At 39.2% G+C, this 116,468-nt stretch overlaps 9 protein-coding genes and 1 long non-coding RNA gene across 17 annotated transcripts; 3 read left to right on the top strand and 7 right to left on the bottom strand.

Moving 5' to 3' along the window:
- The first annotated feature begins 11,994 nt into the window (after positions 1-11,994).
- LOC104434296 (anaphase-promoting complex subunit 8-like) lies at positions 11,995-15,311 on the top strand. Of its 2 annotated transcripts, XM_039305959.1 has the most exons (5): positions 12,099-12,200; positions 12,463-12,525; positions 12,626-12,932; positions 13,540-14,790; positions 14,891-15,311. In XM_039305959.1, the coding sequence occupies exons 3-5, from the start codon at positions 12,741-12,743 to the stop codon at positions 14,978-14,980; spliced, it is 1,533 nt and encodes a 510-aa protein (XP_039161893.1). In that variant the 5' UTR covers positions 12,099-12,200; positions 12,463-12,525; positions 12,626-12,740; the 3' UTR covers positions 14,981-15,311. The 2 variants fall into 2 exon arrangements, with proteins under 2 accessions (XP_010027805.2, XP_039161893.1); XM_010029503.3 differs by lacking the exon at positions 12,463-12,525 and having other exon boundaries at positions 11,995-12,200.
- Positions 15,312-16,335: 1,024 nt separating this feature from the next.
- LOC104418219 lies at positions 16,336-18,280 on the bottom strand. Its single transcript, XM_010029492.3, has 3 exons — positions 18,125-18,280; positions 17,873-17,961; positions 16,336-16,771 (listed from the first exon to the last, which is right to left on the bottom strand). The coding sequence occupies exons 1-3, from the start codon at positions 18,152-18,154 to the stop codon at positions 16,618-16,620; spliced, it is 273 nt and encodes a 90-aa protein (XP_010027794.1). The 5' UTR covers positions 18,155-18,280; the 3' UTR covers positions 16,336-16,617.
- An 8,703-nt stretch (positions 18,281-26,983) lies between these two features.
- On the bottom strand, positions 26,984-27,534 carry LOC120290348. The gene is made up of 3 exons (XR_005548264.1): positions 27,407-27,534; positions 27,210-27,305; positions 26,984-27,049 (listed from the first exon to the last, which is right to left on the bottom strand). It is a non-coding gene; the product is annotated as an uncharacterized LOC120290348 (long non-coding RNA).
- A 9,889-nt stretch (positions 27,535-37,423) lies between these two features.
- On the bottom strand, positions 37,424-45,320 carry LOC104418208 (beta-amyrin synthase). 4 transcript variants are annotated; one of them, XM_039306275.1, is made up of 17 exons: positions 44,711-44,911; positions 41,982-42,257; positions 41,676-41,873; positions 41,460-41,544; positions 41,002-41,168; positions 40,718-40,906; positions 40,501-40,614; positions 40,203-40,322; positions 39,975-40,097; positions 39,781-39,879; positions 39,540-39,596; positions 39,235-39,425; positions 38,976-39,153; positions 38,782-38,862; positions 38,584-38,667; positions 38,172-38,303; positions 37,424-37,680 (listed from the first exon to the last, which is right to left on the bottom strand). In XM_039306275.1, exons 1-16 carry the CDS (start codon positions 44,909-44,911, stop codon positions 38,181-38,183), a joined length of 2,286 nt encoding a protein of 761 aa, XP_039162209.1. In that variant the 3' UTR covers positions 37,424-37,680; positions 38,172-38,180. The 4 variants fall into 4 exon arrangements, with proteins under 4 accessions (XP_039162209.1, XP_039162207.1, XP_010027785.1 ...); XM_010029483.3 differs by lacking the exon at positions 37,424-37,680 and adding an exon at positions 45,231-45,320 and having other exon boundaries at positions 38,181-38,303; positions 44,711-45,007; XM_018866820.2 differs by lacking the exon at positions 37,424-37,680 and adding an exon at positions 45,111-45,286 and having other exon boundaries at positions 38,181-38,303; positions 44,711-45,007.
- Positions 45,321-54,664: 9,344 nt separating this feature from the next.
- LOC104418162 (peroxisomal membrane protein PEX14) lies at positions 54,665-60,505 on the top strand. 4 transcript variants are annotated; one of them, XM_010029457.3, is made up of 13 exons: positions 54,665-54,824; positions 54,965-55,019; positions 56,419-56,663; positions 56,928-56,967; positions 57,072-57,265; positions 57,479-57,668; positions 57,791-57,880; positions 58,632-58,705; positions 58,821-58,860; positions 58,969-59,036; positions 59,397-59,441; positions 59,516-59,584; positions 59,798-60,505. In XM_010029457.3, exons 2-13 carry the CDS (start codon positions 54,983-54,985, stop codon positions 60,242-60,244), a joined length of 1,539 nt encoding a protein of 512 aa, XP_010027759.2. In that variant the 5' UTR covers positions 54,665-54,824; positions 54,965-54,982; the 3' UTR covers positions 60,245-60,505. The 4 variants fall into 4 exon arrangements, with proteins under 4 accessions (XP_010027759.2, XP_010027726.2, XP_010027717.2 ...); XM_010029424.3 differs by having other exon boundaries at positions 58,821-58,878; XM_010029415.3 differs by having other exon boundaries at positions 58,818-58,878.
- Positions 60,506-62,816: 2,311 nt separating this feature from the next.
- On the top strand, positions 62,817-68,405 carry LOC104418154 (1-deoxy-D-xylulose 5-phosphate reductoisomerase, chloroplastic). The gene is made up of 12 exons (XM_010029406.3): positions 62,817-63,289; positions 63,810-63,979; positions 64,140-64,226; positions 64,530-64,655; positions 64,915-64,977; positions 65,176-65,325; positions 65,440-65,507; positions 65,923-66,034; positions 66,146-66,250; positions 66,421-66,542; positions 67,414-67,560; positions 67,971-68,405. Exons 1-12 carry the CDS (start codon positions 63,190-63,192, stop codon positions 68,137-68,139), a joined length of 1,419 nt encoding a protein of 472 aa, XP_010027708.2. The 5' UTR covers positions 62,817-63,189; the 3' UTR covers positions 68,140-68,405.
- Positions 68,406-73,187: 4,782 nt separating this feature from the next.
- On the bottom strand, positions 73,188-74,476 carry LOC104418144. The gene has a single exon (XM_010029394.3). The coding sequence runs from the start codon at positions 74,385-74,387 to the stop codon at positions 73,449-73,451; it is 939 nt and encodes a 312-aa protein (XP_010027696.2). The 5' UTR covers positions 74,388-74,476; the 3' UTR covers positions 73,188-73,448.
- Positions 74,477-82,105: 7,629 nt separating this feature from the next.
- LOC104418136 (probable inactive poly [ADP-ribose] polymerase SRO5) lies at positions 82,106-84,698 on the bottom strand. Its single transcript, XM_010029382.3, has 5 exons — positions 84,076-84,698; positions 83,425-83,666; positions 83,175-83,311; positions 82,968-83,063; positions 82,106-82,452 (listed from the first exon to the last, which is right to left on the bottom strand). Exons 1-5 carry the CDS (start codon positions 84,645-84,647, stop codon positions 82,438-82,440), a joined length of 1,062 nt encoding a protein of 353 aa, XP_010027684.2. The 5' UTR covers positions 84,648-84,698; the 3' UTR covers positions 82,106-82,437.
- A 12,008-nt stretch (positions 84,699-96,706) lies between these two features.
- On the bottom strand, positions 96,707-99,528 carry LOC104434292 (probable inactive poly [ADP-ribose] polymerase SRO5). The gene is made up of 5 exons (XM_018866791.2): positions 98,546-99,528; positions 97,892-98,133; positions 97,642-97,778; positions 97,439-97,534; positions 96,707-97,052 (listed from the first exon to the last, which is right to left on the bottom strand). Exons 1-5 carry the CDS (start codon positions 99,115-99,117, stop codon positions 97,038-97,040), a joined length of 1,062 nt encoding a protein of 353 aa, XP_018722336.2. The 5' UTR covers positions 99,118-99,528; the 3' UTR covers positions 96,707-97,037.
- Positions 99,529-109,540: 10,012 nt separating this feature from the next.
- LOC104434291 (probable inactive poly [ADP-ribose] polymerase SRO5) lies at positions 109,541-111,350 on the bottom strand. Its single transcript, XM_039306080.1, has 4 exons — positions 110,788-111,350; positions 110,006-110,247; positions 109,757-109,821; positions 109,541-109,657 (listed from the first exon to the last, which is right to left on the bottom strand). Exons 1-4 carry the CDS (start codon positions 111,348-111,350, stop codon positions 109,541-109,543), a joined length of 987 nt encoding a protein of 328 aa, XP_039162014.1.
- Between the last annotated feature and the right edge of the window lie 5,118 nt (positions 111,351-116,468).

Below are 116,468 nucleotides of genomic sequence, written 5' to 3'. Positions count from 1 at the left end.
TTTTGCTCAGAAGCAAAAAAAGAAAAAAAAAGAAACGACTTTTACAGACTCAATACCAGAGGCCCAAAGTAATGGCCCCACAACAGTAAAATGATACAAGCTGGCAAAGGTAAGTAAATGTAAATAGTACAAGACACAACTCCCAACTCAGGGGCTAAATTATTGCGCATGCGGACAAACAACTCTTTTAAAAAGTTGGACTATGGAAATAAAGCATTGCTCTCTATATATATAAAATTACAAACTCTTTCACAAAATTCTCCATTGAATATGGTATATCTATCGTGCAAGATATCACTAATCCTTGCGTCCAAGGAATTTTAGGATAATGTTAATAATACACGTTAAAAATTTTAAATATATTGACTCTTTGTTGATTAGATAACCATTCATAGTTTATTACAAAACAGATTTTTCCTAGCACTGTCAGGTAATTTTGGTAATGGAGATTAATTTAAGGAGAAAATAAAATTTTTCATTGGGCAATAATTTTGCAATATTTTGAATTGGCAACTTTAATAAGTAAAATTAATGCCCATGTACTGGAAAATTGTAACCTCGAAAGAATTTAGCATTATATTTACTTTATTTTTTTGCGAGTAATTTTACTTGATGCACTCGTCTAGTGACATGGGAATAGGCTATAGTCGTAAGGTCAAGCAATAAATAGGCGGAGCATTAACTTTTGATAAATCAAAGACTGGACATTAAAAGTCATATGCATCATGCATTTAATTATCCAAACATGCAAGATGTCGGTCTTAGGAAGTAAAACAACTAGCAAAGTAAAGCATTGCATAGGCAAAGTTTAGCTCAATTTAAAAAAAAATAGATGAATAGTAGCATATACAGTTCTAGGGGTTGCTTGCGCAACAGTTAAAATAACTTAATAAAGTTTAATTACTATAATCGGTTCAAATAAGAAAATTTTAATACCTAAAAGCGCAATTGAATAGTTAGACAAGAGCTGAGATCTTGTCGACATGGCACGATGAAGCTTAAGATAGCCAAGTGTTATATACCAATCATACACTGCTAGGAGATTAGAAGAAGTTATACCCATGGTGCTGAAACTTTAAATTTCCACCATACTTCCATTTTTTCTTTAGTCTGTTGTACTCTGAAATTGTTTGTAAGATGAATGGCTTAATATGGTGTATGAAATGACATATCTTGATTTTGAGGTATGATGAACTCTGTCGTTCTATTTTACTTGATAGAACTGTTAAGAGGACAACATGCAAATAGATTAGTATATCGAAGATCCCATTACTATGCTGTCCCACATTTCTACTTCCAAAATAATGGACCAGTTTATCTTATAATCGAAAGATTTTTTTCTTCGGTGTTTGGTTGATGGGATAAGTGGCCAAATGAACAAATATCTCAATTTTTGTAGTTCGCAAAACCGTTTGCTGGTCCTGGCTTGCATGTATTTAGTTACTGGGGAATTGTATATTTTTCTTGTATAGTGGTTACTCATTGCAAACAAGGAAGAAATAAAATAGTGTAAAGAGATTACACTTCCGATGCCTATACTTCTATTATGATTGGCCCCTTTACTTTGATGTGTCATTAATTTTAATTACTGTACTCTTCTCTAAACACAATATAAGTAATTTCATTAAAATTTCTTTCAAAATCCGGCGAAATATTTTTAGTCAACACTTGCCATCGAGACGTGGTATCTATATGCAAAAGTCTTTGTAACATTTTAAATTTAAAAATTAAAGCCGGGAAACTAAAGCCGAAGTCTAGGTCTTGCTTTGATGGACAGCATATTCATTATATTCATTTCTTTTGTGTTTTAAAGTTACTTTTTCAGCAAAGAAGATGAATCTCAAAACAACTTTTGTTTGCCATTATGAAGATTAAGATGTGATCCGATAAGATAAAATAAGAAGTCTCATCATTTGTTTGATGGAACTATCTATCATGTACTATGATGGATATAACCAAAAAAAAAACATGAACACCCACCTGAGACCATTTTAACAATGTCGCATAATTCAATGTTAATACCTCAAACAGGGGAATTCAACATATTAGTCGTTGTCCTCTCGTGCACAATCTACTGCATCCATATCCTCTTTATCTTACTTTAGGTTACCTTGCAAGTATTCCCGACGAGATAAACTTACCCAATATGTCAATTAATATTAATTCAAAGTCCATAAAATTCAAGCAACCTCACTCTCCAGCTAAAGTAAAAAAGACACCTAAAAATCCAGACAAAAAGCCCACGATCCTCCAACATAGACAAAAATGCCATTGATTAGCTGGGTTATGCCTTTTAATTTGCCTCTTACAAAAATCCCTTCAATTCAAAGATAAAGATACCCGCTACTAATATTGATCAAGGAGGTGCCGAAAGATCGCATTTTTTTTTTCTAAAAGAGGAGAAATTATATATCTTATTAGAACTTCTTATCACCCCTAATCTTGAATTCTCAACTCGAACCACTTAATTGACGTCCCCACATAATACCGACTTTTGAGCGTGATGGGAATTGCTAAAGAGAAAAACAAATGACATGATGATACTAACAACTCGCGACATTTCCCTTTGTGCGATTGATTCCGAAATGATCACATCAAAAAAATATCAATTTATCATTTCAAATATTATCTTTGTTCAAGCAAAAGTGTTGTCCAATGCATTTTTAAAATTTCTTAACTAGAAAGTATACATGGTAATAACTTTCGGTTTCCACGAAAGATAGGATCTGTTAGCATGTATAACTAGTCATTTCTACTCTCCATCGTAGTCGGAAAATGGTTTTCACTATTCAATGCCCAAAATCTGTGGGTTAAACCTCCACTTTCTCGTAGATCGACGCGAATTATAGTGGGAACGCACTCAAATTCTAAATATCTTTATTAATATTTGGGTTTACGCATTAATTGGAGAGTGAGGTTTTCACTTTCCAACTTTGAATAATTGGAAAAGTTAAAGCCGGGAAACTAAAGCCGAAGACTGGGCCTTGCTTTGATGGACAGCATATTCATCCCCCCTTTCCTGCATTCATTTCTTTTTTGTTTTAAATTTACTTTTTCAGCAAAGAAGAGGAATCTCAAAACAACTTTTGTTCACCATTACAAAGATTAAGATGTGATCGAATAAGATAAAATAAGAGGTCTCATCATTTGTCTGATGGAACTATATGTCATGTACTATGATACCAAAAACAAAACATGAGCACCCACCCTGGACCATGTTAATGATGTCGCATAATTCAATGTTAATACCTCAAATAGGGGCAATGTCGTCCTCTCGCGCACAATCTACTGCGTCCATATCCTCTATTCTCTTACTTTAGATTACCTCGCAAGTATTCCCGACGAGATAAACTTACCCAAGATGTCAAATTCAAAGTCCATGAAATTCAAGTAACCTCACTCCCCAGCTAAAGTAAAAAAGACACCTAAAAATCCAGATAAAAAGCCCACGATCCTCCAACATAGACAAAAATGCCACTTACAAAAATCCCTTCAATTCAAAGATAAAGATAACCGCTACTAATATTGATCAAGGAGGTGTCAAAAGATCGCATTTTTTTTTTTCTAAAAGAGGAGAAATTATATATCTTATTAGAACTTCTTATCACCCCTAATCTTGAATTCTCGACTTGAACCACTTAATTGACGTCCCCACATAATACCGACTTTTGAGCGTGATGGGAATTGCTAAAGAGAAAAACAAATGACATGATGTCACTAACAACTCGAAACATTTCCCTGTGTGTGATTGATTCCGAAATGACCACATCAAAAAAAAAAAAATATCAATTTTTCATTTCAAATATTGTCTTTGTTCGAGCAAAAGTGTTGTCCAATGCATTTTTAAAATTTCTTAACTAGAAAGTATACATGGTAATAACTTTCAAATTCCACGAAAGATAGGGATCTGTTAGCACGTATAACTGGTCATTTCTATTCTCCATCATAGTCGGAAAATGGTTTTCACTATTCAATGCCCAAAATCTGTGGGGTTAAACCTCCACTTTCTCGTAGATTGACGCGAATTATAGCGGGAACGCACTCAGGTTCTAAATATCTTTATTAATAATTGAGTTTACGCATCAACCGGAGAGTGAGGTTTTCACTTTCCAGCTTTGAATGGATTGGAAAAGTTAAAGCCGGGAAACTAAAGCTGAAGACTGGGCCTTGCTTTGATGGACAACATATTCATCCCCCCTTCTTATATTCATTTCTTTTTTGTTTTAAAGTTTACTTTTTCAGCAAAGAAGAGGAATCTTAAAACAACTTTTGTTCGCCATTACAAAGATTAATATGTGATCTGATAAGATAAAATAAGAAGTCTCATCATTTGTTTGATGGAACTATCTATAATGTACTATGGTGGATATACCAAAAACAAAACATGAACACCCACCTTAGGACCATGTTAATGATGTCACATAGTGCAATGTTAATACCTCAATCAGGGGCAATCAACAAATCAGTCGTCGTCCTCTTGCGCACAATCTACTGTGTCCATATCCTCATTCTCTTACTTTAGGTTACCTCACAAGTATTTCTGACGAGATCAATTTCCCAAGATGTCAATAAAGTCCATAAAATTCAAGCGACCTCACTCCTGAGCTAAAGCAAAAAAGACACCTAAAAATCCAGACAAAAAGCCCGCAATCCTCCAACATAGACAAAAATGCCACTGATTAGCTGGGTTATGCCTTTTAATTTGCCTCTTACAAAAATCCCTTCAATTCAAAGATAAAGATACCCGCTACTAATATTGATCAAGGAGGTGTCAAAAGATCACATTTTTTTTTCTAAAAGAGGAGAAATTATATATCTTATTAGAACTTCTTATCACCCTAATCTTGAATTCTCGACTCGAACCACTTAATTGACGTCCCCACATAATACCGACTTTTGAGCGTGATGGGAATTGCTAAAGAGAAAAACAAATGACATGATGACACTAACAACTCGAAACATTTCCCCGTGTGTGATTGATTCCGAAATGATCACATCAAAAAAATATCAATTTATCATTTCAAATATTGTCTTTGTTCGAGCAAAAGTGTTGTCCAATGCATTTTTAAAATTTCTTAACTAGAAAGTATACATGGTAATAACTTTCGGTTTCCACGAAAGATAGGGATTTGTTAGTATGTATAACTGGTCATTTCTATTCTCCATTGTAGTCGGAAAATGGTGTTCACTATTCAATGCCCAAAATCTATGGGGTTAAACCTCCACTTTCTCATAGATCGATGCGAATTATAGTGGGAACGCACTCATATTCTAAATATCTTTATTAATATTTGAGTTTACATATCAACTGGAGAGTGAGGTTTTCACTTTCCAGCTTTGAATAATTGGAAAAGTTAAAGCCAGGAAACTAAAGCCGAAGACCGGGCCTTGCTTTAGTGGACAACATATTCATCCCCCCCTTCTTATATTCATTTCTTTTTTATTTTAAAGTTACTTTTTCAGCAGAGAAGAGGAATCTCAAAACAACTTTTGTTTGCCATTACAATGATTAAGATGTGATCAGATAAGATAAAATAAGAAGTCTCATCATTTATTTGATGGAACTATCTATCATGTACTATGATGGATATAACCAAAAACAAAACATGAACACCCATCTTGGACCATGTTAATGATGTCGCATAGTGCAATGTTAACACCCCAATCAGGGGCAATCAACAGAGCAGTCATCGTCCTCTCGCACAATCTACTGCATCCATATCCTCATTCTCTTACTTTAGGTTACCTCGCAAGTATTCCCGATGAGATCAACTTACCCAAGATGTCAATTAATATCAATTCAAAGTCCATAAAATTCAAGCAACCTCACTCCCCAACTAAAGTAAAAAAGACACCTAAAAATCCAGACAAAAAGCCCACGATCCTCCAACATAGACAAAAATGCCACTGATTAGCTAGGTTATTGCCTTCTAATTTGCCTCTTACAAAAATCCCTTCAATTCAAAAATAAAGATACTTGCTACTAATATTGATCAAGGAGGTGCCAAAAGATCACATTTTTTTTTCCTAAAAGAGGAGAAATTATATTTGGCCATTTTAGTGGAAAAATTCCATTACCGAAGGATTAGCCACTGCCAGTGCTGCCCAGCCCTCTACCACCAAAGGAAGGACCCCCTCCACAAAAACTGAGTCCAGGCTTCCACCTTCCAGGAAGGGTCAAGGGAAGTTGTTCCACCAAGAACAACTGATAAAAGCAATCGTCAAAAACCCTAACACCCTCTCTGTTTGCCCCACGCAAAGCCCTTGCCGCCACTATCTCCACGGTACCGCCATTACTGGCCTTAATAATGATGGTCTCTCTCTAAGCTGCATCTTCTCAACGTTGACAAGCTAGTCATTGAAAGCGAAAAAGCCTTTGAATCTAGAAGCACGACTGTTGTGCCTCCACATCAAGGGGGCAACTGCATCAAGAGCTCAATCACATCGGAAGAGACGCCAAGCTTGCAAGAAAGGAAGCCAACCGCGAACACAATTAAAAGGAGAAATTTGCAAATCGAAATATATGAGTGAACAAATGGTAAGACTTATGTTCAGTTAAGTAAAAGAAAATGATCCCTATCCAGATTGTTTGAGAGTTTTACTTAATTGGCCATTGCAGTAAAATATACAAATGAAATGCAATCAGAAGCTATCTGCTGCATTCGGGAATCCCGATAGAAAACACATAACTCCAAGAAGACAGATACTTTGCTAGGGAGAAATGGTACTTTTTCAAACGACATTCCACTTGCAAATCTCACTCACTCGGCCCAGTCAGGTCGGAATTCCATCGTGGTCCACCAACTACCACTCTCTGGCACTTGTCGGGCTGCATCTTGAAAATTCATTTCTTGGGCATACCCAGCCCACTCGAAAGTGACCCAAGTGTCAGGGTCGTCCCACTCAAAACTGGCCCACCAGTCATCATCTCCCGAGATCGGGAGAAGAATCCCCTTGCACTGTTCGTGTTCAACGGCGAATTTTTGAGACGAGGGAACCGGGATATTTCGGAGGTTGCCCCTTGAGGAAAGGAATAAAGTGTGATCGCAAATGCACATTAGTTGTGGAAGTCTTTGCGGGAGTATATATTCGAGATGTGAGAATACTCTTGAAGCAATTAACTCCTCCACTGCTGCAAATTCATGGCCAATGACTTTCTCCATCAAATTGCTGTCTAAAACATACAACTACCGGAGTTTCGGAGCGTGCACGAGCCATGACAAGTTTGAAAGCCTGCAGCAGGAGACCCTAATGGTGACAAGGCTGGAGAAGCAAGAGCAATTGGGCGCTCGTCATATTCCTTAAGTAATCTCTATCTTTTTACCGATCTTGCAATTAAAAATAGGGAAGTTCTTTGTTTTTTCCTTTACTTTGACTTGTCAAAAAACGTTGCGCTAAGTGCATGAAATTTGATGGGACCGGTTCCATGGACCCAATAGATAATTTCCAATTTCAATTTTTGGGAATCGATCTTTAGTAGGCACTTTTCGATTCTAGAGTAAAAATTGCTTATTTGGATCATGCTTATCCCTACTTGATATCAAAAGATCATATTACTCACATTTTTCTAATTAGATTCACTTAAGAATTAACACATGATAAATATATTACAATTTTACAAAACAATTTGAAAATTTGACCTAAAAATCAAATGCCTGTTCAAACTCTCTATTTGCCCATCTTTTGCTTGTTTGAATAGATAAATTTTGTCATTTTTGATGGACTTTGTAAAAAAAAAAAAAAGCTTTCCTTCCATTTTCCCCAAAAAGCGACATGAGTCCAAAAATGAAAACATATTGAGCTTATCTCCGAGCGAGTTTAAAATAGCTAATATTGAGTCGAGTAAATTTTTTATGATTATATATTGGTATCATTTCCTCGGAGAAAATTAGTTAAATTTTGATCCTTTGTTTCCTCTTTATATGAAAGTTTGTTTACCTCTTCACGTAGCGGGATGATTAAAATCCGTTGTTTCCCATGTTGACAAATAATTTATAGCCCTCATCTAAATTGGCTTTTACAATTACATTTTGCTTAGAAGAAAAAAAGAAAATATAAAAGAAGAGAATATAAAATTCAATTCAAATTAAGAGCAGGGACCGGGAAATTACCCACGCTTTCTAGCATTTGAACTTCGCTACAGTGTCTCTCTCTCTCTCTAGCCTTCTTCGCGAAAAACGCTTTGAGAAGGGGGACGACGACGGAAAAGGACACTCGCTTTTCCTCGTCGCCGCCGACGACCGCCATCGCCACTCCTATTGCCGCCGCTCCATAGAAGCTTCGGCACCGCAAGAACCGGGACCTCAACTGCTTTCCCCACTGAATGCAGTCGCGCAGGTCGTAGATTCTGCGATTCGAGAGAGCTTTGATGGGTTCGAAGGAAATCTGCCGGAACGAGCTCCGGATTGCAGTCCGCCAGCTCAGCGAACTCCTGCAGCCCTGTTCTCCTTGGTCACCTTGTGTTCATGATATATGCCTACCCTGGAAGCAAAACAAGAATAACTAGGGCTCACCAAAACTATTGCTTAACTTTCAGCGAATCCTCAATCCGCTGGATCAGTTGATCAGCTGTCAGAGCACCCTCCCGATAATTGAAAACAGCTCAATCAAGATAAGGGTAAGTGACTAAAACAACTTAAAACTGTATAAGTTGGAAGCAATCGAAAATCAGAAATATTTCACAAGGCTATATTGCAATTAAATTATGAATGAGAATCAACTAATTTCATATTAAATAACATTCAGAGACCACAGAATAATGCATGAGTCTTAGGCAATGCCCATCAGTTGTTACCATTTCTGCATTGAGCCAGCAACCATGTCCTTCACAGAAAATTTATGGAGATACCCTCTGCCTATTGCTAAAAAAGTATCACTCACTATGCATGGATTGCAGCAACCTAATGGCTAGGGAAGCTGTGATTTCCAGGATTGTCAAGCTCTACAAAGGGAAGACCTTTTATTGACTGCTGTAGAAGACTTATGGGGTTTGTGCATATTTATCATCAGTTATTATGTAGAAACATGTTGGTGTGGTTCCATGTTCTGCGAGAGAATAATGATGAAGTGGGATGGAATTCCCTAATCAAAAACAGTTTAGGAGGAGAAGGGTGTCCACTGATTATCGATCATTATAGATTATTCATGTCACAAGAGAGGCATTAGTGCCTATATATATTAAAAGGGGTGTCCGTGCTTTTTCGCCAAAATGCAAGTACTCTTTCCAGAGTTCACCCTGTATCTTTCACATCATAAAAGATTGAAATTGCACCCAAAATAAAAAAAAAAAAAACTTGTGACTCTAGGTTTTTGTTCAAATAAGGATATCTAAGGCATCTCATAACAGTATAAAAACATTTATGAGCCTTTACTAACATAATAATTATGAAAACTTAGCAGATTAAATTTCCAAATGATAGCAAACGTGAAAATGATAAAACTTACAAAACGGTCAAAAGGCTTCCCATCTTTAAATATGATAAAGGTAGCTAATGCTTATATCTTGTATTTATCAGCAATGCTAGGGAACTTCTCAGTATCAGTCTTCACAACCTAAATTGTATCTTTAAGTCTAATGCTGACCTCATTGAGGATGGGAACCATAAATTGACAAGGACCACACCTGGCACAAAAGCCCAAATTATAAGTATTATGCTAATCAAGTTGCTCAAAGATTTATTAGAATAGGTATCATTGCTTCAAATCTATGGAGGATGTAAATTGCCTAGTAGCTAAAAGTCAACTAATAGAGGTTCTTAGATTTCGCCAGCAGATCATCAAAAGAGTTTTATGTCTTCTTCTTAGCTTCAACTTGTAAAAAACAAGGGATACAAGTAAGTGGATGTTTCTAATCTACAAAACAAAGATCAAAGTAAAAATATCATCAAATGGTCCAACAGAGACAAGAGGAAGCACATATATTTCCTTTAACCTTATTTTCCAAGTCCAAAGGAGGCTACTTGTTAAAGAGGATCGTAAAGTTCACTCCATCAAATCAGAGGAAGAAGCCAACTAAATAAAGAACATATGCTATTACTAGTGTAAAGGAGTACAAGGAAAGCCAAACACATTTTATCATTAACAACAGTAAACAGAACGCTGACAAATAACAAGAGGAAAAATTGCATGACATATGACAAGGGATAACTGCACTTGCTGATTAGGAAGAAATATATATAGATGGTGCAAAGTAGGTCTCTTTCACTCCTACACTCTTCAGTTACATCAAGATAGACTTGGATATTAACACACGTGAATCATCCAGGAGACCAACATATATATAACTCCCATCTAGTAGGGTAAAGTCTACAGTTGTCGTTTGTGATGAAAGGTACAAAATCAACTCCTGCTAAGAGTTCGTGTCGTATAGGTTAAACCTAGGCTGCCCTAAAGAAGCTTTACAAAGATGCCATTGTAGGCCTTACTCCTAACGTTTATAAACTATAGTTCATTACAACTCTATATCACTTTCATCAATATCCTTTTAAATTCAGATGAGATGCTAACACGAGAATGAAAAGTTCCTCACACATTAAATGAGCAAACAGGTTGATTTCACTAGTTTGTTTTCTTCTAGACAGATCATTTATAGGTTGCATCATCCATTGCAAAATGATGAAACTGTCACAATCTGTCTTCTTTGCTTGAGGAGGAAGATATGCATTTGTATGAATTATATGAAACAGGTCAATCCAAAGATATGCTCCGAGCAATGACAGAATTTATCTAGTAAAGAAAAAGACATAAGACTAGTGGACAAAAGAAGGATGGCCCTGCATGACATGGCATTTTTTTAATAGATGAAGATCAGCCAAGCATGACATGACATTGTCCATGGTCACCTCCTAAAGCACGTTCATTGCATTTAGGAAACAATCACTATGGGTTTAGTAGGGAAAACCATGGCAAGTGCAATGCCATGTAGCATGTAAATAGCAACACGAGCTGTTTAGATTGTCACATCATTCTATTCTTTATTGAAAAAGATAGCTAACTGAATGATAAAATAGGATGAAGATGTAACACATAATAATCACCCTGTTAAAATTGAAGTTAAGCAGCGAATATGAAAATTTGCCCAACGTTGAATGATCGGTCATATGATTTTCTCACCATAAAACCCCATGTCGACGCCGGCGAAACATACCCAACCGAGCATAACAAACCCACTAGCAGCGAATGCTTTTAACAAGAAAAGCAAGGCACGGCCAAGCTAAATTAGAGAAAGAGCCGTCCAATTCCAGTCGTATATTTCAACCATCAAGTAAGCACCAGACAAGAAGGAGCCCACGCTCCGGCAAGCACGCCTTCAGCCACGACTCAGAGCAATACTGCAAAACAACGGATCCCGGAGAGAGAGGCGTCACCACCGGAGAGGAACTCCGAGGCTTCGAATTCACCAGTATTATCCGGCCTCCCCAGCCGAACCCGTGAGATCTCGCCGGGAGCCGGAGCGGAGACAGGAAGGGAGCAGCGACGACCGAGCTGGCCGGATTCTCGCCATTCAAGAAAGGAATCGAAGGAAATCTGCCGACGAGGTCGGGCGTCCATAGGATGGTGGGATCTAGGAAGGCGACACGTGTCCTCGTGGGACCCACAATTTCGGGCGCCATTTTTGAAAATTTCTCTGTACTGTAGCTTCTGGAGGGAGAGAGGGTTTTTCTTTGCGCCTCTTTCTCTCTCTACCCGACGAACTCCCTCCCTCTCTCTCTGCCCTCCCTCTTTCCGACCGGCGAACCACCGCGCCGCCCTCCGGCTCCGGATCCGGCCCCGAATCGTCCGTCCCTTTGCTCTTTCTCTCCCCTCGCGTCTCTGTCTGCCCTCCCTCTCTTCGACGGCGAACCAGCGCGTGACCGGCGAACCACTGCCCCCCCTCTCCTCGCCGCCAACGACCGGGAAATTACCCATGCTTTCTAGCATTCGATCTTCTTGTCTCTCCTCCTTCTTCGCGAACAACGTCTTGAGAAGGCGAAGACGAAGGAGAGGAATCCGCCGCCGCTCCTATTGCCACCGCTCCGTAGAAGCTTCGGCACCGCAAGAACCGGGACCTCAACTGCTTTCCCACACTGAATGCGGTCGCGCAGGTCGTAGATTCCGCGACTCGAGAGAGCTTCGATGGGTTCGAAGGAAATCTGCCGGAACGAGCTCCGGATTGCAGTCCGCCAGCTCAGCGATCGCTGCCTCTACTCTGCTTCCAAATGGTATTGCGTCCCAAAAACCCTAGCCCCGATTTCAAGCACTTCCTTGTTGGGTAGGACGTAGGAGACGGTAGTGTTGAAAGCAAAAAAAAAAAAAAATGCTTTGTTGGGTTATACGTTGCTGCCTTTGGTGGGTGCTGTCCACTTTCTTGATTCTTAAATTTGTTTTGGGTAATGGGGTTTCTGAATTAATCGAATGAATTGCCGAAAGTGTGAGATTTACACTCCTGTTGCGAAAATTTGAGCCTCGCATTCCAATTTCTAGTGTTAGAAGCTTGGGCTGGGTAAAACCCCGTGCCTGTTGCTGCCCAGAGAAATGATCAAGGAGGTACAGCATTATGGAGGAGAAATGGGATTCGTTCTCTGTTCATTATGTTTCACCTTAGTTCCAGCTCAAAAGAATTCATGAAGAGTATAATTATGTGCAGGGCAGCGGAACAACTAGTGGGAATCGAGCTAGACCCTGTAAAGTTCACACCTTCAAACACCAGATTCCAGCGTGGGAGCTCCAGTATCCGCAGGAGATTCCGCACCAATGAGATCATGTCGACGCCAATTGCTGGGGTGTCGTATGTGAGTACTCCGGTCATGGAGGAAGATGACATAGTTGATGGTGACTTTTATCTTCTGGCCAAGTCTTACTTTGACTGCCGTGAGTATCGGAGGGCTGCTCATGTGCTTCGGGATCAGTATGGGAAGAAAGCTGTCTTCCTACGATGTTATGCTCTTTATCTGGTTTGTCACTTGAGGCTTCTGTAGAGAGCTTTCTCACAACATGTTTTATCCTTTCATTTCTCTTTTCCTTTTACTGAATATCATCCACGACAACCTGATAGACATGTTCTAGGTCTTAGGTATGCTTGGATGAGTATGTTTGTCAAGGCAAGAATCAACTTACACAACCCCACAAAAGAGTTGATTGGTTTAGACTTATGCACTTATGATAAGCATGTTGGCTGTGGCTACATCACAATGAGGAGTTCATGTCGTTACAATCTTCATTGATATTATGGAGATTTTAAAGTTTCTTGTGATAAATTTTTTTTACATATGTAGCTTAAGGTTTGTATGGTATGAATTCACCACTGCTGGACAAGTCACTGGATGACTTTCACTTTTCTCTGGATGACTTGCTTATACTTTGGTACCTAGAGAATGACGGCATTACCTGCTTGCTCTATGAAGCTGCCTCTCCAAGTTTCTGCACAGATTTTCATTAGCCATTTTGATCTTGTGCAAACATACATCGCATTGGAGGCTGCATAATTTGAAGAAACTCCTGACTGTCCATAGTCCCACTTAAGCATTCTTATAAGTTGTATCTATCATTTGTTTTATGTAGGCTGGAGAAAACCGGAAAGAGGAAGAGAATATAGAACTTGAAGGGCCCTTAGGTAAGAGTGATGCTGTTAACAAGGAATTGGTTTCTCTGGAGAGGGAGTTGTCAATGCTACGTAAGAATGGGTCCATTGATCCCTTTGGGTTGTACTTGTATGGTCTTGTTCTTAAAGAGAAAGGCAGTGAACACCTTGCACGTAACCTTCTTGTGGAATCTGTGAATAGCTATCCTTGGAACTGGAGTGCATGGTCAGAGTTACAATCCTTGTGCACTACAATCGACATATTACATAGTCTACCTCTCAATAATCATTGGATGAAGGATTTCTTTCTTGCTGGTGCATATCAAGAACTCAGAATGCACAACGAGTCCTTAGCAAAATATGAGTATCTGCAAGGCACCTTCAGCTTCAGTAATTACATACAGGCACAAATTGCAAAAGCGCAGTACAGTCTAAGGGAATTTGAACAAGTAGAAGTGATATTTGAAGAACTCCTGAGAAATGATCCTTACCGAGTGGAGGACATGGATATGTATTCCAATGTACTCTATGCTAAGGAATGCTTTTCTGCCTTGAGTTATCTTGCCCACAGGGTATTCATGACTGATAAGTACAGGCCAGAATCTTGTTGTATAATTGGAAATTATTATAGCTTGAAAGGCCAACATGAGAAGTCAGTTATGTATTTTAGGAGGGCCCTTAAATTGAATAAGAATTGTTTATCTGCTTGGACTCTTATGGGTCATGAATATGTTGAGATGAAAAACACTCCAGCAGCTGTTGATGCCTATCGGCGAGCTGTAGATATAAATCCATGTGATTACCGAGCCTGGTATGGTTTAGGACAGGCCTATGAGATGATGGGGATGCCTTTCTACGCTCTTCATTATTTCAGAAAATCTGTATTCTTGCAGCCAAGTGATTCTCGCTTATGGATTGCTATGGCTCAGTGTTATGAAACTGAACAGCTTCACATGCTAGAAGAGTCAATCAAGTGTTACAGGAGGGCAGCGAATTGTAATGACAGGGAAGCAATTGCTCTTCACAAGCTAGCAAAGTTGCATTGTGAACTTGGGCGTTTAGAAGAAGCTGCTTTTTACTACAAAAAGGATCTGGAGCGGATGGAAGCTGAAGAGAGGGACGGACCTAATATGGTTGAAGCTTTGCTTTTTCTTGCCACACATGGCAAAGACCAAAAGAGATTTGAGGAGGCGGAGGTGTATTGCACACGTCTTCTTGATTATACTGGCCCGGTAAGTTATTTACTTTGCTCTGGCTGTATATTGGAAGACCATATTGCTTGCTAGAATTATTGATTGATCTTTTCCATTTATTTTGTTTTTACAAATACAGGAGAAAGAGACTGCAAAGAGTCTACTACGAGGAATGAGAATGGCACAATCTGGTTTTCCTTCAATGAGTGCTGAGCATTTTCCTCCATAACATTACTGATAAATGGAGCTGTGAAATTTTCGAAGCAGGTGTGGCATTGTGTTGAGGATATAAAAAAAATACGGATCTCCTCCCAAAAGATGACAAATCCTTAAGGCTGCGCAAGCTGCTTGCTGTAACTCTCTCTGCCAATTGACTGCATACTTTTGGAATAGAGAAAGTGGCCATTGGTTTCTTAGGTATATGGGAGATTGGTCAATTTTTGACAGTTTGTGTCATAATGTTTCATTTATGAGAAATCATCTAGAAAACTGGAGATTTCATAGTTGATCATTCTACTTGAATGCATGTCAGTCTCATAAGAAGCTTCTGGTTGCACCTCTGTCTGGCCAGCTCATGTCCCTATTTCTACCCTTTTGCCTCTACTTTCTACCTTAAGTTCCAGATGGGGTAAAAATCTGGTGGATATATGCTTTCCACTAGGAACTCTTATGTGAGAACCAAGAAGAAGTCGTTTTTGTTGCAAATGAGGCTTCAAGTGGAATCAGATCGTTCGGTTTGGATGATACGGAGAATTCTCTCAGCATAGCAGCTTTGTAATCTTAGGCAACTCAGTTTCCTTCAAATTGTTTCTTAGTAGATTGTTGTAACCTTAGAAACATCAAAGGGGGTTTTGGGGGAGAATTCCTGTGTTATTGCTGGGCAGTCGATATAGATAACTTTTAGATGGAACAATTTGACCATTGAAATTATCTGAATGTTGTTTTGAAGGTAATAGTTATCGCCAGAGCTAAACATGGGACTAAGAATTCTTCAAGATTCCTTCTGGTATCTCATGTGGTACAAGTGAGAAGCCTATCATGCTGACAATATGCTAATGATAATACCATGCTTAGAGAGAAACTAAAAAGATCGGCATACTTCAACTTCTCACCATGACTTATCATGACAGCAGTAACCAAATTGGATCAGCTCGGTTGTTTCTAGCTAAAGGGTAAATGATGAGGTGCAAACCCTGGCTGCTGGCAAACGACTTGACGATGGGAGAGTTTTTACCTGGATGTGAATTCAGCTAAACAGGTGCTAAGAACGATCTGATATCGCCAGGCTCTCTGGCTTAATTTCTTTTCCTTTTAATCGCTTAGCAAGTGAAATGGGGGAAAAAGGAGAATGTGCAGGTTTACAAAAAGCTCCTAAGAACACTTGGGAGGTCAGCCTACTGTGTCGTTACATCCAAATGGAAGTTCCACAGGATTAAACGGTTAAACCCCAAATCAAATCATTCCAACGAGCATCCTGAAATTTCTCATAGAATAATCAGTTGGAAATCCGGGTAAAAACTAAGGTTTCTGGCTGATAAGATTGATGGAAGACTAGGAATATGAATAACAAAACAGCAAAGCAACTGAGTAAAGCATATGCCGAATCACTGCGGACATACAGAAGCCGAAGAGCTAAAAATATGCACCAATCCATGTCGAGAAGAATATAAAAGCCATGTTCCGTAGACAATAGTTGACCCATTGATGGTATCACATAAAATCAAACAAAAAGTTCCGCTGAGCTTATTTTTTTGAGCAGTCATATCCATCGTATGAGAAGGTTACAATCACACCACCGCAGTCATGATGAAGTCAATTGAGTTTTACTCCATCCAATAGAAGAATTCAGATTTTCCTTATGTGGATTTAATTCCGATCAGGGCTTGTGAAGAAGCTGTTGAGGGATGGCATGATTTCTGGAGACCTGTTTCGAACGAACTTCCTTAGAGAATGCTCAGTATACTTTTCACCCTCTTTAAAGTTATCCAGAACTCCTGCAGCCCTGTTCTCCTTGGTCACCCTGAGTCAGCCATCATAAGGTTAAATGGTTAGCAAACCAAAGACGAAACAAAATCTTCTGTGGCCATGACTGTTCTTTCGTTTATCAGTTACATAAGCATTTGAACTATTTCAAACTCGATAGAGAAAATAACAGCTATACAGTAGAAACTAAACTCTTCATTAAACTGCTAGAGTTCAGAAAATTTCCTCCACAAACAGGGGAAAATACGATTTCAGTGTGTCCTGAGAAGAAAATCAACACTCTACGTGAGTAGCAAAGCAGGCAAACTTCTTGTCGGATGAAAATGGACTGAGTGAAGTTAGTCATGCTTAGTGCTGATCACTGAATTCGAACTAAACACGTCACAAAATCTTCAAAGAACTTCTTCCAAATGAGACCGCCAATCAGGTTATCCCTTCAATGCACTATTCAGGAACAAGAAGGAACTTTTTACCATTCCATCTAAATCTCTCCTAACCTCTTCCTCGAGCGATGCAACAAGCGAGTCACTGGGTAATGCACAGAAAATGAAAAGAAGAGGTAAATTTTACTTAACTAATGCAATGGATAAGGTCCCAAATCATGGATCATTAGATAGATTACTAATTGCCTTGTCAAGTAAAATTGGGTCTTTGCCTAGTTGGTGAGTGGCAGATGCTCAACAGGAGTTACTAGTCTGCCGGATCTGCCATCACTTTAAACCGTGAAAAGAAAGACCCAGAATTCGCCACAGAGTTCAATTTCAGGAATTAGATTTGATATCTGCGTGCTTAAAATTGGAAAAATCTCTCCCTCAACCCTCAACCCTCAACCCTCAACCTTATGTCGAACTCGTCTCGGTATTCTCTCATACTTCACTTTGGTAAAATTCCTGAGATAAACACCCATCAACCCCCCTCGTGGCGAAACGATTCGAACCATTCGACCCTTTCCCCACAAAAATCGGTGCTTTGTCCGAGCAGACTCGTCAACTCGCGGTCTTAATCAAAGCCCAGGCCCTACCCGATCGCCACAGTCAACAGGAAGTCAAATTCAATCGGACCACCTTTCCAAGCATCGACTTAAAACCACCACACGAACGAACTCCACATAGAGAGAGAAAGAGAGAGAGAAACAGACCTGACTTCAGGATTGATGCAGATGTGGCGGACCAACGAGAACCCGCAGATCCCGACGGCGACGCCGACGGCCGCAAAGAGCGGATACACCTGCACGTCCACACGCACAACCACCCACCCAAAAATCCCACCTTTAGATCTTTCAAGAACCGTTGCCGCACCGAATTCGGAGGAGAAAAAACCCCGGAAAATCCGACGAATCGCAACCGCGAATACCCAAAAGATCGCGAGAAGAGAGAGGGAGGGAGCATACCTCGGGCCTGATCCACCGGTTGCCGGCCATCGGAGGAGCAGCAGGAGATCGCGCGTCGCACGGGATTGGAGGACTTTCCGAGGAGAGAGACGACGGAGGAAGGGAGGATCTTTTAGGTTTATGCGGTTTTTATTTACTGGAGATGGAAATAAAATAAATTATTAAAAGATAAAAGATGGGAGTCGACAGCTGATTGGCTGGCGGGCTGCCTGCCCAACGAAGCTGATTGGTCCTTTTTCGCGACGCGCAGACGCAACTTGGACACGTTTATTTCATTTTAAAACATAGACTTTGGCCTAAATCCTTAAATTTTTATTTTTATTTTTTTGGTGTTGGAAGAATTGTCTCAACTAGTAGCCGAAGTTGAACCCTTAAATTTTTTTAATTTTAATTTATCCAATGATTAGTTTGAACATTTTTATACAATTCAGAAACTATATTGAAATTGTATCAAAAGTTTGAAAATTATATTAAATAAATTAAAATTCAGATATTACGTTATACATTGGGCTAATTGTGAATTATTACAGATCCAGTGGCTCTTTCTTTAAATTCATCATTGGGCAGCAGATTGACATGGGTTTCTTGTTCCATGCTGAAGTGAGGAAAATGGAACACATACTCTACCCACATAGAAGCTTGGGAGTCCTTTATAAATTTAGAGCTGCTCTCCATTAGCTAACTCAGGTATTGTCATCTTGAACCATGTTTTATACTTACCCGTTGGGCAAATTATCAATCCCATTTGCAACACATCTTATAATGCATGTTATCTATACGCTTTTGGCCTTTTTTAGATTGTGTCCTATCGTAATTATTCTCAAGGGGGAAAACCTGGGCAGGGTAGAGGATTTTTTGTTTTCTGGGAACTTTTAGGCATACATATCATGCTTATGTTTTGGTTGTTATAATGATGAGTCAGATATATGCTTTTGACATAAATGTCTTTAAGAATATTGTTTTGCAGAGTAACGTACCAATCGATTGCCCTTATATTATTAGTTCTTTTACATGCGTCTGTCTATATCTCCTGAGATTTTAGGGTATACCCCTTTGGAATTTTGTTTCCTTCGAATTATCTACTCAAAGGCATAGACTACGTTTGGAAACTACTTTGGAAATGGTTTTGAACACCTAAAGTCCTTTGGGCCAAGTATAGGGGTGTTTGGCAAAAAAATTTTAACCCCATTTGGAGAATGCCTAGCTTGTGAAGGTTGAAAGCCCAAGACAGGTGAGGAGGCGAAATTGTCCTTACGAGTTTTTCTGGCAATGTAAAACTAGAGGGACACTGGCGTGGTCGCGACAACCTAGGCGATCGTTGTCGGAGAGTCGGGCGACCTCCGTGAGTCGCGACGTTGTTGGTGACCGTCGCCGCCACATCGCGACCTTCGCACGGAGCTCACCGGGGCCGCATGACCCATGCTTGCGTGCAGTGCGGTCGCGACCGGTTTGGTGTCGGAGGCTTGAGCGGCGACTAGATCCGGTCACACGACCTCGCCGCCCCTAGATGCGGGTCGCGGCGGCATTGCGCGACCTCCCGTGACCTCAACACCCCTGATCCGGGCGACGAGGTTGCGCGACCCCGCCGCGACCCGGATTTGAGGCGGCGAGGTCGCGTGACCCGCCGCGACCCGATTCGGGGCGGCGAGGTCCTCCCGCAACCTCGACGCCCCGGATCTAGGTCGCCAGAGGTCGAGGCGGCGTCGCGCGATGGGTGCAACCTCACCGCCTAGATTTGGGGTCGCCGGAGGTTGTGACGGCGTCATGCGACCTCGCCGCCCCAAATCTCGAGGTCGCCGGAGGTCGCCAGCGGTCACCGACAGTGCCGCCCGCCCTTGTCGATCAAAATTTTTTTTTTTTATTTGATAATTTTTTATCACAAAAATCCTTTGTCTTCCAAACACCATTTTGTTCAAAGATACTTCACAAAGGGCTTTCAAACTACAATTTTCCAAACACAGTTTGTATTTTGAAAAATATCTTTAACTCAAAGGTCTTTGCATTTTCTTAAAAACTTTCCCTAAAAGTCTTCTCAAATACACCCATAGTTTGGCCATTTCGAACTGACCTGAAGGTATAAGATGACGTTTCTCTTGTACTCTTAAGTTTTGGCAGTCACAATCTGCGCATTCTTCAAATTTCTTCAGGCACAAACAAGTATCCAAGGGAGAGTCCCTTCTGCCCTCTTGCAAGCCCTGACGTGCAAAGATGTCCCTTAACAACAACTTGGCAGAGATTAACAAAAGGAGATGAGATCGTTTTGATGAGGGTAGGGTATTAGTGCAAGGTATCGGTGGATAAATGCATTTTTTGCCATCTTAGGAAGAGGCACATTCTAGAGACATATTTACATAAGGTTGTCATCTAGATTGTCCTTATGTTATCCACTATCCATATTAGTCATAAAAATAAAAATAAAGATGTGAAAGAACAATTTGTTAGATTCTTCATGTTGTTTAGGTGAGCGATGAATAATTTAATATTCTTAATGAAAGTGTTCAGGGATTTTATGTTTGTGAAGACACCCTCTGACATCGTAGGAAATGTAGCAAGAAAGCACTACAAGATTGGCTTAAAATGGAGTAGAATTGATACTGGAAAAGCAAGAATGGATACTTGATAATTTAGGTTTTATAGAAACCAAAACCATACATAAAAAATTAAGACTGCTGATTTCAAAGTGTCTTAGAAATATTTATACTTGTTTTATAGATTTAGGCTCTGTTCATTTTGTGGAAAATGTGACGTTTCTAGAAAATGTTTTCAAAAAAGTAATTTTTAGAATGATAATATTTTCTGATGTTTGATTGGAACCTGAAAATAAATTAGAAGATATTTTCCCCCATTTGGTATGGAAAATTAGATTTTCCTCCATGCACTTTATTTTTATTTATTTTTTTTTTTAAATTGATTTTAAATTATTTTCTTTTTTCCTTTTTCTTTTTCTTTGTCCTTCTTCTTTGCCCAATAGCAGGCCATGACGAGCTTGCCAAGTTTCTTGTCCCGCGAGCTTGTAAGAAGAAAAAAAGAAAAAAACGGAAAAGAGAAAAAGAATGAAAAAGAGTAAAAATAAAAGAAAGAAAAAGAAAAAAAATGGAAGAACGTGTTTGGTCTAAAAAGAAAAAAATAAAAAAAAAAACACCTTAAAAGTGAGTGATTTTCGATTCCCCACTTTTGGAGAAAGAGAATATTTTCGTGTTTGGTCTTTTTCTTGGAGGTTGTTTAAGACAAAACCCTTAATAGACATAAAGCCCTGTTGCATTTGGAAAGTCATTGGGTCTATTGCATGGCAAATTTGAAGGAATTGAGAAGACAAACTAAGACCATGTTCATTTCACTGAAAATAACTTTCCAAAAATTTTTAGCGTTTTCCAACGTTCGGTTAATGAAAAATAAATTAGTCAGGAAGAATATTCTTCAATGGAAAAAATACCTTCAAAAGTGAGAAAACTATTCTCTTTGTTTTACCTAAACCATGCGTGTTCTCTTTTGTGTACTTCTTTTAATTATTTTTTCTTTTTCTTGTTCTTTCTTTATTTAAAAATCAAATTTAAATTTTTTCTTTTTCTTCTTTTTTCTTTCGACAACCAATAATAGGCAAGGCTTGAGCTCACTGAAATTAGGCGAGCTTGTTTTAGTCAGAGGATGACTTGGGAGCTCGACCTCACTTAGCCAATTAAGAAGGAAAAGAAAAAAAAATGAAAAGGAAGGGAAAAAAAAGAAAAACTAATTAAAAGTTCGATGACTTCTTGTAAAATATTTTCTAAAAACATCACATTTTTAGCGAAATGAACGGAGCTAAGTAAAAAGAAAATAGACATGAGAAACCTATAAGGAAAATGATTCTCCTGTGTCACCCTTTGTCTTTCTTGAGTAGTTCGTTCTCAAGATATCAATAAATACCTCCACTAATCACACAGCTCCAACTGCTGCAGCAACGGTGGATGTAGAATATCTCCCAAGGACATTAAAGCCTCGGTATCCCATCATGTGCCCTGCCATAATGTGAAGCCAAGGGAGATCATTTGGTATTGTGTGGCCAAATTAAAATTATTCTCAGATGCTTTTGTGCATATTTGAAATATTTTCTCTGATGGTAGCATTCACCTTTCCATGATTATTACGTTTGACATAAAATAATTGACAAGCTCAACAGCATCAAACCATTTAGATAAACAGTGGCAGGGATTGAACTTATTCGTACCAACTTTTCAAAACAAAAACTGCTTAAAGTAACTACAAAGAGAACTGAAGCTGGAACATGATTACAGAATGCACGACCTACTCTTGCCAATCACCTCGAAGTGTTCCCTCCAAGTATTTTAGCCGCGCTGCATTTGATACAGCTTGTATCCCATCTCCAACAATCTTTCCACTTGGAGGAACAAAAAAAAAAAAAAGAAAAAGTACTCCAACTTTTCCTGCTTGCATATATTGGTAGCAAAACATCCTCCATGGAAATCTCAGACCTAGAAATTGCCTTTTGCAGTATGGTATCAGCCGATGTCTCCTTCAGAGAACTTCAATTCTATTCTAATCTTTGAATTTTCATTCATGAATTCCTCCAGATAGTCACATGTCGAGCATGACCTTGATTCAGTCATTAGCTGTAAATTATATCCTATTGTGGAAAGTTGACAAAGATTGTGCAAGGCGCGTATTAATAACACTTGCAATCTACAAATTAGGGAGACATCTGAGACGACATGCCAACTAACCCCAGTCCTCTTTTGAGCGTCAGAGGGCACAAGATTGAAGAAACACACTTTTTCAAGACCTCGCAAGATAGAGACAGATCCTCATGGTTCTAAGACATCAAAATGAATGAAAAAATCACATGGAAGAGGATTACGTAAATTTGACTAATGAAAGGAGTGATAACCTCAAGATCATGAAGAGGAGTTCAGCACAATTGGAGATCTTGGTACAGGATTATGTAAATTTGACTAATGAAAGGGGTGATAACCTCAAGATCATGAAGAGGAGTTCAGCACAATTGGAGATCTTGGTACTTCTCCCACACAGCATTAATCGTCTTTGTCATATTGTATTCCACCTCCTCTTTTGTTAGCAAACAGGTAGTAGTAAACAACTCAAAAACTCGGTGATGAATTTAAATATGTAAATCAAGAGCTTGATGCCCTTTCAACGCTTGAGCTCTACATGACATTCGAATGAACATATCTAATAAGTAACACCTTTCAACAAGTTGCTGAAATACTTCATGCACTGCAATTTCTGATCAAGAGATTATAACAATTTTTCCCTCAATGAATTTTTCAAGTCCCTCAAAGCATGTAGTAGAAGTTCTTGTATTTCATCTAAAAAACCTACAAATGATTGTTGCAAAAGTCAAAAGCCAGTTCACAGAGAAGCAAAGCTATCTGATCAATATGTAAATCTGAGGTTAGAGTCTTGCAAACACTTGCGTTCTGCAGTAATAAATTACTGTCTGATACACTACACTAAAATATACCACTACTAAAATGAATTCTGCCCTGTTCAAAGTCAGGTAGCAGTCCTTGGAGCTTCTTTCCTAAGCAGGTGACCCTCATCTCAAAATACTGAATGATTTGTATTAAGATAACGGTGAAAAAACTGGAGTAACTGACGACAAGCAGTTCTCAGCTTGCTAAGTTTCAAAATCAAATTGGCCACCCAAGGTCGAAAGAATGGTCACCTCACATGTAGACAGTCTTTGATCCTCATAGATGCCTTGTTGTTGGCCTCCTGAACAATCTCCCTGTTAACCAGGCCAATTAGAACATGCTTGCAGAATTGAACTCAGATAGATGAAACTAGATTGTAACGACAGACGTTGGAACAAAGAAAATAAGATATCACTCAAATAAGGACCTATTCGGGATGAGTATTCCTACAAAGCTGTGCAGAACCCACAACTGAGTGAACCTAGCAGATAAGATGTGACCAGCAAAGCAGGAATGAACAAATACATAATAAGATTAACTCATGAAGAAAAATGAAACCCTATACTGCATGATCAGACCATATCTGAAATCTCTTCCTTGCCCAGATCATCTGAGCCACTAAAGGCAGTTCACATGCATAAGTGGCCAATTCTGCCTACCTATCAAGAAAAGAACTACATGACAACCCCAAAGTGGCATAGAATTAATGCTATCCACTAGGTTTAAATCGAGTACCATTTAATAGTGAATTTCATCGTGCCAAAAAAACCATCGTCTAAACTAGCTCATAATTTGACCCAAAAAAAGAAAAGAAACAGCTCATAGCACCTCTATTTGCATTATAGCATCAAAGGAGGAACATCACAGAACATCAAAAACACCCCCATTTTCTCAGAAACGAACTTAGCATGTATAACGACAGAAAATCGTTTCAACTAGCTTCACAATGCTTAAATTTCAGCATAGCACGATCACCAGGTGCAGCATGAATTTGTGGGTCTAATCATCCATGTCAGAGAACTAAGACTGTAAAACACAAACAACCTTTCAAAACTCTCCAAGGACAATGTTCACAAATTTCTGTACACATATAAGCTTTAGTCGAACGGTAGATTTAGGCATTTTTGTTTCACCTCTACAGTCTAAAAAATTTTCGCATGCTGATGGAGATAAGTGATGCCTCATTTTTGCAACTTTTTCAAACGTCTCTCTTTGTAATGGCCTTAAAAGAACTAAAACTAACTACAGACTATAACTTAAAAGATTCCTGATGCTCAAATTTCCAGTACAGCATTCACACTTAGGGCAACAAAATTCTGAGCACGATCATTAATATCGGTAAGCTGCAATTCGAATCACGCTAAACAACTCTTCAACTATCTCAATTGATGAACTTCCACAACACTAGGAGACGGAAATTTTTTAATACAGTTAGGTTCAACCATCTTCATGATGGTTCAAAAGCATGAGCACTCGCCTACAAATTTCTGCGCGCAATCATCTGCATCACGGAGTTCAGTCAAGCTAGTAGTACTTCACCTTGAGAAGAAGACGAGAGAGAAAATGAGAGAGAGATCATTTTGAAAGTCTTGGGGAGGGCGCGGGCCAAATGGCGTCTTAAGGACAATTTAGTAATTTGAGAGCTGGCATCTACCTATAAATTAATGATAAGATGTATTTTAATAATCGCACCTTGTCTAATAGCAAATTCTAATTAAAAGCTTAAATTTTAATTATTGACCCGTGCTTGACTTGCTAGAACGAGAATAATATTATCTTTGTTATTACTGATGTGAATTATTCTAAGAAATCATATTAAAATTGATTAATGTGAAGTTATGCCTACCATTCAACTTTTGAATGATTGGTCCAATAGTGTCCTAGCACTGAAAACTCCTAAACTGATATATTCATGTCACATTTATCATGTATTAATCTTTGCGTCGTAATAAAATCCCAAATCGATACAATTATATCACATTTATCCAAAATCACCATTACCAACACCTAGAGGTGTTAAATGGGTTGCATAACCCATTTATAGAACCATTTATGATTAAATGGGTCATTAATGGGTCAAGCTTTCTTTCATAAAGCATTCATAATGAATTTTAATGGGTCAAGACTAAGATATATAGGTTTTAAATGGGTTTGAGAGTTGACCCATTTATGACTCATTTATCAATCCATTAAAAATGAACCTATTTATTTTCACTCAAAATCCCACCATCTCTCTCCTCTCTTTAGCTTTACAATTTTTTTTTTTATAAAAACCGAAATTATAATTATTTTTTATTTTTTTATTTCTTATTTTTTCTTCTTATTTTTTTCTTTCTTCTTCCTCCGGTCGCCGGCACGGCGATGGCCGGCGACCGGCCAGGCGAGCCTCGCCTCGCCGGCGGCGAGCGGCGTCGGGCGAGCTCGAGCTCGCCGGATCTGGCGAGGCGGAGGCCTCGCCGACGCCCGGCGAGGCTCGAGCCTCGCCGATCTGGCGAGACTCGAACTCGCCGGCGTCGGGCGAGGCTCGAGCCTCGCCGATCTGGCGAGACACGAACTCGCCGGCGTCGGGCGAGGGGCGAGCTCGAGCTCGCCCGACGCCGGCGAGCCTCGAGCTCGCCAGATCTGGCGAGGCGGAGGCCTCGCCGACGTCCGGCGAGGCTCGAGCTTCGCCAGATCCGGCGAGGGGCGAGCTCGAGCTCGCCCGACGCTGGCGAGCCTCGAGCTCGCCGGATCTGGAGCCTCGCCGATCTGGCGAGACTCCAGCTCGCCGGCGTCGGGCGAGCTCGAGCTCGCCGGATCTGGCGAGACTCGAGCTCGCCGGCGTCGGCGAGCCGGGCGAGCTTGAGGCTCGCCTGTGGCCGGCCGCCGGCTGTCGTCGTGGCCGGCGGCTGACCGAAGAAGAAGAAGAAAAAAGAAAAAGAAAAAGAAAATTAAATATTATATTCTTAAAAATAAAAATAATTAAAAAAATAATTTTTAAAAAATAAAAAAATTAAAAATTAATTTTTAAAAAAAATAATTAAAATTCGATTTTTTTAAAATAATTATTTTAAAAATTATAAAAATTATCCATTAAATTTGTGTTGTATAAAACCATTTTAAGAATATCATTTTAAAAATATATATATAAACTTTTTTTGGTTTCGTTAAATGGATCGGATATGGGTCGGTTACGAATCGGGTTGGGTATGGGTTAAAAATTTTGCACCGTAATAAATGGGTCATAAACGGGTTAAATGGGTCGATTTGGGTCGGACCATTTATGACCCGACCCAAATCCGACCCGACCCACCCGTTTAACGGGTCTATATAATAAGAGTCAGCAGCTGCGTCAGCGTCCAATCCGGATGGGCCTCCTCCTTGTACCATTTGCTCGTGCCGCTGTGTGCTCTGAACTCATCAAAATGGAAAAACTATCTTGTTCATACGCCCCGCATCCAAATCTTATTCAAGTCCGTCCCTGGTCCCACGATCACCCGCTTCACGCCCGATAATACTGTAGGACAGAATAAATTATTCACCGTCAACTAAACGCAACAGAAACAGTCATCAACTTTGTATTCCGATGCAACCCGAGCTCTCTCTACCCATGACTAGACATCTAGGCATTGAAGTGCTTTCGAATTGCTATCTATAAAAGGGATCATAATCCACACCTTAGCTCGGAAACTGTTGATGATTCCAATTAGCCACCTATCACCAGTGATTTTCCTGACTATTCGTACTAGCAGCTGCTTTGACATCCTTCTCTCCTGGAAAATGATGATCATGAAATAATTCAACATTGGTAAGCAAAAAGAAAAATGCTTGAAAGACAAGAATTACGTGATAACAATGTTAATATGGCACTTACTTTGTAAGCTTTATAATACTTTGAGACCAAATCAATGTCAGATGGAGGGAAGGTTTTCGAGAATTCCTTCATGAAAAACCGAAACGGGATGTAAGGGGAGTTTGGATTCCATTTCTTCGGAGTTCTCAGTGACCCTATTACATATAAATTCCACAAATTATCAAGCCAGTTGATAAAACAGACAAAGTCAAACACACAAATATGATCAATGCAAAAAGCAGGATCGGGAAAGAAAATTGGATTACCTCTTGAGAAACAAGGGGCTCTAAAGCTGACAACAATCTCCGACAACACATGAGTGTTCATGTGGGTGCTCCAAATTATATATCTTCTTGGAGATGATAAGTCATCGACGCCCGAATCGTACTGTTCTGAACTAGGGAGAGATTGTTCTGAGCCATGACTAACAAGCTCTGATTTCCCCAGTATGACACGGCAAATCAACATATGTCGTAGGCCATCATTATCAATGGGAGCAGTCACAATGCTGCCAAAGCAATATAAAGAAAATATTTGAGGCATTTAACTACTCATCATACTTGGTCTACCGGATTTAACCAATCATAACATGAAAGGAAAATACAACTCGCTAAATACGACTTTCCAAACAGTATCTCTCCGATTATTTGTGCAATTACTAGTGGCGGACCTAACGCCGCTAAGGCATCACCAAGAAACCGTTTGAGGCCAATATTATCTTATGCACAACATTCTAACACGAGTCCAAAAACAACATGATCGTGAAATATACTAGTTCTATTAGATATAGCTGATCATATGTGACAAAGGAAATATAGTAACACGCTATGTTAACATATCTTCATTATCGTACCACTTTACAAACAGTATCTTAAAAGGGAACTCGCGTACCTTTCAAGAGGATGATTAAGTGGAGCAAAATAAACTCCACAACCAAAGAAGCCATTGTTCTCATGCTTCTCACTAAAGTTGAACCCACTGGAGAAGATCTTTGGGACTTCCTCCTTTGAGGTCGCACACCATGCGTAGCTCACGTTGGCGGTGTTGCTGCCGCCTTTCTTCTGCACTGCCTCTGAGTAAAGTTGAAAAGCCACGGCCCGTGCTTTCGCCGAGGAGCTGGAGTAGTCATTCTGGTGGATCGCCACCACAGTAACTTGCGCTCCAAGCTCACCTAGTTTTGAGACGAATGTCTGCTTGATAAAGCGGTGGACGGTGTCTCCCTCGCTGAGTTCCATCAGCTTGCTGCCATCGAACAGCAAAGAAGCAGATCCAGATTGATCAGCAGAGACAATGCTCAGGCAATTGGAGATGGGCGAATCCAGAACCTGATCGTCCGCATCCTTCTCGTTCAGATCTGGACGTTTGACATCGATTGCCAGATGGTTGAACTCTTCAGCAACAACGTCAGAAGTGACGGTGGGGACAGTCAGTGACGAACATTGATCGATGTAGTCCGACATTTTCTACCGAACCTGGAACGTCCAAATGATGCACGTTAAGAAAAACAACGAGAGATTGGCACGGATGGAATAAAAAATAAAAAACCGAGTTGCGGAACGAATGGAGATCAAAAGCTTTTAGTACATGAAATGACAATCGCAAAGCAAAGCCTCGCGGATCACCAACCCAAAACACTAACGAGAGGTTCTCCTGGTTTAATCGTCGAAAGAAGCAAAGGAGGCCTTAAAAGCAAAGACAGCAGCGGACACGAAATGAGAAAGCTGACAACCTGTTTCTCAGCAACAAAAGTGTGCATCGTTGGAAGCACAGAGGCTTCCGGGAAAGCGATTGTGGTTGGCTTCGAAGAAACACTGCGATGAAAGCGAAGGCAGAAGGGCTCTTACCCGAGATTTCTCCAGATACAGAACAGAGAAGGACGCGGACAAGGAACGAGAGGAGCAGGAGGTAGGTCTGCTGTGTGCGTAACGGGGATGGCGAGGTTGAATGAGAGGAGCAGGGTTTGTGCTCGAAGAAGATGAAGAGAGGATGTGGGGTTTGAGCTACGAGAGAAGGGTTTTTATAGGAGAACACCAGCGGAATTGCTCTCGCGTTTCTCTCGCACGCGGATTTTCGAACCTTTCATTTGACGGTGTCGTCTGTGAAGTGCATGTAGTTCTTACCGGCCGTTATTAAAAATAATAAAATAAAAAATACACACCCAAAAAAAAGAAAATGTTCTAATGCGAGGAATCATGTGCTAGTGTCTCTCATCTAAAGTAAATTAATTGGAATTTTGTCAACATTGAACATTATAATATAGAAATTTATCATTTTCAAATACCGTCTTCCGTGCATTTTTTGCATGATTAGGGCATTGAAAATGGAATAATTCTTTACTAGGTACGGTTAACGGAACACCCTAAAAGTGTTAGTTAACAAGATCGTCTAATCATCAGTTTAGAATCTATCGGTGAAACGTAAAAGGTATAATATTTATTCATGAAACCGGTATGATTCTCTCGCTCGTTCGGGAGATTGATTGAGATTAATTGAACTGTCCGAATTCTTGATATCCAATCATAAATAGAAATCTTGTGGTTAGGTGCTAGAGTGGTCAACGAGCAACATGAAGAAATATATATGTTATAGATACGAAAATTGAAAATCTACATGTTAAGTATGCTTTAAGCACAAGAACGCAATAATGGTTCGTTAGCAAAATTAAATGAGCTTTTGCGTGGAATTAATCAAATGTCTTGAAATTTGAATATTCTATCATAAAATGATATTCCATTATTAGGTGCCGGAGTGACGACGAGCAACAATGAGAGAATACATTGCTTCGTGTTATGCATAATTAGTGCACTAAAATTGAAAAATTTACAAATTAAGTAAGCTCTTATAAGATTATCGTCCGACCAAAAAAAAAAAAAAAGATTATCGAAAAAAATAAAATGGAAAAGTGAAAACATAGAGGCGGTGGCCACCACAGGAATGAGATGTGTTGAGCCGTGTGAGAAGACAAGATTGCCCTTGGAGCTGTCCTTGACCTTAACCTCCGAAACGGGCAACCTGGCCTGTCTTCTCTTCACCCACCGTTTTGCATGTAAATTGGTAAAGTCATTAATTACTTACCAAATGGAGAGGATACGACAGATTTTCACAATCTCTTTTTCTGGCTTATTTATTTATTTATTGGTAAAATTATTAATTACAGACCAAGTGGAGAGGATAGGGCCGAGATTTTATACCGTTTTTGGCTCTTTTCTTATTTTTATGGTAAAAATATTAATTACAAGCCAAATGGGGAGGATATGACTGAGATGTTCATGACACCTTTTTTTTTATTCTTTTCTTATTTACTTGGTAGAATCATAAATTACAGGCCAAATGGAGAGGATAGGACTTTTTTTGGGGTGTTCATATTAATATGGTTAAATCATTAATTACAGGCCAAATGGAGAGGATAGGGAAGAGATTTTCACAATGGCTTTTTTGGCCATTTTCTTATTTATTTGGTAAAATAATTAATTACAGACCAAATGGAGAGGGTAGGGTAGATAATTCCTTTTTGGCTTTTTCATTATTTGGTAACATGGTTGATTACAGATCAAATGGAGTTGATAAGATAGAGATTTTCATAACATCTTTTTTTGGCATTTTCTTTATTGTCGTACTTAATTTGTTTCACTAGTATTGATATTCGGGTTTAATGGTGAGTGGTCGGTGAGGGGAACCTCTTCTTTCTTGGCTGGAACCAGATCGCAAGAGGGAGAGAGAGTGACGCGAGAGAGCTTGAGTGAGCGAGAGGGAACGACCCAGAGAGAGCGAGAGCGAGAGCGAGAACGAGCGTTTCGTCGTCGCCTGAGGTCCGCCCGTTGCTTGCCATTTGGACCCAGGTAGGCCTCCCTTTCGCCTGCGGGCCTTCCTTTTTCGGGGCGCGTCGGGCTGGAGCTCGTGGCTGACTAGTTCGCACGAGCTTCGGTCCCTCCGGCCCCCATGGATCTCTAGCCAAGTCTCTGTGTGTTTTTGGTCGTGTGCCAAGGATCTTAGTACCATTTCGGGTCCCGGTTGAGTCGGAAATCTTAAGATTTGGCAATGCATGTGAACTGTTTGTATAAATACCTGAGTGAAGCCCACATGACTATCCTTGAACTTCTGTCCATTATAGGCATCCATCGTTGCTAGACGTGTTTTTTTGCCGCTTTACACACTTCCGTTTCGTCCATTTCGAGTTTATATTGTCGCGATTTGAGCGTATGGCCATATGTTGTGCAAGTTGTGTCCCGTTCTCCTCCTTGTCCCTATGGGTGAGAGAGTGGGTGTCGGCTCGGCGGTGGCCTGAGCACGGGCAATGTGGGTGCCGGCGACAAAGTGTGGTGAGGCTCGTTTAAAATGGAGTCGGTTTGGTTGATGAGTTTGAAAGAGAGTGTAGGAAGTATGTGGCTTCGGGCGTGCTAAGTAGGGGTGAGCATTGGTCCTGGTCAACCCTGGACCGACCCTGGACCGGTCCAACCCTGCTGGTCCTGGTCCCGGTCCCGTTCCCAAGGAGACTAGGTCGGTCCTTGGTCATCGAATTCCTGAACTAGCATTGTGCGGGTCGGTCTTCGGTCCTAAGAGTTCCGAGTCGGTCCAACCCGGATCAACCCTAACTATATATATATTATTTATAATTTTTTTTATATAAAGAAAACTTTAAATAAATAGCGTCAATAACATTAAATAGCTCTTTGATGAGGAATTCAAGTAATTTTACATTATTATTTAATAACTTAAAATCTTTAATGTCTTTTACAATGTCAATAGTCATAATTTTCGAATGAGGAAAATGTTTTTGTGAAAAATTCTCACGGCGTCCAAAAATGCATAAACAGCTTCTTATAGCATCCTCCTCTTGTATTCATTCTCTTCTGTCTTATTTGTCCTCTTAGTCTTCAATTTGCCAAAATTGAAAGAAATAACTTCTCCGCTCGTCACTCGACATTCGCCTCGCTGACTTTGGGTCATCCGTGACACTCGCCGCTCAATATTCACTTGGCTTATTACTCCCTGCTTGACATTCGATGCTTATTTTGTTCAACACTCACCCCACTTGAACCTCACCGCTTGCCTTTCTTAGCTGACCTTGCTCATCATCGAACTCATTTGGTTAATACGGTTCTCGGTTGCCCTTTCAAGGAGTACAAAAAATGAAATAAAAAATTATTGGTTGGTCCTGGGTTGACTTGGAAATCGGACTAAATCTAATGGGCTAGTCCAGTCCTCAATCGCTTTTTTAAGGAGTACAAAAAATGAAATAAAAAATTATTGATTGGTTCTGAGTTGACCCTGGAACCGGACCGAGCCCATTGGGTTGGTCCGGTCCTCGGTCCCAAGCTCAATAGGGTCGGTTCTCGGTCCCAAAAATTGAGGACCAGCACTGTACAAGTTGGTTCTAGGGTTGGGGGTGGACCGGCCCAACCCGGACCATGCTCACCCCTAGTGGTAAGAAAACCACCAAAGAAAGGGTGAAAGAAAAAGAAATAAAACAAGGATAATGAAAAGAAATGGCGAAAAAGGGACAAAGTAAGAAAATTTTTCCAAAAAATTGAAAAAAATAAAAATTTAAACAATTTTCCAAAATGCAAAAAAATTAAGAAAACATTAAAAAATTCAAAAAATTTCAGAAAATATTAAAAATTTGATTTTTTTCAAAAAATATTAAAAATAAGACAGATTCAAAAATTTTCAGAAAATTCCTAAATTTGGAAAATGTCTAAGCATTTCAGTAGTAATTATAAAAATAAAAAATTCAAAAAGATAAAAAAAAATCCCGAATTTTTTGGAAAATTCGAAAATTCAATTTTCTGAAAAATGTGAAAATTCTTTAAAAAAATTAAAAATTAAAAATCCTCAAAAAGGTTAAAACTTTGGGTTATTTTCTCCTGAAAAGTGGAAGCCTTTCAATTTAGAATTATACTCAAGGTTGATCAAGCCCTTAGGGCTTTACCTTAGTGTTTTAATCATTCTTAGAGACAAATGTCCTTGATTGCATAACATTAATATGTTATTTTGGCTTCCCTTTAGTCTATTTATTTTTTCCTTAGTGTTAAGTCTAAGCTATCCCATGAAATGTATTTAATACTTTCTTTGGTTGCTGATTGTCACGCTAATAAATTGTACACCCATATGATCGCCTCACATATTAGTATATAGATAGAAAGAGTACTAACTGACTAATTAGTATAATCAAGTCCCTAACCCTAGATTTTCTGGTTAGTAGAAAATGAGGTACACTCTCATGCCTCACTTGGTTTCAAGCCAATCCTAATAAGTTGGTTAGGGTCTCTTTCTTTAGAAAATTTTCATACCCTCAATTTGAACATCCAATGTCGAGTGAGGTATGGACCTGAAAGGGCCCATGCCTAATTATGGGCTTGAAAGGGCCTTTGCCTTATTATGGGCTGTAAGCCCATCCTTTAAGCAATACTCTTAAATCTATTTCCTCCCTCGAGAGATAAGTCGCGACAATGTGGCGTGGGTGCATCAGTTTGGAGTAAATGTGACACCGGTAAACCAATTTGAAATTTTTTGTGACATAAAAGTTAGTTTGGAGTGAGTTTGTCACGGATGTATCAATTCTTGCATGCGCTCATTCATAGCACGTCCAAATTAAAGGGATGCCAATGCCATTTGCTTAAAGTAAACTAAGAATAATCGACTTGTTACTCGTCAAATCTTGATGAATACTTCAATAGGTGCATCACATTTTATTTTACTTTTTTTATAATTTTTCCTACTAAGTCGCTTTATAACTAGTAGTTACTTGCTAATTACGTGTTCAATTCTTTAGGATTATTTGGCCCTTTCGGTGCGCGCGGAACGTTCGTTCCATGTGTGACAAAATAAAAAAGGGAGAAGCGAAATGGGTGGTTGAGAGAGAGAGAGAGAGAGAGAGAGAGAGAGAGAGAGAGAGAGAGAGAGAGAGAGAGAGAGAGACTTTGTGCATTTTAGATTAGCAAGGGGCTTTTCACATGGATTTCTCCTTTCTCACATAATTCCTGTAAATTATTTCTCTTTCTTTTAGATATTGACTCTGAGTATGATCCGTTCTTGCAAGTACCGTAGTATTCTATTCACTAGTACTCTTTCGATGCAATAATAATAACAATGAATATATCGGTTCCCTGAACTCACTTTATTCATCAATAATTTTACAAATATATTACGTGTATATACTTTTCATTTTCGACTTGGCAAAGCAAAACAATATTTATAGCATCTTCTTCATGTTTTTTTTTTTTCTTTTTGGAAGATGTCGAAAAGAGGGGAAAAAAAAATTCTGTCCACAAAAAGAAAAGGAATTTGTTCACTTCTTGGCGAGGAGGAAAACCAAACTACTTAAAACCGAAAGACATAGTGCTAAAACCTAAGGACCTGGGCTTGGGTATCATGATCTGGGGCACATTCACCAAGAACCTAGTCATGGGTGCCGGGTTCTCAAACTTGACCTCGAAGAACCACGGCTTGAAAGCTAAGGTACCAAGCTTGTACTCAAGAGACTCAAGTGTAGTCGCTGCCAACTTGAGCACTATCGATGTGGTACCAAGTATGGGGCCTAAGGTCCTGGGCTTAGTATTAGGTCCCACGAGGACGAGCTAGGAGCCTTGGCACCCACTTCCGTGGTGGCATGTTTGGGACCCTAGCACCTTATGCTCAAGTCCCTAGTACTTTTACCCAAATTCTTGAACTGGATTGGGACCTCAATGGCCAAGCCTGAGTCCCTAGAAACATAGTGCAAGATTTTGGCTCCCACGCTCAAGACCCTGGGAAGGAGTCTCTTGAGAACAAGCTTGAGTCCCTCAAAGCTAAGGTTGAGATCCCAACCTCGCCTATCTTCACCTACTGTTTAGTTTAATGATTTTTTAATTTCAAGTTTTTATTTAAAAAACCAAAAATAACATATGCATGTCATAATCGGATTAATTGCATTGTGCCTGCATCACTATCTGCCATGTCAAGCTCTGTCATATGCCATGCCATTTATATGTGCCATATCATCAATACCACGTCATTAACTACATTAGCTTTTGCTTGTCATTAACATCGGGTCATGTCACATGTCATTAGAATAGTAAATCATGCATTTTTAATCTAGATTAGAACTTCAAGTAGTTAGTTTTCATACATAAAGAAAACCCCACAAAGAGAATTAATTAGGATGGTTAATTAGTAGTAGAATCATGATTAGGCTAGGTTTAGTACACTTAGTGCATAAGATTAATTTTTAGTATTTGAGCTTTTGCTTTCTTGCAATTTATTTATTACTTTTGATTATTGTTTGTTATTTTCATTGATTGTGCACCTGCATAAACACTTCCCCAATGTTAGTAATTAGAGTTTAAAATAAACTTAAGTTGCCTACAATATATCTTTTCAAAAATAAAAGAGAGAATGTACCAGAAAAGCATTAGAGAAATCTAGGCCCAAGAATATATAAGCCAACTCCTAAATGGTTTCTCCCCTTGAAAGGCTAGGTTGCAAAATTAAGAAAATTCTCTTAGAGCCCAGCATGTCTTTAAAACTTTTGTAAAGGAAATATGTCCAAATTCGAAAGGGAAAATTTTATAAAAATTCGAGAAAGCAACCCGATCACCATTTTTACTACATGGAATAAGTTTTAGGTAGTAAATGATTGGGCTTTTGTCCCAAGCATTTCATCTTAGAAAAATCTAAAATTAAAGTAAGCTGTAGATCGAGATGTTTTAAACAAATTTCAAGACGAATTTTTGCAAGATTCGAACCATAAGAAGCTCTATAAAATTGGAAAATAAAGGTTAAGTAGTTTTGAAAAATTGGAAATCAAGTAAAGGTGGCAAGTTTAATTGGGGAGAGGTGACACATTACTTGGCCTTGAGTCAAGCAACATTAATAGTTGGATAACCTTATCCTCCAAGTCTCCAAATAAGGAATTGACGACCCTAATCTAATAGGGACACATATGCCTCCATAAGCATGCTCCTCGTTTAATGCTTTTGACTCTTGTTTTTCAAGAAGGTTGGCCAATCTAGCTTGGCCTCCAAGTCTTCTTAATAGCCTCATAACTTATCCTCTCTTAATGTGCAAAAATCTAAAGCTTCATGATTACTTTAAAGGGTAAGACAATTTGTGCGATGTGTCCCTCTTAGTAAAAAATGCATTAATTAGCTACATGCCAAAGACATTAAATGTACCAAGCAAAATATTTAAGTTTTGAAGGCCATCTCATTAGGCGGAGATTAATCGATTTTGATCGCAATCGACCACCTTAATTGGCCTGAGGTTTGCACCTAAGCTATGATCAGACGAAGTCAGATGCAATTGAGCTTGACTAGCGAAACCGAGTTTGGACTTCTCCCTTATCGTGTAAAGGGGCTTACGTCTGGCCAAGGGCAAGCCTTGGGCTAGTCAGGCGATCCTCTGGCCAGTTAGTAGGCCAGTCTAGGTTCTTACGCCACAACTTTTGGCTAGTACAAAACTGAACTACATTGAATTTATTCAATCTATCATCGGCTCTCGATTCTCTTGTAATTTTGTGGGATCGATCGATCCACCTCGACTCAAGGTCACATTGGATGATTCATGGTCGTCCACGACCAGTACAAACGACTGGGTGGAATCACCCACAACTAGTACAATGACCGCGTGGAATCGAGTCATGACCATCTACCAGTCCGTCACGGTGTGTGATCATCCCACAACCAATCCTTATGGTTGAATAATTTTTCCATCATCGAACATTCTATAACCAATCATTCGGTTGCCGATTCCCGAAAGGGCTAATTAGCTCACGATTGACCCTCGGGTCAACTCATGGTTTAGTCTCGACACGAGCGTACCAATCCTTCGTCTACTAATAAGAACCAAAATAAGGGTTGAAATCGATGATGTTACAAAATTCTCACGAGACGTACCCTTTGCATACTCCTCTGTGCAACCACAGAGTTCTCTCTTTCTCTCGGCTACGAAGGACTTTGGTGTTCTCGCGGCCACCAAGGGACCGTGGCACGCTCCTCCGTTGGACATCTCTCTTTTATAATACAAAAGAGAGTCTCCATCATTTATTGCAGCACAAGGAAGTCTTCACAAGGAAGCCCACCATAATTTATGGGCGTGCATTTATTAAAAGATGGATGAACGTAGGACCTTCTTTCCTCTTCTATTTCTTTCTCTCTCAAAGTCAACAACGATGGTTTTGGCAAAAGACAAGAAAGGGAACGCATTAATTTAGGGAAGACCGAAACCGCTCCACACCCATCCTTGCGTGCTTCAACATTTAACGCAAATGGGCCACCGTCCACTTTCCTCCGTTTATTTCCCAAGTCCAAAAGTCCAACCTACAGAGGTGAGTAGAAGACACCTACAGAGATGAGTAGAAGACGACAAAAGAAACCTTTTCACGCTTGCGGCTCATAAATGAAATCCACATGCAATCTTTTTCTTCCCCCAATTTCGGCTATTCAATTCACATATACCAATATTTGACACGCATGTCGTTAAGTTCACGTATTCTCATTAGTCTAGTGAATTATAAAGCTCTAATATTGTAAGCATATGAATATTTTATCAAATATATAGATATATATTTCGATAATAGGTTGATGATAGTTATGTTTGAGATAATAGCTTTAGGGTGGAAGGATGATCACGTCACTGTCCTTGTACTTGTAGAGTTGGGGTTATAACAATCTTAGCTTGATCCTCTATTCTAAGACTGCAAGTCCTTCGGATCTACATCTATCATACTAGAAAAAACCAGATGCATGAATTTTGATTTCTGTTCTTATGAAATCTATGTTTTCTCAATATGCAAGCTGTGATGGTATGCCTTGTTTCTTCAGAGGGCTGTTGACGGTAAAGGAACCCGCGTCCGATACTCTGCGAGAGCCCACAATGGGTATGTGTTCCTGTAATTGGGATAGTGTAACATGCAGTTCTTGTTGAAAACCCCTGTGAGTTCCTGCAATGCAAAGTCCACGCTTAGATCATGTTGTCTCGTTCTTACCGAGCCAGTTCTCTCTCAGTCAGTTTTCTTTTATTTGCAATAGTTCCTGATGATGTTTCGAGGAGTTGAACAGATTGTCTGTAAGATAATATGCGTGGACGATAATCATCTCTAGATTTTCCTAGTTGTGTGGATTAGCTCACAGGAAATTCTTTCCAACGATATTGGTGGCGTGCACTCTTTATTTCCTGAGATTTTAACCTTGTGTGAAATCAACCTACTGAAAGGTACAAACCTGTTGAGGGTAATCACCGTCTTCCATTTGTGAATTGATAAGCAGCTTTGCAGCCCGGTGCAGGGGAGTCGGATCCCTCTCCGCCTGATAGTAGATGAAATACCAAACTCAGAAACTTCACATTGTATATTGATTTTTTATTATCACCAAAGCATGGTTAATGCGATCGAGACCCAAACGACAATATCATCCACTGACCTGCCCCGCTTGAATCAGACCCATCATAGCCCAAGCAGTTTGCACCAGATTTGATCTGTTTCCTTCAAGCGGCACGTATTCCTACATCGGTCGATTTGGCAATTAGAAAATTCAAGATTCCCGTGTTGTCAGAAAAGTGCGCAACTAAAATAGCTAAAGCCAAACATGCTGTGGAAGGTCCCTCCAGAAATTACCTTCTTTGGGCAAGAAAGATAGCTTTCTCCCCACCCACCATCCTGCAACTGTGTTCTTAGAAGAAAAGCAACTCCTTTGCGCATAGCTGCACAATTGCTATATGTCTTGCCTGCAGCTGCTAGTCCTCCGAGCGCAAACCATGAGCCGTATGTAAAACAAACTCCCCAGCACCCATACCTGCAAGAATCGCTCAGTTAGTCAGCTGTTTCTTTAATTTATCTGAATTCTTCAGAAATACCCAATGGAAGAGGAGCATACCACGAGCCATCTGGCAATTGTACATTCTCCAGATACTCTACGGAATTCGATATAAAATCTTCAATCTCCTTCTCCCTGTGCTCGGGATACAACTTCCTGAACAAAACTAAAGCTTGGATAGCTGAGGACGTGCATTCGACGTATTCATGCTCAATGACGATGTCCTCAAAGAACTCTGTTGGATTTAGGAGCTGCAAGTGACAATGATGAGGAAGAAGTCGCGCTATAGTAATTTATGAACAAACAAGCATGTCTTAGTCTGTGAGGACCATCAAGGAATTCCAAAGTATTTATTAAGTACTTACTTCTAGCCAAGCTGGAGCTCCTGCAGGCTCCCATGCTGGCAATCCACCATTTTTACTCTGGAACAAGTGGCATTCATGGACTATGTGATGATATTACAATCTATAATCAAACTCAACAAAAGAATTAAGTGGCAACGTGATTTTGGGATGCATAGAGCAAACAAAGCTTAGCCAATATTTCTTGTTTGATCAAAGATTTTCTCAAGTCTTTCTCAAGAAAGAAAAACAATGGTATACTCACTTGTAGAGAAAGTAAAATGTTGACAGCGTCATACAGTCTCTCTGGCTTCATCTTCTCACCAACAATTTCAGGTGGCATCATTGAGAAAAGCAAGCAACACTGAATAAACATGGAAGGAAATTTAGTGAGAAACTGAGCAATTTAGGATTGGATTGAACCTGCGGATCCAGCGAAGGGATTCATTGGGGTATTACCTTCAGACCTTCTGCAGTGCAATCGGAGACTTGCCAACCATGATCTTGATCCGAAAATGTCCAAGATCCTTTAGTAATATGACGGTGCATGCTTTTGAAATCACCAGAAGGATTGTCCTTGACCTGGAATATTATAAACAGATCGATGCACTTCAGCTTATGCGAGGAAGCAAAAGATACTAGGAAGATGTCTGGAGATAAGATGCTTGCAACAATCAAAGATCAAACCTGAGATTTTTTAATGAAGTCGTGTCCTCTAGCTAATACCGGTCCTATCTCCTCAGTCATATTACTGGCAAGCAAAGCTTGGATGGCGAAGCCGGTGTCCCACTCTTGGCTACCAAAACTCTGCATATGAATGAGCCAACCACCAAACTAAGCTTCGTTTCGTCTAGATGGTCTCACTTTACTAAATTAATCTTCTCCTTATTATAAGAATGCTTCCACCTTTCAAATATGCAGCATAAGTACTTATCATTTCCAATTAAGCCCAATTCTGTCATTGTTCGATGACACTACTACTAACCTGCATCTTCATTCCATCTTCGGCAACCCAAAGGTAATCCGGTATCCTAGCGAGATGCTTCTTGAAATAGTCACTTTCTGGGTCTTCTACCCAGCAAGCAAGCATGCATAACACCTGTCCAAGTCCAACGCGCAAGACATATTCTAAGTGGTGTTTTCCCACAATGTGAGAATTTCACACTTAATGTGTCTTTCTCCTCAAATTTATGTATCATTACCTTTTCTACACATCCAATCGTGATATATCGACTGTTCTCATCTTCGTAGTGAATGTGCTTCATTGTCACCTGAAGAGCCTTTTCTCTAAGTCTATTAAACGGCCAATGGTTGAGAAGCGGCTCTATAAATATGTAAAGACTATCCCAGATCAGATCCTGTACTAAGGGATGGGGATAGTAGAGATCCTCCTGCAACAACAATTTGATTCATTTCGTTAAAAATTTTCTGACTTGTGAACTATCTGATTCTAGAACGATATCTTGGACCTGTTAGGGATTCTTGCCTTGGCACAAAGATGTCGGACTTTTCTCCAGCAAATCATATCGTAGGGTTGAGTATGAAGTTCTTCTCTCAACTGTTGAACAAAAGGTGTGATCGGGCCAACGAATCTTTTCCCACACAAGTACGACATGGGCATGTAAACCATCCGACAGTAGCACCACATCTTAGCTACATCATTCAAAACAGGACATTCAGACAACATATCCATATAACTAAGGACAAAGGCAGTCAAACGAAACAGAAGTCGAGACTTTCTATCTTTCAAGGGGAATTCTGGAAGGGTAGCCATTTCAATAACAAGCCAATGCCATGTTCTTGTTCGTTCAGCGAAAACGCCACGTGATTCAAATTTGAAAATGAGTCAAACACCTTCGTGTCAATACCTTTGTGAAATCAAATATACAAGACTACTATAGAATACCATCAAGGACAAGATCAAGAAAATCTGCAAAAACAAACCTGGGTGCATGGGGAGGAATGAAGGCAAGATCCAGAACTCAGGGGGCATTGGATTGCTTCCAGACCAATCGAAAAGGCCGAAAATCTACAGAGCATGTGACAAGACCACACACAAGCACAGGCACAATGTCACATATCCAATTCACCCGAACACCTCAACAGAACAATCTAGCGCACAAATTTTTGTCAATTATAGAAGGAAGAGTGAGAGAGTACCGAAAGCCAAGTCTTGCCCCAGGAGGGTATGTAGGTGACCCCACCACGGTCAAGAATCCACTTCCTGGCCCGAGTACAAGCATTGTACTGGCCACCATCAGGCCCTTCCCCAAGAATGCGCATGCATATGTAGCTCAGGGCCGTGCAGAACATGGTGCTGTGACCTTCAATGTGGAAGCCCCACCCACCATCTTCATTCTGCAACAAATTAAGTGCAAAACACACTGTTTCAAGTCTAAGTCTTTCAAAGTTCCTCTGCTATTTCTCCATCCGGGTGTCTTTCTTTTTGCTAGAAAGAAGAGTAACCTGATGGTTGTAGAGGTAGCGGAGAATCTCTTTGCGGTGCTCAGCAGGGAAGACGGTGTTGAGGTGGCCGGTGATGTAGACACACATGACTAGGGGAGGGAGGAAGTAAAGAGGCCCGGCAATCTCGGCAGGCCAGTGGCCGTCACTGGCCTGCAGTGCGGAGAAGAAGTGGACAGTCCTCCTCAGGGCGGTGGACGCCTTGTCATAGGTGATCTCCTCGCCATCCTCCACCCTCACCGGCGGGATCGTCTGCTTGAACTGCTGCTCCCTCAAAAACTGCCCAGAAATCAGGCAACATGCGTCAGCTGTAGATTGCCTGCTACTTCGTGTTACCACACACTAATAAATTTTTTAAACTTGATGACAAGCAACAACAGTAAAATTCCAATTGGTGTTTGAGAGTGACTGTCTTTCTCATTTTCAGAACACAACTAAAATTTTGAGTTATGACGGGGATTCAAACAACTCTCATATTAGTTGACAAGTGATATACCAAGGTTCTAAAGCGATTTTTGTATGTGTAATTCCATCCCTCCATAGGCGTCTTTATGATATGATTTATCATTTTGTAAACAGCTTTCGTTAAAAACTCTGTCCCTCGTCGTTAGTAGTGGAAACAGAGGATATAGACTAGTTATCTACAAACCCCAAGTCTCGAGATCGATACGATTGCTCAGCTCGACTAATGCATAACATCTAAAATTCCTTCTTAGAATATGGTGACAAGCTTATATTCAGAACACAACTAAGAATTTTCACGTTTTGGTGGACTTCGGGGATTGAGCTAGAGCGAAATTTTTGAAAAATGGATCTTCTCCTTCGAAGGTAGAGGCCCGACAGCAACTGGATAACACGCTATCTCCATCACTGAGACTAAATACACAATTGGTTAACGTAATTGGGAATTGATTCTACCTCTCCATGTCAAGTTTGATACCTATGCGCGTGTGCAATGTACGGTTGCCTCTTAGCGCCGTTCGTTTCACAAAAACCAATTTCTAGGAAGTCATTTTCCGGATTTTCCAATGTTTATTTCATGGAAAATGAATTGCTTGGGGAAAACATTTTCTATGAAGGGAAAAAAGTCTTCTAAACTAGGAGAAAATGCTTTTCACTTCCGTTCATTTCACGGAAAATAAAGCTTTTCTGGAAAATGTATCCCAAGAAAAAGAACCATATTTTCCACTGCTCGACTGAAACCTGAAAATACATTAGAAAATATCTTTTGCTATTTTGTAAGGAAAATCTTTCTGTCCATGCACCCCTTTCAAATTTTTTTTTTTTTTAATTATCATATTTTAAAAAATCAAAATTTTAATTTTTTTCCTTTTTCTTTTATTCTTCATTGGCCGGTCGCTAGCCACAGCTGCAGCCAGCAATTGGCCACAAGCAAGTTAGAGCCTTACCACAAGTCGGCGAGGTCGAGCTCACCAAATTTCGGCAAGGTCGAGCCTCGCTTGATTAGGGAGGCCAAGCTTGCCCGATGTTGGCGAGCTCGAGCCCACCAAATCCAGCCACCTAGGCGGGGTTAAGCCTCGTTGGAGGCCATCAAAGCCTCAACAACATTTGGTGACCTCAAGTGAGGCTCAACCCCCACCCAGGTGGCTAGATTTGGCGAGGCTCCAGCACGCTTGTAGCCAGTCGCAATGAAGAAGAAGAAAAAGAATGAAAAGAAAGAAAAAAAAGACTAAGAAAAAAAAAGTAAAAAATAATTTAAGTTTTTAAAAATAATTTAATTTTAAAAAAATCATTTAATTTTAAAAAATAAAAAATAAAAATGAAAATGTATTTGATGAAGGAAAGTGAGGTGAAAGTAGATATGGAAAATATTTTCCTCTTTCTCAAAAGTGGAAAAAAATTTCCTTAATCTTAGAGGATTTTTTTTTCCATCATGGAAAATGTTTTCTCCAACTAATTCATTTTCCATCATGTAAATGTTGGAAAATTTGGAATTCGCTTTCTGAAAGTTATTTTCCATGAAACGAACGGAGCGAAAAAAAGTGGAAAACATTTTCTTTAATTGGTCTCTCTTATCTCACACGCTTACAAGCCCCCACTTCTTTCTTTTTATTTTCTTTTGTTTTTTTTTTTAATTCGAGTTATTTTTTTTTTTTCTTTTTCTTTTGTTTTTCTCTTCTTCTTCATCTGATCGCCAGCCATGACGATCAGCCATAGGTGAGCCTCTTGCTCGCCAGCCTCGAGCCTCGCCAAATTTGCGAATTTGAGCTTGCTAGCATCGAGCCTCGCTAGATTTATGAGCCTCGAGCTCGACGCTTACGCTCATTGATTTGACGAGCAACGAGCCTCATGCTTGCCATGGAGCTCGAGAGGCTTGCCTGTGGCTGATCGCTAGCTATTGCCATGGCCGGTGATCGGCTAAAGAAGAAGAAGAAAACAAAGACAGTAAAAAGGAAAAAATTAAAAATAATTTAATAATCAATTTTTGAAAAAATAAAAATAATTAAATTTTGATTTTAAAAATTAAAATAATTGAAAAGAGTGTATAGAGAAAAATATTTCCTTAACGAATCATGTAAAATATTTTCCACTTCATTTTTTAGATTTCATTCGAATATTGAAAAATAATTACATTTTTTTGAAAAATGATTTCTTAGAAAATATTTTTCAGAAACGTCATATTTTTCATAAAACCAATGGAGCAGTGTGCCTGTTGCTACATGAGAATGAGTTGTTTGTATGTGTGTTCAGGGGTGGTGTGTTTTATGTACCTGCATGCGCCAGAGCAGGTCCCCGCAGGGCTTGACTTGGTGGCGGTGATCGTAGAAGTGCTGGCGGGCAGCCTCAACCTCGGCATGCTCCTCGGTGGTGCCGGCCTCAGGGTCGAACTCCCAAGTCTGCCTTCCCACGTAGTTGTTTGTGCTGTACAAGTAGGGCCCATCCTCTCCTTCTGCTATCTTCAGCCTCCACATGCCGAGGTCTTCTCTCTCTCTTCCTTCAACTGATTATATCGTGACTCTCTCGTACTGTCCTTCCTGCTGATCATGCAAATAAACAAGGAAAACAACCTGCACAGGAAAATCATGAATGAGTTGCCACAAACCAAAACTCCTCAATGAACAAGGTCACTATGTATCCATGAACTATGCTTGTTTTCTGAGGTTATGTCACCATGTATCCCGCAGCGATCTTGGTTTAGCGTAGCGAAAGCATGAACCTATCACGGAGAGAGAGACAGCGAAATTTTTTTTGATTGTGAGGGGTATGTGAGTTGATGAGAAAAGAATCAACCTCTCTCTCCAGAACCAGGCGGTGTTGTGGTCTTCAGGAGAAGAAAGGGGACCTCTATTTGTACCCGCGTTTTGGGTCGCGAGCTTGTTCCTACTTTCTTGATCTCATTTAAAATAGTACTTGGGGTCTGCCAAAAGAAAGTACAATAATGGTAGATTTTTTTAATCGCTTTCATCAGCTCAATCCCGCGGAGCTCCCGAGTCAAGTTGTAACATCATTGCTCAACGTCAAGAGTCTGCTTGATATAAATGAAGTTTTTGTCTCATGCCGCGTAGTCCTGCTCAGGTCCAAAGAGTCTGCTTGATATAAATGAAGTTTGCTTGATATAAATGAAGTTTTTGTCTCATGCCGCGTAGTCCTGCTCAGGTCCAAAGAGTCTGCTTGATATAAATGAAGTTTTTGTCTCATGCCGCGTAGTCTTTGGTAATGTTGAGTTTTCACTTTCAAATTATAAATAAGGGTATTTTAAGTCATACACTTTTGTTTTAAGATTTTTTGAAGGGAGACTATAAAAGGAATGTGTTTAATAACCTCTATATTATCTCCCGTTTTGTTTTTCCTTATTTTCTTATTAGATATTTAGATCTTATGGCTCACCAAGTGGTTTTTTGAGAGCTTTTGGATTATACTCTCATTCTCTTTGTTGAAGATAGTGAAACCCTTCTCTCTTCGTGATTTTTTCATGTTTTTGGTTTTCTACGTAAATCTTGCATCTCTTGCGATTTCGATTTTCCTTTAATCCTTTGCTACTTGTGTTTCAATTGGTGCATCTTTTGGCGTTTTTCCACAACAAATTGATATCAAAGCGAAGGAATTTCGGTCTTCTTGTTTGAGATGGCATCTATTAAGTTCAAAGTGGCACCCTTTGATGGCCAAAATAATTTTGGGCTATAAAGGATTAAGATGAAGGCGTTATCGCATGGGGAAGGTTCAATTGAGCCTCGGATGGGAATTATCCTAACGAGGTGTCTACGGCTGAGATCAAGAAGATGGAAGAGAGGGGGCATAGTAGCACCATCCAATTGTCATTGTCCGAAAAGCTTTGCAAAGTCGCAGATGAAGAAAGGGCTTCAAGATTGTGGAATAAGCTTGAGAGCCTCTACATGAAGAAATTTCTTACAATAAGATTATTTTTAAAGGACCGTCTTTACACGCTAAAGATACAAGAAAGTACTCTTATCCAATAACATCTAAATGAATTTAATAAAATTGTTGTGGTTATGAAAAAACTAGATTTGAAGTTAGATGATGAAGATCAGACCCTAATTGTATTATGATCACTACTGAACTCGTATGAAAATTTTGTGAATTCTATGTTGTATGGAAGAGAACTCATAACTCTTGAAGATGTGAAAGCCTCGTTAAATTCCATGGAGATGCGTACAAAATTGAATGTGAGTAGCAGGGGTAATAAAGCTGATAGCTTAATTGTTGGGGGAAGGTCGAATCATCGTAATTAATAGTAAAGGGCAGTCGAAGTCTAGATCTTGTAGAGATAGATGTAAGGTGGAGTGTTATTATCGTCACAAATTCAAATACTACACAAGTGACTGTCTAGTGCTCAAAGGTAAGGGGAAGAAGTCGATAAAGAGTTTCGATTCGGTTAGTCTGGTGAAAAATAACGAGTCAGCCAATGTAGACAATGTTCTTACTATTTTGTTTTTAGGCTATCATGTCAATGACGAATGGATTTTGAATTCAGCATGTTCATATCACATGTGTCCACATAGAGATTGGTTCCACACATATGAAAAAGTTAGTGGTGGTTCAGTTTTGATGGACAACAATGCAGTTTATAGGATTGTAGATATTAGTACGATGCAAATCAAATGTCATGACAATGTAGTAAGAACTTTGACAAACATTAGACGCATCCCAAATTTGAAGAAAATTCCTATTTCATTGAACAATTTAGATTCCATTGGGTGTATGTACACAGGTGGAAGTAGAGTTTTAAAATTTTCAAAAGACTTCTTGATTGTAATGAGAGGTAACATAAAGAAAAATCTTTACGTTCTACAGAGAAATATCATTATGGGTTCTTTAAATATATCATTCTCTTTAGATTCTGAAAAAAAAAAAAAAAAAAAATCAATGTTGTGGCATATGCAGTTAGGCCATATGAGGGAAAGAAAAATAAACATGGTTTACCTTGTGCTAACATGGTTTACCTTGTGTAGATCATACGGTCTCACTTGACTTTTGCAAACATTGTGCTTTTGAAAAGTAGCGCAGAGTTCATTTTAGTATTTGGGTGCACTTGATTAAGGGCACAATTGACTATATTCACTCCGATTTGTGAGGACTGACATAGGTAACATCTAGAGGTAGTGTAGTTTATCTTCTGACGTTTATTGATGATTTTTCTAGGAAATTTTGGGTTTATTTCTTGAAGTGTAAAAGTGACATTTTTGATATGTCAATAAGTGGAAGACGTTGATAGAAAATCAAACTAGGAAGAAGGCCTTGAGTTTTGCGGAGGTGATCTCAACAAGTACTGTGAAAATTCGGGGATTGTTTGACATTGAATAGTCAGGTATACACTGCAACAGAATGGGATGGCAGAACGCATGAATCAGACACTTTTAGAGAAAGTTAGGTATATGCTCTCTTATGCTGAACTTGGGAAAGACTTTCGGGCTGAAGCTATAAATACAACGTATTATTTAGTGAATCATTCTCTTTCAAGCGCAATTGAATGTAAGACTCCTAATGAGGTATGGTTAGATTAACCTTTTGATTATTCTGGTTTAAAAATATTTGGATGTCTTGCTTATTATCATGTAAAAGAGGATAAACTTGACCCTAAGGCCAAAAAAATGTATTTTTCATTGATTATGCAGACGAGGTTAAAGAATACAAGTTTTGTTTTGACTCTCAATCATTAAAGTTTATAATTAGTAGGGATGTTACTTTTGCTGGAAATTCTATGCTTGAATAGAGAAAGTTTGTTACTAAGTCTACAAGTATTCATGAAGAGAATGTTTGGAAAGAGGTAGAGTTTCATGGAGAGCATCCATGAAAAATAGTTGAAGATGTTCCTGTTCAGCTAGAAAGTAACCATGAGTAACAAGATTCAAATTCTATCAAAGAAGAAGTAGAAGACATTAAGCAATCTCAAAGTTTAGTTGCAAGGACAGCCAAACAACAAATTGAGCCCCCCCAAATGTATGGATTCACTGATTTGGTAGCATATGCTCTTACAATTGCTAAAGAGCTTGGTATTAAAGAACTTTCTATATTCCGTAAAGCTATTATTTGTTTTAAATTTGAGAAGTGGCTTGTTACGATAAATGAAGAGATGGAGTCACTTCACAAGAACCAGACTTAGGATCTTGTGAAATTGCCTGAGGGAAGAGCCATCGGATGCAAGTGAATTTTCAAAAGAAAAGAGGAAATTCTAAGGGTTGAAGATGAAAGATTCAATGCATGTTTGATAGCAAAGAATTTTGGTTAGAAGGAGGGGATCAACTTCAATGAAGTGTTCTCTCTAGTTGTGAAACGTAATTCCATTCATGTGTTACTCACATTAGTAGCCCTTTATGATCTAGAACTTAAGTAACTTGATGTCAAGATTGCTTTTCTATATGGTGAGCTTGAGGAGACAATTTATATGTCTCAACACGAGAGATTCGTTGTTGAAGGTAAAAAAGATCATACTTGCAAGCTAAAATGCTTTTTTGTGGTCTTAAGCAATCTTCGTGACAATGGTACAGGAAGTTCGATAGCTTTATGTTGAGTCATGGCTATTCACGAAGTGCACATGATGATTATTTATCTATTTACTATTATATGTGGATGACATGTTTATTGTAGCAAAGAACATGTTAGAGATACAAAATATGAAGAGGTAACTTAGTAGGGAATTCGAGATGAAAGATCTTCGAGTTGCTAGGTATGAAGATTTAGCGAGACAAACAGATTAGGAAGTTATACCTCTCATAGAATAAGTATATTGAGAAAGTGTTTGAGTGCTTTGGCATAAAGAATGCCAAACCGGTAAGTACTCCTTTGGCGTCCCATTTTAAGTTTTTGGCTTCTTTGTCGCCTAAAACTAAAGAAAAGGAAGATGAGATGCCTTAAGTTCTATATTCTAGTTTTGTGGGTAGTTTCATGTATCTTATGGTTTGCACTCATTCGAATATTTAACAGGCTGTTAGTGTTGTGAGTAGGTATATGACACATTCGGATAAAGCTCACTGGCAAGCTATGAAATGGATTCTTTGGTACATCTATGGTACCTCAAATGTGGGTTTGGTCTTTGATAGAGGTTGTGATATAAGACATTCAGTTGTTAACTTAGTTAATTCTAACTATGCAGACAATCTCAACAAAAGGAGATCTTTGATAAGTTATGTTTTTATGCTTGGTGGTTCCACAGTTAGTTGGAGGGAAATTTTGTAGGACATAGTTGCTTTGTGTACCACTAAAGCAAAATACATGGCAGTAGTGGAAACAATAAAGGAAACTCTTTGGTTGAAGTGTTTAATTACAGAACTTGTTGTCAAGCAGGAGGAAGCCTTCATTATCTTTTGCGATAACCGAAGTGCAATCCAGTTAACCAAGAATGCGATGTATCACAAGATGACAAAACATATTGATATATGGTACCACTTTGTGCATGATGAGGTTGCAAAGGATACGGTTATGATGAAGAATATACCTACGGCGGATAATTTGGCAGATATGTTAGCCAAACAAGTTCCTTTGACAAGTTAAAACATTACTTGGACTTCATTGACATTTTCGCCATTTGAGTTGCTTAAGCGGAGTTGGTGGCGTTTCATCCATTATTTCCTACACCGAGTATGCTCATATAAGCTTAAGGGCATGCATTGTCAACTCCACCATTTTGGTGATGGCCTTGTGTGGTCTTTTTTTTTTTTTTTTTTTTTTTTGGTGAGAGATAGGTTTTGTAGTGTTTGGCACAATATTCTTTTGGAGATTTGAAGTCAAGGTGGAGATTTGTTGAGTTTTGACTTTCAAGTTAGAGATAATGGTATTTTAGACCATGCACTTTTGTTTTATGGTTTTTGAAGGGAGACTATAAAAGGAATATGTTTAATAACATATCTCCAACCATAGCCTCCATATTATTTCTTGTTTTGTTTTATCTTATCTTCTTGTTAGATCTTTAGATTTTGTGGCTCACTAAGTAGATTTTTGAGATTTTCAATTGTACTCTCGTACTCTTTGTTGAAGATAGTGAAACCCCTCTCTCCCTATGATTTTTTCCCACTTTAAGTTTTCAACGTAAATCTTGTGTCTCATGTAATTTCGATTTACGTTTCATCCTTTGCTACATGTGCTTCGTTTGGTGCATCTTTTGGCCTTTTTCCGCAACGGATGAGTTCATTTTTATTTATTCCAAACACACTAACCCGCTCCAACATACCAGAGTTCAATCCCTATCTCTATCACCTCAAAGCACCTTTCATAATTTAATGAAGAATTCTATCACCTCTTCCAATACTAGACAACTAAGCCATATTATGCACAGTTAAACAAGTCTTTCAAGTCTACATCAACATTTGAATGGCCTCCCAATTTTGGTGGAGAACATTTATATATATATATATATATATATATATATATATATATATATATATATATTCTCCAACGTAGATCCATCATCATCCCTTGAAATCTCATTTGGCCCTTCCACCACAATTTTCATCAATACCCACACATTCTCATTTGCTAATTATTCGCTCCTAGAATATCATTCACAAACCTAAATAGATATATTCAACTACCAAACATCCTTTACCTCCCTCACTTGAACAATGTTTGTTTCCTAGGCCTTTGAAGATCCAAAGTGGTCGCTGCAGTGTCTAGAAATATTTAACGCAATTCTTTGAAATGGTACCAATTTATATGACCTAAGCCTTATCATAATATCATTAGTTAAAAGTGGTATGACATCTCAGATTTTTAATCCTGTTTTTCATTGAATAAATCGGACATTCCATCGACGCACTGATAGGGCTATTCTCAGAGCTGATCAGTCTCGAGATAACTAGACTATCTGAGGAAACAATTAAGGGATTTTAATACAATAGACTTGAGAATTCGACCATGAATTGGCTTCTCGACCGTGCTTATCTTTAGAGGCCATTACGGCACAGTTAAAAATCGATTAAGGATCATAAATAGGTCAGTTCGACTAAGATGTATGGCTAAACGTGGGTGACTCCACTAAATAAGAAAATTCTTGTCGACCGGCACTAGACTGATTTTTCTATCATTTTGGTACCCTGTGTCCATAATGGAATTCTTGAAATTTTCATGACAACTGAAAGTCACTAATGTGTCGAGTGGGTTCATTGTGGCTCAAAGAAAATCGACCATGGGTCATTTGCGCCAAAAAAAAATTCTGAAAGTTATCCGATAACCTAGGTCACGCTAAAATTATGCCGAATTGAAATTAGCCACGAATTTGAATCCGATTTCAGAAATTGAAAGTTTTATCATGTCACAGATTATTTTAGAAACGTCGACTTAGTCTCAGAAGATTTTTCTACAAACCAAGACTTTTTTAGAAAAGTCGTCCTAAGACTGTTTTTGTCCTTAAAAAGTCAGGGACTAATTTTTATCGCAAAATTGGGAAGCAAGTGGGATCAATTAGTGAGAAAAAATATCAATTGGATCAATGAGGTGTCGGTTAATTTTATTGAGGCCGAATTGTGTTGAATTAAGCAAAAATAAGTGTCCAATTGGAGGAAAAACCTTGCAAATTCATAGCTTCCCATTGCCTATAGCTTTTGGACCATTTCAAGAGTTGTAATTGAAGCATTGGTGGCTGATTCTCAGCCTAGGAAGACAGCTGAGGAGGAGGAATGGTCAAGGGGACCATTGGATGAGGATTGAAGGCTTGGTGGCCCCCTCTTGCCCCCTCTCTCCCTCTAAGCTGCCGATTAGCCCTTCCTCCCCCTTGTTTGTGCCATTTTCGAAACCAATAGCCAAGGAGAAGCCACCAGAGAGCCGTTCGAAGCCCCGTCCATGCCGCACGCCGTCGAGACCATCAGACTAATCAAGCAATGCCGTCCTCGCCCCGCGTCGCTTCGCCGCCGTGCGCACGTGCCTCCGCCCCATCTCATCTATCCCTGCGTCCCAGTTTCTGTCTCGTGCCATGTGGAGCTCAGCTGGAGCTATCCCACCTCTGTTCAACCACCCCAAGAACAGAGAGCAAAACCAGTGGGTTTCCAGTAGCCCATTTGGCCCGTTTTGAGATCGTTCCGAGCCCCAAAAGTTAGGCCCGCTTTGGAGAGAATTGAGCCTCGTCGCGTCCCCATCGATTTGCACCGATCGGATCGCCGAACATGTGAGTTTAACTCACTAACCTCGCTTAATAGGTTAATCACGCTTAAGGATTGATTAATTTAAATTAAGCTGGATTAGGTGGTTAGTTAGATTAGATTAGAGAATTTAATTAATTGCCAATGCACGTTAGGTGGATAGTTAGTGTAATTAGCGAGTGAATAGACTCTAGTATTTATTTAACGAGTCTTGAAAATTTTTCAGGTCCGTTTCGGCGTCTAATTAGGCATTACGGGCTTAAGTTAGATTTATTGATATTTATTTAATATTTTCGTAATAATTTAATTAATTAATTAATTAATTTCCGAAAATTAGATCGGGATAGTCGGCGACCAGAATTTTATACTGGTTATTGTGGTGCAATCTGTTTATTTGTTTGAGCTTTAATTTGTGCTAATTTTGCCTGATTGTGATTTTAGGATTTTATTCCTAAATTGCTTTAATTTTGGTAATTAATTGGAAAATTACCAGGCGTCGGTTTATAGTACCAAAAATCTATTTTGAGATTGCTGAAATTACTGGGATATTCAAAAGTGAAATTATTATATTTTGGCTAAGGCTGACCATGTACCCACACACGGCTATTTTTATCAGATATGATAAAAATGATGAATCGATTAAATGGTTGTGGTGGTATACTATATCAACCTACATGTGATATGTCAGCTTAGACTGCGAGCAGTATATCAGTATACTATATCAATCTACGGGCTTTGATATGTCAGCTTAGCGAGAGCATTATACCTAATTAACTTAGAGAGAGCAATATGATCAGCTTAGAGAGAGTATTATTAGTGTGCTATATCAGCCTGCAAGCGCAATGTCAACTTAGCGAGAGCAGTACACTATTTATCAGCTTAAAGCAAGCAGTCCTATTATGGGTGGACTTATAGATAGTATTAAACGGGCCGACCATGAGATGGTCGTGATGACATGTAATCGACTAAGTCGATTGATCAATGATTTGATATGATATTATGAATTGATTGGTTAATGTGATTTGAGGCATCTGTAAATGATATTGATTTGCATAATGGAACTAAGGCTAAGGTAAGTCCTCTGATCCATGGTGTACTTAGGTAGCCCTTAGGGCGTATTTTCTTCCTAATAGAGTCTTAGGGGGTAGAATTCGCTGAGACATAGTCTCACCCTATTGTGGGACAACATTTCAGGTTTATAGATGGCAGCACTTCCAGCTCTTCTCGAGCATTTTGGTATACCGGAGGAAATCACAGAAATAGGTTATCACATTTCGATACACCACCACCCCGAAGGATTGGAATATGTACTAGTGAAATCCATCGTCTGGGTTGATGTGGGTGAAACCCCAAAAGGTGCCCCATAAATACCGGTCGTGGTATCGCCATTACAATGATGGACGAAGGGTGGGCCCTATAACGGAATCTGATGTGCCTCTGTATGTTTTGGAGGTTGCGTTCAGGAATGGGACACCACATTTGCTCCTAAATTTTGGCAAATTTGGGATTTTTGAATAAATATGGTATAGGTTCACCAATTTGAGATAAATGCAACATGGGGTACCGATTTTAAATGTGACACAATTGTACCCCTTCGAGAGTTTTTGTGACGCAAAAATTAATTTGGAGTAAATATAATGCATGTATATTAGTTTTAAGTTTTTTGTGGTATTAACTCTACATATTAAGATTAGTTGCTCAAAGCGGCCGATTATGCAATTTTATCTTCACCTTAGTCAATCTAGGAAGACAATCTCACAACGGCTAAATAACACGTCATGAAATCTTTGGAATGCTTCAAAATAACTCAACTTACTCCTAGACATCACGATAGATTCATTCTTGCAAAAATTAGTTGAAACGATGTTAATATTGTTATATGTAGCATATTACTATTTACTTTACTGTGAATTACACGAGTCGCGGTAGACTTACACATATTCTGAGTCATTGTTTTGTCTCCCGCGTGCATTAAATCTAGTAAAGTCTCCATTACTATCCATAAAGCTTTTACACTTTTCATTAGAAAAAGCAAAGCCCTTTCTCATTAAATCAAGCGCACTAAATTTCCCCGAAGTTTAATTTAGCCCAAACATACCAGACGAGGCATACATCCAAATCCGCCTAGAGAAGAAAAGAAAAAACGACGAGAGATAGGAGAAAAATCGTACATTATCCCCGTCGTTTTGGCGTGTACCGCCTCTGACACTCTGCCCAAAAGAGCACGCGCTTCGAGACGAGCAAGCAAAATCCACCTCCTCACCCTCTCCGGCTCACACCACCTTCCGTCTTCTCTGTAAGTGTCTGCTGATTTTCGCGTTTCTACAGACGTGATTTGCATCTGGGTTGTGAAGATTTATCGCCCCTTTTGTGCTTCGTTTGATTTTCTCTTTCGTTTTCTTTGCTGGGTTTCGTCTTCTTGATCCCGTGTTTCAGTCGGAGGAGGAGGTGGACATGGCTACTGGCCCGGACGATAAGCCGCAAGAATCAGGTTCTTGTTCTCTCTCTCTCTCTCTCTGACTTCCGATCGGGGTCTTTTTCCTTTTGGGTCAACTGGGTGTCTTTTTGGGCGACGACCCAGTTGGTGTTCTCGCGGCTTTTCGAGCCGGGCGCGACGTTTTCGTCGCGTTGGATTGGTGGGGGCGCGCCGCAACTTGATTGCTGCCGAATTGATTGTTTCTTGTGCAAATTGGGTTGGTTTCAGTTTGGAGATTCGAGATGAATTGAATCGATTCTTGGGTAGTGGCATGTGGGTTTTACTGTTGTTGTCGTCCTCTGGAGCTTAATTTAGGCCGTAACTCAGCGAAGCTCGCAATGGCCTCTAGTGGGGCAAATGAGTTTGCTTCTTGTTGTTCTTCGATTGTGTGGAAAGACGAACATTGTTAGCAATTAGAGTAGACTAGCGCTACACCTGGTTTAGACCCCGAAGCCAGAGCGTTTACTGCAAATTCTGATAAATCGGACTGTAGGAATCTTGAATTTTGGATGGTGGTGCTATGAACAATTCAAAAATCTCCAGTCAGTGCATCCGATGTCTCATGGCATCCAAGGCCATGCGCCGATTCTTTAACCTGCAAAAGTGGTCCGTCTTCTTCTCCTGAGTACTCCTTCGGAGAAGGTTGTCATTTGTTTGGAATTCAAAGAAGGGCATCCTTGCTGTCTTGGTCTAGTCAGTTTTAAAAATTTCGTAGTTATGATTGTAGTGAAGTTGGACCATTGCTGCCCTTTTGTTCTTTTCTTTTTTTTCTAGTGTTCTTTAATCCTATCGATGCGTTTTGTTATATTATTCACGGCTTTGTATTTTTTTCCTTTGGAGCAAGCATTAGATAGGGATGTAAAATGTGTAGTAATGTCAGAAACGTAGACTTTCTTGATCAATGTGTAATAGAGCCTTGGGACAAGAGAAGTTTTATGTAGGATCAAAAGAACAAATTAAGTTGCAACTATGGAAATGTATCTGAGTTTCTCAAATTTGGGTGCCTTGAAGAGATGGTGTAGCTTTATCAGGTCTCATGTGTAATCAGAAAGAAGCCTGAAAATGGAGGTATACGAAACTTCCAAATCCAAAGTTCCATGAATGCATCATAACCAGGATGATCATTTGTTTTGTCCTGCAGTGTGATTGAGAATTATTTATAGCATAATTAACCTGTGGAGTGTAGGCCAAGTTTTGTTGTTTAGCGTATAGTATGAAAAGATTCACATGGCTAACCTTAATTAGTGGGATTAGAGTCAGCTGTTGCTTTTGTTGTTATAGTGGTGTGGGAGATAATGAAAGCCTGTAAATGTCTTATATGTTAGACAAACCTGAAGTTAAGTGTGCGTAGAATTTATGCATGTTGATTTTTAGAGAATTCATGCATTGTTGTCATGGCAATTTTGTAATTTAGGTACAGAATTGGCTAAACCAACAAATGAGGCTCCACAAAATGCAGCAGCAGATAATGTTAAATCAACTTCTACGCCTTCTGTGTTCGTGAATTCAGAACCAATACGAGAGGAACAGGTGCAAAATGCTGTCAAATTTCTCTCACACCCAAAAGTTCAAGGTTCTCCGGTCATCTATCGACGATCTTTCCTTGAAAGGAAGGGCCTTACCAAGGAGGAAATAGACGAAGCATTTCGGCGGGTTCCGGTAAGCCAATATCATGTTCTATTTCTCATGATCTCTAGAAATTGCTTTGTTCTTGTACAGTGAAGTATTCTGACTCTGAGGGTGAGAAATTGGGCTAGACTCATAAACCTGCGGGACATTCACAATTTCAGTAATTTGGCACTAATTATTATAGACAACATAGCACATCTCATGTTTTCAAATCCCCACTGTTGAGAGAAACAGGAAAACAATTGAAAAGATGAAAATAAAAGAACCTGATTTTTTCTCACTTGCACTTTGCAGGACCCAACTCCAAGTGCCCAGCCTACAAATGTTAGTCCAGGTTAGGAATTTGAACACAATTGTTTGCTGAAGCCGTTAGCCTCCTTTAATTGGGAAAAACTTGCATTATTGGTGGTTTGTCATGCTGTGCCATGGTAATCACAGATCCGCAGTCGAAATCTTCAGCAAATGTTCAGCCCCAATCCTCATCACAAGCTCTGCAGCCTGCTGCTGCTGCTCCTGCCGGTGTTATATCTTCAGTGGTCACCACGACTCGACCGAGATTTCGCTGGATCCATGCTGCTTATGCTGTAGGCTTTCTAGCAGTGTCTGGTGCTGGAACGGCTGTCCTGTTGAAGGTACTAAGAGATCATCTCGTATTTGTTTCACCTTTTAAAGTGGACGCATTAGTGCCCAAGCTTCATATATTAGCACTTCAGGGTATACTGTGCATTTAAAACTGTACATATTATTAACAGCTTGATCTATCTGTTTAAGTTATTAGATTTGTTTACTGTGATCCTTCATCTATAGTTTTCATTCAGTATTGGTGACATTTTTCCGTGTTTTAGAATGCTATAATTCCTAGGTTCAAGTGTTGGATACGCAAGGTTATATCTGATGAAGAAAATGATGTTCTCAAGAGAACCAATGCTGGACCAAGTTTGGAAGAGGAAACTGCTGCTGCAGCAAAAGCAGCTGCAGCTGCAGCTGCGGATGTGGCAAAAGTCAGCCAAGAGATGTTGAACTCTAAAGTTGAAGGTGATACTTAGATGCAATAGCTGTCTTTACAACAAACATCTGCTTTGGTGCTTGGCAATGTACTGTCTTCTGTTTCTTCAACAATGGCCATGTGAGATTTTTCTTGACTTTTGAACTTTTAGAGAGGAAGTACTTTGGGGAATTGGTGAAACTGCTGGATGTCCAACTACAGGAGATGAAGTCAATGAGTACTGCTATCCAGAAGTTAGAAGGTGATGACCACTTGTTGTGTGATCAGAGTATTTTTCTTGGCTAGTTTGTGATCAAAGTACTTGAGCATATATATATTTTTCCAGGTTGAAGTGAGCTTCATTATAAACCGGATTAAACATACTTGCTGACTAACCGTGTCATTGCTCTACTTGGCATATCACAGTTTAAAATGCCTAACAGAAATTGGAGAAAACTGGTGGTTGGGGATGTCCATACATGATGAATGATTAGGATTACTTGCAGTAAAGAGGATTGCAACTATTTTCTGTTGGAGTTTCTTATTCCCATTTTTTGGACATAATATTTGTTTGGGTTTGGCTCGGACTCCTCTTCCTGTTGCTTGACAGCTAGCCTCATGCTGGAACTAGAATGCTCTCCTCTCTACCCCAACTACATTGTCAGTCCTTTTTAGATTTAAGATGAAGAAAAAGCAAGTTTTCCTTGTGCAATTTGCTTTGCCTTTTTAACATGCGACTTTCTATATCTAGATATGTCTTATGAAAGCAAGCTTTTTCTCTGTGCCGTTTGTATTTCCCCATTTAAGAGACTGATAGTTTTTAATGCTAGTCAGGAAGTGATCTCCTTCTAATATCAATCCTTATCCCTCTATGGTCCTAAGTTTCTTTCTCATGTCAGACTTGATAAAACAGTTATTACAAATTGTTATATATCATAATGGAGATAGTGCCCCTCTGTGTGACAGTGAAATTCTTAAATATTGTTTTTGTTTTATATCTCTGTGATTCTCAGGACATGCAAACACTTCAGGTGCTCTTTCTCAGTTCAACCATGAAGATCACGGAGGATTGGTCACTATTCCAAAGGTGTGTTGAAGTAAAATGCAAAAAATATTGAAGAAGTCTAAACTAGCTGCCTATTTTAGTGTTAAGAGCTATCATATGTGAGCTGTTGGTTGACAGTTACTATTTTTTGCAGCAGCCATTTGCTAACGGGAGGGCAGAATTTGAATCACGTTCAGGTGGTTATATAAAAGAGCGTGAGCGCCTTTATTTTTTATTATTTAAATGAGTACCTTCAATATTATAACTATCCAATTTTTTGTATGTTGACCACTATTCTTCCACAGCGAGATCTTCTTCACCTCCAGGATCTTCAGAACCCTCTGCGGCACCTCATCCAAAGTCATATATGGAGGTAAAATCAGTCTCTTTTTTCCAGTCATTCATTTTTCTGAGGCCTCTCTCTCTCGAACTCAATGGGCATACTAGCCTTCCCATTACCCTTTTGAAGCTGTCAGCTTTATTGGATAAGCTATTAGTAGTTTTGCTGGCTACATAAGCAAATAGGACATGCGAGGAGGGATGCACTGAGGATCAAAATAGATTTCTTAAGATGCAATCATTATATTGGCAACTTTGCTCAACTCGTGACATGTTCTAAAGCTTATTAATGTAGCTTCCCTGTCTAAGTAGTTTAAATAGCTTTATTCTGTGTGAACCATCATGTCGCTAAGTTTTAGAAAGACATCCTCTGAAATCCTGTATTGCATGACAGATTATGGCCATGGTCCAAAGAGGGGAACGACCTCCAAACGTAAAGGTAAATTGAGTCTGTCATGATGTTACTTTGCCAGGCAGCATCAGGCTCACTTCCCGTTCAACATAATTTTATAGGACATCAATGATTCACCCCCCAATCCTCATCAGCAGATACCCAATCCTCGCTTAGCACCAAGAGCTAAGGTTTGTTTTCTCAAGCGCACATATCAGAATTTAAGATCCTTCTTTTTTCATTACGATCATAATTCATTACCAGTGGAGACTGTACAGATCTATGTATGTATGTATGTATGGGCTGATTCTGGACTTCCACCCATATACTCAATGTGTTTATAGCGTGTGTATTTGTACATTGTTGGGTTTTGATTTATCACTTTCTTCCTGATCCTTGAGTAGCCGTGGGAGACCATTCAGACTCAAAACAACTCAAGCAATGTGTATCAGTACCAATCAAGTGCTGAAGCTTGGAATTACAATGCTCAAGACAATGGAATCACTGACCAGTCAAATGGTGATGCTTCTGCGCCCTGGTGGCAGAGGAAGAATGCTAGAATTACTGAAATTGACCGTGATGAGGACTTGAAAACCGGTCAACCAGTTCAGCGTGCATGGGTGCCACCCCAGCCACCACCTATTGCCATGGCTGAAGCAGCAGAAGCCATTCGGCGCCCAAAACCAGCTGCTCAGAAAGAACAATCCTCTGATGAAACAGCATCTCGCTCTTCTGATGTAACCGATGAACTGCAGAAAATCACAAAATTTTCCGAGTCTGGAGGGGCAGAGAGTACCAGTGAGATGAGCTCGGGAATGAACTTGACTGAGATACAGGTGGAACAGGAATAGAAGTTACTGAGGGAACTCAACGTTACTCATGTTGTTTGTTTTACCCAAGTATGCATGAACGGCTGCTGAGATTGTGGCATCATGATATTCACCTTATACCACCACTAGATCAGCAGAGTTTATCATATGATAGTTTGTTTGGACAGGGAACTGAAATAAATAATCTTGCTGCTTGCTCGATATCGATGAAATTCTTGTACAGAGAAATGTTATTTTGGCATGGTTCTTTATTATCTTAACCAAAGATGATCTTCATAACCAGCCAATGGGATCACGCTCACTGGGATTGAGACTAAATATGGCCGTCTTTATTTGATTCAGTTGCATTGCTGTGCATCAGAATATATCCTGTGATTCATGCAACTTTTGCAGATGCTATTGTCATGGTATACTTTTGACTTGCGTACTGGGGTGAGTGATGGGATTGGCCTGCGCTGCCAATTTTTTGCATTTGTTCTTTTGAAATCCTGTGATGGAACTGTTTCCAATATCTGTAGCATCAGATTCCTCTTTATCCACCGTCATGCCCAGCTTATCCTTCCCATATGTGTGTTGTTCTAGTGGTCTTCGCATTAGAGTTGCTTTATATATCAAATTGTAAAGCATGATAGCAAAGAGATACGTGTTGGAAATTTGGCTTCTGGGTCCTGTAGTGCTTTGGTAAAATATGAGCAATTTTTCGCCGCCCAACTTTACTCCTTTCAATCAGCATTCTCCACATATCTAAACCCCACTAAACGTTCCATAAACGCTCTTGTAACGTTGACATTATGCGCTGCTCCGATCGTTTTAACTTACGCATCTAGCCTAGTGGATCTTGTCGTGTCTCTCGTGGATGCTCAAGTAAGAGGCAAAACAAAACAGAAGCTCTTGCAACGTGGGACATGCTTTAATTCAGAACCGTACTACTCTGTTTAGAGTGGCGAACGTGTTTTGCCAACAAGAAGAGTTCAACCAATCAGACGAAGAGGGCGTGACCCACGTTTATACGTTTGTTCGTGCGTTTCAGCTTTTACGCTGTCGTAATCGAATAAAAACAAATCCCTTATAATGATACATCTCGTCATAGGCAACCGGATTTATCAGCCAGATCCACTTACCGGACGAAAGAAGAAAAAGGGTTATGGAATTCGCAAGGGAGGAAAACCTCTCTCTATCACCAAGTCGACGGAAGAGTTTGGACACATTAGGGGGGAATCTAAAGGATTTTGAGCAAGGTCTTAATTTTGATGCTGACCTTGGTCGAATCATGACGTGAAACAGTATAATTCTAACTAAAAAAATCTTCTTCCTTTGGGTTGGTGGCCTGATGAATATAGTGAATATCAAAGTCAAGACAATGGGTTCTGATGTGTATATCTTGCTGCTCCTTTAACTTCATATCACATGAATTCATCTATTGATTTTTTTTTTATAAACAGTCTTTTTCATTGAAAGTAATCGTTAAACTCCAATAACTCATTCGTAATGAAAACCCATTTTGTCAAATGTTTGTCGTCGTGATTCGACTTTCAATCGCAAACCCGCTCGGTCTAAACTCTTCTGAATCAAAGCTCTGTAGCCGCCTCGGGCACTGCTGATGATGCTATTGTAGGATTAAAAAACTGTTTACTGTGCTCTAAATAGCTGCCTCTGGTTTCAAGTGTGTAAGCAATAGGATCCTAGATGTCTAATTTTGTGTTTGGAGTCATAAATCTGAATCGGCTGGAGGAGCTGCGCCAACCATTGATGGACACACATTCGAAGATTTAGTGCAGACCCATGCAACTTTCTCGCCCTTTAAGAAGTGATTTGCATATTTTCATGTCATTCGCATTTAGATGTGTATAGATGGGTCAGTTTTAATTGGGTCACGTCAATTAACAACGACTTGTAAGTACATGTAATTAGGAATAAAGATGGTTTTAGGATAAAATCTGAAACTTGCAACCTAAATTTGGAACAAATTTTTGTGTTTTATTTTCTATATCTTTGCACAATCTTACGATATTTCATACGTTTGATGATTTAAATATATAATGTGGAACAAATAATTTAAACTCTCATTTATAACCAATACTTTTACTCAATTAATATTTCATATATTTTTATAATAAAATGAAAGTATGCATGATAAGTTTCGGATCCGAAAAAATGATGAATATGCATGGATCCTTAAATGGTTCATCTTTCATATACCGCAGAAAGTTTCAATTTTTAACATGCTGAAAAGACGAGCCACTTGGAAAAAAAAAGGTCCTCTTTTTGTGTCTTGGCAAGCGTGTTAAGCGTGCTTGCTGCATAGAAAACTCGTGAAATTGAACACTTCCTTCATTTTCAAGTCACCATCAACTGAATTTGATCAGCCAAGTCCGAGAGAGAGAGAGACTGAGATTGAGACTAAAAGGGTAGAAAGATTTTCACAGCAGGAAAGGGAGAGACTTTCTGCGTCGCCGAACTTTTCAAGCCATAAAAGGGAAGACTTTGGACACACTAGGGAGAGGAATCTATCCGTGGCCGAAACAAGGAACAAGGTCGTGTAATCTCGTAAACAATCTCTGGTTGGATCAGGACAAGAACAAGAAACAGTGTCGCTCATTAGCATCCACTAACTAAGGACCCAAACCAGAGTATCAGAACGTGCTCAGGGCAATTGAAAACCGTCGTATGAGCTTGATTCCCTTCGCGTCTTATCCATCGCCTGTCGTGACGCACTTCCCACTTCCCGTTTTGCCGTTCGAAAGGAAAAACCCAGTTGACAGAGTGACTGACCCACCTAGGAGACCAAGACCCACCTCCTGGTTCCGTAGCCTGACGCACATGTGCGTTGTTTTTCTGCCTTTAAACGTGTGCCCACCTGCGATTTCTAGACCACCCGTTTCATTAGCTCGCGCTTCCGCTTCTCCTTTCCTCTCAAGTTCCCTCCTTTTCCCTCCTTTGGTTTTGGGCAAATTTTTGTTTTCCCGATGGCTCTTAATTTGCTGTCGCCGGCCGAGATCAAGGCCGTTTCGTTCTTGGATTCTACGAAGTCAAATCACCACCTTCACCACCTCAATAAGTTGCCAGGTAGAGGGTTCCTTCTGCTTCAGCCGCTTGATTTCTCCGAGACGCAGTGGTGGAATTTGAGTCAAAGACGTTGTCTTTCTTGTCTTTGTTCTTGTAATTGGAGGTGTGGGAAGTCTTTGCTTTTGCTCGTTTAGGAACTCATTGAGCTGGAGAAGAGTGTATAGAAGTGTCAAGAGTCATTCTTTTGTGTTTCTGTTGCCTTTTTACCCTGCCCAAGGTATAAAAAGGTTCGCTTGTCTTGGAAGAGTCGTGGTAGTTTTGGTTGCTAATGCGATTTTTCACTTCCATGTTCTCAGATTTTATGATTTCCCATTTTGCGGAAGCTGTCTTTAATGTATAAGCATTCGAGTCGATGTAGAAAACAGAAGCATTACATGGTTAAATTCATGGTTTTACTTGGAGTTTGTGCAAGTGAAAGCAGTCGATTGCTTTGACTGACAGTTTAGTAACTTCATGGAACAGTTTAATTGGAGCTTGCGCAATGGACAATCCTTCTAATTCTCTGCTGTCTGATGTTCAGGTGCATATACGTTGAAGAGGAAGGATTGTGGAACGAGAAGAATACATTGTTCAGCACAGCCGCCTCCACCAGCCTGGCCTGGACGAGCTGTTCCCGAGACAAATCGTAAATTGTGGGATGGCCCGAAGCCGATTTCTATTGTTGGATCTACTGGTTCCATTGGAACACAGGTTTGAATGCCATTTCCTTTTCTAGCATGATACCCTTATGTTATACTAAGTTAAAGTTCTTGAGGAGCTGCAATAAACTGTATATGTTTTCTGAATCGATGTCAGTTCTCTAGTCAAATTGCATTGTCATTCGTTGCAATCTGAATTGGGTGTTTTACAGACTTTGGACATAGTAGCAGAGAACCCTGATAAATTCAGAGTCGTGGCTCTTGCAGCTGGATCAAATGTTACACTTCTATCTGATCAGGTAAATAATCTGTTGCCATGTCACGCTCAATGTGACACTGTTCAACCGTAAAATCTACCAGATTTAATGACATTCTCTGCCAATTTTTGAATTTTTCAAACTATTGTAGTTCTAAAAATAATGACACAATCCGTTCTTCACCTACCTAATCTGGACTCCCTCAAATTTCTTGGGCAATTAAACATCACTTCCCTGTGAGTAAGGGGGTGGAAATAAACTGAAGAATAGCATGGATTCAAATCTTTGTAATCTGATTCAGATTGAAGCTTTGGACTCAGTAACTTTCTTTTCTCCATTTTACAGGTTAAGAGATTCAAGCCTCAATTGGTCGCAGTTAGGAATGAGTCACTAGTTGATGAACTCAAGGAGGCTCTATCTGATGTTGAAGACAAGCCTGAGATCATTCCAGGGGAACAAGGAGTTATTGAGGTGTCTCATCTTTGTGCTATTGCATGGAATTTAAAGTTGAATAAGGCTAGGTATACTTGGAACGGCTTATAGAACTTGAATACTTGTGATGGCAGACTCTCACTGGGTGTTGAATATAAATCACTTATTCAAAAGCCTATGTGTAGCGCAGTCTGTCACACCCATAAGTATACGTATTTTATTGACCTGCCTCAGTTTACCCACATTGCTCTTTGAAGGTTTTTCCATGCCAACTATTACTGATAATGGAAATTTTCAGGTGGCCCGCCATCCAGACGCTGTAACTGTAGTTACAGGTATAGTTGGTTGTGCAGGACTAAAGGTAAAGTATTGCATTTACTGCTGACAATTTTGAGGAAAGCTTTTATTGAAATTGTTTCTTTTATCTTTTGGAGATTTGAGTGCATTGATATGCCAGTATGCTGTGTTTTCATCTACCTTTTCATTTATGTATTTCCCTAGAACAGCAGCCATTGTGAATTTCTATGGTTGATGTACTTTTATTGGTTAAAATCCTCAGCCTACAGTGGCTGCCATTGAAGCAGGCAAGGACATAGCTTTGGCCAATAAGGAGACCCTCATTGCAGGAGGTCCTTTTGTGCTCCCCCTTGCACACAAGCATAAAGTGAAGATTCTTCCGGCTGATTCTGAACATTCTGCCATATTTCAGGTGTGAGAGCTTCCACGAGAATGTTTGGAACTCATATGCTTCTTTATCATGGCTCACTTTTGCAATGCTCAATTAATTCATTTCAGAAGCTTAAAAATGTCTATTTTCCTTCAGTGTATTCAGGGTTTACCAGAAGGTGCACTTCGGCGAATTATTTTGACTGCATCGGGTGGGGCTTTCAGGTGTGAACATGTTTAGAATGTGAAGCTTACAAACAAAATTTGTTCCAAGCCTAGCATATTTGCTTTAGGACAAATAACTTGGGTTAATCTGATATGGATGCCAAGTCTGTAACTAGGAAATGAATCTGGGTCTCATTTCTCTTGTTTTGAGTGATGGAGGATTTTTATTTAATTCCTCCTAAACATTTTCCCTTTGGTTAGTTCATGCAAATGCAGTTAGAGTAGATTTGTTAGCGTATGAGATAAGTTTGTGCATTGTTTCATAATCCATAGTGTTTCTATCCTTCTATTTATCATACTATTTGGGTGCTTGGAATTTTTGGATATTAGGTAAAAGGCATCCGGTGCCTTTATCTTCTTGGATGTGCAGTTTCCAGGACTGAGGAATAAATATTTGTCGACTTTGTCATGACAGGGATTGGCCAGTAGATAAATTAAAAGAAGTCAAAGTTGCTGATGCTTTGAAGCATCCTAACTGGAATATGGGGAAAAAGATTACTGTTGACTCTGCTACCCTTTTCAATAAGGTTTGTTGTATTCTTTGTTCAAACTTATCTCAAGCAGTACACCATGAACAGGGCAAGCTTCCATCTGTGCTTTTGCATTGTGCTCCATTTAACTTTTACGTGCTTGACCAGGGTCTTGAAGTCATTGAAGCGCATTATCTCTATGGAGCAGACTATGACCATATTGAGATTGTGATTCATCCCCAATCTATCATTCACTCGATGGTGGAGACACAGGTTCGGTTCTTATTCGCTGAACCATGTGGCTATTAATGTTGGTGTACCATCCTTCTGCTGATGCTGGTGACAGTCTCTGAGTTTATATCTTAAGTTATCTTAGGAATTTACTCAGTACGACAACTGGGTATGACTGTTGCTTATCATCTTCCATGTTTGCTCCTCTCCAGGATTCATCCGTTCTCGCACAATTAGGGTGGCCTGATATGCGATTGCCGATCCTCTACACGATGTCATGGCCAGAGAGGATTTACTGCTCTGAAATAACATGGCCTCGACTCGACCTTTGCAAGTAATTATCCTTTTCCTGCCAGAGTAGGATTATGAATTTCTCACAAATCTCTTTAAGACATATGAATTAACGTAAAAAGGTTGCTCTACTTCTCAAGATAAGTGTTCGCTTGAAGGGAAAGACTGTTACCTTAAAGCACAGGACCGGTGGCCTGGAAGAAGGCATTGGACTGGTTGCGCATTTTTGCATGTGTAATGGTTGCATATGAACTTTTTCCCCCATCTTTTGGGCACATACAATTGGGTGACGGGAGACATAAAGAAGTTTCATAGAGTATAGTACATAATTAGTAGAGCACCTAGTGTCTAGGGTGGGTGACTGCCCTTGGCAAACCCCTTGGGTCCTTCCCTGCTCATGGGCATGAAAGTCAAACATCAGGAAAAGTACACCGGAAGTCCTAAACTTTATGTGTTGAATGAAGTCATGTTCTAAAAAGTTTGACTGATGCTTAAATCCCAAACCTTCTGAGAAAAAGCAGTTGAGTCCTTAACGTCCCCATGCTCTCCGATTTCTCCTATGAGGCATCCTTTAGGGCTGCTGGCTAGGTGACTTTTGGCTGCTGCCTAAGCAATTTCGAGGGAAGGTCCTGATTGCTTAATTTATTTATATTTTATTAGGTTTAGAACTAGATTGCACCAATTGAAAGGATGCGCACTTGATTGCTTTTACTAATGTCATTTTGGTACTCATTATGTTGATGACATGAACAATATATCTTTGAAACATTATGAGGGTATCAATATCAGTGACAAGTGACGTGGCTGAAAGTTCTATGTATTTTGGCTGCAAAGGATTATACACACTGAAATCTTCTCAGTATCTCTTTCTTTTCTTTTTTGGTTTGATAAGATGCATTTTCATCATGGCACAGGCTTGGTTCACTAACATTCAAAGCTCCTGACAATGTGAAATATCCATCCATGGATCTTGCCTATGCTGCTGGACGGGCTGGAGGCACAATGACGGGAGTTCTTAGCGCAGCCAATGAGAAGGCAGTTGAAATGTTCATCGATGAAAAGTATGCATTCTGTTTCTTTATTTAGTTTTTCCGTGGAATTGACTGGACTTTTGCTGTGGAGTTATTAACAACTACAGAAACCCAGCTCTAAGCATTTGAAGTCAGGGTGGGTCTGATCTAATAACATCTTAATAATTTATGTTAATAGTGAAAGATTTCTTAAATCCATTTTGTTTCTCGTGGGGATTGGAAGTAAAGTATTTAAATTTGAAAGGAGCATAAACCTTCTTATTTACTTTCTATGGTACCTACTGATTTAGAAAAAAACTGATGTTGGTTGCAGTCTAATATGAATTATAACTTGTATGTTTGATCTCTCTTTATATGAACATGACTTGCATAATCTCTGCTCAAGTCAGTTTATACGTATTGTCGGTCTTTTTTTGAATGAATGATTTTACTATTGTCAGGATAAGCTACTTGGACATCTTCAAGGTCGTAGAGCTTACTTGTGATAAGCATAGGGAGGAACTGGTCAAGACACCTTCCCTTGAGGAGATCGTACATTACGACTTGTGGGCTCGGGATTATGCAGCAAGTTTGCAGCAATCCACCACGAGGACTCCTGTTCTCACATGAATGGCCAGCAAAAATCCTCTTGGAATGGTGTATAGAATGACTCGGGGAAGGTTTTCAAATGGGTCAACCCATGCAGTTCAGTCGGTGGAAGGAAAAATGTGATTTAATGACCAATTCCAAGCACATCTTTAACTAGTTTCACAATTCTGAATAAAGGTCCAAGTTCTTCTTCCCCATCATCTCCATTTCTTCACGCTTTGATCCAATCTTTGTGCAACTTGTTGTAGCATTTTAGGGGTATAAGGAAAACATTGATATCTTTCACACTGAGCAGTTTCTGAATGTGCACATCTCATTGCATGATTAACCCGCACTCCAACTTCAACATATTTTAGAAGTTTGGCACAAGTTAGAGGCACCTGATATATCCACATGAATAAATCTCATCATTGGAAAAACCCAATATCTTCGCTTCATCTGCTGTTGCTAGGCATTCTTAGTCTTGATGCCAAAACCCATCAAACACAGTTGCCCCCTTTACCCAGGGAACCAGGTCAAACCATGCTTGTAGGAGTACCAGCACATGAATCTGGCTTGCTCTGTACAAATATGCAATCTTTCTTTTGTTTGAATGTTCAATGCAGATGAAAAAAGGAGACAATTTTGAAAATGGCTTGCACGAGGTTTCGTTTCAATGAATAGCCTAACAGTCTATGATATATGAAGCGATCACCTACCTGTAATCCAGATCATGGACTTCTCTTTTGACGACCCAAAAAGGAAAAATTATATCAAAGGCTCAAATGCGTAGGAAGACAGATAATCGCAATGGACTAGCTTTTTGTTAAAGCATCTTATCCTCTTCTTCTTTTTTCCATGAAAGCTCAATTCTGCTAAAAGAGAACGAATGAATTCCTTTTCTATCCTATCCATTGCCATTCTCTCTCTCTCTCTCTCTCTCTCTCTTTGTGGAATGATTATGATTTTTATGAGGATTGAGATTGAAGTGAGCCATTACTTGTGAGAGAGAACTTGGGGAGTGAAAAGAACTTAGTAAAGATCATCGCTTTTGACAGAGAATTGACACTCTCTTTTTAGGTGGGGTTCTCGTGCACATCGCCAGCTAAATGTCACAACAGAGACCTCAACTACAAATGCACATAATGAAAAGGATTTGGGACCAAACTGCACAGCAAATTATACATGCCTAATCCGGCAAAACCACATAATTTATTGCCAACTGTCTACTATCTTCCAGCACTTGACTTTTCACTAACATCTACCAAACCTCTTGTCCGAAAGGTTATGTGTCCGTACTGAATTTCCGACCTAACTCTGTGAAAAGCAGAATGAGTCAAGCAAGGCACTTCTGCCATCCTCCACGAAATCATTTCTTGGAAGTTTGCATTCATCGGGTCACAAAAGATAAATGCGAACCGGTTCGATCGGTGTGTGCACGTCACGGCCTTTTGGAATTGAAATTACAATGAAACGGACATTATTACGTGCTGGAGAAACCAAGGGAAAGCCTCCTACGCTTTATCTCTATATTTTCTTCCTACTTATGTTTAATCAGGTATTTTTCATTTTTAGGCAAAACCATGAGGAGGGCATTCAATTCTAGTCTTTTGGAAGGTGCAATGTTATTCTCCTCTCTCTTTGTTTTTCTAATGATGCGACTATTTCACCGAGAATTTCATGAAAATTTTTTTAAATGGTTAATTTTCGTTTGCTTGGTGATTTAGGGAAAGCGATTTCTTTCTAGTTAGAAAATGAAGTTCTCCCCCAAATTAAACTTTTTTTTTTCAAATCCATGAAAATGCATTTTGTAAACTGATTAATTTTTATTATAAAAAAGCGGGAAAGTCGAAAGACAATTTCTTGAAATCAGTTTCCTTATAAATAAACCGACCCTAAATCATAATCATGCAATGATCATTGAATAGTAGGAGCCTACTGGTTGTAAAAATATGAGGAGGGCATTAAATTCTAGTCTTATGGAAAGTGCAACATTACGCGCCTCTCTCCTTATTTCTCTAAAGGTACCATTGTTTCATTAAAAATTTCACGATAAAAGAAAACAATCTTCATGGAAAAGCATTATTAAGGAAAATAATTAATTTTTATTTATTCGATGATATAGAGAAAAAGTCAATTCTCTCTAGCTGGAAGCTTTGGATTTTTCCTTGATCTAAACTAATTATTTTCAATCCATAAACTGAAATTTTTGTCCCTTATCCAAAGCCTGAAAAGTGGGAAGACAATTTCCCGAGCCCTGAATCACGATCACACAATGAGCATAGGATAGCTACTGGTTTGTACGGGGAACAAGTTACCGCGACACATTTCTTCCTCGTTATCCCCAGGTCGTTTCCTCCACTTTCCCTTCCACGCCCACTTGCCCCCCCGTCCCCTGTTTCTTTCCAAGAGATTAGACACTGGCCCCCCCGCTCATCCGAGGAAATATTGGAAACAGCTCTTCGTACGGAAAGATAGAGGGAGATAGAATGGCACAAATTTCAAGGTCGTGGCAGTGTGAGCGGGACGGGATTGGCATGAAGAACGAGACAAAAAAAAAAGGGACAGACAAAAGAGACCGAGACGTTCCAGCGTCGTCGTCCCTCGGCTCTGTTTTTATGTAGAAATCGCGAGCTCTTCCCCGCCCTTTCCGGTTGATTTCTCGCTTTCGCCAGGAATGTGAAAACGCAGAAGTTTCTTTTCTTTCCTTTCCTCCCTCTTTTTCTCTTTTCCTCGTCCTGCTTTATGGGCGAGGGAGGGACGGGCGTGGGACACGCGGGAAGGTGGAAGTTTACGTCGATGCTGACGAGGGGCTCATCACGTAAAACGGGATCAAAATGCGGTCGGAGGCGCCGTGGACTTGACCTGCGCGCACCGCCCCTTTGGCCCCCTCCACCTCCTCCTCGTCCTCCCTTCCTTCCTTCTTTCCTATCCTTAACTTCCGACGTATCGCACAAGGTTAGCGGACTTCAAAGATTGCGGATGTATTATTATATTTGCACGAGTTCTACTGTCATTCAACGCGGCCTATTGTAATGGAGCTAGGAAATGACATGAGTGATTCCTGAAGATTGGTCTAACGGAACTTTGGTCCAACTTCAATGTGTCTCCAAACTTTCTATTTGTTAGATTTAATTCATGAACTTTGGCCTTTTATGCAATATCGTCTCTGAATTTTTAATTTATTTAATGTGATAATTGACTTTTAAATTTTCATATAGTTTAGGGTTACACTGAACATTTAATAACAGTTTAGGGACCACACTTAGGATAAAGTTTATTGACCGCATTATATAAATTAAAGATTCATATAGGATATTACACGCTGAACTAAAGTCCAAAGACAATTTGTGCAATTATCTCATGAGGTGAGAAGAAGGAAATTTCTTATGAATCTCTCACTTTTGACGTAAATGTTTCTATGTTTGAATGGGCTGAAGAGCTCCATATACTTGCGGCACGCCAAAGTCACTTCAAGAACTCGAAAAGCTCCAATTCAAAGGGTCCTAAATTTCATTGATTTTTCTGATCAAACATAAAGCGAACAAAATAAGCTTGGCCAGCTCAAGGATATGTCGTCACCATAGCAAGTAATTCTACCGACAATGGCCAGGTGCATTGGTTACACAAGAAGCCAATTTCGACAATCACATCACCCCCCACGACTTGTGGAGCTGAGCGATGCATTTTGTTTCCCGAAAGATTGAAGAATTTAGGAAAAATGTTTAAAAAATTAATCAACAGAAAATATCGTCCTAAATTTCATTGATTTTTCTGATGAAATAGAGAGTTAACAAAATAAGCTTGGCGAGCTTGAGGATATGTCGTCGCCATAGCAAGTAATGCTACCAACAATGGCCAAGTGCATTGGTTACACAAGAAGCCAATTTCAACAGTCACATCACCCCCACGACTTGTGGAGCTGAATGATGCATTTCGTTTCCCGAAATAATGAAGAATTTAGGAAAAATGTTTACAAAAATTAATCAACAGAATATATCATCCTAAATTTCATTGATTTTTCTAATAAAATAGAAAGTGAACAAAATAAGCTTGGCAAGCTCGAGGACATGTCATCACCATAGCAAGTAATGCTACTGACAATGGTCAAGTGCATTGGTTACACAAGAAGCCAATTTCGACAGTCACATCACCCCTCACGACTTGTGGAGCCGAGCGATGCATTTCGTTTCGCGAAAGAATGAGGAATTTAGGAAATATTTTCCTCAAAAATGACCGTTTACAAAAATTAATGAAGAGAAGATATCTTTCGTTATCATCAAAACGTTTCAGACGACCGAGACGATTACTTTTTGGAAAATATATTTTGAACGGAAGCCAGCTTTTGAAATTTCCAATCCTACTTTATAAAGTGGACTCGCACAGCGCGTCGCTCCCTTTGTCCTTAGTTGCCCGGATTCCCCTGTCGGAAAAATTTCTAATCCTCGGAGCCGGTCGTGATTCGAAACAGCTGGCCGTAGGTTTTTCTTAACGTTTGACAAAGCAAACACGCAATGGCGAACACGCTCTTCTTTCCCCTCGTCCCGCTCCCCCGCCCACCTCGTCGTCGCTCTTCGCCAATACCACGCGTCATGCGTTAGGTACGGACCGGGAAAAATCCTGGCGGCCGACCGACACAAATCGGGCAGCTCAAGGGGCCGCCGACTCGCATGATTGTTGCAATCATGTCGTCGGCTGTTGGGCGTGATTGTCTTCTGGTGGTGGCTGCCGCTTCCCGCGAGCTTGATTGACGATTTCTTTCTCGCCCATTTTTCATATTAAAAAAACCCTTATTTTTAAAATGCATTTCGATGCCGATGGCGACACTAAAGAACTAGTGATATTGTAATTTTAGCTTAATTGCGCTTCCGTAACGTCAAGCTCCTAGTTTCCCGCTTGCTTGCAAGGCATCACAATGCCCTCTTAAACCTTGCCGAATTAATAAATTAATCAGCAATTGGGTATAATTAGCAATCGAAAGGAGGAGGAAGGACGATTTTCTTTTTCAGAGAAAAAGGAAAAGGGGAGGAGGGTCGGGAGGGAGATCTTCTGCACATGATGGCAGCTGCTTTTTTGCAGCTTTTGATAAAGAGGAAGACAGACAAACCGCAATTAGATTTATACCGTGGATTGTAATTAGCCCACTCTGTTTCTAGTCATAATTTACACATATAAACACCCCCTAAAAACCAAATCAAAATCAAAATCAAAACCAAAACTAAAGCCAAAACCGAAAACGAAAACGAAAACCCAACTGTAATTTTAGATCAGGCCTACGAAACCTACCGGAGAAGAAACGACGGCAAAAATCTTTCACTCACCAGCCGGAGTCCCCGCGATGAAGCGAATCTTCAAAGCGGGTTCAGCTTCAAGTTCCTGCTCAGCCCCCTCGCGTTGGCGAAGAAGCTGACGAGGTCCGCCCTGTGGGGCAGGAGCGGTTTCCTCTTCTCCTCGTCCTTGCCCGCCGGCTTGCCGTCGGCGGCGGCGGTGACGGTGGTGCCGTCGTCGTCCGCCACGGCCGCCACCCGCTTCGATTCGCCGGCCTTGTCCCTCTTCTTGGCCGGGGCCACGACCAGGAACGTGCCCTCGCCGTCGCTGTGGCTCCGGTTCAGCGGCAGCAGGTCCCTGAACCGCCACCGCTTCGAGGTTCCGGTCGAGTTGCTCTTCTTGCAGCGCTTCCCCACCGCCGCCGAGGATTGCGGCGGCCGCCACACGCAGTAGGATCCCGGAGCTAGGCCGTCGAGCTCGTCCGATTCCGAGGAGGAGGACGACGAGGACGACCACTCCCTCTCTTGGCTCAGGAGCTTCTTCAGGGGGAGCCGGAGCTTCTTCGTCGTCGTCGTCGTCTTCTTCGAGCCGTCCTCGTCCCTCTCGCTGCTCGAGACTCCGCTCAGAAGCAAATTCCTGTTGAAGACCGGGTACACGGGCATGATTTGGCCGTTGTAGAAGATCTCGTCGGCGGAAATCGGAGACGAGCCCGGCCCTCCGGACACGAAAGCGAACTCGAACTCCTCTTCCTCTTCTTTGCCTCCCTCTCCCGCTTCCCCAGCGTCCTCGTCACCGAACTGGGTGGTGCTCGCGCTCTCCTCGCCCGCTGCTTCCTCGCCCGGCGGCTGCGGCAGCAGCTGTTCGGCGCTGGCTAGGCCGAAATCTATGGCGTCGCAGCAGAACGGGTCGGGATCGAGCCCGAGCTCGAGCTCGTCGACGACCCGGGCAGCAATCTCCGCGAGCCTGCTTGTGGAGTAGCTGCTGAGGCTTGGGGATGAAGAGAGCATCGCCGATGCCTGCATCTCTGCATGCACTCTGTTCCTGCTCTGCTTTTGGAAAGAGAAAAAGAGATGCAGGGGAAAATGAAGAGACGGTGTGGGGTTGGTCCAGGGGAGATATATAGCTGTTAAGTGGTTGTGGAAATTTGATTTTCCCCATCATAAATCTTACTAATCTAAACGAAAAAAGGTGAATTTCCAGGAAAAACAACGGTGGGACTATTCATATAATATATTTATTTTTATCCCTTTTTTCCGTGACTTTTCTTTTTGGGTTATAAGAGTATAATCTAGAAAAATTAATTTTTAGCGTTTCTGTTTTTTCGAAATAGTGCCATGTCGTCTCGAGTAAGCGGTGAGGTTTCCTTTGCTTTAATTACACGTAACATCCTATCCCTGACGGATCAACTTTTTGTGTCCATATCATCGCAAATGGACGGGTGTGGTGTTCACACGTGTTTGATTTTTCTTAACCTCTCGACATTAGAAAAATTCAAGACCAAAAAAAAAAGAAAAAGGGCAAAAAGAAGAGGAAAGAAAAGCAAGAAAGCCATTCGTTTGGATAGGATGGCGAGGCATGAGAGTGTGGTCGCTTTCGGGCAGCTGGGTTATGGTAGATTAGTGGTAGTTTGTATTTTGCAATATTATTTAAGAACATTTAAATGCTAACTCTTTTTTATATAAAGAGAAATTAATATAAAAGATCCATGTATTTTAGCCTAATGTATATTATGATCTTTGAATTTTAATTTTTTTTCGATGTGGTTCTCAGTATTTAGTTCGTTGTGCAATATCGTTTCTAATCTTTTAATATATGTTAATTTGGTCTCCGAAATATATGATAATGTTCAAAATTGATTTAAGATTATTTAAATACTAACTATTTTTTTTATATAAAAGGAAAATGACATAAACGGCCCACAAATTTTGGCCAAATGTGTTATATAGTTTATGAACTTTTAATTTGTTTAATATAATTTTTAATTTTTAACTTGATGTGTAATATTTCCCTTGAACTTTTAGCACATATTGATTTACTCTCTAAATTATATGAAAATATTCACTACTATTATTTCATTAATTTAAGTTCAATGATAATATTAAATATATATCTAAACCAAAAGTTTGAGGACCCATTAAACAAATTTTACAAAGTTCATGGACCACATTAAATAAATAAAAAATTTATAAAATTATATTATATATTATTCTAAAATTCATGGATTATTTGTGTCAATGTTTGTTCAATCACAAAAGGGCCCTTTTTGCAGTTAAGATGTGACCCACATGACACAAAAAAAATTGAATAAGCAAAAGATGTCACCGTATAAAGGAGAAGAGGTGGCTTGCACATGAGGTAAAAAAAAAAAAAAAAACTCAATTAAGAAATAACACATTTTCAGTTAAGATGTGACCCACATGACACACAAAATTGAATAAGCAAAGACGTCACTGTATAAAGGAGAAGAGGTTGCTTGCACATCAATCTCACCCTCGACTAGGTAAAAAAAAAAAAAAAAAAAAAAAACTCAATTAAGAAATTACACATTTTCAAGGATGCTGTTGAAAAATTTTCATTTGGTCGGCTTGAATTTGTGTTTTCTCTTTATTTATAAAGGGAATAGTTAAGTTTTTAGTACACTCTCACTCTTCTACAGTGAAATCGCCAAGTAAATATAGTCTCAATTTCGGTTACATTTAATTCGGTAGTACGTTATCCCTTCAACGGTTTTGCTATGCATCAAGAAACATATAACCTAACCCTTTCAAATCAACAAAGAATGGGTTTTGTGGGTTAAATGAATCTGATTTCTTGTCATGAACATGGCTATTGATAAATGATACGATATGGATATGACTATTTTTTCAATGACCGTACCGTACAGCTATTGAAGAGCAACTAAATGCAGTTGATCGAAGAAGACGGATCAACGAGAGCACTTCAAGTTATTAACCAATTGACACCTGTGCGGTACAAGTATTGACATCCGTGAAAACGACCGTCGATAGTTATTCGAAATTAGCATTAATGAGAAGCGAAAGAATATTCGGTGAAGTTTGTTGATGTAATAAGTAAAGACCCCTAGCCATTTAAAGTTTGGATAAGCGTTGGACACGAGAGGACATGAGAACAAGGACATTGATTGACGACAAGGATACTGAATTATGGTTAAGGTAACCCGCTTGTGGATGAGATTTGCTTGTGAATTTAGAGGCCGGAATCTCGAAAATCCTTTTTTTTTTTTTTTTTTGGGTTGTCAAGTTGGGAGTGCAGTTACTTAGCATAATAATAATTGCTAAAAACGGATTACAATTAAGGGCTATATATACACACACGAGAGCGTGTAATTATTTAGGAATCGATTATCTATCATTAAGATCACGTATTTTCAATGTGCTCATATTAGTTTATTGATGTTAATATATTTTCAGTTTCCATCCAGGGTCTTTCATCTTTAGATTCATTATTTATTTTTGTTATTACGACGAGTGAATTCTTATATGAAATTACCAAAGAACCCATCTCACAAAAAATCAAATTTAGACTTTTTAGTGAAATAACTTTTCACTATTTGGGCCGACACCCATTTTTGTGAAAAAGGTACCAAATATCAAACTTCATTTTAAGCCAATAACAAGTACGTTATGGTTCATATTAAATTTGGCCCTACAATATCATCGCTGAGGTACCTATCCAAGCATCAATGACTCGAACAATTCTAGGAGTTTTTTTAATTTACTGAAAGAGAAAGATATAAATTATAACGATAGCGATAGAGAAATCAAATTTAAATCGATTAGTTAGGTGAATAGGGTTGCATCCACATGAAAAATAAGAAAAACCATGTTCTCACTTCCTTTTCAACTACCCCAAAAAACTAAATTTTTTATTTATAAATAATTTAATTCAAATTTTTTTTTTTCAAAGTTAGATGATGGTTGATGGAATGGTGGTGGCTCAACGAGGGGCACACTCGGATTTGCTCTTCGATAAAACGGGCAGGAGAGAGGGAGAGAGAGAATTTCATTGACTGTGGTTGCCAAACGAGAGCCGATTGGCTTGATCCTACAGCTCAATACATGTCCACGTCGGATTATGAAAGTCAATCTTTTCTTTTACCAGTAATCCCATCCTTAGATGAATAAAAAAGGGAATTTGAAAATTAAATTACACTCATGAATTTCAAAAGTTAATTATAGTAATATACACATGCATAATTCAGGAAAGCGTGAATGTAAACGCCAACCATCGTCACTTCATTTTAAAAAGTCTTGGTAGCAATATGATTGTAACGCTACACGTAGAGTAGCCATTTAATTTTTTTCGAATAGTGAACAGGAAAATTATTTATATTTGTTTATTATAGTTTACCTTTATTATTTTCATCATTTCACAAGAAGGAGCAAGCGAAGCGTGGAAGGAACTGGGCCAGGAAGAACTCGAGGGGTGCCGCGTGGGAGGTCTCTTGGCCCATCAAGGAAGGAGGTGATTGGGACTGCCTTTATAATGAATAAAAAAGAATGCTCTAGCTATAATAATAATAATATAATAATTTTATTAATTGTTATATTATTATCATTGCAATTATTATTATCATCATGATCCTCTCACACCAATATTATAAATACCCACCGACCACTGATATTGAGAGATGCATGAATCCCAAGGCTGCAAAAGTGCTTGAAATTCCCTCCACAACTTTGCTAGTGGTGTACACTTAAGCTCATTTCTGGCTAAGAGTATGCTTCCTCACACCAAATTTTGGCAACCAAAAAAAAAAAAAAAAAAGGAGGTGTTTGGAAAAAAAAAATAGGAATTAAAAATATTTTCTACCACGTAAAAGCATTTTGAACAGCAAGGTAACTCTTGTCATTCGAAGATGAAATATACCCTAGTGCAGGCCTAGGATTCGTGATACCACCCTAGGTCCTTTTGATCCGGATGACTCGCTCTATGTACAATGAAATGATCTGGCTGAAAATGATTGAATCGTTATAAATGAATACAGATGCATGCACAAGACTGTGAATGGAAACATATGATCATTGCATGATGTTACGTATATTTTGAATTATATATATCCCTCGTGAGGGGCGATGTTCGAATTTTGAAGCAATTGAAGCTCCTAACTTATGTCGGGAAATAGGAATTTGAGATTCAAAGTCAACGTGAGAAGGTGAGCCCATAGATCCGTCCCCATAGATCCGTCCCGATGTTACCTAACCAAGAACCGTATTTGTGGATTTAGGATTACAACATCTTATCAACACAACCTTTTTTGTCATTTTTTTATTTTGGTATTTGGGATTAATGATTAAATTTGATTGAATTAGTCAGGGGAAGGTTACGTTAGAAGAAAACGATGGGATGGGCGGTCTCATTGGTTCGGTTTCGTCAATAAACAAACATAAAATATAAATAAATAAAACGGCCGCCAAATTGAATCCTCATAAGTTGTGCCATGAATGGTGCTTCCTAATTAGTCATCACCACATTCGTCCTCCTTTTTTCCTTTCATTTTCTGCTGGAAATTGCTATTTTTCTCACCGATTCCAATCATTATTTAGTTTCTAGAAAAGGTCAAAGAAGAGGAAAAAGAAAAAAAAAACAGGAAAACGCCGCAGCTGGCTTCGGTTTTGTCTTCATTCTCCGGGGCAGGAAAAGGGCGGAGAGGGATTAGACTTTTCTGGGTAAAGCAAAAAGAGCGATTGCAATCCTGTCCCACTAACCATTTTTTTCGTTTAGAATATGGCAAGAACCGAAGGGTTATGGAAGAGACAGCCTGTCCTCCTTATCCTCTTAATCTAAATAAACACAGGGCTATGAAATTTCCAATTTTGCTCTTCAATGGTCAAGTTCTGGGAGAAGGCCTTGCTTTTTTTTTTGCGCCGGCCGGGGGAGGGGGGGATTCTTGCCGTCGTTGGGTAGTTTTTGAAAAACCCTAGAGCCGAAAAGGAAGAAGAAGGAGGAGGAGGTGGGTCAAAGTAAGAAAGAAAAGCTGAGGATGCGAAAATTAGGAAGAGAACTAAGGTCAGCAACTAACCCAAATCACAATATACAAACAAATCTATAAACCATTGTCTTTTTTGGGCTAATGTTGATCATATAATTGCACTTTAACTAGCTAGAGAAGCTCATGGTCCACATTGATTTGGCTCTATCGTGTTAGGAAGTAGAAATGAACACATCGAGTGAATTTAGGTTTGAATTGTTGTACTTAAGTTTTCTATTGGGTTAATCAAGATCGGGGAGCAGCTACATCCAATTTCTTTAAGTTTTCCACGAGAATTAAATTAATGGTGGATGTTGATAGGAAATTTTTTTTGAGCTTTTCAACAGCACTGGATTATATGGAGGATGTTGGGGAGGAGACTTTTGAGCTTTTCAAGAGAATTGGATTAAAGTAAGGACATTATGGAGAGAATCTCTTTAAGCTTTCCGAGATCCATCTTTGAGTTTCCAAAAGAACTTTTTGAGCTTTTCCAAGAGGACTTGACTTAAAGGAATATGCTAGGGATAAAATTCTTATGTATTTTCCAAGAGGACTGGACTAAAGGGAGGATGTTAAGAATGAAATTTCTTTGAGCCTTTTAATAATACTGATAATGACATTGTTATATACATATGAATGATCCATCAATGATTCATATAAAATCTAAATAGCTTCATTAGGTTTAGAGAATGCTTTCCAAAGGGCCAAATTTGTCCATTCCTATGAATTTTTATTCTCCCTTGCACAAATCTATAATAAGAAATTGGGGCGACTCTTGATGATAGGAAAGATATTGTGGAAATTATGTGACCATTGGAATTAAAGGAAGATGATGGGGAGAAAATTCTTTTGTACTTTCCAAGAGGACTGGACTAAAGGGAGGATGTTGGGAAGAAAATTCCTTTAAGCTTTTTAAGAGTATTGATGATAAGACTATTATATACATATGGATGGTCTATCAATGATTCATATAAATTCTGAGTGACTTTATCAGGTCAAGAGAATGCTTTCCAAATGGCCAAATTGATCCGTTTCTATGAATTTTCTATCCTCCCTAGCGCAAATCTATAATAAGAAACCGGGGCGAACAAAGTCAGACATGCCAATTGAAAGGACTGTCAGATTTCAATTTTGTTCTTCATTCGTCAAATTCCGGGAGAAGGCCTTTGTTTTCCATCTTTTTTTCTCGCTGCCACCGCGTAGAGCTTCGAAGCCCGAGAGCCGAAATGGAAGAAGAAGAAAGAAAGAGGATTGGGGTAAGAATGAAAAGTCAAGGATGCGAAAAGTAGGATCAGAACGAAGGTCAGCACCTAACCCAAATCACAATTTGAGGCAACAAGGTCAATAAAGAGAGCAGATTCCATTGTTTAATGAGCAGCGTCTGCTGTATGGCTAAATTATAGTAAAAGCCTGTCTCTCCCTGTCTCTGTCTCTGTCTTTATTAGCCCCAAGATTTCATGTTCGACTTCAAGGGAAGCCCAAGAGAGCGGTGATTTGAAAGCAATCCAGTCCAATGGGCTGAGAGCCAGCCACGCATTAACAAACGGCACTGCACTTTCCACCCGTTTCCCGATTGCCGGATTACTCACAAGCCTAAAAGGCATTCCGGGTATCATTATTCGCCAACCTAAAACCTAACCTAAGCTTCGTGGGTTGGTCGTCGCCGTGTCGAGGACCATTCTCTTTAAATATTAAATTTAAAGCCTCCTAAACCCTACTAGAGCCTCCTACAACAAATTCATAAGTTCCCCTGGACCATTTGAACCGAAAGCAAGGCTATGATAATTACTAATCTGCTTTACACGCTACAATGACTGCAAATTGCCATTTTCGACTCGGGAAAAAGTCTCTACCCTAACCGTAAGAAAGCAAGCCATTGGTCGATAAAAAGCGAGCCCCACACGAGCAAAAAAAAACAGTGCAAACCGAACACGACAACGTTGTCGTGTTAAGATCGCCTTTCACTGTCCGGACTTACTATTCTGGGAAATAAATTAGCGAGCAAGGAAGATACAGAGGCAGGTGGATCAGTTTCAAACCTTTGACCTCTGCTAATGTCAATCACATCGTTTATGCTTGAGCACCAAGGCGGGATAGAAAGACATGTTCAGGAAGAAAACGTAGCCAAGTCCAAGTCCAATACAAAAATCCTTTTCCACTCGATCCAGAAGAACGGCGCGACTGGGCTTGGGCTTCTTCCGTACTCTTCCTGACCCTTCCCTTGTTTCCAATTCAATCCATTCAGAACAGGAATCCGTCCTCTCGTTTAATAAAATAAAGATGATAAAAAAAGCGAAAAAGGAATAAGATTCCGCTAAAAGACAAAAGACCTTTCGGTTCCTTTCCAAGGAAGAAAACTTCTACCTGCGGTTCTCCATCTTAAAGGGCAAAGCTCGGCCCACACCTTTCCACGCGCACAAAAAGAAGAGGAGACGGTCTTTATCGAAACCAGCCGTCATTTCGGTACTTGTCAACTGCCAATTGATAACTCATCATCTACCCCTATGACTAAGCTACTTGCCCATAAAGGAAAATGGACAAGATCATGGACCACGTATGCATAGAGGCGTAATTTGATGAAAGAAAGCTGGCTGGAGACCAAAGCTTTCCCCAGAAGCTCCTAGCTAAAAAGCTATTCATTCATTTCCACAAGGCTTGCCGCACAAGTTTCGGGATCTGGCCTGCTTTTGACATGACATGCACTATTCCTAAATAATCGCGTAGAGCATACGATATTCCCACGACATGTGCAACAAAGAAAAATATTGAGTCTCTATTAAAAACAAACGGTACACGAAATAGGGACTAAGAAAGATTACGGTCTATGACTATAATCCAAGGCGAAAAAAATCCCGAAAGATCAAACATATCATACAAATTCCACAAAAGTTTTTTTGCTATCTAAGCATTGGTGGCTGTGTCAGTGTTCGAATTAGAAAGGCCTCCTCCACATCTTGTTTGCCATATGCTCGCGCCAACGTGTGCTGTAGCGAACTCGCCAAAACAAACACCGGTCTCCTTTACGCGCCTCACATCCTGGTCTTTATTCAAGTCCATCCCTAATCCCATTTTCAGCTACTTCACGCCCCAAATTGCTGTAGAATGAAATAAATTATTCTCATTTGCTGTTGTGGCTTTATGTAGTATGTAGCCTATGCTATACAGATGTACTTGATAAAAAAGAAACTTGCAAAAAATTAGTGGATAAAAGAAGAAATTGCAGGCAAAAACGATGATATGTAATACCAGAGCGAATGAAAGAAAGGGAATAATCTAACACCAAACGGAAATGTCTACATTTGAAGCAACTAGAGAATAATGAAATCACTTCGGTCCTAAGCAAGATCTTAAAAGGTTTTGACATCCTGAAAAGACAGGACAGAGGGAGAGGTTCCTCCTTGATAAAAATAGAATCCCCATGAGGGGTCCGGCCACAAGGGAAACCCTTTACAGGGTTTTCCAGGGTAACCTCGTCTGGATCCCCGCGACGCATTCCCCCTTGAAACACAGGGGTGTCGGTTTATACAATCAACTCGATGCAATGGAAACGATCATCGGGGGATGAACGTGATTTCGGATTACTATTATTCAAAGGGATCAAAGTCTGCACCTTGGTTCTAGAACTTTTGATGATTCTGGTGAGCAACCCATCCCCTGCTATTTGCCTGACCTTTCGCACTAGTTCATGCCTTGGAATCTTCCCTTCCTGGAGAATGATGATCATGCGTTGAGATAATTTCAATGTTAAGGTAAGCAGAAAACAAAGCTTGAAAGACAACAAACAACTAAGCGATGATAATGTCGATGGGGCCCTTACTTTGTGATCCTTGTAATACTTGGACATCGAATTGATGTCGGATGGAGGTAAGATTTTCGAGAGTTCTGAAATCAAAACCCGAAATGGCATCCAAGGAGAAGTTGGTTTCCGTGACTTCCCCGGAGTTCTCAATAATCCTATTGCATATAGATTTTCGTAGATCATCAGACTAATTGATACAGCAAGCAAGGTCAAACACACAAACATGGATCAATACAAAATGTGGAACAAGAAAGATAATTTTGATTACCTCTTGAGCAACAAGGGGCTCTAAAGCTGACAACATATTCTGGCAACACATGAGTGTTTATGTGGGTGTTCCAGATAATATATCTCTTAGGAGATGATAAGTCATCCACGCCTGAATCATATTGTTCTGAACTAGGATGAGATTGTTCCGAGCCAAAACCGATAAGCTCTGATTTCCCCAATATGACTTGGCAAAGCAAAAGATGCCTTAGGCCATCTTCATCTACGGGGGCGGACTCAACGCTGCCAAAGCATTACAAAAAAACAATTTAAGGCTACTATCATCACAAGCACAATATATTAACATGAGTCAAGAAACAGCATGCTTGCGAAACCTATTCATTCTACCGAACTCAACCGATCGTAGCTTAAAAGGAAGCACAATAACACGCAAAATCAACCTATCTTCCCATTTGTGTCACTTTCCCGATAGTAGCTCCTGATTATTTATGCAATTACCATGGGTGGATTTAACGTTGCCATTATCAACACATGTACGATGTGCTAACACGACTCCTTTGTTCAGCTATAGATAATCAATCATAGCTTAAGAGAGAATAATAATAATGCCCTAAACTAATGCGTCTTCGTGATTACCACTTTCCAAACAATATCTCTCGATTATTTACGCAATTGGAAGGGATTCCGGTACCTTTGGAGAGGATGATTATCAGGAGCAAAATAAACTCCACGGCCATACAAGCCACTGTTCTCAGGCTTCCCGCTGTAGCCGAAGCCATACGAGAAGATCTTGGCAACCTCTTCCTTCGAGGCCGGGTACCATGCGTACCTCACGTTGGCGGTGTCGCCGCCGCCTTTCTTCTGCACCGCCTCTGAGTAAACTTGAAACGCTTGGGCCCGCGATCTCGCCGCGACACTGGAGGAGCAACTCCGGTGGATTGCCGCCACGGTAACTTGTGCCCTGAGCGCGCCTAGCCGCGAGACGAACCTCTCCTTGATAAAGCGGTGGGCCTTGTCTCCCTCCTCAAGTTCCATCAACCCGGCGCCAGTAAATGGCAACGGAGGAGCGGCACTAGTGCCCGAATGGTCGGCGGAGACAATGCTCTCGCAATCGGAGACGGACGAATCCCCATCCTGATCATCCGTCGGATTGTGGGGATCAGGACGGTTGACATCGTTTGCCGGATGGTTGAATTCGGGTGCGTTCGCATCAGGAGCGGCGGCGTGTTGTACAGTCGGTGATCGATGTGCGTAGTCCACCATTTTTGGAATAACGAAACGATTCAGAAAAATTTCACGACTGACTGCTAAAAACGAAAACAGACGCTAAAATGGTACGGATTGAAGAAAGAAAAAGCAGTGAAGATCAAAGGCTTTCAGTTCTTGAAGTGAGACAGCCGCAAAACAGAGGGCGACCGAACCCGAAAATGAGAGAGTCGACAGTCTAATCCTTGGCAACGAAGGGATGCATCTCTGGAAGGTTACAGAGTCTCACGGGGAACTGTATTCACGTGGGATTCAAGGAACACGCCGACCGAGGGAGAGGATGAAGGAGGACTCGTGCACGACTTCTTCAGATGCAGAAAGTCAGAGGATGGACACGAACGTGGGGCGCAGAGAAACAGAGATCGAGATGGGTCTGCTGCGAGCACGGTTTTTGCTTGGAGAAGACGAAGAGGGAAGAAGGGGGGTGGGGAGGGAGATTGGAGTTGCAGGGGAAGGATTTTATAGAAGAAAGACCGACGGACGCGGCCCGCCGCTTCAGCCATTTGCACACGTATTGCGTAACGTTTTACCTTCGAATCCTTTTTTGTCTCCTTTGGCGGCGCCGTCGGCAACCGTCGCTTCTCTTCTTCTCTCTTCGGGTGACCAGAACGCCAACTATCAATGACGTGGACATAAAATTTTAAAGGAAAATCTCAAATAAACACATGAAGTGAAGTCATTTTCTAAAAAAAAGACCTAAAGTGGACACCGTCTCAAATAAGGACCTAGAGTGGCTAACTTACTCTCAATTAAGGACTTGAACTTTTAATTTTATTCACAACCAGGGCTACTTTTGTTCAAGAACATTGTTGTTTATTTTTTTGTCTCTCCCTTTCTTCTTTTTTCTTTCTTCATCTTTCTCACTCTCTACATCACCTCCATTATCAGCCCCTCCATTGCTCTGTGTCATTTCGTTGTATGACTAAGATTGGGTTTTCTTTAACACGAGCCATTACAATGTAGTTTAACTCGTTGAAAATTTTAAATTTCGCTCCTCAAAATAGTTGGTAGACAATTCTACAAAGCCGAAATGAGCCTTCAAAAATGAGTTCTTTTTATTCCAATATTCATCGCAAATTCTGATCTCAAAGTCATAATATGAATCTGTTTTTGCTAAGACTCAACTTCTTGTCCAACTCCCAAGCTATGCAACTAATCCCTTTGGTGATGTATTTCTCTCGTCTCGAGAGTGTATCAAACTCCACTTATTTCAGGCCTTCCGCTAACCCAACAACTACAATTTTTTGTGCTATTTTCAGTCCTATTTGCCAACAACATAGTAGCAATATCCAAGCATCACTAGATCGTCTTGTTTGACTAACTTATGCCTCTATTTAGTGTTACAATTTCATACCAAAGAACAATTTTGTTGCAACTGGCGACTATTTCAACCTCGGCAAGAGTATGCCTCATCAATTTCAAATTTGGGTTTACCTCTCTTGCGTAAATTCAATCTTTCAAAGATCTCCCTTCCCCTTTACAATGCCAATAGCTCCTTTCAATAATCCCTAGTCATCCATTCACACTCTTGCCATTCTCATCGACACAGCTCTTCTCCTCAATCGATACCCCAATTTGAGATTGATCATTAGTCGTATCTGACATCATTAACTGTAGAAATTATTGTACTTCGTTGCCTCATTGCCGCCATTAACAAGTCCTATTGAGCTCTCGACCTCATCAACCATTGCCCCTGATAGAAAATCCAATATCGCCGTCGTCAAATGGAGGTCAATCCGAGCTTTAGGCTGAGCACAAGCTAGAAGAGATTTGATGCATCTTGAGGAACTGAGGATTTTTGCATCCGAGAAGGTGGCCAATAGCAAATAACTCCAATCCAACTTCTTGCCATGAGGACCAACTACGTGATGACATGAGCTCACAAGGTTGCTAGTAGGGGCCTGATTATGGTGTTGAAGAAGGAGGCAATGTAGACCGAAGGAGGAGGTGTGAGGAAGATGAAGAAAGAAAAAAAAATTAAAGACAAAATGTTTTTGGACAAAACTACCCCAAGCTATAAATAAGATTGAAAGTTTGGGTTCTTATTTGAGACAAAATTAACCACTTTAGGTCATTATTTGATACATTGTCCACTTTGGGTCCTTATTTGATACGGTGTCCACTTTGGGTTCTTTTTTAAAAAAATGAACATACTTCAGGCCCTTATTTGAGATTTTCCCAAATTTTAAAATCTTATTCTCTTCTTTTTTTTTTTTTGTCTCCTTTGGCGGTGGCGATGACCTCAGATTTCCAGGTTTCCTCTGACCGCCATGGACCTTTGGATTTTCATGTTTTCATAAGCGCCGAGAATTACAGAGACATATCTGATGGCCTTTAAAAATCTTGACTTTTTTTTTATGTGATGGACCTTCACTCCAGTGCTATATGCTTGAATGGCCACGCCATAGATAGTCTCCAAAGTGAGATTGACCTGAAAGTCTCTACCTTTTGCTTGATCGCCTGGGGAACCAAATGGAGGAGCTGCAACTTGTGGTGGGGTTTGTTCATTCAAGAAGGGGTGGCCACGGGTGACGACGAAGTGGGGTTTGTTAGAGAATCAAGATCGAAGCCAAGTCTGCAATATTGAGAAGTCAATCACGGGAGGTGAAGTCCTCGACAATTATAGATGTGGATCACCGGAAGGCAGTCAAGAAGCAAAAAGAGTTGAAGAAATTGATAACTCATGGATAATGAGTTTCATCAACGGTGGAGATCATACAGATGTCAAAGACACGGATTACCAAAGTCTCAAGATTGCTGAGTCTCAAGATTGCTGCGGATTACCAAAGTCTCAAGATTGCTGTTCTGTTTTGCTTAGCTGTAAAGTTTGTTAGCGAAAGTTAGTTAGTTTGTTTTTCTAGTTGTTAGTCCTCTGTTTTCCGCATATATACGAGAGGTATTGTAATCGGTTGACGATTATGGAGAACATCTTCTTTTGTTCAATTGAATGGAAATATAGAATCGAAAACTTCTTCACGATCATCATCTACAATGTCATTCTTCATCTTCATCTTCTGTATTCTTGATTCTATAAGTTCTCATGGTATCGAGCTGGAAGATCAACCTGCGTCGAAATAGAATCTATCAAGTAACCGGATCGTGAATCAAGCCGAAGAAGTAGACGAACACCGAAGCCCTCTGGTTCAAGGTAAACACATACGGGTTTAGAGCTCATAAGCACTACTTGTTATCATCTTCTTCAAAGAATCATATTAATGGCGATTAGAACTCCAAAATATCCTTTTCCGATACATGTGAATATCACAAACTTCGTCACAATCAAACTTGCTGAGGACAACTTCTTATTGTGGCAAGCTCGGATCCAAAGGTTTTGAAAAGCCAAGATTTATTTGGTTTTGTTAATGGAGATATTCCTTCACCCTCTCGAATGCTGCAAACAGAGGATGAAGGTTGTGAAACCGATCTTATTAATCCACGAGTATACTTGGATTAGAACAGATCAGTTGATTTCATCATGGATCTCTGAGCATTGCGAAAATATTTTGAGCCTAATCATTGGATTAGAAACATCGGTGAAGTATGGCAAACTCTTCTGAAAAGGTTTACCACGAAATCAATTGCTAGAGAGTTTGAATTAAGGGGGAAACTGCAAACATGTCATAAGCATGAACAAACCCTTGCTGATTATCTCAGGGAATATAAATCCATATGTGATCAGTTGAATGCAATAGGCAAACCTGTGGATGATATAACCAAGATGTTTGGTGTATTGGAAGGTTTAGGTCCAGAGTATGAGAACTTTCGGACAACCATATATTGTTTAAAGCCTCAGCCAGAGTATGATGAGGTTATTGCTCAATTAGAAAGGTTTGAATTGAGACTCAAAAACTTTTCTAGAGTCGGTTCAATCCGAATTTGGCGTATTTTGGACAAAGACAGTTTCGGGTTCAGTCTAAAGATGCCACAAATGAAAACTACTTTTCTCAAGCTTCGGATTTATATCTCGAAAGAGGAGGATACGAGAGGTGGTCGAAGCTATGGTCGTGGCGGCCCGGTAACAATAGGGGTCGTGGTTTTGAGAGATATCGGAATTACAGAACGATATCTTCAGTCCCGGGGCAAGGAAATCAACACCCTAGACAGAGAAATGTTATCCCTACAACAAACCAAGGGTTTAGGCCCTATACTACTTACTCACGAGGTACCAAAATGTCAAGACTTATCCTTCGCAAACTCAAGTAAAAATTTGCAGAATGAAAAAGAAACAAGTAGCATTCGACTAGAGTGTCAAATATGTAAAAAGTCTGGACATGATGCTCTTCGGCCGGGTATCGGTTTGACAATTCTTATCAAACGAGAAGATATTCCAGCAGCCTTGACAAAATGCATATTGAAGACTCAACGGGCGGTGAGTGGTATCCCGACTCTGAGCTACAGGCTCACATTAGTGCTGATCTGGTATGCTCCATACTTTTTCTAAATATCAAGGACATGATCTTTTGTTATGATAGGCAATGGATCATGTTTACCTGTAACTCACATTGGCAACACCTGGCTCAAAACAAAGAACAATACATTACCTCTTAACGATGTTCTAATTGTCCCAGAGATAAAGAAGAACCTCCTTTCAGTATCTAAACTCACAGATGACTTCCCTTGTTCTTTTATTTTTGACAAAACTGGTGTTTATGTAAAGGACAACAATACCAACACAACTGTGAAGCTCGGAAGGAAAATTAGGGGTCTTTATCAAGCTAATCCACAAACCACAGAAGCCTTCTTTACTCAAACGACAAAAGACAGTCAGTGAAGACATATGGCATCAGCGTTTGGCTCATACAAATGCTCAAGTAGTTAAGCATCTACAAAAACAGAAGCTTATACAATTTGCTTCTTCATCTCAAGTTGTTTGCAGCAGCTGTCAAATAGCCAAAAGTTCAGCTCTATCATTTCCTTTTCGGATTCTCGTATCAAGTTCCCCATTAGAAAGAATTCATTGTGACATATGGGGACCATCACCATCTGTTCCTTTCAAAAGTTTAGATATTATGTGATTTTTGTTGACAATTTTTCTCGATATCTGCTTGGCTATATCCCATGAAGTTGAAATCTGAGTTTTATGATATATTTGTTCAATTTCAGAAGCTAGTTGAACGACAGTATAATCATCGAGATTAAAATCTTCGAGTGATGGAGGTGGAGAGTTCGTAAGCTTTAGATTTCAAAAATTTCTGAGTCATCATGGAATAAGACAAGTTCATATCATGTCCTCACACTCCAACGTAATGGAGTCTCGAAAAGAAAGCATCGACACATCGTTGAACTTGGATTAGCTATGCTCTATCACTCAAAAGTTCCACCGAGATTTTGGGTGGATGCATTTGTGACGGCTAATTACATCATCAACATTCTTCCCACACCAAAGTTGCGATGAACACACCCTATAGCAAACTTCATCATAGACACCAAGGTATGATCATTTAAGAGTATTTGGCTGTGCATGCTATCCTTGCTTAAGACCATATGCAAGTCATAAACTTGATCCTCGATCTCTTCCCTGTATCTTCTTGGGTTATAGCACTCAGCACAAAGGGTATCGATGTTTGGTCCCAACTAATAATCGTGTATACATCAGTAGGCACGTTGTCTTTGATGAGTATTCCTATCCTTTTACAAAGAAGCTGATCAATGAATATGGACATTATACAAACTTATACAAACTATGGAGTGAAGGCCTACATTTCCTTGAGTCATCAAGCACCGAGTCACCAGCTACTAGATCCACTCATCGCCGGCCCACACACCGATCCATCCCGATTTCCATGATTGCTGTACCTATCATCCTTGTCACGACAGCAATCTCGATCATTTCCTCAAGGAATATGCAAGATGAGACAATGACAAGGACAATTTATAGATGCTTTTGTGCCTCAACATTGTTCTATTTCTCAAGAACAAAATACTACCAGTTCCTTATCCTCACACAATGATCTACGAGCTGAAGGAAGTTCTAATGAAAGGCACTCCAACTCCAATTCCATTCTCATCCTCTCAAGGTACAAGTAATACTCATCATATGCAAACTCGACTAAAGTCTGGAATTCAAAACCAAATCCAAAGTATGCTTATTTAGCTGATTATCCAGTTCCTATGGAACCAAAGTCTATCAAGTCAGCTTTAGCTAATCAAGCTTTGTATAGGGCTATGAAAGAAGAGATGGATGCACTTGCTGAAAATCAAACATGGACATTGATTCCTAGAACTAACCGAGATGCATGTAATAGGCTGCGAGATGGGTCTATAAGACCAAACTCACACCAAATGGCAGTCTTGGACAGACTCAAAGCTCGTCTAGTCGCCAAAGGCTTTCACCAAGAAGAAGGACTAGACTTCACCGAGACTTTCAGTCCGGTTGTGAAACACACAACAATTCGAATAGTGTTATCTCTTGCTATGATAAGACACTGGCCAATACACCAGCTTGATGTTAAGAATGCTTTTCTTCATGGAGATTTGAACGAGACAGTGTACATGGAACAGCCACCTGGCTTTATCAGTCCTCATCAGCCAAACCATGTCTGTTTACTCCACAAGTCTCTATATGGTCTTCGACAAGCACCAAGAGCTTGGTTTGATAAATTCAGCAAGTTTTTAATCGAAAATGGTTTCTTCTGCAGCACAGCCGATCCATCGTTATTTGTTCTACATACAAATTCACATACGGTTCTCTTGCTCCTATATGTTGATGATATCATCTTGACCGGGAGTTCACCACATCTCTTAACCGATCTTATTCGAAACTTAGTCTTGATTTCATATGAAAGATCTTGGGTATCTTCACTATTTTTTGGGTATTGAGGCCAAACGAACTTCACGAGACTCTCTTTTCGTGTCAAACTAAATATGCTATTGACTTGTTGAAACGAGCTTATATGGCCGATCAGTAAACCGGTCTCAACACCTCTGCCTCTTCGATCAATCTCCATGGCCGACACTTGCAAATCTACTTACGATCCTATGGAATACGAAGCTTGGTTGGTGCTCTTCAATACTTAACCATTACTCGACCGAGATCTGGCATTTGCTACTAATCTTCTCTGTCAAAAGATGCAACAGCCTACCGTTGGAGATTTCCATCGATTAAAAAGAGTACTTAGATATGTCAAAGGTACTATACATCTTGGAATCTATCTCCATTCTCAAAGTTCGGTACATCTCTATGGTTTCTCGATGCGGATTGGGCTGGTTGTCCAACAACACGACGTTCCACAACAGGTTTTTGCACGTTTCTTGGATCCAATCTACTATCTGGTCGGCCAAGAAGCAACCTCACTGTTTCTAGATCTTCAACTCGAGCGAGTATCGTGCACTTGCTTCGACCACGGCTGAACTCACTGGATCACATTTGTGCTACGAGATATAGGGATTTCTCTTCAGCCACCTACTACTATATATTGTGACAACAAATCAGCAATTTCTCTCACCGCCAATCCAATATTACATGCTCGAACCAAGCACATTGAAGTTGACTTTCACTTTGTCCGTGAGAAAGTCTCTTCTGGATCTATTCGTATTCAGTATATTTCTACTCATCTACAATTAGCTGATATATTTACCAAGTCTCTATCCCGCTTATCTCATCTTACTCTCCGAACCAAATTGGGAATCGAATCTTTTACTCTTCCCAATTTGAGGGGGAATGTTAGAGAATCAAGATCAGAAGCCAAGTCTGCAATATTGAGAAGTCAATCACGGGAGGTGAAGTCCTCGACAATTATAGATGTGGATCACCGGAAAGGCGTCAAGAAGCAAAAAGAGTTGAAGAAATTGATAACTCATGGATAATGAGTTTCATCAACGGTGGAGATCATACGAGATGTCAAAGACACGGATTACCAAAGTCTCAAGATTGCTGAGTCTCAAGATTGCTGCGGATTACCAAAGTCTCAAGATTGCTGTTCTGTTTTGCTTAGGCAGTAAAGTTTGTTAGCGAAAGTTAGTTAGTTTGTTTTTCTAGTTGTTAGTCCTCTGTTTTCCGCATATATACAGAGAGGTATTGTAATCGGTTGACGATTATGGAGAACATCTTCTTTTGTTCAATTGAATGGAAATATAGAATCGAAAACTTCTTCACAGATCATCTACTGTCATTCTTCATCTTCATCTTCTGTATTCTTGATTCTATAAGTTCTCGGGGTTGCCAGCTCGGCCATGGACGGGTGACGAATGCGTGCTGCCGCGATGACAGTGGTGGTGCCTCGGCCATGGATGGTCGGCCCAGATGTGGCTTTGGCGACTCTGCTGGGTGACTGCGGATGGAGGAGCTGATTGTGGGCGGCGAAGGGAGAAGAGAGAGAAAAAAAGAAAGCGATAATTTTTTACTTTCTAATGTCCACGTCATTGACATGTGGCATTTTGTGATTGGACCTCGACAAAAATGCACGCCACGTCAGCATTTGAAGTGGTGCATTCTGACCACTGAATACTTTATCCTTTGAGCCAATTGTTTTTGGCTTTAAATTTTCCCCCTAGAAATTAAAAACTAAAAAATCACTAAAAAAATCATTCATTAAGCATTTATTGTTCACAAAATATCATCTTTCTTGCGTAATGCACGATCAGGACATTAAAAAATGTAATTATTTTTTTATTAGGCATTACTGACGGAAAATAAATATATTCTTGCATAAGAGCGTCATGATTCTTGCTCGCGTGCGAAATTAATTGAGTCGGTGTGCAGAATAAATTGAACCTCTCAATGTTCTCGAATATTTTCTCATATATAGATTTGTCAAAATAAATCATAAATTCATTTTTTAACCTATATTTGATAGGTTATATTCAGTAAAATGGTTTATAATGATATAACTCAAAATAATATGAGAATTAATTGAATTTACAATTTACTTAGATTTTCAGATTTACATTGCATGGAAATTAGTCAAAATGAGTTACATTTGAATAAATGGTGTGTTTGTTTCACGGAATACATTTTCGGGGAAAACATTTTCCTCATTTTCCGGCATTTGGTTCACTCAGGAAAATGAGTAAATGGAAAACGTTTTTCTAATCAACAGAAAACGTTTTCCTAACAAAGCTTAAATTCAGAAAAATGATTTCTCATTTGAAAGGACCGGAAAACGTTTTCCGAATCTACCAAAGTCTAGATTTGATGCTTGGTTTACAAACAATTATTCTTATAAAAATATATTTTTAAATTTTATAATTCTTTTAAAATATTTTTAAAAAATTCGAATTTTTAACTTTTTAATATAATTTTTATTTATTTTTAAAAATATATATTTTAATTTTTAATTATTATTTTTCTCTTTTCTCTTTTCTTTTTTCTTCTTCTTGGCTAGCCGCCGGCCACGATGACGGCCGGCGACAGGCCTGGCGAGATCGAGCTCGTCGATGTCGGGCGGGGCTCGATTTCGTTGATCCGGCGAGGCGAGGCCTCGCCCGATGCTTGGCAAGCTCAAGCCTTCCCTAGTTGTTGGCGGGCCGAGCCTCACCGGATCTGGTGAGGCTTGAGGTCATCGGCATCGGTGAGACTCGATCTCGCTAGCGTCGGGCAAGGCTCGATCTTGTCAATCCGGTGAGGCCGAGGCCTCGCCTGACGCCCGGTGAGCTCGAGCCTCGACCTCGCCGACGTCGGGCGAGGCTCGATCTCGCCCGGCCTATCTCCAACCGGCGGTGGTCGTCACCACCCGCGGCCACCGTCTAAGGAAGGAATGAAAAGAAAGAAAAAAAAAAAAAAAAATTTGAAATATGAAAAATAATTACAATTTCGATTTTTATAAAAAAAAATATTTTTATAAAGTTAAAAAAGGTCATGGACTCAACAAATTAATTTGGAAGTAGAAGGCACACTATTGTCAATTGTTAGGTCAAATGTCATTCAATCTTTTTTCAAATGTGATTCAAACACCAGAAAATACTTTCAATCACATATTACCAAACAAAGGAAAATTAACCATTTTCCTGGAAAATGATTTTCGGAAAATATTTTCCAAAAACGTTACGTTTTCCGTGAAACAAACACAATTGAGTTAATTTATTTGTTTGATGGGTCTACTCATAAATAAAGATTCGATTGGTCGGTGGTGATGTGATGATGACCGACAAAGGGAGACGATATTGTTTAGTTTTATGGATATTTAGGGCACTAAAATTGACTAATTTACAAAATAAGATTATCGAAATAAATAAAATAGACTAGGGCAGACATAGAGGCGGTGCCGACCGCCGACCACAGGGACGGGATGCCACCAACCATGTGAAATGACAAGAGTACCCTTGGCACTGTCCTTGACGTTGACGTCCCAAACCGGCAACCTTTACTCCCGGTCCTCCACCGTTTTGTTTGTAAATAAGTAAAAACATTAATTACGGACCAATGGAAAGGATAGGGCAGAAATTTTCATAATATCTCTTTTGTCATTTTTCATGTATTAGTGAAATTATTAATTACAAACCAGATGGACAGGATAAGGATGGAGCTTTTCCTAATACCATATTTGGAATTTTTCAATTTTTTCCTAAAATTATTAATCATGGACCAAATGGAGAGGACATCAAAGAGTTTTTCATAATTCTTTTGTTTTTTGCACTTCATTTTATTTATTCGTAAATTTATTAATTATGGACCAAAAGGATATTATTTTTGGCATATTTATTTATTTATTGGTGAAATTATTAATTACAAACCAAATATGGAGGATATGGCAGAGATTTTCGTAGTACCCTTTTTTGGAATTTTCTTATAATTGGTAAAATTTTAAATTATGGACAAAACGAAGAGGATATGGATAGATATTTTCGTAACACCTTCTTTGTCAATTTTCTAATTGATAAAAATATTGATTACAATGGAGAGGATATTGCAGAGATTTTTATAATAACTGGTAAAATCATTAATTACAGACCAAATAAAGAGGGTAGGGCAGAGATTTCATAACGTCCCTTTTGGCATTTTTTTATTTTATTTTCATGTTTAATTTGTTTAAGGGGTATTGAACTTTGGGCTCACCGGGTGTGAGAATACAATTGCAATTAGAGTGTGATCCGGTTCCGGAGTTCGTGAACCCCAAAATTTTCAATTGGTAAATTTTATTAATTTTTTTATTTATGCTTATGTGATATTTCGGTGTGCGTTGAACACGTGCAATTGGCAGGCATAAATTCTAACTTCCTGCTTCCGAGATGAGCGAGTGATTGAGAAACAGATCTAAATTAAGAGAGGCCAAGATTGCCATTTAGCTAAACTAAACAGAAGTTACATGTCAAGGCCTAATGAATACTTTGATTGGTGCATCACATTTTTTTTTTATTATAAATTTTCTTCCGCTAAATCACTTTATAACTAGTTATTTGCTGGTTACGCATCAAATTCTTTAGTGCTTTTTGTACCTTCCACTGCATGCACACATCTAACTAGCTAGCTATGAGAGAACAAGCATTTCTTGTGTGTCAAAATTAAAGAGAAAAAGCAAAATGGTGGGTCAAGAGAGAGAAAAAGAAGTCAAGTAATTACTAAAAAAGTAAGGGTTAATACCCTAAAAAATCCCAAACTGGTATACCTTTGACAAATTTACCCCAAACTGGTACACTTGTGACAAATTTACCCTATGTTAGTTTTCGTTAAATTTTATTATCAAATTATTAAGTTAAATGGCACGTGACAATTAACCGGTATACCAATTTAGGATTTTACGCTCCGTTTGTCACAGTTTACAATTTTTGTGATTTTTTTTGTGGTATTAATCCAATTTAGCAAAGGGTATATTTGTCACAAATTTACCAATTTATGGTTTTTTGCAGTCGAATAAATTAGTTTGGGGTAAATTTATCATAAATGTACAAGTTTAGGGTTTTTTATGGTTAGTCGGGGTAAATCTGTCATAAGTTTACCAGTTTGGGGTTTTTCATGGTAAAAAAAAAAAATTTGAGATAAATTTGTTACAATACCGGTTTGAGATTTTTCAGGGTATTAACCCAAAAAGTAATTCTAAGTTTCGGGATCTGCCTGCTTTTGACATGCCTTGCACTAATCCTAAATAATCGCTTAGAGCATATGATATTCCCACGACATGTGCAACAAAGAAAAATATTGAGTCTCTATTAAAAATAAACGGTACACGAAATAGGGATTAAGAAAGATTGCTGTCTATGACTATAATCCAAGGTGAAAAAAATCCCAAAAGATCAGCATATCATACAAATTCCACAAAAGTCTTTTTGCTATCTGAGCATTGGTGACAATGTTAGTGTTCGATTCAGAAAGGCCTCCTCCAAATCTTGTTTACCATATGCTTGCGCTATCGTGTGCTGTAGTGAACTCGCCAAAATGAACACCGGTCTCCTTTACGCGCCTCACATCCTGGTCTTTATTCAAGTCCACCCCTAATCCCATTTTCAGCCACTTCACGCCCCAAATTGCTGTAGAATGAAATAAATTATTTTCACTTACTGTTGTGGCTTTATGTAGTATGTAGCCTATGCTATACAGATGTACTTGATAAAAAAGAAACTAGCAAAATATTAGTGGATAAAAGAAGATATTGCAGGCAAAAACGATGATATGTAATACAGAGTGAATGAAAGAAAGGGAATAGTCTAACATCAAACGATAATGTCTACATTTGAAGCAACTAGAGAATAATGAAACCACCGTCCCGTAGGAAAAATAAATTAAAAATGATAATCCTGCACTTCGTCCTTGCATCCATGTCGGTTTGTACTATCAACTCGACGCAATGGAAACGATCATCAGGGGATCAACGTGATTTCAAATTACTAGTATTCAAAGGGATCAAAGTTTGCACCTTGGTTCTGGAACTTTTGATGATTCTGGTCAGCAACCCATCCCCTGCTACTTGCCTGACCTTTCGCACCAGTACATGCCTTGGAATCTTCCCCTCCTGGAGAACGATGATCATGTGTTGAGATAATTTCAATGTTAAGGTAAGTAGAAAACAAAGCTTGAAAGACAACAACTAAGCGATGATAATGTTGATGCAGCCCTTACTTTGTGATCCTTGTAATACTTGGACATCGAATTGATATCGGATGGAGGTAAGATCTTCGAAAGTTCTGAAATCAAAACCTGAAATGGCATCCAAGGGGAAGTCGGTTTCCGTGACTTCCCCGAAGTTCTCAACATTCCTATTGCATATAGATTTTTATAGATCATCAGACTAGTTGATACAATATGCAAGGTCAAACACACAAACATGGATAAATGTAAAAGGCTTAACGAGAAAGATAATTTTGATTACCTCTTGAGTAATAAGGGGCTCTAAAGCTGACAACATATTCTGGTAACACGTGAGTGTTTATGTGGGCATTCCAGACAATATATCTCTTAGGAGATGATAAGTCATCTACGCCTGAATCATACTGTTCTGAACTTGGATGAGACTGTTCCGAGCCAAAACCGATAAGCTCTGATTTACCTAATATGACTTGGCAAAGCAAAAGATGCCTCAGGCCATCTTCATCTACAGGGGCGGACTCAACGCTGCCAAAGCATTATAAGAAACGCTATTTAAGGCTACTATCATCACACGCATAATATATTAACATGAGTCAAGAAACAGCATGCTTGCGAAACCTATTCATTCTACTGTATTCAACCAATCGTAGCTTAAAAGGAAACAGAAAAACTCACAAAATCAACCTATCTTCTCAATCGTGCCACTTTCCCAATAGTAGCTCCTGATTATTTATGCAATTACCATGGGCGGACTTAACGTTGTCATTATCAACACATGTACGATGTACTAACAAGACTCGTTTGTTCAACTATATGTAATCAATCATAGCTTAAGAGAGAATTATAATAATGTGCTAAACTAATGCGTCTTCGTGATCGTACCACTTTCCAAACAATATCTCTCGATTATTTACGCAATTGAAAGGGATTCCGGTACCTTTCGAGAGGATGATTATCGGGAGCAAAATAAACTCCGCGGCCATACAAGCCACTGTTCTCAGGCTTCCCGCTGTAGCCGAAGCCATACGAGAAGATCTTGGCAACCTCTTCCTTCGAGGCCGGGTACCATGCGTACCTCACGTTGGCGGTGTCGCCGCCGCCTTTCTTCTGCACCGCCTCTGAGTAAACTTGAAACGCTTGGGCCCGCGATCTCGCCGCGACACTGGAGGAGCAACTCCGGTGGATCGCCGCCACGGTAACTTGCTCCCTGAGCGCGCCTAGCCGCGAGACGAACCTCTCCTTGATAAAGCGGTGGGCCTTGTCCCCCTCCTCAAGTTCCATCAACCCGGCGCCAGTAAATGGCAACGGAGGAGCGGCACTAGTGCCCGAATGGTCGGCGGAGACAATGCTCTCGCAATCGGAGACGGACGAATCCCCATCCTGATCATCCGTCGGATTGTGGGGATCAGGACGGTTGACATCGTTTGCCGGATGGTTGAATTCGGGTGCGTTCGCATCAGGAGCGGCGGCGTGTTGTACAGTCGGTGATCGATGTGCGTAGTCCACCATTTTTGGAATAACGAAACGATTCAGAAAAATTTCACGACTGACTGCTAAAAACGAAAAACAGACGCTAAAATGGTACGGATTGAAGAAAGAAAAAGCAGTGAAGATCAAAGGCTTTCAGTTCTTGAAGTGAGACAGCCGCAAAACAGAGGGCGACCGAACCCGAAAATGAGAGAGTCGACAGTCTAATCCTTGGCAACGAAGGGATGCATCTCTGGAAGGTTACAGAGTCTCACGGGGAACTGTATTCACGTGGGATTCAAGGAGCACGCCGACCGAGGGAGAGGATGAAGGAGGACTCGTGCACGACTTCTCCAGATGCAGAAAGTCAGAGGATGGACACGAACGTGGGGCGCAGAGAAACCAAGAAGGAGATGGGTCTGCTGTCTGCTGCGCGCACGGTTTTTGCTTGGAGAAGACGAAAGTGGGGGAGGGGGAGGAGATGAGTCTCTTCTTCTCTCTTGCGGTGACCAGAACGCACCACGTCGTGGCTGACGTGGACATAAATAAACAATTTTAAAATTTAATTCTCTCATTTTCTTTTTGTGTCCTTTGGCGGTGGCGATGACCTCGGATTCCCAGGTTTCCTCCGATTGGATTTTCATGTTTCTGCAAGCGCCGAGAACTCCAGACCTGGACAGACGACACCAACGATGGCGATGGACGAGGGTCGGCATCTCTCGCTTGCTGGTTTGATCTAATCATAAAAAGAGCTGTTGGACAGATTGTAGCAACGCTCATATCCAGATTCGTACCGAGACATATTTGATGACTTTTAAAAATCTTAATTTTTTTTTTTACGTGATGGAACCTTCACTTCAGTGCTGTATTGTTAGAATTTAAATATTGGATGTGTGTGATGCGGAAGTATGATTTTGGTATTAGTTATAGTTTTTGGTTAGCTCCCACCCAAAACATGAAGCACTTGCTCCTTTATATAGCTGCCAAAGTTGGTGGAGAAAGTACTTCTCTAACATAAGATGAAACTTCTAGACACATAAGCTTGTAGATAATTCTAGAGACTTCTCTTACATGTTGGACATTTTCCTCTTTCTTCTAGAAAATATTTTCTTCTTTCTTCTAGAAAGTTCATCTAGGGAATTCTAGAGAATTCTAGAAGTTTACCAACTCTAGGAAATTCTATAAAATGGATCATAATTTCCAACACTCCCCCTTGATCCATTTTCGGGATACTACGGACTTGTGTTATAAAGCCTTGGACGTACCTTGAAATTCTTCTTGTAGTATATCCCAAGCCCCTTTTGCAGTCCTTGCTCCAATTATTCTCGGAAATATGGTTTCCGAGAGTGCTTGCTGAATAAAGTATAGCGCCCTTACATCCTTTTGTAGTTGATCCTTCGAAACACTTGCACCTTCTAGCGGTGCCTCGCAACCTTTTTCCACGATGTCCCATAAGTCTTGGGCCATCAAGAATGTAGTCATTTTTATGCTCCAAAAGTCATAGTTGTTCCCATAAAAAATGGGAATGGGAAATGATGATGAGGTAGAATTAGCCATGGTTTAGTTAGTGGGTATTTGGAAATGGTAGTTTTAGAAATGGGTAGGTAGGACAAACGCCAAATACCAACCAATATGCCTGGTTTTGGCTTCATGGTCCTTTACGCCCGGCTCAGTTACGAACCTAGGTATAACTTGGTTCTGATACCATGTTAGAATTTAAATATTAGATGTGTGTGATGCGGAAGTATGGTTTTGGTATTAGTTATAGTTTTTGGTTAGCTCCCACCCAAAACATGGAGCACTTGCTTCTTTATATAGCTTCCAAAGTTGGTGGAGGAAGTCTCTAGACTTCTCTAACATAAGATGAAACTTCTAGACACATGAGCTTGTAGATAATTCTAGAGACTTCTCTTACATGTTGGACATTTTCCTCTTTCTTCTAGAAAATGTTTTCTTCTTTCTTCTAGAAAATTTATCTAGGGAATTCTAGAGAATTCTAGAAGTTTACCAACTCTAGGAAATTCTAGAAAATGGATCATAATTTCCAACATGTATGCTTCAATGGCTATGCCATAGATAGCCTTCAAAGTGAGATTGACCTGAAAGTCTCTACTGTTTGCTTGATCGCCTGTGGAACCAAATGGAGGAGCTCCAACTTATGGTGGGGTTTGTTCATTCACAAAGGGGTAGCTGTGGGTGACGACGAAGTGGGGTTGCTAGCTCGGCCATGGATGGGCGAGGAATGCGCGCCGCTGCGATGACAGAGGGGGTGGCTCAACCATGGATGGTTGGCTTGGGTGTGGCTCCGGCGACTCTCTACTAGGTGACTGCAGATGGAGGAGCTGGTTGTGGGCGGCGGAGGGAGAAGAGGGAGAAAAAAAGAGAGCGAGAATTTTATTTTCTATTATGTCCACGTCATCAAAATGTGGCATTTTGTGATTGGACCTCAACAAAAATGCATGCCACGTCAACCTTTGACGTGGTGCGTTCTAACCACCGAATATTTCCTCCTTTGAGTCGATCGAAGAAAATCACTAAAGAAAAATCATTCATTAAGTTTTTATTATTTGCTAAATATCATCATGTTCGCAAAATATCGTCTTTCTTATGTTATGCACGATAAGGGCATTAGAAAATGCAATTATTTCTTTATTAGGTATCAAAGGTAAGATATTCTTGCATAAGAGTGTGATGGTTCTCACTTGCATGCCAAATTAATTGAGCTTGTGTGCGAAATAAATTGAACCTCTCACTATTTTTGAATATTTTCTCATAAATAGACTTGTCAAAATAGATCATAAATTCATTTCTTAACCTATATTTGATAGGTTATATTCAGTAAAATAGTTTATAATGATATAACTCAAAATAATATGAGAATTAATTGAATTTACAATTTACTTAGATTTTCATATTTGCATTGCATGGAAATTAGTTAAAACGAGTTACACGTGAATAAATTTAGATCGAATCATTTTTAGGCTTAACCAAACTTGATTTAATTTATCCATTTGATGGGTCCACTCATAAATAAAGATTCAATTGGTCGGTGGCGAAGTGACGACGAGCAACAAATGGAGACAATATTGTTTAGCTTTATGGATATTTAGGGCACTAAAATTGAATAATTTACAAAATAAGATTATCGAAATAAATAAAATAGCCTAGGGCAAACATAGAGGCGGTACCGACCGCCGACCACAGGGATGGGATGCCACAAACCATGTGAAATGATAAGAATGCCCTTGGGACCGTCCTTGACGTTGACGTCCCAAACCGGCAAAACCTCTGCTCCCGGTCGTCCACCGTTTTGTTTGTAAATAAGTAAAAACATTAATTACAGATCAAATGGAAAAGATAGGGCAGAAATTTTTATAATATCTCTTTTGTCAATTTTCATTTATTAGTGAAATTATTAATTACAAACCAGATGCACAGGATAAGGATGGAGCTTTTCCTAATACTATATTTGGAATTTTTCAATTTTTTCCTAAAATTATTAATCACGGACCAAATGGCGAGGACATCAAAGAGTTTTTCATAATTCTCTTTTTGGCATTTCTTTTTATTTATTCATAAATTTATTAATTACGTACCAAAAGGAGAGGATAGGAGAGTTTTTCATGGTATTATGTTTGGCATTTTTATTTATTTATTGGTGAAATCATTAATTACAAACCAAATATGGAGGATATGGCAGAGGTTTTCGTAGTACCCTTTTTTGGAATTTTCTTATAATTGGTAAAATTTAAAATTATGGACAAAACGAAGAGGATATAGATATATATTTTCGTAACACCTTCTTTGTCAATTTTCTAATTGATAAAATTATTGATTACAGAACAAATGGAGAGGATATTGCAGAGATTTTTTATAATAACTGGTAAAATCATTAATTATAGACCAAATGGAGAGGGTAGGGCAGAGATTTCATAACATCCTTTTTGGCATTTTTTAATTTTATTTTCATGTTCAATTTGTTTAAGGGGTATTGAAATTTGGGCTCACCGGGTGTGAGGATACAGTTGCAATTAGAGTGTGATCCGGTTCCGGAGTTCGTGAACCTCAAATTTTTTAATTGGTAAATTTTACTTATTTATTTATTTATTTATGCTCATGTGATATTTCGGTGTGCGTTGAACATGTGCGATTGGCAAGCATAAATTCTAAGTTCCTGCTTCCGAGATGAGCGAGTGATTGAAAAATAGATCTAAATTAAGAGAGGCCAAGATTGCCATTTAAGCTAAATTAAACATAAGTTACATGTCAAGGCCTAATGAATACTTTGATTGGTGCATCACATTTTTTTTTTTTTTTATTTTCTTCCGCCAAATCACTTTATAACTAGTTATTTGCTGGTTACGCATCGAATTCTTTAGTGCTTTTTGTACCTTCCACTGCGAGCACACATCTAACTAGCTAAATATAAGAAAACAAGCATTTCTTGTGTGACAAAATTAAAAAGAAAAAAGCAAAATGGTGGGTCAAGAGAGAGAGAAAAAGAAGTCAAGTAATTACTAAAAAAGTTGGTACGTAGATAAGCAGTTAGGTAATATGGTACATCTTTAAATATTGCAAAGAAAAAAAATAGAATTTGTTTGACTCTTGATGAGCAAGAAATTCAAATTATTTAAGACTCTGCTTGTTTTATGGAAAATAAATGATTTGAACTTTTTAAAAATGATCACTTGTGTCGCTTGAAATAATTAGTCAATGAATTTTTTTAATTATCGACAATAATTTCTGATGAGAATATTTTTCAATTCATCATAAATTATAAATAATATAAATAAATATTTTTAGTAAAATAATTTTCAAATTATTTATTTTTCGTGAAATAAATAAACCTTAAATGAAGGATAATAATTACTCGTTGATCTAGGATAGGTTTATTACATCGGGTAGAGGAGCAATATATTTCAAACATGTTATGGATTTTATTGCATGAGGAGGAACATAATTAACACATTGGATAAGGTTTTTACTTAATTTAAAAGAGGAATAAAATCAAAACATTTAGCAGCAGCGGCTCTAAGAAACCTTCCTCTATCAAACTACTTGAAAAAGGAAGGATGATAATTGAGACGTGGACCCTTAGAGTGCCATAACTTGACAGAAATGGACACTTAAGTGCCATAATTTACGAAATGTACATTTAAGTAAAAAAATCGAAGCAAAATGGATCACTTGAGTGCCAATCCGGCCAAAACATTGATGTCTCAATTTTCCAGCGAAACATGTGCAAAATGGCATCGTTTTGGTATTGACGTGGTAAAAAAATTAATATAAAAATTAATTAAATTCAATTTATTTAAAACATTTATAAAAAATACAAATATTTAAAAAAAAAAGGTGGCGGCTAAGGGTGCCGCCAACAAGGGTCGGCGATTTGGGGGAGGGTTGGCCAAGGTTGCTGTGAGGGCCGCGAGCCCTCGCCCCAATTTGGGGCGAGGTTGCGGCCCTCGTCCCGCATCCGTCGGGGGAGAGGAGCAGAGCAGTGGCGGTTGAGGAGGAGGAAGAAAAAGGGGGAGGAGGAGGAGGGAGGCAGCCGGGGCTAGGTCCACCGGCCCTCGGCCAAGGCTCGATGATGTCTGTCAACCCTCCCCCACCTTCCCGGCAATGGCGGGGAGGCGGCGGCAACGAGGGCTCGGCCCTCGGCCGCCGCCGGCCTTCCTCTTCCTCCATTTTTTAAAAATAAAAATAAATTATATAATTATTTTATTTTAAATTTAATTTAATTAATTTTTATATTATATTAAAATTCAAATTATGCCAAAACGACGTCGTTTTGACTGATTCATTGCCTGTTTGGTAACCATCCCAATAGTGATTGATGCTGATTTTTTTATTCCTATGAGCAATTTGGGAATAAAATCGCGTTTGGTAAAATTTTTGTTCTTAGGAACAAATTTCTAATTTTTTGTTCCTAGAATTAGATTTGGAACAGAATCAATAATAAATAAAAAAGTTGATTCTTGTTCTAGGAACAAATTCAAGAATCACCTTTACCAAAAAAAAAAAATAAAAATTCAAGAATCAAAACCAACTTCTCTTATTCTTCTTCTATTTTCTTCTTCTTCATCGATCGCCATCTCACGGTTGCCGTCTGCTGCTGTCTGCTGCCGGCTGCCGCCATTCGCCGCCAGCAATCGGTCTGGCGAGCTAGTCGGAGGTTCCCTAGGCCACCGGTGAGCTTGTTGGGGCTAGGTGAGGCTCGCCTGGCCCCAGTGAGGCTCGCCTGACCACTAGCAAGGTGAGCCTTGCCAGGGTTAGGGAACCTCGCGTCGCCTAGCCCGCGTGGTGGACAGTGGGCTTCGCCCGCCCCGCTAGTGGCTAGGCAGGCCTCGCCTAGCCACGACGAGGCTCGCGGGGCTAGGCGAGGGCTGGGCGAGCCTCGCCTAGCTGCCGACGAGGGCTGGCGAGGTCGTCGGCCCTCGTCTAGTTGGTTGCCGGAAAAAGAATAGGAGAAAAAAAAAAAAAAAAATATAAGAAAAAAAAAAAAAAAAAGTATAAAAATTATTTAAAAATTAAAAAAAAATGATTTGGAACAAAATCAATACCAAACACAATTCTATTTCGGATCGAAATTTTGGATAGTTACCAAACAGTTTAAAGTGTTTTCGGGAATAGAATAAAAAAAAAATCATTTTTAATCAGAATCTACTCCCGAGAACAGGATTGTTACCAAACGCGCCTTAAGGGCTCTATCTTGGCCAACACCCGAAACAACATCGTTTTGGGTGAATTAGAGCTGACTCAGCTCTCCGGTGAGCCACCTTGGCGAGAAATATCAATATTTAATTGCCACGTATGATTTTCGGTTGGCTTCGCCAGAGGTGGCATTCGGGTGTTCCATTTTTCTTAAAATATGGCACTTAAGTATACATTTCGTAAGTTATGGCACTTCAGTGTCCCTTTGTGCCAAGTTATGGCATTTGAAGAAATCTTTTGCCGATGATAATTACTTGTTCAATCCTTGGCTCCAAGAAAAAATAGGTATTGCATAAGAAAAGTTTCAGACAGCTTGGGTCAAGTCAAATAAATGGCTTTGTCATCTTTAGTAACGACTATAAATTAGGTACAATATCAAGCGAATTGGGGAAAATAGAATTAAAACATGGAAGAGAGTAAAAGGATTGTGAGCTTTTGCTTGTTTCATGACAAACGAACTTGCTGGAAAATATTTTTCATTTCCTTTACTATTTGTTGATGGCTGTTCGTGTTGGACTTGACCAGGTTAACCCATTTATGTGGCTTATCAGGTCTATTATTCAACATTTGATATATTCCCAATTTAATTAAATATATTATCGGCAATATATTTGTGACATCCAATTAGGTATATAGAATCCATATATCTTAAATCTTGATGGAAGGTTGAGATTTGATAGCTTTAGAGCTAGTCCCATCACTCCCTCTATATAAGGTCTCTCTTTGGTGGAGAATGTTGGCATCCCATTATCACGCTTTCGCTATTTCCACAAAATTGTTGAGAGAAAAATACACATCCATCACAACCATCATAGAGAAGAGTGGTAAAAATTCATACCCACAAGAAGACATCTTCTCTCTCTCGTTGTATCAATAACAACTTCCTTTGATTTGAGTATGCTATATTTAATAGTTTGATGTGGTATCAGAGCATTAGTTTATTCAACGCATGAATGTGGTTATAATGTTTATTATGATCTTTTGGTCCCTTTTATGATTGATTCATAGTATTTCATTTTTTGGTGGAATACATATAATCAATTTTTTGAATATTGTATGAAAATAATAGTTTTGATTCGGATATTTTTGAGTTTGTGTTAACAAAATGTTTGAAATTGATAGATACTGTTGTAAATTATGGTTATCGTTCCTTGATTTGACCATTGAATGACCTAATTTTGTGTTGTTCCCTTCTCTTTTATTCGGTACGCATTTATTTGGAAAGCGAATATTGTTTATGGCGATTGGGTTGTGTTAAACTTGTCAAGCATGACCCTATGACGTTAAATATATATATAATTTTGCAGTTATAAACTAATTGAGCAGTAATCAACTCGACGGAAGATTATTGTTTTAAATAGATTTAGATTATGATATTTAATTTTGAGTGTAATGATAATATGCTAAGCAAATAAATTACTAATACGCAACTCGAATTAATTCTACCCAACAACGATTTAATTTGGTTTATTCTTGCCTTATGAAATATGCTGGTTAATTATAAAAGAATCCATTTAAAGTGTTTATAGTTCGCCCAAAGGAAGACTATAAATAATTCTTGGATTTCTTTTGGTAAGGTTTTGTATATTTTACCTTCCATGTAGATGAACTGTATATTTTTCAGTTTATTATGATGAGGAATTAAATTAATTTATTTATATTTGCGGATTTCCTAAAGGTACTAATGTGCATGAATTTAAGTTTTTAAATCTAGCATACAATCCTCTGCTATTACGATCTAACTTTCCTTTATTGAACCACTGAGTGGTATAAATCTTAATAAATGGAAAGAGTAAATAAGTTTCATTCTTGGGCTTATTGATTTGGATTATGCACTACGGGTTGACGCTCTCGCTAGACTCATGGCTAAAGCTCCAATGAGCAGAAAACTGCTCATGAAAAGTGGGAGTGATTCAACTGCATTCCTCTGATGATTACATCATTGATCTAGGTGAATCAGACCACAATGTTGGCATAAGAACTGATCCTATGTCTTATGATGAAGCCATTACAAGTGATCATTTAATTAAGTGGCTTGAAGCCATTAAAGATGAGTCAAATTCATTGAAAACTAATGATGTCTAAGACCTAGTAGACTTGTCTAAAGGAGCCAAAGCTATAAGATGAGTCAAATTCATTGAAAACTAATAATGTCTAAGATCTAGTAGACTTGTCTAAAGGAGCCAAAGCTATAGGCTGTAAATAGGTCTAAAAACAAAACTAAACCCTAAAGGTAATGTTGAAAGGTATAAAGGCAGAATGGTTGCAAAACGTTTCATTCAAAGAGAATGAGTTGTTGAAAGGTAATGCCATGGTCTTAGTAGGTCATTATAATTTAGAGCTACATCAAATGGACAAGAAAACAACATTTTTTATGAAGACGGCAAGAAAATGTCAATACAGCACGTCCACAAGGTTTTGTGGTTGAGGGCGGAACACATGGAATGCAAGGTGAAAAAGCCTGACCCACCACCTTCTCTGGAACTAAACAGATGATGCTCTCTGTGCAAGATTCTCCTCAAGGGCGTTGAGCCAGTGATGCTTTTAGGTCTTCCATCAAAAGAAAAACTTTTCAAACATCATTTTTTTTCTCATCTTCCTTATATTTCCCCTTCTCCCCAGGGATTTACATACTCCTATAGCTGATACAAAAGACGGAAAGGCCATTGAAATAAAGGCCAGAGTTCCTCTTCTAGGAAATATATTGGTGAGCAAGAAAAGACCCAGACACAGGTGAATCTTCCCCTGAATGCAACCATCTCAGTCTCAAACCTTTGACATCTAAGACTCTTACTCAATTTCATTATTAATAAATGAGCCCCAAAGTTGGACGGCCATATCGATGAAGAACGCACCTAAGTCCACCTCCGGTGGAAACCCTTTGCAACCATCCATAACATGACAATAGGGGCTTAGGCTTCTTCCATACATTTCGCTGACCTTTTATATATATAAAAAATAATTCAACCAATTGAACTAGGCCAAAATTTGACCCGTGCAAAAAATTTGGCAAGGGTCAAACTTTACAGTCTTATACACATGACTCATTCTAACAACCCCCAAAAATATAGAAATAAAAAATGAAACGATGAGCAAAATTCCACCCTCCACCATTTTGATAAGGTTAGCTACCAATTATAAACACACACTATAGATTAATGGGAAAACCTTTCTTCTGTAGCCGCTTTTCTTTTCTTAAATCATGCATTTTTTATTAAGGCTTGCCACGGAAGCTTCGGGATCTGGTTGTAGTCTGACAAGTCATTAGAAGAAAATGAAATTATCTCCTGCATAACTGCACAGATCATGTAATATTCCTATAGCATGTCAACCAAAGAAGAGTTTTGATACTCCATTGAAGACAAACAGTCATGCGACAAAGGGACCAAGAGAAGACCGCAGTTTATGACTGTAACCAATCACAAATGTTCAAATGATCAGCGGATCATACGAATTCTGAAAAAAAAAATGAAAAAAACATTTTCCAGCAGCTATGTTAGCATCCGGTTCGGATGGTCCTCCTCCTCCACATCTTGTATACCATTTGCTCGCGCTGCTGTGTGGTGTGAACTCATCAAAATAAAAACCAGTCTTATTCAAGTCCATCCATGGTCCCATAATTAGCCGCTTTACGCCCCAGATTACTGTAGAATGGAACAAATTATTCATTATCAACTCAGTGCAAGTAGAAACAAGCTCTCTCTATCCATGACTCGACAACAAAGATATAGATGTGCTTTCGTATTACTGTTTATCAAAGGATCATAATCCGCACCTTAGTTCCGTAACTGTTGATGATTTCAATCAACAACTTATCCCCAATAATTTGCCTTACTTTCTGTACCAGCACATGCCTCGAAATCTTTCCCCGCTGAAAAATGATGATCATGTTTTAAAAATGTCTCGACATTAGCAGATAATAAAGCTTGAGAGAGGAGCCAAGTGATGACAATGTTGATGTGGCACTTACCATGTGGTCCTCATAATGCTTAGCCACCAAATTCATGTCAGATGGACGTAAGATCTTCAAGAGCTCTGAAATCAAATTCCGACATGACACCCGAGGAGAAGTTTGTTCCCGTGACATCTCCGAAGTTCTCAACCTCTCTATTCCATATAGATTTTCGCAAACCATCGGATTAATTGACAGAGTAGACAAAGTCAAACACACAAATATGATGAATGCAAAAGCATGAACGAGAAAGAACAATGTGATTACCTCTCAAGTCACAAGGGGCTCTAAAGCTGATAACGTACTCTGGCAACACGTGAGTGTTCATATGGGTGCTCCAAACAATGTATCTTGTTGGAGATAATAAGTCGTCGATGCCCGAATCATATTGTTCTGAGCTAGGATGAGATTGTTCCGAACCAAAAGTGACAAGTTCTGATTTCCCCAATATGACCCGGCAAAGCAATAGATGCCTAAGACCATCTCTATCCATAGGGGCATACTTAGCACTGTCAAAGCATTACAAAGAGACTATTTAAGGCCATTGTTATCAGATGCACAACATATTAACATGATTAAAAACAACATGCTCACAAAACATGCTCCCTATCTTAGATTAAAAGAGAAATATAATAACACGCTAAATCAATATATGTTCTTCACTGTACCGCTTATTAAACATACTATGTTCTACTAGATTTAAATGATCATTGATTATAAGGGAATATAATAACGCGCTAAATAAACATATCGCAGTGATAATCTCTTAATTATTTATGCAATTAGGGGCGGATTTAGTGCTGCCAAAGTATAACCATGAAACTATCTAAGGCCTATATCATCATATGTGCAATATATTAGACACGAATTCAAAAGCAACATGAAAGTGAAGTATACTTGCTCTGTTAGATATAACAAATCAGTGCTCAAAAGGGAAAAATACTAGTGCTCTACATTGACAAATCTTCATGATCATACCACTTTTCAAACATCATTTCTCAATAATTACGCAATTCAAAGTGAAAAGAAGAAGAAGAGGAATTCCATACCTTTCGATGAGATGAATTTCGGGAGCAAAATAAAGTCCACGACCAAACAAGGCACTGTTCATAGGCTTCCCACTATAGCCAAAGCCATAGGAGAAGATGTTGGGCACCTCTTCCCTCGAGATCGCATACCAGGCGTGCCTCACGTTGGCGGTGTCGCCGCCGCCGCTTCTCTGCTGCACTGCCTGGGAGCAAAGTTGAAACACTTGGGCCCGTGCTTTGGCCGAGACGCTGGAGAAGCTGTTCTGGTGGATTGCCACCACGGCGACTTCCACCCCATGCGCACCTAGCCACGAGACGAATCTCTCCCTGATAATGCGGAAGGCCTGGTCTCCCTCGCTAAGTTCCGTCAACCCGCTGCTGATGAAGGGCATTAGAGCAGTGTCAGATCGACAGGTGGAGATGAGGCTCTCGCAGTCGGAGACGGACGAATCCGGATCCTGATCTTCCAGTGGATCGTTCAGATCTGGAAGGTTGAGATCAATTGCAGGATGGCCAACTTCGGGGGTGACTGCATCAGGAGTGACGTCGTGTACAGTCGAAGATTGATGCATGGAGTTCGACATCCTTGCCTGAAGCCGGAACGTTCCGAAAAAGTGCGTTAAAAAATAACGACTCGATTCAAAATAAATGGAACGGCAGAATGAATGAAGATCCAAAGCTTTTAGCCAATGAAGTGGCAATTGAAAGCAAACAGAGACTCGTTAATCACCAACACAAAACACCAATGAGAGATTGTCGAGGTTGGGTCGTCGAACGAACGAAAAAGGATTTTGAAAACAAAGAGAGCGACAGAACACGAAATGAGAAAGTCGAAAATCTAGCGTTAAGCAGCAAGAGCATGCATTTACTTTGGCTTCAAGAAACACCCAAATCAAAGCAAAGATGAAGAAGGATTCGTACACGATTTCTCCGGATACAGAAATCAGACAAGGACACGAATAAGGAACCAGGGACGAGGGTCGACGGAGTGAGCGGGCGTGAATGGCAGAGTTGAATGAGAGTAGGTTTTTTGCTTGAAGGTGTAGAAGGGGATTTGAGTTGCAAGAGAAGGATTTTATAGAGGGAGGTGCTTCTTTTGTTTGGTCGGCAGGGGAAGGTGGTTTACGCTTTTCATTTTCCCTGGAAATAATTAAATAAAAAATCACTGTAAAAAATTCTACTCGAAGTAAATATTGGGAATTTATCAACAAATGTTCAGCAACGCTTGTTAAACATCAAAATATTGAAATTTATCATGTTCAAAATGTCCTCTTCCTTGTGGGTTGCATGATCGGAACGTTAAGCATGAAAATATGTCTTTATTAGGTATGGTTAACGAAATGCTCTGAAAGCGTCAGTTAGCTAGATTCGTCTAATGATCGGTATAGAATCTATCGGTGAAGCAAGAAAGGTAAAATATTTATGCACGAGAACACAACAGCGCGGGGTGGAGGGGGGGGGGAGGGAATTAATTGAACCAATGAAGTTCGAATATCATGTCATAAACATAAAATTTTATGGGCAAGGGCAAAGTGATGACGAGCAACAACGCAACAAAAAGTCATTTCCAGTTATTAATAGTTAGTGCACTGTAATTGGAAAATCTACATTTTAAGTATGCCTTAAGTATGAGAACACGATGATTGCTTGTTCTCGGAATTAATTGAAGTCGTGTGTAGAATTAATTGGACCTCTCGAAATTCGAAGATTCTCTCAGAAATAGAATCTATTGGTTGGTGCCGAGGTGATGCGAGGAACAAAATGAGAAATTTTTGTTTAATGTTATGCAAATTAGTGCACTTAAACTGAAAAATTAATCCACTGGGATTTGTCCCAGTGACCACCCTTCCAACATGAAATGGGGAGGTGAGAGGTTCAAATCTCCACCTTCTCAAGGGGGGATGGGGTGGGGACGCATGAGTTTCAAGAGTGAGTTTCGATTCCCATGTCCTGCAAGAAGTATGGCAAAAGTCTGAGAGTGAGTTTAGAGTAGAAATAGAGTAGAACTGACAAAAAAAAAACTGAAAAATTTACAAATTAAGTACCCCTTAATAAGATTAACCAAATGAATAAAATAGAAAAGCGCACACATAAGAGGCGGTAATGACCACAGGGATGAGGTGATTTGAACTGTGTGAAAAGACAAGAATGCCTTGAAACTGTCCTTACCCATAGAATTTTCGTCATTATCTTTTTTGGCATTGTTTTTTAATCTATCGGTAAGCTACAGGCCAAATGAAGATGACAGGGAAGAGATTTTCCTAATACTTTTTTTGGCATTGTTTTCTTTATTTGGTAAATATTTCTTTATCATATGTCAAATGGAGAGGATAAGGATAGAGAATTCGTAATACCTTTTTTGGAATTTTGTTATTTGGGTAAAATTATTAATTACAGACTAGATGGAGAGGATATGGATAGAGATTTTCCTAAAATATTTTTGGATTTTTTCTATTTATTTGGTAAAATTATTAGTTACAGACCAAAAGGAGAGGATAGAGAAGAGATTTAATACCTTTATTGGCATTTTCTATTTATTAGTAAAATTGTTAATTACAGACCAAATGGAGAGGACAGGGCAAATATTTTCGTAATACCTTTTCTGGCGAATGTTTTAATCTTCATATTTAATTTGTTTAAGGGGTAAGAAATCTAGGTTCATGGTGAGGGTACAGATGCAATTAGATCGATTTAGCTGGAGTTTGTCAGCCCTTGGTTCAGTGGTTGGTGAAAAGTTGGATATTGAGACGAGATCAATAGTGTTTTATTCATTCATTTATTTATTTGTGTAATAAGTGTTTTGAAAGTTGTAAAAATTATCATAAAAGTATAATTGATTCCAAAAAATTTCAAAAAGTATAATTAATTCCTAAAATTTATCAAATTAGTGCAATTAAGTCATTTTATTAAGGGTTAATACCCTAAAAAACCCCAAATTGGTACACTTGTGACAAATTTATCCCAAACTATTTTTTTTACCACTAAAAACCCCAAACTGGTACACATTTGACAAATTTACCCTAAACTGGTATAATTATGACAAATTTACTTTCTGTTAGTTTTCGTTAAATTTTATTGTCAAATTATTAAGTTAAATTACACGTGACAATTGACTAGTATATCAATTTAGGATTTTACGCATCGTTTGTCACAGTTTACAATTTTTTTGATTTTTTTTGTAGTATTAATCTAATTTAGCGGAAGGTATATTTGTCACAAATTTATCAGTTTGAGGTTTTTTGCGGTCGAATAAATTAGTTTAGGGTAAATTTATCGTAAATATACCAGTTTAGGGTTTTTTATGATCAGTTGGGGTAAATTTGTCACAAGTGTACCAGTTTGGGGTTTTTTATGGTCAAAAAAATAATTTGGGGTAAATTTGTCACATGTGTATCAGTTTAGAGTTTTTTTAGGGTATTAACCCTTTTATTAACTTCATTCAATTTGACTAATGGAAAATGCTGACGTGTTTTTTTTTCACTATCCTACGTGGCACTGATGTGGTTAAAACAATGTCGTTTTGGTTCAAATTTGATTTTTTTAATACAAATAAAGTAAAAAATACAAAAAAGAAGAAGGAAAAAGCAAGCAAGAATTAGATTCATATTAAAAAATTGGTTTTGGACCAAAACTACCTCATTTTACTCTTATATTTTATATTTTAGCTACATCATTGCCATGAGGGGAAAATAATAATAAAAAAAAGCCATGTCAGTATTTTTCATTAGTTAAGTTGGACCAAATTAATAGAATCACCTAATTGCACAAATTTGACAAGTTATGAGATTTAATTACACATTTTGAAAGTTTTAATTGCATTTTTGCGAGAGGTTTTAAGATTTTTAGCCTACTTATTCTTTTATTCGATTTTGCTCATGGCATATTTTTGGTGTGCATTGAACATATGTGGTTTTGGTTCAAATTTGATTTTTTTAATATGAACAAAGTAAAAAGTCCAAAAAAAAAGAGGAGGAAAAGGCAAGCAAGAATTGGATTTATGTTTAAAAAAAAAATCAAATTTGGACCAAGACCACATTGTTTTAGCCTTCTATTTCATATTTTAGCTATGTCATTGTCATGTAGCCAAAATAAAATAATAAAAAAAACCATGTCAGTATTTTCCATTAGTCGAGTTGGACTGAGTTAATGGAATGACCTAATTGCATAAATTTGACAAGTTATGAGATTTAATTACACATTTTGAAAGTTTTAATTGCATTTTTGTGATAGGCTTTAAGACTTTTAGTGCACTTATATTCTTTTATTTGTTTTTGCTCATGCGATATTTTGGTGTGCATTGGACGTGTGCAATTGGCAGGCATGAATTCTTGCATGGGCTCACCTATAACTCGTCCAAATTAAAGAGAGGCCAAGATTATCACTTAGCTTATGAAGTAAACAAAAGTTACCTATGAAATTCTAATTATACTTTAATAGATGCATCAAATGCTTAGATTTCTCCAGCTAAATCGCTTTATAACTAGTTATTTGCTAATTACGTGTCAAAATCTTTAGTATTATTGGCCTCTTTGGATGTGCAATGGACATCTAACTAGTTAGCTATGAGGAGATAATATACAATTTCAATGTGACAAAATTAAAGAGAAGAAGCGAAATGGGCGGTTGAAGTTAGTTGACAAAAAAGTCTCAAATATATTATACAAATATCAATTCAATTATAAGTTCTTTGGTTTTGTTAATTTAGTAATAAACTTTTTGATGTTTTACCAATGTAGTCATTTCGATCAATTTTGGTAGGAAATTATAAATGTAATGATCCTGTTAATCTCAGTCATCTTCTACAATACAATATGGTACGGTCGGCGCTAAATTAGAGGATTTTTTTTTGACATTTTTTGAAATTCTTTTTCTTTATTTCCCTTAGCTGGTCATTGTGCCTCAGTAATGGTTAGTCGAGGTTGCCAGCCACTAATGCCCTTGCCGATGCTAGGGTCCCCTAACTTGGGTGAGGGTCAACCCAGATCTGGCACGGGTTCTGGCTAGCGAGGTTGTCAAAGCAACGGTAGGCCCTTACGGATAAAAAAATCCAATGAACAAAAAAAGAAAAGAAAAGAAAAGTAATGTGAGCAATTTCTAATAAGAATTAGGTAGATGGGTTACACTAGCAAATCGTTAATATACTTAGGACTAAATTTACAAAAATTGAAAAATTTAGGATTGAATTGACTATTGTCTAATAGGTTTAAGATTTTTTTAGTAATTTTCTTTGGGTGGCTAAGAGAGTGCAAGAGAAGTCGAGGAATTACCATAAAGTCAATACATAGAAACATGAGGTAATATGGTTCGTCTTCCAATGTTACGATACTCCTCTAATGAAGAATTTCCTTATGAACAAATTGAGTTTTCGACGTGAATTGTTTCAGTTGACAAGGGAATACTTTGAAGCACTATTCCATACTCAACCTAAACATTAGCGTAGAGCCTTGTTCACTGAAGAATTCAATTGTGATATTATTGACAACAATTTTTGTGAAGCATTCAATAGTAAATTCGGAGGTCAGGTGCAAATAAATCAGTGTTAATCATGACTAGGCTACAAAGACATAGATATCAGGCCGCAAAGTAGACCATATAATGTGTTCTTCAAATTGCCAAGAAATTGGATGACAACATGGCTGTTGGTAGGTTATGTCATCCAATTTAAAATATGGACAATGGAATTGAGATCATAACAATGTGAT

This window comes from Eucalyptus grandis, chromosome 2 (assembly GCF_016545825.1).
Source record: "Eucalyptus grandis isolate ANBG69807.140 chromosome 2, ASM1654582v1, whole genome shotgun sequence".
Lineage (NCBI taxonomy): Eukaryota > Viridiplantae > Streptophyta > Magnoliopsida > Myrtales > Myrtaceae > Eucalyptus > Eucalyptus grandis.
This window is presented reverse-complemented; position numbering and strand designations above follow the sequence as displayed.

Bases quoted from the DNA above. Each gene is read 5' to 3' on its own strand.
- LOC104418136 (XM_010029382.3), bottom strand. From the start codon at position 84,647: ATGGTGGACTACGCACATCGATCACCGACTGTACAACACGCCGCCGCT. The intron at 83,667-84,075 runs GTACCGGAATCC...ATGCTTTGGCAG, and splicing joins GATAATCATCCTCTCCAAAG to CGTTGAGTCCGCCCCCGTAG. The intron at 83,064-83,174 runs GTAAGGGCCCCA...ATCATTCTCCAG, and splicing joins AGTATTACAAGGATCACAAA to GAAGGGAAGATTCCAAGGCA.
- LOC104418162 (XM_010029415.3), top strand. From the start codon at position 54,983: ATGGCTACTGGCCCGGACGATAAGCCGCAAGAATCAG. The intron at 57,669-57,790 runs GTGATACTTAGA...TTGAACTTTTAG, and splicing joins GTTGAACTCTAAAGTTGAAG to AGAGGAAGTACTTTGGGGAA. The intron at 57,881-58,631 runs GTGATGACCACT...TGTGATTCTCAG, and splicing joins TGCTATCCAGAAGTTAGAAG to GACATGCAAACACTTCAGGT.
- LOC104434296 (XM_010029503.3), top strand. From the start codon at position 12,115: ATGGGTTCGAAGGAAATCTGCCGGAACGAGCTCCGGATTGCAGTCCGC. The intron at 12,201-12,625 runs GTATTGCGTCCC...AATTATGTGCAG, and splicing joins CTCTACTCTGCTTCCAAATG to GGCAGCGGAACAACTAGTGG. The intron at 14,791-14,890 runs GTAAGTTATTTA...TTACAAATACAG, and splicing joins TTCTTGATTATACTGGCCCG to GAGAAAGAGACTGCAAAGAG.
- LOC104434291 (XM_039306080.1), bottom strand. From the start codon at position 111,350: ATGTCGAACTCCATGCATCAATCTTCGACTGTACACGACGTCACTCCT. The intron at 109,822-110,005 runs GTAATCACATTG...ATTTGATTTCAG, and splicing joins AGCCCCTTGTGACTTGAGAG to AGCTCTTGAAGATCTTACGT. The intron at 109,658-109,756 runs GTAAGTGCCACA...ATCATTTTTCAG, and splicing joins AGCATTATGAGGACCACATG to CGGGGAAAGATTTCGAGGCA.
- LOC104418144 (XM_010029394.3), bottom strand. From the start codon at position 74,387: ATGCAGGCATCGGCGATGCTCTCTTCATCCCCAAGCCTCAGCAGCTAC.
- LOC104418219 (XM_010029492.3), bottom strand. From the start codon at position 18,154: ATGGCCGGCAACCGGTGGATCAGGCCCGAG. The intron at 17,962-18,124 runs GTATGCTCCCTC...GTGGACGTGCAG, and splicing joins ACCGGTGGATCAGGCCCGAG to GTGTATCCGCTCTTTGCGGC. The intron at 16,772-17,872 runs GTCTGTTTCTCT...TGGCTGACTCAG, and splicing joins TGCATCAATCCTGAAGTCAG to GGTGACCAAGGAGAACAGGG.
- LOC104418208 (XM_010029483.3), bottom strand. From the start codon at position 44,911: ATGTGGAGGCTGAAGATAGCAGAAGGAGAGGATGGGCCCTACTTGTAC. The intron at 41,545-41,675 runs GTACTCTCTCAC...CATGCTCTGTAG, and splicing joins GGGGCAAGACTTGGCTTTCG to ATTTTCGGCCTTTTCGATTG. The intron at 41,169-41,459 runs GTTTGTTTTTGC...TGAATGATGTAG, and splicing joins ATTCCTCCCCATGCACCCAG to CTAAGATGTGGTGCTACTGT.
- LOC104434292 (XM_018866791.2), bottom strand. From the start codon at position 99,117: ATGGTGGACTACGCACATCGATCACCGACTGTACAACACGCCGCCGCT. The intron at 97,779-97,891 runs GTAATCAAAATT...TATATGCAATAG, and splicing joins AGCCCCTTATTACTCAAGAG to GAATGTTGAGAACTTCGGGG. The intron at 97,535-97,641 runs GTAAGGGCTGCA...ATCGTTCTCCAG, and splicing joins AGTATTACAAGGATCACAAA to GAGGGGAAGATTCCAAGGCA.
- LOC104418154 (XM_010029406.3), top strand. From the start codon at position 63,190: ATGGCTCTTAATTTGCTGTCGCCGGCCGAGATCAAGGCCGTTTCGTTC. The intron at 64,227-64,529 runs GTAAATAATCTG...TCCATTTTACAG, and splicing joins TTACACTTCTATCTGATCAG to GTTAAGAGATTCAAGCCTCA. The intron at 64,656-64,914 runs GTGTCTCATCTT...GGAAATTTTCAG, and splicing joins GGGAACAAGGAGTTATTGAG to GTGGCCCGCCATCCAGACGC.